This window comes from Phyllostomus discolor, chromosome 5, assembly GCF_004126475.2.
Source record: "Phyllostomus discolor isolate MPI-MPIP mPhyDis1 chromosome 5, mPhyDis1.pri.v3, whole genome shotgun sequence".
Classification (NCBI taxonomy): Eukaryota; Metazoa; Chordata; class Mammalia; order Chiroptera; family Phyllostomidae; genus Phyllostomus; species Phyllostomus discolor.
In genome coordinates this window covers 43,240,455-43,362,860 of record NC_040907.2, presented here as the reverse complement: position 1 = coordinate 43,362,860, position 122,406 = coordinate 43,240,455, and the positions used below count along the sequence as shown (strand labels likewise).

The 122,406-nt window shown below is 38.5% G+C and overlaps 1 protein-coding gene across 1 annotated transcript; it reads left to right on the top strand.

Annotated features, from left to right (window-relative positions):
- Positions 1–39,345: 39,345 nt before the first annotated feature.
- On the top strand, positions 39,346–117,026 carry C5H1orf87 (chromosome 5 C1orf87 homolog). The gene is given in 13 exon segments (XM_036026189.1): positions 39,346–39,511; positions 55,781–56,015; positions 67,747–67,875; positions 68,462–68,725; positions 70,485–70,508; positions 70,510–70,594; positions 72,161–72,164; positions 74,301–74,499; positions 89,582–89,676; positions 101,096–101,160; positions 106,679–106,758; positions 109,988–110,195; positions 116,622–117,026. Coding segments are annotated over 13 exon segments (1,656 nt in total). The 5' UTR covers positions 39,346–39,404; the 3' UTR covers positions 116,783–117,026.
- The last annotated feature ends 5,380 nt before the right edge of the window (positions 117,027–122,406 follow it).

Sequence of the window (122,406 nt, the reverse complement as noted above, 5' to 3'; positions counted from 1 at the left end):
CAGATCATTTTAGGCTTCCCAGAAACCTAACAGTGCACTGGTGTGCCTTCCTAAAATCTGATTAGTGCTTCACATAAAAAGTCTGATATCTTTTCATTATATTCTTCTTCCTCTGGGAATAATTTTCAAAAAAAATAATATGAATAATAAAGCATAACATTAAAGTGGGGTGAGCTATTCAGTGGATATGAAGAGCTAGGGGTCAAGAAAGAACTCTATTGCCTCTAACTGGGAAATTAAACTGCCCTTTCAGATTTTATTATAAAGGGAAGTAAAAGATTTTACTCAACTGTGAAGGCAAAGGGTTTGATTGATAGAGCTGTTATCCTTGGTTACTTTTATAATGACTTACTTTGGATGAGTTGATTTTGAGAAAAATCTATTTCAAAAATATGCCTCTGCCTCCATGTCTATATTTAAGTCTCAGCCACCCTTCCTCCACTCCCACAACACCTTCATCATTGATGGGTAGCACCCAGGTTCCAGAGTGTTTCAGGCCCCAATCACAGATGCACTGGCAGATCCTGGCTGTATGCTTTGAAATGTTCTTATCCATAGATTTCAATGACAACCACGTGTTTCTGCTGCTTGCTCTAATTCCAGTAACTCACAAGGTCTGGTTTACTGAGGCTTTTCAGGAACTCTTGCTAGACCCAAGTTGCCCCAGCTGTATAGATCCATTTGGATACAACTAGAGCTTGAGTCCGAAGGCCCAGGGATATTGTGGACTAAAAGAAAGAGCAGAGAGGGCTATACTATAAACATCACCATCCAAAGAAGGCTACAGGAAAACAGCTCCAATGTAGAAATCAACGTGCTTGAGTTTCAGGATCAACAAATACTAAGCACCCACTGTAAGCTGCAGCTTTTCACATTGTTTCAACATAAAATCTGTATTTTAAGGCAGTCACTGTTAACTTTATTTTATAACGAGGGCACTGAAGCTCAGAAAGGTTATATGACTTTCTTAAGGTCACAACCTTGTTCCAGAGTTGAAATTTGAAGTTATATCTCCTGACTCACGTTTCTATTCTTCTCATCATACTACAGAGATTCCTTAATAACACTGGAATTGTGCTGCTGCTATTTGATAACTGGTCAAACCACTTATTCTCTCTGAGCTTTTCCTTTTCTACAAAATTTTGAGGATGGACTAGAGAGCTATTCTAGTCCCCTGATGCATTAAAGAGGAAGAATTCTCCATCTATCTAGTATGAAAAGAATTACTACTTATTGCCTCCCAGAACCAAAGGAAGAGAACTAAAACCCTTCTCTGACCAAGGTTAAAACCACTAATTATTAAAAGAATCTTGAAATCACTTAAATCTCATTTTCCAATGATTCTGGCTGCCCATAGTTTTCAGAATAAAGCTCAAAGTCCATACCTTAATCCACAAGACCCTCCATCACTTTTCTTACTTTCTCCTTAATCCCTAGAAACATGTCTCACTCTATAGCCTCCCAGCCAGTAATCACAACTTCCCAGTCTGCATGCTACCCCACCACTCCTTTGTTCATCTAGATACTCAAACATATCTTTAAAAATAAACTCCATGCTGTCTTCTTCTGCGAAGTCTACCCAGACTCCAGGTTAATTTGGACACCTTTCCTCTGTGTCCCCACACACACCATAGGTTGCTTACTCCCAGCAAACCTCCACAATAGCCAACTGACTTGCTTTTCTCCTTGACCACATTCAGACTCCCAAAGGACTGGACTGGGTTGAATTTACCTTGTGTTCTCAGCATCTATCATGGCAACTGAGGCATGAAGTGATGAATAAATGATTTTGAATTAGTAAATGATTAAAACAAGAACAATCAGAAAATGACTAAAAAGACAAAAGGAAAATAATCTCCATTAAAGAGAAGCCAAATTCTTTCAGCCAGAGACTTTTACCTACCTGTGCAACTTTACCCATCACTCCTTGTTGCCCCCTTTAACCTTTTCCATCTTATTATAGAATGGTTATTTTCTAAATCCCTTCATGAGATAACATGTTAAACTTTAGCCTATGCTCTCAATTTTTACTGACAATTACCTTAAAAACTCATCCTAAAAACTCATTAATGCTTCTTACAGATTTCTACTTTTTTTATAGAGTTTAGCCCTAGGGAAGCTTAATATTCCCTTAATGAATTGGTATCTTTGCTCCTCTTTGACAATATAAGCTATATAACCAAGTATAATTTCATTTTCACTTCAGCTTCTAGGAACTTCAGAGTCAAATTTCTCATCCAGTCATAGCAACTATGTAAACTCTCTAGTTTGAGTATTTATATTTTTATTGTATTTTCTAGTCTCTGCTTTAACAACATTTATGGTGGGCTCACTGTATGTAGAAACTGTTCTGGAAGCTTGGTGTATATCAGTTAACAACATAGAATTAAAATTCTACCCTCATGAAACTTACCCCCTTGTATGTTGGGAACCACCCTGACTGGCATCAGAAGCTGAAACCCCCGCCTAGGCTAAGGCTAAGGGAACCCCCTTGGAACCGTAAGCCAGCAAGGAGACAAGGGCTTGTCTCCCTGGCAGGAATGCTGCTTCTGCTGCTTTATTCATAACTGAACCCCCAAAAGCTTGGTTGGTTAGCCAAAGATGGGTAAGATTCCCCACGGGGGGGGACAACCTAAGCCAGGCACGATCACTTTGGGAGACCCCCCAAAAGAAGGATTTGGGGGGCTGCAGCAAAAGAGGGTGACGGACCCTTGCCCCTCGGCTTTGACATAGCCTGAGTTCTCATCGTCTGGGAGAAAATCTCCTTATTGCCTTAGTCCCCAGCTAAGCCTGAAACAATGACAGGGTGGTGCAGCTCTGTGCTGAAAAGGGGCGGATTCCCTGGGTGATCAGGCCTAAGAAAGAACATGTAAATTACTGTGAAACCTTCTTTGTTTAGAATGCTCTCAGTTGAATGAGAGGGGTCCAAAAAGGAAGTTGGTTCCTCAAAGTCTTACAGCTCTTTGACCCCCACTCAATAGACTAGCAGAGTTCCTTGTTTTCTATGGTTCCTTACTTCCCCCTGATAAGTACTGTACTTTACCTGAATTATTATGCAAAATGAGCCCAATAAAAGCATGTATGGACGGTAAATCGAGGCCCTCCCCACTAGGGGGGGTGGCCATTCTGTCCCTACTTCCCCACAGAAACTAGTCTTGTCTCTGTGCATGTTTGTTTCTCGCGTGTTTTTCGTCGAGCCATCCACAGCGTTCCGTGGTCACTGCTGGCCGGTGACCTACGCGCAACACATGTAGATGTATATAATTTTATGTACATTATACAAATCAATTTCAAAATTAATGCTGTACATATGATCTAAAGTTGATGCTTATATTCATTAAATACCTGGCTGCTTCTTTATAATGCATTTATTTAAATATACTTCTCATCTAAATTCTGTAAATGCTGACATTCACAGATTTGAAACCTATAAGAAAAACATAAAATGCTGATGGAATTAGCATCAACTCATTTCAGACATTCTTAAATAATGGTAATAGCAAGTTTATAGGCAGCCTCAGTAATCCCTAATCAGCATTTTCTAACACATTAGCAGTTGGTGTCTGGAGTCTGACATTTGCTGTGAATGAGTGCCTGACAGCTTTTGTTGTAAGTTTGGGCTTCTTTTGCCTAGTAATTTGCTCCCTGCTGTCTAGGGGGAGGAAACTTTACTTTCCAAGATGCCCTACAAGGTGTCAATGTCAATCTCCCCACCCACCCCAAGAGCTTACCACCCCCTACCAACACCAACCACCCTGACCTGAAGGTTTCCTAGCCAGGGCTCAGGTATGATTTGTGCAGCATTGTGAGGCCTTCTGGGATGTGCTGGCCTGTTTTCAGAGGGGGTTTTTTTTGCTTTATTTTGTTTTGTTTGTTTGTTTGTTTTACTCAGGACCTTGTAAAGAGAGCTGAAGAATCAGTTTGAGAGCTGAACCTACTTCACGGACTAAGTATATACAGTTTGTAATACAGTTAACAAAAGCATAATTTACATTCCTTTGCACATACAATACAATGGGAACCTGATATTTAAGTCCTATTCAACTTCCCTAAAGGGTTGGAGAAATCTTTAGAGTGAAATGGCTAAACCTATGGGATCTACTATATCTTTCCTTTCTCCCTGTCATTGTTTAAACTTTTCTTCTGGGACTCACACTGCTGCTCCTGTCCCAAACTACCTGCTCTATCACAGCATCTGACTAGTGCAGTCCTGAGCTGAAAATGTATCTCAGAGGGGAGAGAAACAGAAATCCATTCTCTAAGTCTGACCACACCTACCACATCTCTATTTAACGACTTCACTCTCAATGCCATACAGATTACACATGGAGCAAAACTATCTAATCTGGCTTAGTTCACCAAGCAATAATTTAATAATTTACTATTGGGCATGCAAAATGCACAGAGAGTGACTAGAGAATAGGGATAGCAACAAGGACAAGGACCTGCACCTGGTACAAGGTTGCTCCTGATTCTGGGATGGAAGGATACCATCACCTGTTGACCCAAAGAGTTTCACAGTTTTTGTTTTCTACATGTTGAAATAATGTGACTTTTGTACTACAGCAAAGCAAATAGTAGCTTCTCCTCTTGATCACCTATGTATTTGGTTGCATTTTCTTTTGATAAATATACCACATTCTCAACAGTTTTTTTTTTCTTTCCTTTTAAGAAGTTTGTAGGAAACTGTGCTCTCAAGCTATTGATATATGACACAGCAACAAATCTTAAATTCATTTTATTAGAAGAAGCTCCTCCCAAAAGACTGGGTGAATCTGTGCATACAATACTGAGAAAAAGGCAAAACTAGAGGGGTGGAGATCAAATCAGTGGTTGCCAAGGTTGGCCGGGGGTGGTGCTGGGCTTGCCTAGAAAGAAATTACGTGAAGGAATTTTGGCAGAAAGCAAGACATTGTATCTGTATGATGATTTTAGGACTATTTACATGCTCTATGTGTTTATCAAAATCCACAGATTTGTACAGTCAGGAATTAATTTTATTTTATGTAAAACAAAAAAAATTATGTTAAAGTCTATATAATTTGTTTGCATGATGTAATGAGAACTCAGCTACATATTTAATAATTACAGATTTGCTATACTACTGAAGATACTAGTTTATATCACAATTAGTTACTAGCTTTTAGATTTATGATGTCCAAAGCAATAGTAGAATTTCAATAACCTATAATCAAAGAAACAGAGACTCTAAAGGTTGTAAAGGATCTTAAGTATAATTCATCATTAGATTAACAGGTTAACAAGAAAAAACATATAATCATTTCAAGAGATTCAGAAAAATCATTGACAATATCTGACATCCAATCCTACTAAGAAAATAAAACCTTTCAGCACGCAAGACATAGAAAGGAACCTCCTCAATCTGATAAACCACATCTATAACCAAAACAAAACAAAAAAAACAAACAAAAAAACCTAAAGCTAAAATCATACTTAATAGTAACAGATTGAATGTTTTCCCTTATGATGAAGAACAGTCAAGGCATGAACCACTTTGGACCACTTTTCTCCAACTTTTTACTAGATGTTCTACCCAGGGGCATAAGGAAACTTAGGGGAGTTATGGAGTGACAGATATTTTATTATCTTGATTATGGTAATCCTTTTATGGATATTTACCAAATTATACACTTCAAGTATGTGTGGATTTTTGTATATCATTCTACCTCAATAAAGCTTTTAAAAATCATGCAATTTAAACACAGTGACTTCACCCACTGGTAATCAAAGTCTAATCAAGATCATGGACTCTCCACAATCACTTTGAGAATATTTCATCTTAGAAGTAAACAGGAAGCCAGAAAGTCATTGGAGAGAGACAGGCCTGACATTTGAGAAGTAGCTAAATATTTCCTTCTGGAAAAAAAAAAAAAGAGTTTAGAAAACCAGACATCAGAAAGCCTGGTCACTGGGAGCACAGAGAAACTGAATTCCTGTCTCACTGAGAGGCAGGGAAGAATAGGAAACATGACTATGGTTTTAGAATCCTACAGATTTTGCATCAAATTTGGAATTCACCAATTCTTTGTTGTGTGATTTTGATAACTTATTACACTTCCTGAGCTTCAGTTCCTGTTCTGTCAAGCAAGCACAATCATCCTTTTTTTGCCTAAAGGGTCCTGCAAGGGGCACTTAAGGTATTCTGTTAGGTGATGGATATATTAGACATTCAATGAACATTGGTTAATTTCCCCTTCTGTTCTCCAAAGTCTTTTAAGTCTTTTTTGCTTTAATTTTTTCCTGAATATTTATAAATCATTGTTTATTCAGCCATTTATTAAATATTTCCTCTAAATTATAGATAAATTGAGCATGACATTTATCCAGAAAGAGCTCACAGTGTGATAGGGAAGACCAATGTATAGACAAATGCTATATGGCCATTGGAGAGCCAAAGAGTGGAACCACAACAAGTAGACTGGCTAATTTCACTTGGATGGCTCAGGCAAGATTTTTCAGAAAGGGAGTTAATAATAGGCCTTAAAAGATGGGTGGGTTAACAAAGTTTGTGTGGTTTTAAATGTGAAGGGAACACATTTCAAACTAAAATAACAAAAAGCTGAACATTACATTCACAGGCATCACTAACAAAGAGTTTTCTGTAGCTCATGCTTCATAATGTAGTTCCTCATCCACACACACTGAGAACTGCAGAGACTCCTACAGCAAGAGTTGTTATTGCATAGCAAGCTGCCTGGAAACTCCATGACCCACTCAGTAGGGCCTGACCATTCTGCATGGTCTTCATGTCCTGGATCTTGTTCAGGCTCTGGGAAAGTAAGTACAAGAGGACCAGATCCTCAGTAATTTAATCTTGGAGAAAGAGGTTCTTCCTTCTACCAGAGGTGTCCTACCCACAACCTGTGGGATGCATCTGAGAATGGTTATGAATATGGCCCAACACAAAATCGTAAATTTATTGAAAACTTTTTTTTGCCTCATCAGTTTTCATTAGTGTATTTAATGTGTGGCTCAAGACAACATTTCTTCTTCTAGTGTTGCCCAGAGATGCCAAAAAGTTGGACACTCCTGTGAGAAATTCCATAACCAAGTTTGTGTTTATCACAACATTGACATCATTTAAAGGCCTCTCCCTTCTTTGGCTATAGGAAACAGAAATTGCAAGTCCCTTGCACATGTCAGACATGGAAATGAATTTTAAACGTTATTTTTTCTGACTATTTTCAGTGGAAGTAAAACTAGTTATTTGCCTCTAATGAAACTGCTGAACACCTTAGAGAAAAGTACCAAATATGCATAATCATACTACAACCAGCAAATCCGAAACATCTAGAATCAGATATTTTGCAATACGCATCAGGAGCTATGCATTGAATAGATCAATGGAGTATCCTTCTCCTAAGCTAGACAGGTTAATTTGATGTACAGTCACAGACAGCAAACTGTTCCATTTCCTTTGCCATCCCATTACATCTCCTTTCCCAAAGAGTGAGTATTCTAATATGCTGACTTGATTTGAAGTCGGCTGGATGTGAGAGGCGTTCACGAATATCTGCAAGTACCAAATTCTTTACTTCAAGACTCCTGCTCATTTTACTGCAATATACTGCAGTATCCTTTTGAAAGGATGAGCATGCCTTTCAGAAGGAACTTGAGTAAACAAAATCCAGGATTGTTAAATTTTGGTGGGAAAAAAAAGGTGGGATTGGGAAAGATCATGAGTCCAAGGTTATCCAAGAATGGAAGGCCCTACAAAGAAGAAACTATGACTAGAAAGAGCTAAACAGAGGCAAAGGAAAACAAACTATGTGCTTGGTACTGTGCTTAATCAGAGCCAATGACAGCCAGTGATATCTTTATTACAAAGATAAATAAACTGAGACTTCAGGTAGTGAAGTGTCCAGTCAAAGAATACTATTAATATAGGACAGACAGGGACTGGAATGAAAATAAATCTGATTCTAAAGCAAATGCTCTTGACCACCCTTCTATACTAAAGAAAAATGCAGGTAACCAAGTTATTTATATAGTGTACTCCACAGAACATACAGTGAATACCACACAATATAAAGGGACTAGTCAAGACTGAGCAAGTTACTCTAACACGCTCCTCTAACCACTTGGACATCACCTTGAATGAGGAATAGAAAAGGGATTTAGAACAATGAACAGAGCATTTAAACTAGGAGTCGCTGCGTGAAGCCAGATACTCCACAATTGATGCATTTGATCAACTGTACACAATTGATACATTGTGATTAGTCAATTAAAGGTGATTATTCCTGCTAAGCCCCCAGGGTTGTCATTTCTTGGAAGAATCAGATCCATTGTAGAAAATGAAGGAACTACATTCTCTTCTATATGAACTTACTATGAAGATACTTTTCCACTTGTTAACCACAAATGTAAGTAAACACATATGGAGCCATATAATCCATGACAGAGAAACCTCAACTAACCATGAAAGTGATGTGTGAGCTGAAATCAGAAGACGTAAGAGTTAACTAGGCAGCAGGGTTAAAAGAAATATTCTAAACAAAATGATAACCTATAGAAAAGCCACCAGTGGTAGAATGAAGCAAAGGGAAATGCCTGAACAACACCTTGACACTATATTACAGCCACCTGTCACAGCCAAAAGTACCCTACAAATTTGTTGCATAAAAATAAAAATAAAACAGAACTCTCAACCTTCAGTCAGCCAATTGGTTGAAAGCATTCTGCCTAGTGTTCTCTGCACAGTCTTACAAAGTGACCTGATTTCTCTTCCCAACACTAGCTCATTGTCCAGCAAAATCTGTTTTCCATATTTTGGCTGACTTTCCATAAGACCCTCATTCTGGCTATTTTAATGTCTCAACAGAGTTGGAAGTTACAAAGTTTCATTCGAGTCCTGTCACTATGTCCTCCATTACTGCCAACATAAAAAGGCCATTTGGTGGGGATACTGCATACTGAAAAGGCCATGGCACTATAGGAGCATATTACTAAGACATGTGACTAATTAAAATCCTACACAAGCATTTATAAAGAATTAAACCTGTTCACACTCTCCCTTTGTGGGCTGCAGTCTTTGCATCTCCCTGGAAAGAAGGTTTAAAGATTTTCATAAAGCCATCAGCCTTTTATAATCATCATAAAAAATCTTATTTAAATAGCACTTGGTAGTTTACAATATATTGTTAAATCTATTATTTTAATTGTTCCTCCCACTTTTATCTGTATAAAGAGGACAAGAAAACTACTCTGAATTTTATTTTATACACGATCAAACTGGGGCACAGAGTTATAAGTACTCTAATTTATTGCCAAAAAACTCCCACTACCAAAGCTTAAAACACAAATGATTTTATTATAGCAGTTAACTATGTGAGCAGGGCTCAGTTGTGTATATTTTCTCTTCCCACAGAGCAGCACTGGGGCCGCTCAGTGGAACGCACCTGGAACACGGCTGGCGTGGAAAGGCAAAATGGCCTCCCTCATGTGTGCGGTGCCTTGGCAGAGAGAGCTGAGAGGCTGAACTCGGGTGGGAATACCTTTTAATTTTACTAAGAGTAATTTACAAATGAAATGATACATATTTAAAGTGTACAATGTGATGATTTGAGATACATATGCACTGTGGAATGATTACCAAGATCAAGAAGACTTTTGACCCCAGTGCCTTACACATGGCCCCTCTAACAGGATGGCCTTGGGCTAGTTCCCAAAGGGAGTGATCCAGTGAACAAGACAGAAACCACACACCATTTATAACCTTACTTTGAAAGTCACATAGTCACTTCTGCTAGATTCTATTGGCCAAACCAAACAAAAGCTCACACAACTCAAGGGGAGAAAGCACAAACTCCACCTCCAGTTGGGAGGAAATATCAAAGGACTTGTGATGATGTTTCAAGACTGACATAGGCTCACAGAGAGAACTGAAGCTGCAATTTAAATCTGCAACTTTGACTCCAAATCCCACTCCCTTGATTCACTAAGAAGCCACCAACACGTCATAAGCCTGCAACGCTGAGCAAATACATGGAGAAAGAGGCTGGCAGGAGTCTGTGGCAAACCAGAAAGCATTGACCCAGGGCTAGACCAAGAATTCATTGCCAACTTTGTCAAACTAGCATGAAAAACTAGACTTTTATGTGAAATATCCCAATTTGTAATTATTAGTAAATCATTCAAAATTTAATACACAGTCTTCAACCTCTCCCCTATATCACACAATTTGAATGTTTCTGTTTTATTTTTGTTTTGGGGTAATTATTTGTTTCCTTCAAAGCAAGAAGCCTAGGTTACGAATTCAGGTTAGGTGTTAGACAGCCTCAAGTTCCAATCCCAGTTTTGCCACTTATTAACTCTGTGCCTGATGTTAACTGAGACACTGAGGCTCCAAGAGCCTATCCTTGTCTGTAATATGGAGATAATAACAGTAGTTACCTCATAGAACTGCTGGGAGAAAAAATATCAAACGATGTAAAAGAAAGCCTAGCGTAGTTTATAACACATGGTAGGTACTCAGTCACTCTTACCATTAGAGAGGAAAAACATCCTCCCACACTTTGATAGGTAACAGTGTAAAGAACTTTCACCAGGGGTCAAAAGACCTGAGTTTCGCTCTGGGGTCCATTTCTGGAATAGTAATATCAGTCCTACCTCCCTCAATGTGCTGGGGGGAATCAATACATCTATGATAAACTGCTCCCAATATTTAAGGCACAATCACAAATACCACATGGGCCATCAAACATTCTGGCCCCCAATCATCAGTCAGAATCAGAAAAGCAAAGGGCACTTTAGTTAGGAGTGAATCCAGGCAGTGGGTCAGCAATCAGGTAAGCCAGGTGGAAGGAGGCCCCTACAAATCTGAGGTCCATTTCAGAATGTGAATCAAAGAATCCATAAAAACAGCCATGGTCTACACAGAAGCTGAAGGAACAAGCAAGTAGCATGGTGAGCACTGGGCTTAGAGTCAGGCCATTACTTAAATGACTGTACAGAAAGAAGTAGGTAAATGGGAACCGGTGACTAGAAAGTCAGGGTGCACTATGGAATGGAGGAGGAGATGGGGGAAAATCGAGGCCACCAGAAAACATACCAAAAATGGATCATTTGTTACGATGTGTGTGGGTTTATGGGTGTCCCAGAACTTGTGAAGCAAAAACCTTGAATGGCACATTTGGCTTTCATGCAGATTGGTGATTGTTTTCTTGTTTATTCGATCCACAGAAAGGTTAATTGTGCTAGTGATGGTGGTTGGGAAACAATTCTTGAAAAATGCTTTGATAACAACAGGTTGGCAGTGTATGGAAACCATCTGCTTCCCACAAATGTTAAGGTAAACTTTCAAACTTGTGGGGTTAGCAACTACAGATTGTATAGTAGTTTAGTGGAGGGAAAATACATGCTGTGTTGATGTAGACTTTCTGGATCTTCTTGACACCCAGCCTAAAAGGAACACCATGTTATAAGGGTGGTCTCTGGGCATATCAAAACTTTGAGTAAGTCATCTTTGTTTGCATGTATTAAGACTAACAGAACAAGAACATCACACAAGGGAATATAGTATTTATACTGAATGTCTCCTAAGTAAATTAAGCCTCTCTGGTTTGCTCTTGCCTTGACCCACTAATGGGAATGGGATCATAGATGGAGGATTTGTTTCTTATAAAAATATTTCGTTTACTCTACAAAGGAACATAAAATGCTGCTCCCCTGACCCCGTGGTGTGAGCTGCTCTCAAGAGCTGCAGTTGTGGTTGTTCCAGCTCCTTTGTCATGAAGTGTTCTGTTCCCCAACTTTTCTGACAGCAGAGCTTCCTGGCTCCCCACCTCCACTCTGGAGGAGAGAAATGGAAATGGCTAATGTGCTCCCAACTTAGCAAACACTGTCAGGGCTGTTAATCCATCACTCTAAGAGTACTTCCCAAAGAGACAGATTCTAGTGAAAATCATTCAGCTGAAGCTGAGAGAGAACATTTTAAGTAGAGTGGAATTCAGAATTATGAATGGCAGCAGGGAGTGGACACAAATCATATTTGCTAATGGAAGTGAAAAATTTAATTGGCCCCTAGTGGTTTCAGCTTGAATAGCAACACCTTATAATACTTAGGCCTTACAAGCCTTATGTCCATTACTTACTGAGGAATAGCCACATATATATATGAATTAAAGTTTTAGGCTATCATAGCTCTATAGGTGATTAACACTTTTCACATAGCATTCTCATCCTGATTGACCATTTGTGATGCTTCTGCTAAGGTCCGGAAAAGCAGGGGGGTGGGGGCAGGGGGGAATAGTGCTATCTACGTCAATTTATATATATGAACATCTTGCACAGATAGTTAAAAAAAAGAAAACATAAACCCAGTCAGAGATTTCAGAGCTTTTAAAATGGCACAGAATTTGGAGTCAACAGATATTTGTTTGAATAGAGACTCTGCCACTAAATACTAAACCTTATGCTAGGGATTGTGCTGGGTATTTAAACTCTGAATCATGGAATGCTCATAACCAAAACTGGATGGATAACAATGATGTGCCTCTCATAGGATTGCTGAATGTGACAGGCTGCTGCCTCTCTATGTCATGGATTATCTGTTATTCCCTTCTTCCTTATTAATCAGTTTCCAATTTTGCTTAAGCACTTGTACACCTGCCAACTGTATGCTCAAAGAAAGGATCCTTCCCCAGGCCTAAGTGGTTTCTCTTTCAAACATGGCCCTTCCATTGCCTTTGACAAAATCTGGCTTAGGCATAGTCATGTGACCAAATTTTAGCCAAAGAGACATGTGAGGGGCACAAGGCCTCTAGAAAGTGACTTACAAATGTTAACACCTTGCATGGAACCCAAACCCATACAGACAAACTTCACTTTCCTATCTTAGGACAGTGTTAGCTACATGTGACACCTGCAACTGCAGCAGCCATATAAGAACCATGAGAACAAAGCCAAGAGAATTTCAGGGAAGATCAATGACAGAATGAGTTCCTGAATTAACAGCCAAAGAGCCATCTTATCTCTGGAGTTCTCATTATGTAAGATGATAAACTTATTGTGTTTCAGCTACCATTTTTTACTTGCAGCAACCAAAAGAACCCTCTCTAATGCAATATAAGAATCAAATAAGTAATGCCTCTGGAGGATTATACTCTAGATAGGGATGAACCAGAACAAAAGGAGCCTTGCCAAAGTCACAACCCAACTTCAAGTTATCTCATTCTCACTCAAATGGTATTCACATGATCTCTGTTTACCATCTTAAGTGTAGACTCACTCTGGAGGAAAATGACATTACTGAGAGCTTCTGTAAGTCCCTACACACAATGCCTGGTGTTCAATTAAATATGCCCACCACACTAAGAAGCAGGACTCAGATAAAAACACGGGCAATAGGAAAAGAACCAGAGGTTACCAGGTGTGGGGAGTCATCAGGAATGAACTTTAAAATAACTGTTATTAACATGTTTAGAAAAATAGATAACAAGATGGAGGATGTAATTAGAGAACAGGAACCTATAAAAATTAGATAAAAAATTCTAGAACTAAGAAATATAACGATACAAATTAAGAACTTAATATGGCTATAACAATGAACCAGGAGTTAGGTCAACAGAAACTACTCAAGCTAACATAAGGAGAGCAAAAGTAGATGAAAATTTTAGAAGATATCATGAGAGACATACGAGAGATGATCAAAAGGTCAAATATATGTATAACTGGAATCACATAAAGGGAAAATACAGAGAAATAATCTAAGACAACACGGGTTTCCCTCACTATCTGAAAGTGAAGCATTCTTATGAAAACTTTTGTAAGCAGAAATGGTATACATTGAAAAGGCAAGTACCATTAAATAATAATGGCAAAAATTTTGAGTATTTCCACACCCAAAAGCAATCTACTACATCATACCAGATAACACATAAAACCTGAAATAACACTAACATAAGGTAAAAGCAGGAATGCATGAAATAAACCCAAATAAAGCATAGATGCCCACAGGCACAGGTCAAAGAAATGACAGCTTGATGCTGAGATGCTTACTGTCATTCCCAGAAGCAGCTTGGTGGGAAGCTTGAGCCATTCTCACCACTCAGCATGTGTGCTGCCTTTATAATAGCTCACTGAAACACAAAACACATGAATGCTATTTTCACTTTTTGCCTTTTTTTAAAAAGAGTGAAAATCTTCAGGTTTCTTTTGGTTAGCGGAAACAGGCACTAATGTAGGTCTTTCATGAAAGTGGAGTGGTGTAACACAAAATTTCAAACATGGGGGGTACTTACATTTGATAGCTAACAGCAGAAAATAAGCATAGGTTGACAAGAGATGCGAAGCCACCGATTAAAGCAGGATATATACCAAGAAAACCATAACACATCATAATAAAACTATGAAAAGCCAAGAACAAAACCATTTTAAAAGCAGCCAGAGGAAACACCTTCAAAGGAGCAATAATAAGATTTAATGGCTGATTTCTCATTAGAAAGTTTAAAAGCTATAAAATGATAAAAACATTATTTAGAGCAGGGGTGTCAAATTCATTTTCACCTGGGGCCACATCAGCCTTGCAGTTGCCTTCAAAGAGCCGAATTTAAGACTGTATAAATGTAACTACTCCTTAAAAGTTAAGCAAGAGCTCGGCACTGCAGCCAAGTAGAAACAAGGTGCCGGGCCAGATAAAACATGATAGAGGGCCAGATTCTGCCTGCGGGCCTTGTGTTTGCCACCTGTGACTTAGAATGCTTAAAGGAAATAACTATCAACCCCCCAAATTAAAAACCTATGAAAAATATACCTAGCAGAAATAAGTGTTCATGTCCTACAAAAGGAAAACATGTATAATGATTCTTATTACAGCTTTGCTATTAATAGCCAAAAACAAAACACAACCCAAATGTTTATCAATAATAGAACAAATAAATAAATTAAGATATATTCATATAATGGGATACTACATGATAATAAAGAAAATGAATTATTGCACATAAAAATGAATGATTTTGCAGACCTAGCATTGACCGAAAGAAGCTGGAAAACAAGCACATATTGTGTGATTCCATTTATATGAATCTCTAAGGCAGACAAGACTAACTCATAGTTAGGGAACACAGAATTGTGGGAAGGAGTAATGCCGAGCTTTTTGGAGTACTTTATATGTTCAAAACCTTGATTTGGATTGGGCACATGGAAAATTTAATCAAGCTGCACAGTCAAGATTTGTGCTTTTGAATGTATGTAAGTTATTCCTCAATAAAAATTTTGTTTTATATAAAGTAAAAAAGCAAAGTTTAAATAAAACTGTTTCCACAGAAGCTAACAAACAAAAAACTCTGCCAATAGAATCATACAGAAAGAAATGTTAAATGTAGTTCTTCAGATACAAGAAAATTATCATAGACAATAAAATCAAAATGCAGAAAGAATTAAGGGCAATTAGTAGAGACACATTAAGTAGAGACACCTAAATGAACATTGCCTGTACAAAACAGTAATAATGTCTTGTGAATATTACCATGCATGTAGCACTTTTATTGACATTAATAACACAAAATCAGGAAGAGAATAAAAGGAACATAAATGTTCTAAGTCCTAGTAATGTCTGGGAAGTGGTAAAAGATTAGAGTAATTTATATTAGGCTGTAATTAGTTAAGATTGCTTGTCATAATTTCTAGGGTACCCATTAAAATTATGGTAAGATAATATGTAACTGACAAGCTAATTGAATGGAAATAATAAAATGATAGACATGGCAGAGAAAATAGAACCCAAAAGTTACCATATATTAAGTGTAAATGGACTAAATATTTCAATTAAAGACAAAAGTTATCAGACTGAAAATAAAAACACAGCAAGATGCTCCTTACAATACACATTCTTTAAATATGAAGACATTGACAAATTGTAAGGAAAAGGATAACATTTTTTTTTAGGCTGGATTTCCACAAATGCAGGCCCTGACACAAGAATTTGAGTGCAAATAGTTTAATATAGGGTAATGCCAGGATTATATATATAGGGGAGTGAAAATAAAAAAGACAGGAAAAAGAAAGAATACTGCATTAATGAGCAGTTTAATTCTTGGGGCACCTGTAACTGAATCCTGCCATGCATTGCTGAGAGATGGCATGGTGTGTATATATAAGAGTCGTATTAAATGAGGGATGAGGAGGCTGAGGGATTTATCCCTAAACTCCCATACTGTGTTGGTGGAAGGCTGAGCCCGGAGGACTACCCATTCTGCCTCCCTTACAAGTAAATTAAAATAAAACTCTCAGGCAGAGAGTTGAAGGTGCCTTTAGAAGGACTCAGCAGGATGCTTGGGCATATCCTAGAAGAGTAAACGCTGAGGAGATGTGAGCAAGAATCAATAGCTTCTGTCACAAATGAAAGAATATACCATGAAATGCCTAATTAAAAAAATAAGTGTAGCCATACAAATATCAGACAACGTAGGCTTTATGGCAAAACACATTAGGAGAAAATTTAAAAAAGAATATTTTATAAGCTAAAAGGAAGATTTAGTACTTAATAATTAATATGAACTCAAGTGCATAGTATCAATATATGAGATATAAATTGACATAAGTAAAAGGCAAAATAAATCTGTATTCATAGCTGGAAATACTAACATGCCTCTTTTAGTACACTAACAAAGATATCAGTGAGAAAAGAGATCTAAAAAACACAATGACACTCTAGAATGAGTTGATGATATAGAACATAAGTGAAAAGAATAGTAACCAAACACACATTATTACAAGTGTACATAGAATGTTCATCAAAATTGAGCATATGCTAGATCATAAAGTAAGTCTCAACAACTTATAAATAACTGAAGTCATATACAATATGCCCTGTGAACACAGCACATTTACAGCTATAAATAAGTAACAAAAAGGTAAATAGAAAATCTCTAAAACTAAAGATTATGCAAATTATCTCTAAATGGCCCTTAAATAAAAGAATAAATCACAATGGAAATGAGAATATATTTTTACTAATTTATAATAAAAATGTAACAGATCAAAACACTCAGAATGCTGCCGACTTAGAAGATAATGTGTAGCCTTAAATGCACATATTAGAAAAGAAATTTTTGAAGGCCGAAGTCCAATGTTTTAAAAAATCTATTCATAAAGCAGAAAGAAGGAAATTAAAGAGTAGAAATGATGAAATTAAGATAATAGAGAACATAAATAAAGAAAAAGCAATTATTTGAATAACAAAATGAATAAATGCCTAGCAAGCCTGAGCAAGGTGAGGGAGGAAGGAAGGAAGGAAGAGGGGGAGGTAAAAAGAGAGAGGGAAAGAGAGAGAGAGAGAAGAGGAGAGGAGCGGAGGGGTGGGAGGAGGAGAGAGAAGAGAGAGAGAGAGAGAATCTGTTATTCTTAAAAAAGCCTATCATAACATATTCTACAGATTTTTTAAACAAAGAATGATGAAATGATAATGTAATAACTTCATGGTCATAAATTTTAAATTTTAAATAAAATTGTCAAACTGGTTTAAAAATAATAAAATTTGGTCAAAATGACACAAGACTAAGTAGAAAACCTGACTGATCTATTGTTATTCAAGAAGCTAAGTCTCCAGTTAAAAAACATTCCACCAGATGTAGAAGTCTCCTCTAAACTCAGACTGTTAATTAAGCCTCACCTGTTAATTTTGCATATATTTAAGAAGGAAACGTCATCAATCTTGCACAAATTTTTCCAGATAATAGAAAAGTAAGGCTATCTTTATGAGACCAGCATAATGTTGATTCAACAACCTGCAAAGGATTTTACAAAACAGGAAAACATCAGAGAAATATTTCTCAAGAAGCTGTAAAAATCCTAAATAAAACATCAATACATCCAATACAGTATTATCAGTATTATGTAAAAATGATAGTACCCAAGGTCAATTAGGGTTTATTTCAAAAATAAAAATTCTTGCTTGATTTAGCTCTCAAAATTCAACCTATGTAATTTAGCACAAAATGGAATAAGAACACAAGTAATTAATATAATAATCTCAATAGATGAAAGCATTTGAAAAAATCCAAACACTTTACTCTAAAATTCCTAATAAACTTGAAATATAGTAAATTTCTTAACTGAATAAACACTATCTTTTAAAAACTTATATCAAGTATTATACTTAAGAAAACATTGAATACTTTCTCCTTGAAATTAGAAATAAGACAATATTGTCTGCTACTTCCATGTCTATTCAACATTGTATTGAATACTTGGCTGGTACAAGAAAGAGAGAACAAAATTAAAAGTATAATAATTGGAATGGAAGAAATTAAAATGTCTTTATTCAATGATGATTGATTGTATGCAATAAACAATCTATGAGAATATACAATTAGAATTAATAAGTGAAATCAGAAAGGTTAATGTAAAAAGTATATTTTTATATAGTAACAATATGGAAAATAATATATTAAAAATTATAACATCACAATAGTAACAAAGACATAAAATACTTAGGAAAAAATTAACAACAGATGTGTAAAACACAAATATGAGACATTATTAAAAAAAAATAAAGAAAACTCAAATAGAGGCTAAAAGGGGGTACGTACCATGCTGATGTACTAGAAAACTCATACTGTAAAAATGTCTATTCCCTTTAAAATGATTCAGTGGAGTAGTATTGATTCAGTAGTACCCCAGTCAACATCTGTAGCAGGATTGGTTAGTATTGTTTTTATGAAAAATGACCAGCTATTTCTAAAATCATGTGGAAATGTAAAAAGCTAAGAATAGTCAAAAAAAAACTTGAACAACACTGAAAAATTTACCTGTGAGATATCAAGACTTGTTCATATGTACATTAATTAAAACATTGTAGTATTGGCACACAGGTAGACAAATATGTCAATAGGAGACAAAAGAGGATTTAAAAATAAACTTATACATATGTGGTCATTTGATTTTTGACAGATGTTCAGCAGTACAGTCAGGAAATAATGGATTTTACAAGACATGGTACTGGGCCAATCGGAAATTATTATGGAAAAAAAGTGAATTTTTACCTCTTCCTAACAACAAACAAAAACTAATCCCCAATGAAATGTCAATGGGAATGTTAAAAGTAGAAGATTACAGCTCCTAGATAAAAACAAAGAAAATATCTTGCCCTGGCCAGTGTGGCTCAGTGGATTGAGTGCTGGACTGCAAACCAAAGGGTCACCGGTTTGATTCCCATTCAGGGCACATGCCTGGGTTGTGGCTAATAAGTGAAATCAGAAAGGTTATGCCCCAGTTGGGGGCATGTGAGAGGCAACCACACTTAGATGTGTGGGAAGAGAAGGAGATAAGAGGGAGAGAAACACCACACACTAAGAACTTTTATATGCCAAAAGACAGCATTTAGAGAGTAAAAACTCAAGCCACAGGATAGGAGAATATATGTATTGCCATATGTACATATAGCAAAGAATTTATATCCAGAATTTTTTAAAGCCTATATATCAAGAAGAAAAAGAAATACTGAACAGACATTTCACATTAGAAGATATCCAAATGGCCAATAAGCATATGAAAAGGTACTCAACTTTATTAGGCATTAGACAAATGCCAATTAAAATAAAAATAATATCACTAAATACCCAACAGGTTGGGTTAATCATCAAAAGTTCAATGACATCAATCCAATGCCAACAGGAGTCCCCAGTGTGGAAGGTGGTAAAAGAAGAAATTATGTTGGTGAGTGGTTTGCAAACTGAGAAAAGCAGCCCAAAGTGCACTCTCCCAAGACAAAGGGGAGGCCTGCTTATACAGAGAAAGTGTTCACGCTTGTCCCTAATTGGTCCATTTCTATGTAAATAAGGAATGCAAATGTTCACAGTTTGGTCCACATCGCACTCCCAGGAACATGGCCAACAGAAATATGATTTTGTTTTACCCGTATACTAAAAGAAAAACACAAGAATTCATAGCACCTCCAAACTGGGAGAAATTCAAATGTTCATTAAAAGTTGGATGAATAAGAACAAATACCATACAGCAACAAGAAAGAACTATTGCTACATTCAATGACATGGGTGAATCTCACACAAATAATTGAGAGAAATAACCCTCACATAAAGGAGAATATAATATATGATTCTATTGAATAAAGTTCAGGAACAGGCAAAACTAATCTAAGATGTTGAAATCAGAGTAGTAATTACCTTTGATTGAGAAGAGGCACTAGGAGATTTTGGAGGTATGGGAAGTGTTCTTTTCCTTGAGCTCAGTGCTGGCTACATAGGAGCATATAGTTAGTAAAACTCAATTGATCATGTGTGATTTGTGCATATTATTAGGTAAATACAGTGATCCCTCACCTAAAGTGGGAGTTATGTTCCAGAGACCCCCGCAATAGGTGAAAACCCACGAAGTAGCAGCATTATATTTATTTTATTATTTATATATATTTTAAGGTTTTATAAACCCTTCCCACACTCTTATAAACACTTCATATGCTCTTAAACACTTTCTACACTCTTAAACCTATGTAATTTTAACAACATATAAAATTCTATGTGGGTACTCACCAGTGAAGTGTACAGTCGTCCAACCCGCGATACAGTGAAGCCGCAATAAGTGAACTGCGACATAGTGAAGGACGACTGTAAAATGTATTGAGCTAAAACACAAGTATATTAATATATTATGTAAAAGGAAAAATATGTAAAAGCAAAATGAATGTACATGAAAAGTACTCTACAAACAAGTTCTGATTACTAAATTGTGGAAGCATGGTAAATCATTAAGAGATGTTTGACAAAGACCAATAGGAAGAAACAAAGAAATGTACAAGTTAGACAAAGCCTGGTGGGGAGGAAAGGAGAGAGGGAGGGAGAGGCTGACACTGCAATATACAGGGATGTTACCCTTGGGTGACCCCTGTCCTGCTGGATATCTGATTCAGTGACCTAACCTGTACTTGTACAAAAACTTTACGACTGCAGTATTCAATTAACTCCTAAGTACCAACCTCTGAGTTTTTCTTCAATTATGCCAACCAGGTATTTTATACCCATAATATACGTAAGTATAATGATACATTAGAGAGGTTAGATAACTGTGCAAAGTCATAAAACTAATAAAGACAGTAGCAAAAATTTGAATCCCTTTGTGACTTCCACACCATATTCATAACTGCCACTGTCTACCACTAACACAATAGTCAGTAGTTACCTATGTAGATATACGTTTAAAAGTCTAACTAAATCACAAGGACTAAGGATCTCCCACTTCCCAAACTGTTTTCTTGATATTTGTCTTCGTTCATCTTTTACAAACAGTGAAGATGTTACTCAAGAGAAGAACGGTGATAAGACACAGCATCAACTAGATCTCCTACAAAGCTGTCTGAAGTTGGGGCACCTGAAGTGTTTGCAGGGTGTGCACATGCAGGTGAAGACATGGGGCTCTACAATAGTACTACCCACATGCACTAACTTCCTGACTCATGAAAGAAAATACTCCTTTGCTCTGGAAGCAAAGTGTATCCCTTACATCATGCAGAATGACCTTTTGTTTCTCAGCCTGGCTTTGGCCTCAGACTGACCTAACACCTATAGCGTCCAGACCATACTGAAAACCCTTCTGTGTAACACCTCCATGCCCTTCCACACCACTTTCATGGATGCACTACTCGAGCTTTCACTGGCCTCATTTAACACTTGGTCACTGCATTTCCTGCTTTTCTGAAAATCTATTTGAAATCACATTTGTTGTTCACCTACTAGGTGATTTTAAGGACTCATCTCAACCCTCATCACACCTCTTTGGGGAAGCTTATTGGATTCCCATTTTTGCAGAGGGGAGAGTGAAGGTCATAGTGGTTAGAGGTATGTGCAAGATCATGCAAATATTAAGGGATAAAGGCAGGATCTATCAGATATGAGAAACCTATCTTTCCTCTCTACACATTGCCTCTACAAGGGGCACAGTTAAAGGCTGGAATGAACAGCAAAAAATCTTGAAAAAGAGGAAGGAATAAGGAAAAACTAAAAAGTAGACAGAAACACAAAATGTTTTGCAATCTGGGACTAAGTGAAGGGCCAGTCCTGTGTATTTCAGTAGCCTTTAAAACATTAGTGATGGAATTGCATTATAATAACTCAGGTTCATTTCACAATTATTCAGCTACACTTATGCATGCATTTGTCAGTCAGACCTTAGATGACATTAGATGCCAGGTACTGGGCTGAGAACTGGAAACTCACATGGGATCATTATTATTATGATAGCATGCTACCTACCCTTATTGACCTTTCCATCTAACTGGAATGATAAACAATTAAATTAGCAACATGATAAACTGTGTTGTCTGTTCTGACAGGGGAAACTATGACCAAGATCATCAAGTAGAAAGCAAAATCATGATTAAAGTTCTGTTGTTAAGAAGGCATTAAAGTATAAAATATAACAATTTTAGATTTAAATCAAGATATTACTGAAGTAAGTTTGGGACTTTCATAGGTATGTGCCTTAATAACAAGAAAAAAAATTAACTTTTTGGATGATACAAAATAAATAAGAGATCATTTTAACATGACTGATTACCATTTTTGTTCTACAGTAAAATCAAAGCTCATTAGCGTGTCTGGTTCCCCCTTCTGTGTCTAGCAGGGTATTGCAGAAAGAGCAAAGTCTTTGGAGGCACGAACACTGAGTATAAATATCAAATGTGCCACTAGTTTTCCTAGCTCTTTATTTTGTTTCCATTAGAAAAAGCCACTCAAGAATAGTGGGCACAAGGTTGTCAGAACCGAGGAAGACTGTGTGTGTGTGTGCTTTGTTATGTGTTCTATTAATCAGAACTTTCTGGTGGCAAGTGCCAAAAAACTAATTTAAATTAGCTTTAAAATTTTTGTATTTATTGAAAACTATGTCCACACAAAACCTGCACACAGGTATTTATAGCAGCTTTATTCATACTTACCAAAACCTCGAAGCAACCAAGGTATCCTTCAGTAGGTGAATGGATTAGTAAACTGTATACAACCAGACAATAAAATATTATTCAGCTCTAAAAAGAAATAAGCTACTAAACCATGAAAAACCTGAGGAAAACTTAAATGCATATTGCTAAATGAAAGAAACAAATCTGAAAAGGCCACATACTGTATGATTCTAACCATATGGCATTGTAGAAAAGCAAAACCATACAGACAGTAAAAGATCAGTGGTTGCTATAGATTGGGGGAGGAGGCGAGTGAATAGGTGGAACACAGAGGACCTTTAGGGCTGTGAATTCTCTGTATGATGCTATAATGGTGGGTGCATGTCATTATAAATTTGTCTAAACCCACAGAATGTACAACGCTGAGAGCAAACTATGGTGTGAACTGTGCACCTTGGCTGATTATGGTATTTCTATGTAGATTTCATCAATTGTAACCAATGTTTCACTCTGGTGGGGGATATTGGGGCACAGGGGCTGTGAATGTGTGAGATTTCTGTACATTCCTCACAAATGTTTGTGAATTTAAAACTTCCCTTTTAAAAAAAAGTCACCCTGGCTGGTGTGGCTCAGTGGATTGAGTGCCAGTCTGCAAACCAAAGGGTCACTGGGGTTTGATTCCTTGTCAGGATACATGCCTGGGTTGTGGGCCAGGTCTTGCAAGAGGCAGCCAATTGATGTTTCTCTCCCTCTCTTTCTCCCTCCCTTCCCCTCTCTCTAAAAATAAATAAAATCTTTTAAAAAATTTAAATGTCTGTTTTATGATATTTACCTACTCCAATGACTAGAAAGGATGGGGTAAATCTCACCTCATGCACTGCTGGACCTTGGGGCTTAAATGACACAATCTGAGTGCTCTGCATCTCTTGCAGTTGGTACTCTGTTGGCTTCTTTATTTTTTACTGTAAAACAGTCTCCTGATATCTTCTTACCTCAGTCTCATTGACAACCCTACAGGAGAAAAAGTCTCTCTGTCTTTTGTATATATAAATTCCAGGGGTTCTGATTCACAAGACCTTCATCCTGCAGCAACTCCTTGGGTCAATTAATGGTCCTAGAGTGAGAGAATTGTTGTGATTGACTAGACCTGGTCAGACTTTTACCCTGTGGTGACATGGAAGGATACGTGGGATTAGCAGTCCTATCAGATTACTGTGGAATATGTTTTGGAGAGGGGCAATTCTCAGAGCAAAGCATGCTGGAGAGTCACTCTACACAATCCACTACACACAATGCACTTACAGCCTGTGGATTTCTACAGACGCCTGTACATCTAAGCCTAGATACTTCACTTTTTAATTTTCTATATTTATAAAATAAGGCACTGATAGGGCTGTTTGTAAGCAGTAAATGAAATAATAAACCCAAGATCCTTTGTACCCTAAACATAGAATTGCTCTGTAGATGGTAGCCATTAGTAATAACATTAATCCCCATCTCAAAGACATGGGAACAAAGGCCCAGAAAGGTTGTGACTCGCCCTTGGCCGCATCCACTGAACACAGAGGAGGAGATCACAAGGACAGGAGCCTGGAGCCCTGCAGACATCCTCTGTGCTCTGGGAATTATACAAATGATTTATCAATGATGACATCTTGTCCCAAGGGATAAAAGGCTCACTTTTAGCTGTGCTTAAGGCCAATCGTATAATAATCATAATGTCTTGTGCTGCATGGTGCTTTTATTTTTCAAAGTGTTTCCCATCAATTACATCATTTTACTTTTAAATATTCCTATGAGTCAGGGAAGACATTATCACCATTAGTTGTTGTTCTTATTATTGATTTTTTTTAATGCTCTGCTTGTTATAGACCAAATACAGCCATTTCCATTTTTAAACTGTTTGTAATATATTTTTTCATGAACCCTGGTGCTTAGCTTTCTCTGACTTAATTGTTGTCTTCAAATTCAAAATGGCAAATTTCCTTGACAAACAGCAAGATGGCTTAAAAAGAGAATGACTAAGGAGGGGGAGAGCTGGAAAAAAGCATTTTTACTACACACAAATGGATTACAAAAATCTGTGTTTCCCAATCCTGAACTTTTGCAGAAGTTCAAGCCAGGAAAACCAAAGAATCTGTGAACTAGCTAACACCACAAGTTAGCAGCTGTTCACATGCATCCCAGCCAGTTGCCAAATGAATGCACTTCTCAATGTAAACAGAACCAATGGAAAGTCTGGGCCTCCTGAAATCTTGAAACCTGCCAAACTACTCCAGCTACATGAAAATGAGTTCTTATCTTCTTTTTTCATTACACAGACAGAAAGTTTAACACAGAAAGGAGAGTTCTTGTCTAGGTAAAGGTCAGGAGTCCCAGATTCTACCATTCAGTTCTGCCACTGACAAGCTGTCTGATGTTAGGAAAGTGACAAAAGGGTTGCTCTGCCTGGGAGAAGACCTGGGGAACGCATCAAAGGGACAACATATTAGACCTCAACAGAATCTAGCCAGGTGAAATCAGAGGCAGAAGATTCTAGATGGAGCCAAGAGCATGCATGCATTAGCTTTGAGGAAGATGCTAAAAGGCATTCCTTAAGGCAGAACCTGTGGGAACTGACTGGCCAGAGATAAGATCCTCATTTAATTATATAAGATAAACAGCTACCATATAATAAAGATCGATCTTTCCAGGGAATTTCACTCTTTTCCTTAAAACCATCAGTGTGTACATCTATAAAAACAAAGCATAGAGAGGCTTAGCTACTCAACTTCCCTTAGTAGCCAAAAATTCTTGAATGGGCCTCTTAAGGATCAGTTTCACAGCTCCTCCAGTGCCTTATGGAAAACCTGATTTCACAGTCTGACTAAATCACTTCTAGTCATATGTCTTTGAGCAAATCACTTAATACTTAGGCCTCAGTTTCCCCACTGTTAAATGTTGATAGTCATAAACCAGTCCAGTCTTTTTTCAACATCCCACATGAGACCAAGACTTCAATGAATGGAGAGTTCTGATGTGTCACCTCTTGCCCTATGGTTTTATGCTTTTATCATAAAGCCTGATTTTATCATCAGCCAGTTACCACTTTTTTAAAAATGGAAACTTCCCTATATAATAAAGCTCTTGTGGGAATGGTAAGGGAATTGGGACCCACTTATAAAAAACAAGCAACAAAATGATTTGGCTGTTCAGTCCAGCCTGGGCTGTGCTTTGTGTGAGAACTAGCTCATCTTTGAATGTAGCAGACTCTGCTTGCTTGGGCAGTGCTTCTAACTGAGGCACATATATTTTCACTCAATCAAAGGAAAACAAATTGTCAATGGCATATTGCTTTGATATTTCAACCATTTGTTGAATTTCTAGCCCTCCAACATGTCTTAAACAGAAGCATGAAACATGAATAGGCCAAACTAGAGAACCGAGTATTTATGAGCTTATTCGAACCTTGTAAAGATTTGATCAGCAAATATGCCAATTGATACATCATAATGTTTTACCACTGCAGTTGTCTTGGTCTATAAAACCTATTATAATTCTGAAGGGATTTCTGCTTTCCTTGCAGACATTTCTGTTTGTACTGCCACCTAGTGGTGTATATTAGAATTGGCAGTTTTGCTGCTGGAGTTCAGGAGGCAGATTTTTTTAAGCGTTAAGACACAAACTAATGATTCTGATAGGCATTTTTCTCCCCCGCCTCACTAATCTCACCATCCCCATCCAAATAACCCCCTCTACACATGCATACACACACACTATTCCAGCCAGAATGTGTAAGGCTCTAGTATGCATAATGCCCTACAAGGTAGAATAGGTCCCAGAGCTTTTTATGCTGAAGAGCCCTGATATCTACCAGAACATTACCAATGTTAGTACTTTTACCCTAAATTTGATACCTCTTTCCAAAATCTCTACCAGCTAGAATGCAATACAGAGAAGTTTCTAGTCTTCTAACAACAGATTAGAAGTTGCTGATGTTGAAATGCCAGGATTGGTTCCTCAGGAGAATACTTGGCTGGGTAGCTCAGTTGGCTGAAGTGCCATCTAACTACATCAAGATTGTGGGTTCAATCCCGGGTAGGGGCACATGCATGATTCAGTGAATGCATGGGTAAGTGAAACAACAAACTGATCTCTCTCTCAAATCATTTTTTTAAGTTTTTAAAAAAGAAAGCAAGGAAAAGTCCCAGTTATAATATATTGAGCATATGAAGAAGAAGATTCCCATCCTACAGAAACTCTATGGGTTCCCATTGAAATATTGATTCTAAGGCTGCACAGTAATTTTGAGTCCTATTAGATCAATGATTTTCAGTCTCAGGATGTAGCATGCCCACAATGAGCATTTGCAGTAGAGGTGGGATGTACAAGGTCTGTTTGGAAAAAGTCCAACTTTTGTTAACATAATAATAGTTTGTGTGGCATCAATGTGATGTGGACTCTGACTCATGGCGTCCGCGACATTGTGAATGGGGGAGAGACATTCACACGGACTACCAAGTCCTGTGGAGGAAAAGGGCGGGTGGCTTTGCTCTCAAGAGGAGTCAAAAGCCTTGGCCTCTGCATGACAGGCCTTTATTTCTTTTTCTGCACATTATATCATGGTCCTCATTTACTCTCACAGGTTGGCTTTAGGTGGTTACCTTTTACAGAAAATGAAGAAGCTAATGCCGCTAATCACATCACAGAAGAGGGATATTTGCAAATGAAAAGGGAAAAGTAGTTGAACCCATTATACTCATCTTTGGAAGGTTTAGCATAGATTTTAGGAAGTTGTTTTGCAGTAAATGTTTGCTCCAAATCAGGGTGAAGGAGTTTTTAGCAAAAGCAAGACTCAAAGTGGCCTAGGCACACTGCAGGCCTGGTTCCCCATAGAACCTATGGGGTGTGGGTCTTGTGCATCTCCAAGTGGGAGCTGGGCCCATGCCATGCAGAATGGTCTCCTACATCAATGTAAATTGGCAGCCAAGGAGAGTGGACTGGAATGCACATGCACGAACAATGACGACTTCACTGTACTATTCAGTGGGGGAGGTAGACACTGTTGAGTGAACATGTGAACTGTATGGCTGTTGCATACAAAATAACTCAGTGAGTAGAGCAATGAATCTGCATTGAATTTTGCATTAAGCTTGAACATTCCTCCATGGAAACTATTCAGATGATTCCAAAGGGTGCAGCTATGGGCAAATGGTGATTGGCAGCTTCATCATGACAATGCACCCACTTATGCATCTCATCTTGTGCAGAGTTTCTTGACAAAACATCAAATCACCCAGGTGACTCAGCCTCCCTACATCCCAGATTTGGAGCCCTATGATCTCTTTTGTCTCAAAACCAAAATCACCTTTGAAAGGGAAGAGATTTCAGATAGTCAATGAGATTCAGGAAAATCTGATGGGCAGCTGATGGCAACTGGGAGAACTGTGTGAGGTCCCAAGGTGCATACTTTGAAGAGGATTGAGGCATCGTTGTTCTATGTATAATGTTTCTTGTATCTTGTATCTTTTTCAATAAATGTCTCTATTTTTCATAGCCTGTGGCTGGATACTTTCTGGAGAGGCCTCATGTATTTCAAGTGCCACAGTAAATGAAGTAGACTCATGGAATCTAGTGTTCAGGGGTTAGGGTTCAATGTCCTTCAATCATCTGGACAACCCTGCATAATGAAGAATGTTCCACCCAGAATACCAATGGTGTTCCCACAGAGAAATGTAGCATTTGCTTAAGGATTGGGATAATTCTTATTCCTTCTTTTATTCTTAATAGAGAATTTTCAAGTCAGACCTTGGATTAGAACTCAGGGATCTGATAATAAAGACACAGCCTCCTATTAATTTCAAGGGATCCCAGTGGGTATTCAGTGCATTCTGACCAACATACCAGCACTGTACTTTTGTTGATTTTCTTTTCTTTTCTCTTGAAGATATGGTAACAGGCCAGGAAGCCACTTTAAGATAACACCGTCTTGCCACAGTTGCAGATGAGGGTACCCTGTAGGAGGTGTCAATTGCCAGTCAAGGATGCTGTGGTCCAGAACACTCAAAGCATCATGTCCTCAAGAGACTCTAGCAGAGCTGCGTTCTGATTCTCATGGTGTTCAGACCAAGTGGAGGGAAATACCCTATCTTTTCTCTTTTGGTTTACACTTTGTCACCTGTTCACTAAACAAAGCTAACACATTAAGATCACATATAGGCAACTGTGTATATACATTATGCATGTGTTCTACACTCTTTAAGTACAGGTTTCTCTGTCATCACATTCTGATAGGAGGTGTCTTCAGGAAGCTGTGGTCTATAATGGTTAGACTGCAGCTTGTAACTGAAGTCAAACTGGATGTCAGCTGTGTGTCAGCAAAGCCTGTGTCACATGTAATGTACACCCACTTAAGCTACTCTGGAGATAACAACAGGCAGATTACAGAAATAAGTGCATACATTTTTTTCATTATGTACTGTGGGTGGATAAACCATAAACAACATTTCTTTCATTTGAAAGTAGTAAATGCAATAGATGGAAAATTTTGTTAATAGTATATTAGAAATCTTACATATCTCTATTTAGTTTGTAAATACAATCTTGTTCTAAATCATAGTGTTTTTTCTGCAAATGTGGGTGGGGTAGCTATTACTATGGCTCATCGATATCCACTCTTCTTCTCTCCCTGGGTTCCCAGCGACCATAATTCTCAGCCCCCTTTTTCATTAGTTAGAGCCATGTTACTCATCTGGCCAGTGGGCTATTCCTTGACCACAACTCACAATTTCTTGCTGCTTTTTTTACTTCCACTTATGTTATTCCCTCTGCATAACATATTGTCTCTTCCCTTCTTACATGTCAAATTACTACCTATTTTTTAAAGGCCAAATGTATGTGCTAACTCTTCCACGAAATCTTCCCTAATACCACTATTCTGAAGTAATTTTTCTTTTCTTCAAATTTTTATGTTTATTTCTTGTTAATCCTTTTTACTTTATGTCTCATATTATGTTTATTGATGAGCACATTTTACCACTCCTATTGGTAATCTTGAGAAGGACATTTAAATCTGACTCATCATTTTATCTTCAGCACCTCAACCCAGGACTTTAAAATTATGCTCAATAAACATTTAATAGATATAGATATGTCAGTGATATTACATAGTAACTTTTAGCATAAAATCTATTTAGACCCTTGGGGATGCCATCAAGAAGCATTCCTTTTCTCAACCACTTTCTTCTGCCCCCTCCCAAAAGAGAGAGCATTATCCTAACCAAGTCGTGTGTAGTAGTGGGTGGGGATATTGGACACTGAAAAGTCCTACATCTACCAAACACGAGGTCCCTCTTCTAGGCCATGAAGCACTATTAATAAGTGGAACAGGCTTCCCTCTTTCCCCAGAAGAACTCAGGAACTAAGGAGGTTATGGCACATGGGCTTAGTAGCTGGTAGTAAGAAGACTGGAACTGGGAGGAGAGTAGCAGCATCACTGATATTTATTGAGAACATAGGGTATACCAGGATCTGTGCTAAGTGCTTTATGTATGTTTTATCATTTTCTCTTCCAAAGAACAATAGAGAGATTGTATATAGCATAGTGGGTAGTGCATAATCTGTAACCACACTGAATGTGTTTAAATTGCAGCCTTACCACTAACTGTGTGAACTAAGACAAGGTACTTAACTTCCCTCTGCCTCAGCTTCCTTAATTGAGAATAATACGCCTTACCTCATAGAATTATGATGATGGTAAATATGTTAACTAAGTATAAAACTCTTAGAGAGGGTCCACATATGATAAGTGCATAATAGATATTGCTTTGAAGAAAAAGGGTGATATAATTATTATTATCCTCCCTGTACAAATTAAATTAGAATATTAAGACCCAAGGACATGCAAATAATAAGTGACACTGTAGATATTTACACCCAAGCCTTCTGGCCTCAGAGTCAATGTTCTTAATTCCACTACCCTACAACCTCTTTGAGGCCCTCAGAGTCACTGAGCAAGAATGTTACAAAGAAATCTATTCTCCATCTGGCTGGGTGGAAGAATGGTTAGACAAGATAACTTGTGAGGTTCCTCTCAACCTTGAGATTTTGTAATTTATAGACATTAAAACTTAAAAGCAAGTAAGGTTCCTAAAAATCCTGGGATCCAGGGCAGAGGGGATTAGAATGGTCTTTCTTTGGTTTAGAACTTTTATTCTGAAGTGACTCTCTAGAACCTTTTATTATAACCACATTTTCTCAGGCTTCTTTTATTATACTATAAAGGTTAAATTCACACACTCCAAGGAGAAAATGCAATGCTTTAGAGTCAGACAAACATGAATTTGAAATATTGCTCCATTTATTTGCTGCAAGACCTTAGACAAGTTGTCCAACCTCCTATCAAATTAACCTCTACCGGGTTCTTGCACCTTATAATTTTCTGGGTTCTGTCCTTCCCCATAGTTTAAGTAGGTTTGTATAAATCAAGTTTGTTCATGATTCTGCTGTTATCTCCCTTTCTCAGTGCAACAACTTATTGTTTCAGATTTTTCCTAGCCCAAACTAAGCCAAATATATTTTTTCCTGGTAAATGAGATGAATAAATTCTGTGTGTAGTAGTCTCTTAGGTGAAATGATATGAAGTCATGAATTGTGGTGGGCAGCTTTCTTTCTCATGGTCCGGGGAATCAGAAAACACAAATATGTAGAAGAGAAAAGAAAAAAAGGAGACTGATTCACAAAGAGCAGCAGAGAAAAGAGTTAGTAAAAGAAAAACCTCTGTATCCTTGGCTGTTCTAGAGGCCTGGGTTCATTCCTACCTTGATGTCCCATGAGAAATGCCCTTTTTGCTCAAGTTGGCTTTAGAAGAGTTTATGCTATTTACCCAAGAGTTTTGTCTAATGCAACACTATGAGGCCAGATTTCTCAACAGTGGAACAAAGAAAATAGTATACTCTTACAGAATCATTATAGAAACTGAATAAAATAGTACATCCAGGAACTGGCACATAGTAGACCTTAAATAAATAGTAGACACTTCCCTATGTTAAACTCTGTTAACTTATCATAATTACTATTATTATACCATTACAAATTATCCAACATACATTCATTTCCTTTCATGTATGTAATATGTATCAATGATCTCATACTATGTGCCAGCACTGTGTTTAGAATTGGCTGTATGATAAATAAGACACTTTCTATTTTCAACAAGAGCAACTGAGCAGGGGAGAAAGATATTAAACAAGTAATTACAATTGAGAGGGGTAGGTGTTAAGACTGCTGGTTGAGGAGAGAAAGCCATCTGCTTAGGCACACTGAAAACATATAGTTTCATGGAGTTTGTAACACTTGGTCTTGAAAGTTAGAAACAGAGCCTTGAAGAAGGCATTTCAAGCAAAAACAGCAATCATTTCAAAGGCATGATGACTAAAACTCCACAGAAGGTTTAAGGAACTACAGGTAACTTGGTGTACTCAGTTAATTAGAGGGGAGAGAGTCGGAGATGAGGTTGCAGAAATGAGCAAGAGACAAACCAAGGAGGCAGAATGAAAAACATGTGTATTCTCCTAAGGAGGTAAGGCTGATGACAATAAACCCTTACCATATATCAAACACTATTCTAAATATTTGTTAAGTCACTTTATCCTTACATGATGGTAGGTATTGGTATTATCCTAAAAGAAATAAAGTTTCAGAACAGCAAAGTAGCTTGCCTGAATAACACCATACCAAATGCAGAGCCAGGTTTTAGACTAAGACATAGCTGATATGTATCTTTGTTTTGCTGCTACAAAAATAATAAAAATTAACAAAAAAAAAAACATAGATTAAGTGCCTTAAACAAAAAAATTTCTCATATTGCTGAAGTTTGGGAAGTCCAAGGTCAAGGTATCAGCCAATCTGGATCCAAGAGAGACCTGTCTTGTTAGTTTCCATAGGTATAACTTCTAGCTGTATATTTACAGGATGGAGAGTGGAAGCTGTGGTCCCTTCACTTCCTTGTAAGGGCACTAATCCAAACAGGAGGGCTCTACCTTTATGACCTCTTCTAACCCTCATCCAATCACTTCCAAAAGGCTCCACATTGGGAGTAGAATAGTGCTTCAACACATGTATGAATGGTGGAGGGGGTGTGCTGGAGAGGGGAGGACACAAACATTCAGTGAATAGCACACAGTGCTCCAAAAAATTCATGTGTTGAAGTCTTAACCCTCTATATTTGAGAACAGGACCTTTTATGGAAATAAGGTGATTACAGATATAATTTGTTAAGATGAGGTCATATTAGAGTGGGGCATACGCCCCTAATTCAATGTGACTTGTATCCTTATAAAAAGGGCAAATTTGGACACAGATCTGCACACAGGCAGAACCCTATATGAGCATGAAGGAAAGTTCTACAAGCCAAGGAGTGCCAAAAATGGTCAGTCAATCACCAGAAGCACAGGCATGAAACTATCTCTACAGGCACCAATTCTAGTGACCCCTTCTTAGATTTCTAGCCTATAAATTGTGAAACAATAAATATCTGTTGTTTAATCCACCTCCTTTACAGTACTTTGTTATGGCAACCCTAGGTAAATTAAACATAGGGCCTCAAATCGGCCTATCTAATCAGTATGCTACACAGTCCTATTTTTCCAGAGACATGATAGCATTTTAAAGAGGAAAGAAACTTGGACATATTTACATTCTATTCTAAAATCAGCCTGCCCTTGCTTATCTTTTTACCTAAGTCCCTCATTAATCATAAAGATCATTGGCTTGTGTCCTGTATGTTTCTTGGGGAGGGGAGAGTGTAATGACCTCTGTTCTCTTCAACACAGCTCAATTTAATGCCAGTATTTGTTCCTTCTCTTTTTGACAGGGACTTCACTGCAAAATGTCTCATTTTTATAGATCTATGTTTAAACTGTTCAAAATCAGTGCTTTATTGCTTCCTGTTTATAAACTCATTCTACTTTGACTTATATGGGCAAAAACAAAACATTGAAGTCATTTTTTTTCTCTTCCTTACTCTGTTTGATGGTAAATGTGAAATCATGAAGTTTTAGGAGAGGGCATTCTTTGGTTCCCTTATTACAGCCATTCATCTTTCTTTGGGGGAAAAAAAAGAGAGAACTTACTCTATTGGATGAAGATGTTTCTCTGGAATCTTCCTCTGGTGACTCATAATCTAAAGCTGTTGAATTCAAGGAGGGCAGTTTTAACCACAGTATTTAATCTTATGGAGACATTTATTGCACAGCTTTTTGTTTTGCCTTGTTTAATACAAACCACTGGAGAGATATTTCCTGGTTATATCATTTCATAAAGCAGACTGCGAAAAAGAAAATCCCAAATAAGAAAAGTCCACTCCTACTTAAGAATCCTGTCATGGAATTTTCATGGCTTTAAAACCTATGGCCTTAAAACAATGTCTTGAGTACATTAATAGTAATAATAATAACAACAGTGGTGGTTAACCAACATCCTCAGAGGAGGTGAGGAGTAGTGATGAAAAAGGCTGCTTCTACAGTCAGACACACTTGGGATTTCATTGCAGCCCTGACTCTTCTAGCTATGTTCCTTTGAGAAAGTGATTTACATTCTCTCAGTCTCAGGTTCCTCATCTCTAAAATGGGGATATTAATTTCCTTATTTCGTAAAATTTTGGGGAAAATTAAATAAGATAGCAAATGAAAAGCTCTTAGCAAAGCATCTGGTATATAATAAATATTGACTAAATTTTAGCTGCTATTTTTATAAACAAGAACACAATATATTGAATGCCTATTGTGTGCCAGAGCCTCAGTGAATGTTATCTCTAACCCCGATAGCAATCTTCAGGATAATTACTGTTTAGTTCTACCTTAAAGATAGAAGAGTTAAATTGCTTTTTCAAAGTCTCTTGGCTAGGAAATGGCAAAGCAAATTTCCTTGGATCTGAAAAAATATATCAAATTTCTTCTGAACACCTCCAAAGTAAAGGAGGTACTGAACAATGAAAGGCTCCCTCCAATGTCATTATGTCACAAGTTAGCAGCTATAAAATTTTAAGTCAAGGTAAAATCAAAGGATAGTCTTTAGCAGTAGAATATCTGATTTGATCAAAATCAACTTACCCCTTTAAGCTTTATCACAGAATCTGTAGTAAAACTTGGCCATTTAATTAACTGCATCCCATATATAAATCTTAGCATCAAAAAACTATGGTATGCTGGCTGCTGTGGCTCAAGGGTTGAGCGCTTGTCTGTGAACCAAAAAACTATGGTACATTTGCACAATGGAATACTATGCTGCAGAAAGAAAGAAAGAAGGAGCTCCTACCCTTTATGACAGCATGGATGGAACTGGAGAGCATTATGCTAAGGGAAATAAGCCAGATGGTAAAAGATGAATACGGTGCGATCTCACCTATCAGAGGTACCCAATCAATAAAACAAACAAGCAAGTAAAATATAACCAGAGACAAACTGAGCAAACTGACAGTAACCAGAGGGGAGAGGGATAATAGGAGAAAAAAAGGAAAGGGTCATCAAGGAACTTGTATAAAGGACCCATGGCCAAAGCCAAAGGGGAGAAGGATTGAGGGTAGGGGGTGAGAAGTGGGGGTGCATGGGGTGGGGGAAGTGGTGGCAGGAAAATAGAGACAACTGTACTTGAACAACAATTTTAAAAAATCTTAGCAACATGAAATTTAAGAGACTGTGCATTAGTCAAGATTATTTGGGTAAATATTAATGAAGTCCATCTCAAAGTAACTTAGGTGACAGAAAAATTCATCCTTCCTCTGTATGGGAATTCTAGAACCTACCTTCAAGCATAGTTGGATCCAGGCTCTTTGCTTTCCTCCCCTTCACCACAGAGGCTCCCTTTTCAGCTCTGACCTGGCTTCCTCTTCTCCTACTGAAAGAAAGTCAGTAAGTGTTGATATAGATATCTTCCAATAGCCCCAGCACCTCACAGTTTAGTAACCCCAATAGATAGAATACATTTTTTCTTTCAATATCTGTACACCAGTCATTGATAAGAACTTTGACTTATTTAAGGCATAAGTGTGATCAGTCCTATGATGAAGTAGATCCTTCAATAGGATTGAATTAATTCCCTATGGTTGCCATGATAAATTGTCACAAGGTTGGTGGTTTATAACAAAATAAATTTATTCTCTTACAGTTTTGGAGGCCAGACATGCCAAATCAGCCTCAATGGGCTAAAGTCCAGGGGTGAGCAGGGCTCCTTCTGGAGGCTGTAAAGGAAAATCCATTTCCTTACTTTTTCTAGCTTCTGGAGGTGGCCTGCATTCCTTGGCTCAGGCCCCCTTCTTTAAATCGCTTCTAACCTCTTGCTTCCATGGTCACATCTCCTGCTTCCTCTTCTGTAGTCAAATCTCCCTCTGTCTCCCTCTTTTCTAAAAATATATGTGATTACATTTAGGACCCACTTGGATAATCCAGAATAATCTCCCCATCTCTAGATCATTAATTTAGTCATGTCTACAATCCCTTTTGCCACAGAAGGTAACATTAATAGGGACCAGGGATTAAGAAGTGAACAGCTGGGGAGCCACTATTCAGCCTACCACAAGCATAGTCCAAAAAGATATGAAAACTGATGCAAACCAATAGTCATACTTTCAGGCAAAGAAAGACAGATTTTATAAGAGAGAAATCACAAATTATACAAAGAATGGGGAAACCATTTTCGGCTTCTGAGATCTGGTTTGGCTTCTTGACAGATAATTATAATAATGATGATAGCAAACACTGACATTGCTCACTGTGTGCCAGGCATTGTTTTAAGTGCCTTACTTATATAACTCAATTAATCCTCACCAAAAAAAAAAGCATCCACATTTTATAGAAGAGGAAACTAAGGTACAAAGATGTTAAGTGATTAACATCAAAATCACATTGAACTAGCAGAGCTAGAATTTGAACCCAAGGTGAATATTCTTGACCATTTGATATGGAATTTAACAAATGGATAGCAGTGAGGCAAATGGACAAAAAGGTAAGGGGATTAAGAGGTACAAATTTTCAGTTATGAAATAAACAAGCCAGAGGGATGTATAGCAAGCCTGGGAGAAGCAGTGGAAGATCAAGCTAGAGATCAGGTTGAGGTCAGGACACAGAAGACTTTGAAACCATAGGCAACTTCCATGACTGATGGGAGTTCTTTGAGACATGTTAGAGGAAGAAGTTATCAGAGTTGAGCCTTGTGTAGTCTGGTAACAATGTAAAAAGAGTGGGCCGGAGGAGTGAGAAGGGCGCTGGTACATCTCCTCTAGTGTCTTGCCCACTAGAGAGAGAGCCCTGGAGGGGAGCCAACTGTATCATGCCTCTCAGGCTTCATGCAGTATGTAACACAGCAAACCACAAAACAGTACAACTAGAGGGCAGGAGGCAGTTGGTGTGGATGTTTAGGCCACTGCTGCTGACAGAAAAGAAATAACATCATTTTGGAGTCAATTTAAAGTGCCTTTACCCACATTTGCTGAAGTCTTTAGCATAGTAGAAAGTATCTGGATATTTATAATGTAGGTCTATGTTCAAATCTTGGTTCTGCCATTTGCCTATGTTGTCCTCCGTGGGATCCTGGGAAATTTCTCAACACTCTACGACTTGTTTCCTTTTCTTTTTTTTTTTCTTTTTTTTTTTTTTAGGGAGGGAGGGAGGGAGGGAGAGAGAGAGAGAAACATCAATGTGCGGTTGTTGGGGGTTATGGCCTGCAACCCAGGAATGTACCCTGGCTGGGAATCGAACCTGGGACGACTTGTTTTCTTAACATTTAAAATAGAAATAAAATTATTTTATTAGAAATTGTTAACTTTTTAAAGAAGGGATCTAACATGGTGATACAACTCAAAAAATTTTTTTGCATTCGTAATTTTATCACCAACTTAACTTTAGGTCCTTGTTACTATTTTTCTCTGTTTTAAAGATGAGAAAACTGAATCTCAGAGGAAAACAGGATTTATTCAAAGCCCAACGCAGTAGCCTGGATTTGAACCGACAAGTGTAAGATTTTCAACTATGTGCAAATCCTGTAAAGGGAAACGAAGCTTAAGGGAAAGAGAGGAACAAGCGTGACGACAACAGGTGAGCTACCTCTGCCTCAAAAAAAGGGGCTCACAGATCCTTGAAGAAGCCCCAAAACGAAGATTTGAGAACAACTAATCCTGTTAGCAGCCATGCACCCTGGACACCTGTAGAGGAGGGACTGACTCTGTTTCCCCCAGGTGGATAGAAATTTGGTCTCCGCTCAGCAACAGCCCTCAGCGTCCTTTGCAATCTGAGCAGGAGCAGCCTCCAGCCTGAGCAGGCCTCCATGATTGGCCAGAGTTCTGGGCTTCAATCCCCAGTACCACCTGCCCCACTTCCTGGGCCTTAGTGTGGGACTCCTGGGGACAGTGCCTACCGCACACCCCTGAGCTACCCGGGTCTCTGAGCTGCCTGGGTGGGGAAACGCAGTCTCAACGGTAAGGACTCCCCCCCCCCCCCCCCCCCCCCGCCCCTCTGTTCTCTCCTGGGAAAGGACTGAGCACTGATGTGCAGATGCTGGGAAGAGAGGGAATACTACAATCATAAATTCTGGTCTTTGAAGTTTCCAGACAGTTTCAAAGGTTGCAGGTCCCGCTGGATAGGGCTACCCTTACAGACCGGGTCCTAGTGCTGACCACCCACCAAGTAAAGCTGGAGTCTTGGGAAGAAGGCTGTTTGAGGTGTGAGACCCCAGCACTGGAAACGGATATGCTCTCACTCTCCATGGGGCCTTGGTCAAATAGCATACCCTCTCTGCGCCTCGGTTTTCTAGTCTGTAATGTAAGCATTTGGATTAGAATTATTTCTAAAGGACTTTTCAGTCTCTGAGAGGCTCTGAAAAAGGGAGTAGTCAGCCCAGGACAGGGTTTACAGAGCCTTAAATTCCCCCTGGCATGGACCCAGTTAAATGTCAAGTGCTTATCTAGTACAGGATCTCAATTTCAAATTCATTGGCTTGTTGCAAAAGCAGACCATATAACAAAACAAACAAACAAACAAACAAAAAACCTCTTTCCTATGTATGTTGCTTTTACAGATGCATTATCTCTGGACTCACCCTGAGTCCCCTGGGTTTTATAAAAGCAGAAACTGAACATCAGAGCTGAATATAAGATCTTTGTATGTCTCACTAAAGTCCTGGTTACCACTCTAACCTCACAAAAAAATGCCATTTGATATCAGGAGGGTAGAGTCACAAAGTGGCTCAGTAGGCCAATTGTGCAGACCTCTTAATTGGGAGTCCCAACTCTGCTAATTACTGGTTATGTGATGCTGAGTTATTACATAACTACAGTATGCTTGTTCCCTCAACTGTAAAAAAAGAATGATGATAGCAATCAAGAGTATTTTACTCATGTCTTTATTGGTTTCATTAAGTGAGATAATATAAGTAAAGCACTTGATCCACTATTTATTGTTGTTACTGACAAGCACACTACAGTTGCCTACTAGAAAGTTGATAGGAGAGATTTACTTATTTTTCACCCCCAAGGGTTTGAGGGGTTTTGAAAAGAACCATGCCTTCAATGTGGAAGACTCCCCATGGGTCAGATGCAATGCCTGAGAGGATGGTGAAAATCATCGGAAGTAAACACTTTCAGTACCTCACAGAGAAGCCCAAGATGTAAGTTTACTGTTTGAAAATATGTGTTCTGCCTGGATGATAATGAGGTTTGGGGCTTTTTTTTAATCTAGAAATTTACATTTTAACAATGCCACTCATGGAAAATTAAGTCATTAAGATGTAGGAGTAGAAGTAAAATAATGTTGATAACTTCTATGCGTGCTGTTTTCCTGATATTTTTCATCTTTATAATTCCCCATACTCCTTAATTACTTGGGCTGATTTTCCAAATATATGGGAAATACAAGCATTGAGACATTTATAAATATTAATGGAGTATTGCTGCTTCTCTTCATCAGGTTTATAATCTACCACATGTAGTAATTTTCGGGGGGAGGGGAGAAGTCATTAGTCAATTTGCTATGAGTTAAAGGAGTGGAATTAATAATAAATTATAAATTATAAGATTTTCACTTCTTATTCAATACTCCTCCAAGCAGGGGTTTCTCAGAGCATAACTAAAAGGTCTTCCTTCTCTTCTGAGCTCATCACAGTCACATTTAAGGGAGATCGCTCATATATCTCTAAAATATACTAGATGTTTGGCACAGAACGGCATGACTAGCTTTTCCTTCTAGACTTGCGGTGGCTCACAAGAGAAAAGGAAAGTACCAGTCCCATCTTTCATTTTGTAGTCATTCCAATAAACAGTAGCTAGTTAATAACTGCCTTTCCCTCCTAAGATGATTTCTGTAGTTCTTTCCTCTATTGAAGAATCCCACAGACCAAACAAAGGGACAAACAGAGAAAAAGAGCTGACCTCATTAAACACAGGTGCAGAAAACAATGAACACCAAATCTGGCTATCATTAGAATCACCTGGAGAGTCCTTCCGAACAAAAATTTGGGGTCCAATTCAAGAGCTAATGAATCAGGATCTCTGAAGATAGACCCCTGTTATGAAGTGTAGAATTTAGAAGGGCAAATCCACGTCACCTCCCCATAATCAGTATCATTGGCCCTGCAAGATTCCAAAGTGAGTGCTATTATCAGTTAGTAATGACTGTCGCTGCACAGGAAGTGAACTTTGCAGCACCTGAGAGTGCAGGATCCCTGCAGAGAGCTAAGAGAAGTGGGTGAATTTTGGCTGTGTGCCCTCCTGGCCTTTGACATTGAGAAAGTTAATTAATATGTCTGGCCTCAGAGTCTACAACTATCATGTGGGGATAAAACACATCTACATAAGGGGGTTGTTGTGAGGAGCCAATGAGAAAAATGTGCAAAACACCTTTCCAGTGTCTAATAGTATATTTAACACGCTTAATAAATGGTTCTGCTGTTATTATTGAAGTAAATCTTTCAATGGATACAGACATTTAATGAAAAATCAAATCTCTTTCTATGAAATGTTTCTATCCCTCTTGTATTCTATGCCTAGGAGGAAGATTACTTCTGTTTTGTAGATGCAGAATCTGAGATGCTGTGATTACTGTAAGATTTCCTGTCAAATGCTAGTTATTGTCAAGAAAATAAGTAAGATTAGTTTGCACACCCTGCTGAGTTCTCCTACCCAGAAAGCAACTTTACTACTCTACTAATTCCATTCCTCTCTGAAGTTGCGAAGCTTCTTTCATTCTAACCCCCTTCCTTTTTACAGGAGTCTAATAAGTTCCTACATTAAGTGAGTAGGGAAAGGATACTTGTCCTTTTATATAGGGAAAATTTCCCTTCATCTTATAAGAAGGTGCCTTTTATTTTTCCCATTTATTCTTTAAACTAAGAATCCAGGGAATAAAAGAGTACATTAAATTGGCTACATTAATGGTGAAATAAAAGACATAGTTCTGTTTTTTCTATGACAACTGAAAAAACACAGTTGTTTTTTATATTATCACAGGTATTTTTGTTTGCTTTCTATGGGTTTGATGTTACTGTTGTTGGAATTGCTTAGGGCAATGCTTTGCTAAAATATTCCCATGTGGTTCAAAAATAAATAATTCTCAAAAGGCTTCTTTTTGCTGAGGTAAGGGCAGACCCATCACTGTTGTTCCATGCATGTCCCGAAATCTGTCTTAAAGCATTCCAGTTGTGCTACCTCTCTGCACCTTTCAACAGCAGGCCCAAGAGGGTGTTTTCTTTGGGTTGAACAGTTGAGCCTATTAATAAAAAATCTACATAAGAAACATAAGTAAAGGCCAAAAACAGGAAGAATTCTCTAAAAGGAGAATCTGAATTTAAATGAAAAATCACAAATTTATAATGCATGAAATAAATGGAAATCTTCACTATAATCACATCTAATTCAGATTTCCTATAGGATAGGTACAGAAGATTGCATATTTTTTGACACCTGAAAGTTACCTTAAATATATAAACTAGTATATTAATTTGCTAGGGCTGTTGTATCACAGTACCACAAACTGGTTGGTTTAGACCAACAGAAAGTTATTGTCTCACAGTTCTAGAGGCTACAAGTGCTCCCTCTGAAGGTGTCCAGTAAGGATCTACCTGTCCCAGGTCTCTCTCCTTCCTTCATTTATTTCTTTGGTTTGTGGCAGCATAACTCCAAGCTTCACATGGCATATGTAGTGTATGTATCTGTGTACAAATTCCCTTTTTATAACCAGTCAGCTGGATTAGGGGCCCTGTCTACTCTAGCATGACATCATCTTAACTAATTACATCTGCAATTACCCTATTTCCAAATAAGGTCACATTCTGAGGTATTGAGAATTAGGACTTCAACATATAAATTTTTGGGGGGGGGGGGACACAACTCAACCCATAACAACCAATCCTCTATTTCACAGATGAGATGAGATAACTGAGGCCTTGATGGGCTTAAATTGCGGCCAATTATTAAGAACTAAGACTGGAACTGAGCTCCCTCCTTTCTCCATAATTTAACCAGTACAATTATTGACAGATGAAAAGAAAATACTCAACACCTATTTAAATATTTTTTTACAAAGGAAACCAATCTATAGGCTTCAAAGAGTGAAACAAGTGTCCCTTCACTGGTGGCCTCATCACTTCATCATCTTTCCCCTGGACCACTACACCAGCACTCTAATGCAACCCCTTGCTTCTACTCTTCTCTAATCCACCCACTAAAGCCTTGCTCCTCAAAGTGTAGTCTGTGGACTACCTCCATCAACCCTGCCTGGGACCCAATTAGAAGTGCAGAATCTCAGGCCCCTCTCCAGACATAATGAGTCAGAATCTGCATTTTTTTCAATTCCCAGGTGATTCCTATGCAACCTGAGAGTGAAGCCCAGTTCTCAAGTACCACTAGTATCATCTCCCTAAAATGCAAGTCTAATCAGATGTCACCACCACTAGCCCCAGATTCACCTATTCCCTCCCCCTGTAGACTCCCATAACCCTCTTAAGGATTATGACACTATGATAATTTCCTAGGCATTTCTGTCTCTCCCATTCATCTGTAAACTCCATGTGCACAATTGTACCCTTAGTACTGAGTACAAAGTTGTGTACATATTGAAAGCCTAATAAACAAATTAGAGCACAATGGACATCAAGAAAAGTATCTAGAAAGACAATATTTAGTTGCTTTAAACCCAAGTCCAAAGACCCATATTGCTAAAATAGCATGCACATGTTACTATGGAACCCTGATGTGTTACCTTTGATATCTCATTGAGAAGATATATGCCAGGTGACAGGAGACTACTGTTGTCATTTTCTTAAAGGAAATGAAAGTAGGTGATAAAACCATAGAACTTGAGGCTTGTGGACAATCTCTGGCAAAATTATAGGCCAAAGAATTAAATACACTAGTTGTGAAAACAAAACACAAAGGTGACGGTCACTAGAAGTTAGTACATGTTGACTAAAAACAGACTATGTCAAGCTGGTCCTATCCCCTTTATGATGAGGTTACTGCAGTCCAAATGAAGGGAGTACTGAAGACATGCTATTTAATTTCAGTGAGTCGTTGGGCACCTCTCTCTCACAAAGACTTAGAATAAGTCAGACAATTCTGGACTGGATAGTATTAAGAATGGTGACATACCAGCATAGTGGTGATTGAACGATTGATGTAAACATTATCTGTTGGAGTTAAGGAAATGAAAAGGATTTCTGTGTTAGTCAACATTCTTTAATCCACAATTGAAGGGAGACAGACAAATCACTTCAGCAAACATGTAGGTAGTAGACTGCTGGGAATGTTGATTTCATCATTGCAAAGATATATGCAAAATCTGACTTTAGATAAGACTACATGTGAATGATTAAATGGAACAAAAATGATTATATGGAACTGCTTCCAGTTCCTGGCATAAAGCTCCTAAAAACCCTTGCAGTTTCCTAAGAGATAGAGTACTGGGATCATTTTTGTTGTTGTTCTACTACCTGGTCATTGACCCTGGTTCCTGATACAGAGCTCCTAAGTGTGTTGGAATTTCCTAGGTGATCGGGTGTCTTTTGTTTTAATGGGGATACACTCAGTGGGTTCCTATATAGCTCCTATATAGCTCCTATATTTCAGGATGGAGGCTGGTCACCTGAAAGACCAGGCCATGATTAAAAGCTTGGAACTTTCAGCTTCACCCCCGCTCCCCAACCCCAGAAGAGAAGGACTGGAGACTAAGTTAATGATTGATCATAACTGTGTAATAAAGCCTCCAAAAAATTCCTGAAAGAATAGGGTTCAGAGAGCTTCTGGTTTGCTAAACACCTCTGTGTGCTGGGAGGGTAGTGTGCCTAGAGAGGCCATGGAAGTTCCATGTCCCTTCCTCACACCTTGCCCTATGCATCTCTTTCATCTGACTGTTCCCAAGTTATAGCCTTCTAAAATAAACCAGTGATCTAGTAAGTACAAGGTTTTCCTGAGTTCTATGAACCATCTAATGAATTAATCAAACTGGAGGACAGAATGAGGGGAACCCTAATTTATAGCCCATCTGTCAGAAACACAGGTACCAACTTGGGACTGACATCTGAAGAAGGCAGCACAGTCTTGCAGGACCCAACCTGTGGGATCTGCAGAACTCCATGTAGATAGTGTCAGAATTGAACTGAATTGTAGGACACTTAGCTGGTATGAGAGAATCACTCAGTGGGGAAAACCCTGCATATCTGGTGAACAGAAATGTGTAGTAGTAATAGAGTATAGAGGATAAAATAGAGTGTTTCCCCTTTACACTTGTGTTTGAGCTCGTCATGAGCTGAATGTATCCAGATAGAGGGGTATGAGAGGCCCACTGTACTCGGAACTGGACATGTCATCTGTGGGGTCATGTACTTCATTCTGGAGGTCATGTTTTAGAAAGAACCCTGGCACACTAAAGGTGTGGCATTATAGAAGATCCAGGGTGTGAAATGTGGCTTAGGGGAACATTTATAGAATCTGAAGATTGAGTTGTTAACTAAAAGAGGAATTGAGTTCATTTCAAGAAACTCCTGTGAGTAGAGATATTTCCAGTGAATAAAGTTGGCCTCTACAGTTCCTTCCAATGCCAAGAATCAATGACATAAAGCATTACATTCCATAGTTACATTGCTGTTGGTGCAGCATTGTTAAGCATAGGGAAAGCTGACTGCAAGATTTTATGGGAAAGAGTAGCAAATATTTGTAATAATGTGCATTAATATTTATAGCCAAGAAATAGTTCTCCTATTTTCCCATGTGTCTCTCCTAGAGCTCATATCTTGTCATTTTAATCCCTCAAAGCCTTCAAATTAATACATTACTTTTTACTTGCTTGAACTTTTTTAAATTAACATTTACAGATATAAAAATCAATGCATATATGAACTTCCATCAACATTCTTTCCACAAACACTGAGCACTCACTGAGTGCCAAGCCTCAGGGATACAGCAGTGTGCCTAAAGTTCTGGTGATGAGAAACACACAACAAACAGAAAAACAATGACCATTCGAGTAAGGACAGTGCAATGAGCAAAAATAAGGAGGATCATAAAAGCATATCAAATCACAGAAGGTATTTCCAGAAGGTCTCTCTTCAATAAGCAACTTTTCAGCTGAGACTGTGTGGAAGTAAGAGGCAGAAGTATCCGATGAGAATCATCCATAGTTAGCTAGTGGTGAGCTGGCTAAGACTGGCCCCACTTTATCCCAGTAGACATGGCTCACTAGATTTCAACTTCCCATAAAACAAGTAGTTTCTTCTCTCTTCTGCCTCAGAAGAGGCTACAACTCTCCATAATTTCTGAGTTCTGCAAGTATTAGACATCTAACTTTCCTAGCAACTGCTACAAATTGCACTTAAGTGGACCACCTAGAACCCAAGCAGATTTTTTTTGCACAAGGCTACCTTATGCTTGCTCTATAAATAATGGGACAGTATTTCTTTCTGAGAGCACAGTGCCCAGAGATCAGGTTACCCATGTAGCTGCTGCTTTCCTGCCCATGAGGCCCAGCCTGTCCCAAATGACACCACAGGTGTTCATCACCATCCTCATGCCTCCATGGATCTACATGGAGAGTAGACCATGCAAATATCTGAGGAAAGAGCATTCTGGGCTAAAGGAAGAGACAAAAAACCTATTTGGCATGTTTAAGGAGGAGCAAGGACACCAATATTGGTGGAGCTGAGTGAACAAGGACATGAAGTTAGGTAGCATGTTGTGTGGGCCAGGGTAGAAACTTTGGATTTTTTCTATGTAGAATGGAATGCTCTTTCAAGAATTGAGAGCACTGGAGGATACGGTGGAATTTATACTGTCCAAAGGATGTTTCATGGTGCTGTGTGGAGGATAAACTGGAAAAGGCATGATAAAAAAGAGAGAAACCATTTAGGGAATCATTATGGTAATCTAGTCAGGAGATGGTAGCAAAGACTAATTATAGTCCCTATAAAAAACTGGGGTAAACTTTGTAATTTAAAAATTCAAGTCTCCTATTTACTCATTTTTTAAAATTTTATTTTAATCATTGTTCAAGTACAGTTTTCTCCCCCCTACCCCCATTCCAGCTCACCCACCCAACCCTCCCCCCTTTCCCCCCATTACCCCCCACCCCTAGTTTTTGTCCATGTGTCCTCCAAATTTGTTCCTGTAAACCCTACCCATTCCCCCCTGAAATTCCCTCTTCTCTCCCCTCTGGTCACTGTCAGACTATCCCCTATTTCAGTGTCTTTGGTTATATTTTGCTAGTTTTTTTTGTTTTGTTGTTTAGATTCCTGTTAAAGGTGATATCATGTGGTATTTGTCTTTCACTGCCTGGCTTGTTTCGCTCAGCATAATGCTTTCCAGCTCCATCCATGCTGTTGCAAAGGGTAGGAGCTCCTTCTTTCTTTCTGCTGCATTTACTCATTTTTTAAAAGAAATAACTGATCATAATGCCTCATTTTTGTTTACTGCTTTTCTTAATATTTAATCTACAGAACCTTAATATCCATGAACTCAATCTCTCCTTACTATAGAATATCAGAGTACGCACTATTATCTCCATTTTCACAAGTTTAAGGTAATTAAGTAGTATGTTAAAATCATACTCTTCTTGCCCTGGCCAGGTAGCTCAGATGTTTAGAGCATTGTCCCAATACACTAACGCTGCAGATTCCATCCCTATGCACACAAATAAGTGCATACTGAATGCATCAATAAGTGAAACCACAAAAATCAATGTTTCTCTCTTCTCTTTCTCTCTCTCTCTAATAAATAGATTTTAAAAATTGAAAATTGTAATTCTCTTATGCCCTTTTCACAGCATTAAACTATTTTTAAGTCTCCTACAAATAACATATGATCTCCCCTATAAGTGGAACCTAATCAACAAAACAAAAAAGCAAGCAAAATATAACTAGAGTCATAGAAATAAAGAAGAAACTGACAGTAACCAGAGGAGAGTTGGGAGGGGAGTAACGGAGGAAAGAAGGGGAAGGGCCATCACCAAGGAACATGTATAAAGGACCCATGGACAAAGCCAAAGTGAAGAAGGATTGAGGGTGGGGGGTGGGGGGTGGGGGTGGGTGGGGCAGGGGAAGTGGTGGCAGGAAAATAGAGACAACTGTGCTTGAACAACAGTAAAAAAATAAAATAAAGGTCTTCTACAATTGTTATTATCATTCTAGGTACTGTGAGGAGTATAAAAGGCATGAGATGCTATTCTGGACATATGCCTCTAGTACAAGACCTGGGCGTAAAATTGTAAGTAAGGGAATATAGCATTATATGAATGAATGACAAATCAATGTTATAAAAAATAGGTGCCCATTAATCCTAAATATTGAGACTGTGAATTAACAGTTGTTTCTTTCTTCCCCACTCCTACTGTCTCTGTCACTTTCTCTTCACCCCCTTGTCTTCTCTCTAAAATCAATAAACATATCCTTGGGTGAGGATTTAAAAAAAAAAAGGGAATGGTGAGTTATAGTGCAGGAATCATGGGCTAGCAGCTAGCTGCAAGGTTGTTACCAACCCTAGGTCTGCAGAATTGAGAAGAGAAATATTACCAAGAAGGGAGTATGCCATAGCTCAGGCCACCTTGAGAAAAGTAGTCATTTTTGGGAAAGAGTCACAAATATCTCAAGGGAATCTTGCAGGGAGAAAACCTTCTCCTGTCCAGGCTACCCATTGGCCCAAACCCGCCAGAATCAGAAGACCTGGGATCTAATTAGCTGACCAGTTACACATGGGTCAGCTTTCTGGGGTCCAAAAGGAGACAAGAAAATAACAGCAAAGGAACAAGTCCAGCAGAGCAAAAATATTTAAATTGGTAAAAACCGGGGAACAGTATATGACTAGTTAAATAAACTTTTGCATAATATATACACAATGAAATACTATTTAGACATTTAAATGTTCTTGAAAAGATGTAAGTATTAATGTATGAAGCAATGTCATTATATTATTAACTGGAATTTTTTTAAATTATTATAAAACTATATAATTCTAGTTTGATTTAAAAGCAAAACAAAAGTTCCTGTGTATATATGTGGATCATTTCTATAAAGGGACAATATACTTTGCCACATTCAGTTTAACAACTTATAATTTTTAGAAAAAAAACAGATTTATATCTGTACAGTATAGTTTTTTAGGGCTATATTTTTTAGAGCAGTTTTACATTTACAGCAAAATTAAGGGTAAGCTACAGATATATCACATACATGCTTCTCCCTACACATGTGTAGCCTCTCCCATTATCAATGTCCCTCACCAGAATGGTACATTTATTAAAATTGATGAACCTACATTGATGCAATATAATCACCCAAAGTCTATCAATTTCCTTAAGCTTTACTCTTGTTGAATACTCTATGGTTTTGGAAAAATGCATAATGACATATATTCATCATTATGATATCGTACAGAAGAGTTTCACTGCCCTAAAAATCCTGTGCTCCATCTATTTATCCCTCTCCTCCTTTCCTATAGTATACTTTTTAAATCCATGATGTCTTTGCATACTCCTGATTTAGTTCAACCTAATTAAAGAAAATAACGTAGCAGTAATTATTGCTCCCCATTCCCATAGATCATGTGTATTCAGAGCGTGGCACGGAGAGAGAACTGTTTGTGCTGCATCCTTTCACAGTATGGAGAGAAGACCTGGCTCAGAAACTGTGCCTTAAAGCACTGAGATAATTGGTGAAGAGGCCAGGCAGTTGCAAAAGTATTTTGCTTAGTCTCGCAAAAGCAAAACGAGTGAATGCAAGTGCAAAGGACATTAAATTTCAAGCTGATAAAGGTTGGCTCAAAGATTTAAAAGCAGCATAGTCTGCAAAGCTCTGGGGTATAATCCACCTGAGGACATTGTGATGATGCTTTTTTTTTCCCCTGTAAAGTTAAGGATTTTGAAGAATTGTGCTTCATTACATCAGATTTTTAATGTTAACTACTCTGCTTTGTTTTCTGAAAGGGAGTAGCTTCTAGAAGTAGTATTAAATATCTTTTTTCCTATTCACTGTTAAATAGATACTCCTCAATTCCTATGTACTATAAAGCTTTGATCTTTTGAACTTTAGTTTTGTCTATCAATGAAGAAAGTTTTGGGGGTCCAAAGGAAAAAGCATTCTTTCTGTGCCTGGGTGATGGGGAGGTTTTCATAAAGGAGCTGCTGGCACCTCAGTTTATGACTAATGTAAAATTACCACTTGTCAAGGGCTGAATGAACATAGGTTTTATTTTTTCAATCTCACAGATAAAAGACTGAAAATCAGAGATGAGAAGGAATTTGCCAAAAGTCACACAAGTTATATTTAAGGCTAGGATTCAAAATCAGTATTATCTGCCTGAAATTATGGGTAAATTTTACACATTATAGGAAAAAAACCTCTTTTCATTCTCTACACTATTATTCCTGAAATTTTAGTGTCTATAGGAATCATTTGAGATGTTTGCTAAGAATACAGATCTTCCTGTCCTGTTTAATTCCAGTTTCATAATTTCAGAATGATCCAAGCATCTGTTTTATTATCCGGCACGCTGCATGATTGTGACCCACCTCAGGTAGTCTGGGGTTCAGTGGTTAAGAATCACTATCATTTTCTCCAAGAACAAGCCATTCACCCCACCTGAAATGTTTCTGCATCTCTTTTCTTTTTCAACTGCAATTTTATATCTTAATTCCTTCATGAAGTCGTTTTCATTCTCCTTAAGCAAGTTTGGTTTGAAACTCCTCTATAGTCCCATATCTCTTTTTACATACTTTATTTTTTCAGTTGTCACCTATTTTTATACATTTTAAGACAATACAGTCTAAAGACAATGAGTGGGTTGGATACCCACTACAACCTTGACTAAGAAGGTAGTAATGCATAGCTCAAAGACAAGTCAGAAAGAAGAAAACAGTCATGGTGGAAACATCTCCAGTGGTACAGAACTGCATGTAAGTGAAAAAAGAAGGTTGCAGAAGAGTGGGGTTGTTCAGTATCATTTTCTGGCAGTTAAAAGTACATGATACTAAAGAATAATTGCTGATTGAATTAGTTGTTAATTTTGCAGCCAAAATGACCTTAATTTGAGAAATAATTTTTATTCTGTGAAATAGTATAGTGCAAATGCCACTTAAAACACTTTTTTTTTTCATTGAGGGCAGAATTTGACTCAGTGTTAGAAAGAAAGACATGGAATATGTTTGAACTAACTGAGAATGTATTGAATTCCTTTCCCTGGGAAAGTTTCAAACCAAAGCTGAATGGCAAGCAGTAGGTGTTCTATAGAGGGACTTTCAGTGTAGGTAGGAAGGTGACCTAAATGCCTTTACATATGTTATTTTTTATTAACATTTTAAAAGAGAAGCAAAATCCTGTTGTTTAAAACAGGGAGTTTGTATATTATGGGTGTAAAATTGAGGACTAATGTAGAGGAAGGAGGATGTGCTTTGGAGACTGGGTGTGAGTCCTAGCTCCTCACTAACCAGCAAGGTGACCTTGGGCAATTAACCTCTCTGATCACCTGTTTTCTCACCTGGGCAATGGTGATGATAATACCTATTTTTCAGGATTATTGAATATAACATGAAAGAATTTATGTGAATTCATAGGTTAGAGTTGACACATAAACATTCAGAAATGTTGGCTTGTGTGATTACAAAGATGAAGAAATAGAGGATTGGAGCATAGGCTTGGGAGCTAAAGTACTTAAAGTTCTGCTTGCAGAATAAATTTCTGTGATAATAATGCATGATGAGGCTTCATGGAATTAAAAAAAGAAGAAAACCCCTCACACTTCATCACAATAACGTTTGCCACATTAGCACAGGCTTCCCGTTAGCGCTTCCCCATGGAGTGTGGAGAGCTCTTCAGTTGCACTCCCTCCCAAGTCCCATTTCATTTTTTATTTTGTTGTTGTCTTTTTTAAAAAATGAAAAGTCAGGTTGTGTTGATTATCTGTTATTACTTTCAGATAAGAACATGCTTTCGTTTACTGAAATTAGATCCCAATTCATGGCCTTGGCACACTCTGGGCTGTCTACTCTAGAGGGTTTGGGGCTTGTTAGATAGCGCACAGTTGGAAATCGGTAGCATTGAGTGGCTGCCAAGACTGACAAGCCTTTAAGATGGCATCTGGTGACCTTTTTGCTGAGCCCCTTGGGTCCTCCGTTTGAGATATGATGTTCTCAGCAGGGGTAAAATCCAAATCAAACATGAGATCTAGTGAGCTGGAGCTACATGGGAAGTGGGCCCAATGGGGGAATCTCTGCACTGCTTTGGGAAGGGGATGCCTCTAGATGCCCTTGCAATGTTTCTTTCCAATCCTGAGACTCTAAGCTGTAGCAGAGAGTGGCACTAAAGGGCTGGTTTTCAGAATGAGAGAAGGAACAATTGAGTAGTTTTCTCTACATTTACTTATCATGCAGCAATACAATAATCCTCCATAATGGCTCTAGTTCCCAGGTGACCCTAAACTCCTCAGCATGTCCCTGAGAGCAGCAGCTGAGGATAGAAGTATATAGGAGGAAGCCAGTTCTGTCTTGCTTCCAAGAGAGTATTGATGGCATGTTTTTAGTGTATTGAAATTGCAGATTTCTATTTTCAGTATTGCAGGTAGAGAGCACACAAGCACAGGAGAGCTGTGAGTTTGTGAGCAGCAGAACGACCAGCATGTGTTGACAAAACGTTTGTGCTAATGTCAGATACATGCTGTTTCTTAGCTGTGGAGTCATTTTCATGATAATTTTAAATTGCTATGTATGTTTTTTTAAAAAAATACAGGCTTTATTCTTAACAGATTTAACAGGTTATTTTTTGTTTTATATCTACTATGGTTGTTTTAACAGACAAGCAGATACATTTCACATTTCTCAGGCAATTCTGTCCTGACACTGCCCACAGAAAGATTTTCCAGGTGATAGAGTGAAGATGATTTATTTCCCTTGGCCTCCCTTGGGAAGGGCTAACTCTCTGCCCTTCTGCCCAGTTTTGTCTATAAATCCTGCATTACCTGCCCTGGTTGCCTCCTCCTCTACTTTCTGCTCCTCACATAATCCCAAACCTCCATGGATCTTCTCCCAACTCTTCTTCAGGCAGTAGGAGCTCAGGTGCAACCAGGTAGACAGGTTTAAATTCTGGCTCCACTACTGAAAAGCCAGACAAATCAAACAAACTCTCTGACCCTTAATTCCTTCATGCTAAAATGAGAATAATATGAACACCTAGCTATAGGGTTGATCTGAAGGTTAAATAAACTAGTGTATGTAGCTGACTATAGTTTGACTATCATGTGGTTAAATGCTCAGTAGCGCCATTATTTTTGCTACAACTGCAAACCATAGCTATTTCCCATTAAGTTTTTTTGTGGCAAAATTGGTGTATAAGACTATGTATATTTCCATTATACAACATTATAATTCAACATCTGTGTGCACTACATAGTCTTCACCATGGTAAGTCTAGTTACCATCCATCACCATATAGTCAGTCCCCTGTGCCCCTTCCCCTCTCATAACGACCAGTCCATTCTTTGTATCTATGAGTTTGTTGTTGTTTTGTTTTATCTATTTGTTTAGTTTTTTTAGACTCACATACAAGTGAAATTTCATGGTATTTGTCTTTCTCCACCTGACTTATTTCAGTAATTTCTCTTATGAATTTCAAATAGCACTAATTCTTTGTAACAGTCACTTGATATTTATCTCTGTGCTAATTAGGTATGTTTCATATCATTTATAGAAATTATATATCAATTTCTTTAAATATTTTATAGAAATATATTTATATGCACATATATATAAGCATGCCATAAGTGTACTCTCACTGAATTTTCACAAACATGTTACTGCCATGCAAAAATCATCCAGATCAAAAAGCCAATATCCCAGAAGCCCTCCTGGTATTGTCTCCTGGGTTCTGCAACTCTCCAAAAGATAACCACTATCTAGAAGCTATCTAACTCCTGGAAGCAAGTTATACCAGTTGTTAACTTTGTTATTTGTGTTATTTGGGATAACCATACGAAATTTTTTCTTGATGTCAGGGACCATATGTCATACACCTCCTGTTACTGCAAGAACTATTTGCTAAATATGCATGTTTTTATTCTCTATTCCCATCTTGCTCTGTTGTTATTCAACTGCACCTGCCTGGCAAAGCCCCAGGCCTGAACGCACCCCACTGCCTGTCTTCTTCGCATCCCCACAAGGACTACTAGGCAATACTAGAGGGGCACATTCACCCTCTCAGACTGACTCCACAACATCGCCATCTCCCGCCTTCACTGACACTTCCACACAGCCAACTTTTCTGCTTTTTATGATCAGCTGTCTTTGACCTTTCATAGCAGCTATTTCAAGCCATCTACCCTTAATCAGACTTCCTACCCCAGTATTTCCCTCTTGAGAGACAACAGGTAACCATATAGGATATGACAAAAAGAAAATTCAAGCTGTCTGAATTTAATCAATGTCCTGTCATCAAATGTACGAATAAATTTGCCTACATTCTCACCTAACTCACTACCTGAGGTTTCATTTCTACCTCTGTTCCCTCAGTGACTGCCCATTTCACTTTGTCAGGGTTCATCTTATTTTATCAATAAAGTTCTCTCCTTTTCTCTGGTTCTGGTGGCTCTTCACCATTGGGACTTAAATGTATTAAAGTCCCTACTATCTTTCAACAAGATACTAACAAAGCCCCATCTGAAACCCACATTGCTCCTCAGTTACCACCCCATTTCTCTCCCCTCTCGCAACCAAACTTCTTTGTAGAGGTCTTTACACTTCTTGTCTTCAGTTTCTTGTCCCTGCTCTTTTCCAACCCACTTCAGTCTAGCATCACCTCCATTATCTCACTGAAGCTCCTTTATCAAGATTCCTGATGATGTCCTTGTGGCTTGATTCAATGGGCACTTTTCAGATCTTACCTTTCTCTGGAGTACTGGACACTGTTGAGTATGCCTTCTGCTAGAACCCATACTCCTGGCTCCCCACTACCTTACTGAGAATTTCTTCTAAATCCCCTTTTAGGGCTCCTCTTCCCTCTGTAAATGTAGATGTTCCTCAGAGTTCTTGCTTAGGCCTTCTTTCCTTCTCATGCTGCCACAACCAATAGGATTACTGTAAAAAGTATACATATGTTTAAATCATTGCTTATGATTTGTTTTTAATCAAATCAACAAATATTGGGGCAATTGTTTTATGCTCACAAAGAATGACATGCTTTAAAATAGATCCTTTCTACTATACCAATAATAACATCTAGAATTTATAGAATCCCATTAAGATGTAAGCTATAACTATTTTGAAATTTATTTTTCCTGATTATAAAATATTTTCTCATTAGAAAAGTTAGAATAGTTTTATAAAGTATAATGTGATAGAATAGAATAGAATAGAATAGAATAGAATGGGATACACTAAGTTTTACAACCCAGAGATAATTACTATTTACTTCTAGTCCCTGCTCTTTTCCAACCCCCACATATACTATATACTCTTACATATAAACACCTATACTCACATACATGCTTCGTACATAGTTAAGATAATTGTATTTTTCACTTATTTATATAATTGGACATTTTTGTATCATTAAAATTATTACTATTTTAATGGATCTATATAGCCCATTATATGAATACATAATAAAATATTCAACATATATACATATTACTAAGTATTAAGTTTTGTTTTTTTTATACCTTCCACCCATCATAATTGCCACACTGTTGTCCATGTCCACGAGGACATGGTTAAAAAATGTCAACTTTCTGACTACTAATACATTCTGGTGGGTCACCCACTGTATTAATTATATTTATTTATGATTCCACTAGCATTTTTATTTTCATAGCAGGTTTTCTATATTTAAAATTGTGCCTTGTAATTGTTTTAACTTGTAATTCTTTAGTAATTAAACAAGTTTGGGTGATTTTTAAATTTTGTTTATTATTTGCATTTCTTTGAATCTATAGGCTTTTTTCTTTTCTTTATGTAGCATTACACTTAAATGGAGGACTAATTAGAGGAAACGAAGCCTCAAGGTAAGGAGTTGAGAAGAGATAGAGAGCAGAACTGGAGCTGGCAAACTGCCCTGAGTTCCTTCCTTTTCTAGTTACAAACACTAAAAATGCCTTTGAGACTTGTAAGCAAGATACGTGATAATCTATAGGGTTCACTTTTGACACTGCCATTACTTACAGTAGGAGTTTGGGAGCAGATGGATAGATTATCTTTATGAGTATGAGGAAGAGGATAGGGGAAAATAAAGCCTAAGGAAATAACATGGCCTCTCCCTGGTAAATGATCCACAAACAAATAACCAACATTTACTTCTTCATTCCACTATGCTTGATTTCCACTGTTCACACCAAAAAACACCTTCCATTTCTTATGCCAGCCTACTGCATGCAAATCTGCCCTGTAAGTAACAGAGTGAAAAATCATTTCTTCACAGCAAGGAGAATGAGAACTTGAAGCCAGAAACTCGAAGAGTGCTCCAGAAATCTGTGACTGGTAATACAAAGCAGATGAGCAGAGACCCCCCAGGTCCCAGTAGGCTCACTGATCATCAAATCAATCATGACCCAGATGATGGGGAAGAGAGCAAGCACCCAGAAAAGTACCAGAAACCAGAGAACAACCAGAAACTCCTAATGGGAGCACTCAGTAGCAGATTTCTGGATGGCAGAGTGAGTGACAAATACCCCAACTTTTCTTGGTAATTGGCTAGTCAGGAAATTCAGAGTTAAGACAGAAGCATAGAACCACACTAACATACATGTGTACTAATGGTAATTAATGTACTTTGCATAAAATACAATTAGAATGAAATTTTTCATTCTGAAGTAAATTTTGAGGTTGTGAGTATATTGCACCTTTGTTGGTCACCAGTTGAGTTGATCTGTGGCTCACTCAATGACGGTCACACACGAGTAATTATCACTGTACATACAAATTTGGAGTAGGTTGGTGGGGAGAGTGTCTGTCTTCTTTAACACTACAGGGAGATATCGTTTGCTTTCAAACCATATGTAGATATCAAAAAATTATCAGCCCAGAACTATCTGGATAGAAATCTGTATCACTGCACTCTGTTAAGAATCAACTAAATAATCATCCACAACAAACTAACTTAATAATGATGAATCTACATGATTAGTGATTTGTAATTAAAAAACAAGAATAGCAGCAATTGAAAACTGGATCCAAATCAAGACAAAACTAGCAATTCATTGATAACAAAGTACCATTTCCAAAAATTGCTGAAATGGCAATCAAATGGGTAAGCAGCGTAGGAGTTTTGCAGCACTGCCAAGCATTACGTGACAGCCAGATATTTTAATAGAATACTGAATTAGAATCTCAGTGTACTCTAACATAACTATTTTTAGTTTATAATTTTAATAGCCCCCTACTAAATCACTCAGATACAAGCTACTTTTAGTTACATGAGAAAATAAGAGCCTATGATTTATGACATTTGTTCATAAGAATTCTGAAAAAAAATTGCAACTTGGAGTGGTTAACAAGCCACCAGTGGCCCTCAGACCATACTCTGAAAGGCCTACTTGAACACTGGGGCCCAGAAATAAAAGGGACTTGCCCAAAATGTCAGTGGCACAGCCTATGCCAGAACTCAGGCTTCCTAATCCCCAGTTAATGTGTTAACTGTTTGGTTTTCTCATTATGAGTCTTTGAATTTAGAACTTGGTTGGAGTGGAACAATGCATCTGCAGACGCATAAAAATCTCCTATGAACTTCTAAAGACCTCTGAGTTTCTATCTGACTCTGGCATTAATATATTTGTTGTTGTTGCTCCCCAAGGATGACCTTGGTAAGAATATTATAGTTATAAAATACTTCACTGTTGCCTGATCGCTGTCAGGTAAATTGTATCATTTGCTCCTTGGACTTAACCTGCAAGGTTATTTCTATTGCTATGATATAGATAATAAAACTGAGTCTGGAAAAAGTTAAAGTGTAAATAAGATGTTTACCCAGATTTTCTCCTTTTCTCTTCTTTAAACTTTTATTGATCTTTCTAATTACAAAATATTACATGCTCATGTAGAAATTTTGGAAAGTGGAAGGAAAATATAATTAAGTAGAAAATAAAATTCAACTAAAGAAAAACAGCAATATATTTCTCTTCATTCCCCCGTATATAGGTATAGAATGAGGATCATGATATACATACTCTTGTTATCCTATTTAATTCACTCCACAGCAAAAATTGTGCCCCAGCTTCAAGCAATTCATCCTAAGCATTCTCTTTAATGGCTCTATCAGAGTCATACTCAGAAATAACACTTAGATAGCATTTACTATGTGTCAGGAGACACTCTAAGCTCTTTACTTATATTAACTAACTTACTACTCTCAAGCACCCAGTGAGGTAGGAACACTTATTATCTTCAGTTCATGGATGACAAAATGAAGAAACAGAGAGTTCAAGTGCCTCGACCATATCATAAGACTGAGAAGTGGCAGAGCCATAGGTGAAGCTCAGGTTCTAGGGGCAAAGCGTAGTCATCCCTTTACAGGAGTATAACTTGGCTCAGTTAATCGGCCCCTTATTACTGGGAATTTAAGACACTCCTAGTTTTTCTCTTATAAATAGAAGTTTGTTTCTTGATATGCCCCCTCCACAATGGGCTGCCCATTCCTGCTATAGATTCTGCATCAGCCATTATAACAGACAGCATGTTCATTGGATAAGCTATTCATGGACCTTCATAATCTGTACTCTTTGCTAGCTCTATAGTGACAGAGGGAAAGGAAGTGCCCCCCGCCCCCTCCCCCACAAAAAAAAAAAAACTCCACAAGGTTTCTTACGAGAGGCTCAGCAAGGCTAACACTCAACCACCAAACACAGCAAGGCCTCGTGGGAGGTGTGGGTCTAATTGGTTCTGTCTGCCGACTGTGTGGTACTGGCCTGCCAGATGGCTGCCACAGTTGCCTGGTACAGAGACCCTCATTACCACCTTGACAAGTGGTAAATGAAATCAGGCCTCGGTGGGAAAAAAAAAACAATCAGAACTCCTTCCAGATCCTCATCCCTCACACACAGATGAAAATAAGCTTTCCTGCATGGTATGTAACAGACAGTCTAGACTGGCTGAATTTGCTCCAAAAGAGAAGTTGCTGATAAAGATAGAGAGCTAACTAACATGGGTGAAGATGGGCAAGTGTGAAACTCTTTTCTAAATTACAGATCCAGTTCGAAGGGTATCATTAATAGGCGCTAAGTACAACAGAAAATGTTAAGCGAATCCATCATTTTATGAATGTGAGAACAGTAAGCTATCTTAGAAATGAACAAGTATAGAACTTCATTTCACAAATGAAGAGTGAAAGGCCCAGAGAGCTTGGTGATTTGTTCAAGGTCTCACAAATGGGGAGCTTGGCTCTTCTAACTACCAGCCCTAGGATCTTTTTGTCTACAAATTCTGCTTCATATGTGTCTTTGAAAAACATATATATGTTGTATACATTGTTCCTCAGAATCATCAGCTCTGCCTTCTCTCAGAAAATAAAAAAGAACACGTGACTAGCAACAAACTCAGTAGCATAGTTTCAAAAATAAAATTAGAGTGTGCTTTTTGTATCTGGCAGCATGAAAATTAAAGTGCTAGTGCTTTAATTTTAATACTTATCACAGTTGATTGGTGGTGGGTTTTTTTTCAAACTCCTTTTGTGTGTTTTATCTTGCTTGTTCTACACAATAGCCCTGTGAGGTAGGTTGAGGCACAGGATGTTATTCTCATTTAACAGATGAATAAACAGATGTCAAGGACATTTCCAGTTGGCTGTGCATTGGCAGCTCAGATTCAACATGATCAAAGCAAACCTTTGAGCCCGCTCTTCATCTTGTGATCTGAGTCTCACAGCTCTCACAAGTTGCACCAGTAAGAAACCTGGGCATGCTTTCCTCCTGTCTCTCCCTAACTCTGATACCCAACCAATGTCTGAGGCCTTCGATTTCTACCTCCTTTATGCCCTCTTATTTAAGTTTCCTCTGCATCATCCTAGTCAGACCACTATTATACCTGAGCAGAAAGATTTTAATTATCCCCACATTGGCTTTCCTTTTCTATGTTTCTTTCTCTGTATGGGTCAGCTATTATAATACATCTCTGTAACAAATTACCCAAATACTCAGTGGTTTATAATAACATTATAAGTTATACTCACATCTGCAGATGTAAGTTAACACAACATTTACTTATTTCAGTTGCACTTTCCTAAGCTCGGCTGCAAACTGCAAATTTGATTCAGGTCTGCTCTGTGTTTTCTTTATTGGTGTGAATCAGTAGGCTCTTTAAGGCAAGGTCTTCTCAGGGTAATGGAAACATTTCAAGATGACAAACTCAACCACAAGTTCATTTTAAGTCTTTGCTTGCATCATGTTCATTAAACTCCCATTGACCAAAGCAACCTACATGGCAAAGCACAACACTAATGGGTCAGACACATATAGGCTACCTCTTTTAGGAGAAACTTTAAAACCACAGATCAAGTGTAACCCCTACTTTAAAACATTTAAAACCACCATTTAATTCTCATTGCTGTAGTATAAATTCAAATTCTTTGACTTACCATTTTAATGCAACCTTGTCTACTCTCTACTTCCTTGTCATCCCTACCTTTCACTAAACTGAACTTGTTTCCCAAACAGAGTTCTGTTCTCTATTACCTCCTATCTTTTCCCCTGTGCTATTCTTTTTATTTGAAATTCTCTTCCCTCCATGTTTACTTAACCCTAATTACCCTGGGGTCTCAACTTAGATATAGGCTCTAACAAGAAGCATCAGCATCTGATCACCAAGACTGGGTGGGGTAAGTGCCTTTCCTAATGCACTTCTGAATCAACCTATGCATAATCATAGAGTAGACGTCATCATACTATTTGACTAGGTTGTTTCTTTGTCTATCTCCTTCAATGAGTCTGTAAATCCCCAAGAATAAGATATTGTCTTGTTCATTTTTGTTTCCAAAATTCTCTCTCTATGTAGTAACCCAACACCAAACCTTATTTAGTGGAGAAATGCTAGAGGCTTTCACATTAGGGTTTGGAAGAAGTCAATGTATATTTTATTTCCATTGATTCTTAATATCATGTTGGAGCTATTAGACAATGTAATTAAACAATAGAAAGCAATTACAAGCGTAATTAGAAAAGAGGAAAAACTGTTTTCAAATGATAAGACTATACACATAAAATCTCAATGTAGCTAATAAACTACTAAAACAGTAAGATAATTTGACAAAACAGAGTTATAACATTAATACACACAAATCAAGGACTTCATATATATAAACAAAAACTAGTTAGAAGATAAAATATAAGATACCATTTATAATAGCAAGTACTGTATTTTGCTGTGCATAATGCCCAACCTTGCTTTTGTGCACATTGTAGATGGGATTATTATACCTATGATACATAATCATTATACCCATGTATAATGTGCATTCTTATTTTTCCTTCAGAAATTTGAGCAAAAAAATGCACATTATACACAGCAAAATATATCACTTCTCAGAGGTTTGGCTAAGATCAAGTGTAGTATACACAGCAAAATATGGTAAATGAATAACTAAATAAATCAAATGCTTAGACATAAACTTAACAGGAAATGTCTAAACCTTTATGACAGTAAAATATAAAACACTCTTAAAGGACACAAGAGTAAATTTGAACAATGGAAAGACGTGCTTGTTCTTGTGCAGAAAAAGTTAACATCATCAATCTCTATCAAAACCCCAATGATTTTTTTTTGCAGAAATATAAAAATCTATCCTAAAATTCATATGGACTTTCAACAACAAAGCTGGAGAACTTACACTTTTTGATTTCAAAACTAACTAGAAAGGTACAATAATCAAAACAGCATGATACTGGCATAAAGATAGACATACAGACCAATACAACAGAATGGAAAAAAATTAAACCCTCACATAAATGGCCAAATTATTTTTACAAGGGTACCAGTAAGATTCAAATAGGAGAAGATGGTCTTTTCAGCAAATGGTACTGGGAAATTTGAATGTCCATGTGCAAAAGTATATAGTTACATCCTTACCTAACACCATATACAAAAATTAACTCAAAATGGATCTATGACTTAAATGTAAGATTTTAAACTATAAAACTCTCTGAAGAAAAAAATAGGGCGAAATATTTATATTGGGTCTGGCAATGATTTCTGAGACATGACTCCAAAGGCACAGGAACCAAAATAGAAAATTGATAAACTGAATTTCATAAAAATTTTTAAATGTTATTTATCAAAGGACACTACCAACAGAGTAAAACTAAAGAGCCCAGAGTGGAAGGAAATCACATATTTGACAAGAGAATAATATCCAGAATATATGGAGAACTCCTAAAGCTCAACAAGAAAACAAACAACCAGATTTAAAAATGAGTAAAGGACTTAAATAGACACTTCCCCAAAGAAGGTAAAGAAATGGCCAAAAAGCACATGAAAAGATAGTCAACATAACTAACCATCAGGAAAATATAAATTAAAACAATAATGAGATACCACCTCATGCACATTAAAATAGAGTTACTATCAAAAAAGAAAACAAGAAAAATAGAAAATAACAAATGTTAGTGAGGATGTGAAGAAAATCTCGTTAGGAATGCAAAATGGTTACAACCATTGTGGAAAACAGCATGGTGGTTTCTCAAAAATTAAAAATAGATACCACTATTCCACTTCTTGATATACAAACAAAAGAACTGAAAGAAGGGTTTCAAGGAGATATTTTTCTACACCCATGTTCACAGCAGCATTAGACAGTAACTAAAATAGGGAAGCAACCCAAATGTCCATCAACAGTTGAATGGATAAAAAAAATGTGTATGCATACAATGGAATAATATTCACTGTAGAAGGAACAGGACTTTTGTCAAATGTCCATTTGATGCTGTCTGCAAATTTTCATAACTTCTGTTGGGTTGGCCAAAAAGTTCATTTAGTTTTTTTCATACGCTGGCTCTAGTAGCACTTAGCTGTCTTTAACTTCATTCAAAACAATTTCATTAGATTGTATTGTAACAGCTGTCATATCAGTGTGCATTCAAAAAATGAAAATTGGTGTATTTTGTGCAGCCATTTTAATGTTTAAGATGTAAGAAAACATCTTAAAACACATTTTTGGCATATTATGCTTTATTGTTTCAAGAAAGGTAAAAACACAACTGAAACACAAAAAAGATTTGTTCAGTATATGGAGAAGGTGCTGTGACTAATCAAATATGTGAAGAATGGTTTGCAAACTTTCTTGTACTATTGACATTTTGGCCAAATAATTCTTTGCTGTGGGGCTGTCTTATGCTTTGGAAGATGTTTAGCAGCATCCTTGACCTCTACCCACTAGACACCAATAGTGGGAGATATCTGACATACTCAAAATATCCAAATCAATAAAGTTATTGGTGAAAATGAAAAATGTGTATTTTATTTTTTGGAAAAAACTAAATGAGCTTTTTGGTCAACCCACTACAATATTAACTATTTTGAAATGGTTTTATTTAAAAGCAATCTTAAAAATAAAAAACTTGTTTACATTTCCAACACTTGCAAATTCCAATACCCCAAGAAGAGTTACTAAATCTGTGTTAAATTTCTGTGCTCCATTTGTCCCAATTCTTTTAGGCCAATAACATAAGACCAGCATTCCTCAGGAGTCATTTCAGGCTATGTATTATCCCCAAGTAGTATTTTGTGATTCAAAGTAAAGCAAATAAGAGAAACCTATAGCATCAAAGATTTTACAGATACTCTGGCAGCATGAAATATGGTGATTCTTGATGAGAATTGCCCATTTTATTTTCATTGACACTTTGGGGACACTCTTTTCTTTTGAAAAATGAGAGCCAAGATGATTCATATCAGTGAAGGGACAAATATGAAATCCCACATGCACTTAGCCTGAACAAGAAAAACATCATCAACATTCTGACAGTTTCTCCATTTGTTCAAATTTGGTGCTGTTCTTCAGTCTGGGAATCAGTGAGACACAGACAGTCCTGGCCCACACAGAGTATACAACCTATTGGAGGGAGATACACAAAATAACAAATGAATATACAGTATAGTTTTAGAATTTACAAAATATTTAAAATACATTGTAACACATTCTTCATACCAGTCCAGGGATAAATATTCTCCCCTTTCATGGAGGAGACCATAAAATTTAGTCAGTGATGTCTAGGCCAAAAGATTTTGGGGGCAGAATTATACCTGCTGTGTTCACTCGAACCTATAGTGATGAAAATAAAAATACTCAATACATTTTGGTGTTTAAAAGAGAGGGGCTATACCTTGATCCCATTGGAATGATGAAGTACTGATAAACACTTCTTTAGAATATTATAAAAGCGTATCAAAGTCTCAAAGGCAAAAAAAATATACATGGCAAAAATGGAAATATTTTATGTTACAAGTACTTTTCAAAAAAAAAAAAACGCATTGTTCTGAACAAGGTGTCTGAAATACCTAACCAAATATTTTACAGAATGAAAGTGCTCTGTGGACTGAATGTGGAATCTCTCTCACCCTAGGGTAGTGGTGAAATGCAGGGTTCCAAACTCATATGCACAATTTACAAGGAAGCAAACTCTGGACAACTTTGACTTAAGCTAGGCTCTGAAAGCATCCATCTCTCTCTGTTATGCGCCTCTGTACACCTATGAGATTTTCAATATTTAGTGTCCTTCTCCTGTACTCTTCTTTCTTCTGCCCTCCTCCTCCTCCCTCACCACTCAGCCTATTCAAATCCATACATAACTCACCTTTCAAGCCTAGACTTAAATGTCATTGCTTCCAGACCTGGACCACCACATCCAGGCGAAGTGACTCCCTGGACTGATCTACCTGTAACTTTCGCTGCAGGTTGTGGCATCACATTTGCTTGCTGTGCCTCTCACTATCTGCAGGCTCTTTGAGAGTGGGGGCCAGGTCTGTTTCATTCACTGTACGTCTGTGACCTACACTGTGACCTTCACTGTGACCTTCTCTGTGTGACAGTGCCTGGGCCAGACTAGGCAAACTATAATTATTTCTTAAATAAAGAAAGTGACCTAATTTCTGCAACTCTCAGCTTTCAAAATATAAAAGGGTGCTATAGTATCTATTTTATAGGATACTATAAATTGAATGACATAAACAAAGCACCTATATGGTGTCTATACAGACTATGTGCCCCGTAAATGTTTTGTTACTTTTATGCCTATTCTAGAACTCTCTGCCACTCCTGCTCACTCTGCCCATTCTAAAGAGATCTTGATTTTTCTTTGAAATGCTTCATGACTATAAAGCATCTGTAAGTAGCTATCCATAATGATAGGTTATTCAACAGGACTTTCGATTGTGTATAGACACTCAATTTTCAGTGAATCCTTCTGATAATGGTTCCTTTCAATGACCTGGTATTAAAAATTACCATGTACCTTGATTTGTACCTGGGATTTTATTTTAATCAGGTATGGCAAGGTGACAGATATAGAGACAACTACCTTTGACAGAAGAGTTTATTATTTACGTTTTCCAGGAAAGGGGGTCATACCACACCATGTAGGGCCACCTAGGGAAGCAACAAGGTCAGTCAGGAGGGTGGAGAAGATAAGGGGAAAATACAGGCCACAGTCTTTATTGGGGTTTCCATGAGAAAGGCAAGGGAGGGTAAACAGATTAGGACTGGCTAATTTAAGTGAGCCCAGTAGACTTTGGGTATAGGTCCCTAGTTGTCTGGTGTCTGGACTTGGGTTGATTTCAGGCAGGGGAAATATTGGTTTTGTGTGTGAGGGTTAGTTAGCTAAAGGAAGTGGTTAGGGATATGGACTCAGGCCTGGCTGGTTTGCATATGAAGGGTGTGTTAGCAGGCAGCTGTTCACTATCTCTAGAAATTAGTTAGGCCTGGGAGGGACAGTCTCTCCAGCCAGCCAGGCCCTCTAGGATGTCAAACCGTCATAAAATACAGAAAATAAAAACATGGTTAATACACCATATTCCAGGGCAGGAGGGAAGGGGATTTTTATCACTGACCCCTGTTCCATTATTTGTTCTATTGTAACCTTCAAAAACATCACTCTTGGGATGTAATTATCTGGGCTGTTTAATCCCTGCTAGTCCATTCTTAACAAGGCTCTCAATTGCCTTTGCTGCTCTTCCTAAATTTGCTAATTAAAAGAACCTGAGGATACCCTTCTTTCTAACAAGAACCCTACTTTGCTGATAAACACTTTACATTTGACCTAATTTTTCTCTCTGTACAGATACCTTCTTTCTTATACAAATGAAACATATCTTATTGTTAATATATTTATCAAATATTTGTTTTTTTAATATATTTTATTGATTATGCTATTACAGTTGTCCCATTTCCCCCCTTCTCTCCCCTCCACCCTGTACCCCCCTCCCACCCACATTTCCCCCTTTAGTACATGTCCATGTGTCATACTTATGAGTTCTTTAGTTTCTACATTTCCCGTACTATTCTTGCCCTCCCCCTATCTATTTTCAACCTACATTCTATGCTACTTATTCTCTATACCTTTTCCCTCTCTCTCCTCCTCCCACCCCCCTGCTGCTAACCCTCCATGTGCCCTCCATTTCTGTGGTTCTGTTCCTGTTCTAATTGTTTACTTCGTTTCTTTTGGTTTTGCTTTAGGTGTGGTTGTTGATATTTGTGAGTTTGCTGTCCTTTTACTATACGTGTCTTTTCTTTATCTTCTTTTCTTAGATAAGTCCCTTTAGCATTTCATAAAATAAGGGCTTGGTGACGATGAACTCCTTTAACTTGACCTTATCTGAGAAGCACTTTATCTGCCCTTCCATTCTAAATGAGAGCTTTGCTGGATAGAGCAATCTGGGATGTAGGTCCTTGTCTTTCATGACTTGGAATATTTCTTTCCAGCCCCTTCTTGCCTGTAAGGTCTCTTTGGAGAAATCAGCTGACAGTCTGATGGGAACTCCTTTGTAGGTGACTGTCCCCTTACCTCTTGCTGCTTCTAGGATTCTCTCCTTCATTTTTACCTTGGCTAATGTAATTATGATGTGCCTTGGTGTGTTTCTTCTTGGGTCCAACTTCTTTGGGGCTCTCTGAGCTTCTTGGATTTCTTGGAAGACTATTCCCTTTGCCAGATTGGGGAAGTTCTCCTTTATTATTTGTTCAAATACATGCTCAATCTGTTGCTTTTCCCCTTCCAATTCTGGTACCCCTATAATTCGGATATTGGAACGTTTAAAGGTGTCTTGGATGCTCTTAATCTTTTCCTCAATTTTTTGAATTCTTATTTCATCATGCTTTCCTGCTTGGTTGATTCTATCTTCCTTCTGGTCCACTGTATTGTTTTGAGACTCATATTCCTTCCTTTCACTATTGGCTCTCCTCCACGTGTCTTCCTGCATCTGTTTTATGGTAATCTGCATTCTTTCATCTAAATTTCGTCCAAAATCCACCAGTTCCGTGAGCTTTCTGATCACCAGTGTTTTGAACTGTGCATCTGATAGATTGGCTAATTCTTGGTCACTCAAAAGGATGAGTCCTGGGGGACTGATCTGCTCTGTTGAAAACATGTTTTTTTTTTTCCCCTGTCTCTCCTTTTGTTGTTGTTTTTTTTTTCCGGTCTGGTTGCTATGGTTACGGTGGGGGGCGGAGCCTTAGGTGCTCACCGAGGCTGGGCACCCCGGTCGCTAGATTGTGACGTTTATGTGGGGGCGGGGCGGGAGCAGGAGCGGGGCAGGAGAAAACAATGGCGGTAGTTCGGTTCCCCTGGACTCAGACCCTTGTCTGGGCTTCCAGGCTGCAAGTTCTGCCCTGGTCCACAATCGCTGCCCCTCTGGGTCTGCCAGCCGCAGCTTGCGTACTCAGGGATCACCGCTGCCTTCTTACGCGCCCGATGGCTTTTGCGCCGATTTCGCGCCAAACCTTCCCCCAACCTCCGCACGCTGCCGACCGAGCCAGCCCCGAGCCCGCCGGCTTGTCTTCTCCTACCAGTACGGATGAACGCGTCTACTTCAACTTCTTGGCTGCCCGACTTCCATTCAGATAAATCCTCTGCTGGATCTGGGTGTTATTCTGATAGTAAATTATTGTTGTAAATTATTGGTTTTCTAATCTTAGTTGTACGAGGAGATACGGTGCGTCTACCTATTCCTCCATCTTGCCAGAAGTCAAATATTTGTTAATTACATAATGCTGAAGATGACATTGAAGCAAACTTTCTTCTTTGGGACTCAATGGCCCAACGACTACATGGGATAAAGTCATCTGGAACTGGGAATATATTTTAAGGAATTGGTTGGCTCACTCATACTGTCTCTTCTTTTCTCTTTCTCTTCCCCTCTTCCCTTCTGAGACTTATTACCATTTGTCTTTGTTTCTTTAAAACTCCCAATCAGGCAAATGTCCATTGCAGCTCTGTACCAACTGGAGACTAGTCTCTGTCCTATATCCATGGCCTCCCCAGGAGGAAACTTAGAGACTGGTCCTTGGAACAGATGGCAAAGGGAGGCTCTGACTAACCTGAGGTGTGTATACTGAGAGCATGAGTTGTTTTCTATTGTGGATGAAGGGGTATTATTTGTTGACGATATATTTTGAGGTGGAGCAGATAATAAGACAATCTGAGGATAGACTGGTGGACACCACACTCCATATGTCTAATTGGCTTTCCAGGAAGCTTTCCTGGGTCATTCACAGGAAAACCTCAAATGTCTCAATTGAACTTCTCATCTTCCTCCCACTTCTCCTCCCAAATCTAATAGGTCTCTAAAATATGTTATTCTGAATTCTCATATAATCAAAAGTTATTTTGTAAAAGACAGATATATACCATGAGGAGCCTTCTAACAGAGTGTGTACTGAAATGATTTGCTTCTTCTCTTCTGAAGGAGAAGGTCCTGAGGCATTATGAGCTAACAAGTACACCTAGACTGAACACTTACCCTCAGGTATTGCTAACGCATCCCATTCCAGGCTAGACCTGAGAGTGGATGCTCTGATACCAATCCTGCTAGGCTTCTGCTTCCTTACATTGGCCTTCAGCTATCTTATTTCAGAGCTGTGTTAATTTTGTTGTTGTTGTTGTTGTTGTTGTTGTTGTTGTTGTGTTACGATATTGGCCACAGGCAAAGTGGAACAACAAACGAAGACACTTTTCTTCTCTCCCTGACCAGACTAGAACTCGAGCGGTACTCTTTGAGTGTGTACTTACTAGACAAGCTTCAAAAAGAGCTGAAAGTCCTGGATCCTATCTCCTCAGGATTGCTCCTTCAATCTCAGCTGAGTCGCCTCTTCTTGAGGCATGAAGCCCCTCTACAGTTACCAACAGTCAGGATTGTCTGCCAGAGGTTTTCTAGGGGGGACTCCCCTGAAATGGTATAGCCATCTCACGATTTTATTTTACTTATATGTACCAGAGTAACAGAATTAAAAGGCTAGTTTCTTTCTTGAAAAATAACCTTTATTATTGTTCCCTAAGATACAAAGCTTATTTATATTTATATGTGGAAATCTCTAGTTAATATAGACTAGAATAGAAAATAGATTTAGGTCTTTTAGTCCTATTTAATTTCTCTTTAAAAGGGCTCTCCTGCCCCAACTTTCATTGTCTACTCCTAAAACTACTAGGATAGCTACAGATTCAAGATAATTGGTGCACTTAAGTCCATTTACAAGCTGAGAAGTCTGTAATCTCCAAGGTAAGAATGGAGAACTTAACTAAAATGTATGACACTTCCTGGAGAGTTCGAGTGTAAGGTATCTTTGAAATATAACTCCCCACTATCAATTTACTGGTGAGGGCACTGAGACCCAGAGGAATGAAGGGACCTGCTCAGGCCACCCAGAGAATTAGTGGTAGGCCCAGGGCTGAGATAAAGCTTCCCCAGTACAAAGGCAGGGTTTTTTCTCTGCTTGTACTTCCCAAGCTCACACTTGTGAGTGAATACAAAATATGGTCCAAGTATAACCAACTTCAGGAAGCTAGAGGAAAATGCCCTAAAACAGGAAGAAGTAATAGCAATAGAAAATCATTAGTGAGCCTGTGTTGATAGAAAACCAGGCCAAAACCAACCTCGTGAGGATAGTCTGAGGATTTAGTAATACAATATATGCAAATTACCTGGTTTCATTCTTAGCAGTTAGTAGGTACACAAATAAATGTAAGTTCTCTCCCCTGCCCATCTTTAACCTGTAAAAATAAAATTAGTTGTATATTTATGAGAAGTCCTTAGCAATACAGTGACAACTTACTAGTACAACCTCTATGACTCTTTAGTTCAATCAAATTTTCTGGTCTGAAACATAGTTTATATCAGGGACTCTATCTAGCTTCTTTCCCCCACTGCTACCCACTCCACTGCCCTGAAGCTGACTACCCACCACAGTCCCTAGGATGTCATCCAGCTCAGCAATGAAAATGGACATTTCTTCAGTACTGTCCTATGTAAAAAAAAGAATTAAAAAGCTTTGAGATTTTTTTACTCAGCTTAGTAACTAAGGCCTTGTCCTCAATAATCTGAATATATCTGTTGACTATGTCTAAATATAAGCATATATTAGATATAATAAATACATAAAAAATGTGAGAGATAAAAAGAGAGGCTAGAGACTAGGTTATGATGTAGTAACAAATAGCCCCAAAATCTCAGTTGCTTAAACAACAAAGCTTATTTTTCATTGACATTACATTTCCATAATGAGTTAGCCGCAGGCTCTTCTCAGCATTGTCGTCATTTTCACTCCAAAACCCAGGATGCTGAAGCAGACACTCTGGAACATTTTTGGACATAGGGGAGAAGGGAATAAAGAATGCTCTGGAAGGTCTCATGTCAGCAGTTTAATCATCAACCCAGAAGTGGCGCATGTTCCATCTGCTTATATCTCATGTGGCCAGAACTGGGCACGTGGTCCTACCCAAACACAAGACAACCAGGAAGGAAGTACCGTTTTACCATTTGTCCAGCAAGGACAATAGTAGAAATACTTAGTGAAAAATACTAACAATTATTATATTTTTAAAGCTGCTTTAAATACTTTTAATGGTAAAAGATTTCAAACACACTTTATTTCGGCAGGCCTTTTTTCCTTCCATGTAAATTAGATGAGGATGTTCTGTTTTATATTTGATTTTCAGGTGAACTATGAAGAGCTACTCTGTTTTTTTAAAAGTTGCAGCTTCAGATGACTCACCACAAAGCAAGAGAGTTGTGGACAGTACCCTGAGGAAAGCTGAGGGTGAAAACTGTCACAGCAAAAAATACTTCCTCCCCTTTTGTAGGCATATTATTCCTAGGCTTCCAGCACTGGCAGAGCCCTTGAAGGCCATTTGCTCTAAAAGCTGACCTCATGCAGAAACTTACTGTTCATCAATACACTTGGTTTACGCTTATAGTTTTCTCTCTCTGTGTTGTGCATAGGTCAGCATAGCAAATTATTTGCAACAATTGAATGTGCTTATTAACATCAAGCATGTGTCTTTTTTATATGAGGATGCCATGTAAAAATGACAAACCTCATTATGAAATAAGAAATGATTGTATACTAGTGCAGAACTCATCTGGAGTGTGATTCCAGAAATATGTTCAGTCAGTGAATTCCTGGGCTGCTGGTACCAGCACAGAAAAGTTTGAGGTATAGAAATCAATAATCCCTTCACATAAACTCAAGGGAAAGAAATGATTAAAAATAAAAATAGGATGTGAGAAATATCACCACAGATGAGACACAGTGAAGCCCAAAGGCTTCTGCATTGCCCAAGAAAAAAGACAAAATGCAGTGGTTAGGAGCATAACCCCTTTGCCAGAAGCCTGGGCTCAATCCCTGTCTCTGCCACTAAGTGGCTCTGTAACCTTGGGCTAGTCACTTACCCTCTCTGTGCTTCCATCCCCTAACTGTAAAATGGGAATGATAATAGACTTCACCTAACTCCAGAGATTTGCACCAGTGACTGAGTTAATCAATGCAAAGGTCTTAAGAAGTCCCTGGTACATAGTAAGTGCTATGTAAGTGTCTGTTACTATTTTTCAACTGTCCCTCCAGAAGATACTCTTTTTGGTTACAAAGAATATGACATCTTGACTAAGAGCCATGTGACAGGAAGTTACCTCTTTACTTGAAGAAAGAGGTAGGGTGTTCTATACAAATGTCCCTGGGCCAAGTGGCTCCTATAGCATGCCCTTTCTGACTCTGATACTTAATTCAACAGATGCTCACTGAATACCAGTGGCTTGCTAGGCATACTTGCTGGGCATAATGGATTCAGAGGTAGGCAAGTTCCAGTTACTCCTTCAAGGGCTCAAAATCTAAAGAAAGTGATGCTGCCATGCAAGACAAATATCACTCTGGGAGTAACTGTCCTACTGAGAGCCATAAATCCCTGTAAATTTGTAATAATCAGCAACCACACTTCCTATAATACAGATTGTGAAATTTGGACCCTGAGAAGTAAGAGGCTATGTACCAGAAAACACGGCCACTCATTGGCAGATATGGGTCTTCAGAGTCCTGGACAGGAAGCCTCTCCAGAGCCCTAGACTGGGTCACATCTCCTTGTTATATGGTTCCACAGATTTTACCTATCATAACAGACGTTTTACTTGTAATTACTTATTTGACATTTGAGGTTAGGAATTGTGTCTGTCCTGCCCAACTCAGTGTCTAGCACAGTTCTAGCATAGTTCCTGGCACAGGGGACATGCTCAATAAATATTTGTTGAATGTAATTGGCACCTCCAATTATCCAAAGAGCTTGCATCACTTCACGTGCAGGGACATCTGGATATCTACCCTATAAAAAAGGTGCATAAAGAGATCAGTTTGAACTCATCAGAGAAGGTGCTGCTTTACAGAAACCAGACAATGTGTATGTAGAAGTGCAGGACTAATGGCCTGTAATGAATCCAGGCTCTTTGTTAATTAATGTGCTGCTCAGGAAAATGTCCTCTCTCATGTCCTGTCAGGTAGAGCTTTTAATGAGGCAGCTCTGTGATGTTTAAAAAGCCTCTAGCATCACTAGTGGAGCAGGAGTGGCACCAACCCTCATCACTTAAGTTAGACGAGATGAAATCAACTCCTCCAGCAGGTTTTCTAAGAACCCCCACCAGCTGCGGCAAATGGGTTCCATACGACACCTGCCCATTCAGTAATTGGTGTATGGAGATGGGGGTCAGGGCCTCATGAATTCCCACCCCCAGAAATTGGCATTGCAAGGAAAGAAAAGTAGAAAAACTTCTGATTCAAATCTGCGACAGACAGATACGTCTGACTGACAAGGCCTGAGGCACATGTCCCAGGCAGCAAAGAGAGGCTGATAAAGAAAACAGCTGGCACCTTCCTCCGCTAGAGTGAGAGGCAGACTCCTGAGCTGGGGAACTCCCTGAACAAGGAGGGAGAGACGGTACAGAGCTGGGTGACCAAAACAAAGACACACTGTATTTTTCGGACTATAAGACACATGTCCCCCCCCCCCAAATTTGGGAGGAATAATGGCTGTTAATGCTGCTGTTGAGTTCTGTTTGCATTTACATTGGTGAAATATGATGTTATTTATGTTATTAAATATTTTATCACATTTTTTTGCTTCAACATTTTTTTTCCTATTTTCCTCCTCTTAAACCTAAGTGCATCTTATGGTCCACAAAAAAACCACGGTATAACCATTTCTCCTTTCTGGTACCAAACTTTTGGAAAATATTAGCTATTATTAAGTAATTCTGATAGTTTGGTGCCAAAGCTCAAGGAAGAGTTACAGAGCAAAAAGAAAATGCAATATGACCTTTAAGAAAGTTAAATATATCTAAAAATGATCAAATTGCAGGTACTGTATAGCATTTCCCAGAAATAGTAAGGCACAAAACAAACTCAACCCACACCTATGGAACAATCTACTGAGGAAGTCAGGCATGAAACAATGACTAGGAAAATAACAATGATACTGCAACATGAGGGAGACTTCGTAAGGAAAAGAACAAGAAATTATAAAAGTTTATCAAGCAGGAGGTGCTGGAGCATCCTGTGGGCCTACTGTGTGCATCAGGTCCCAACTCCTCATTCAGGTGCAACATATTGGTAGCTTTAAATCAGCCAGGTGGGAGTATTCACACCGTGAAAATCAGTAATGCTCCAAATCAGGTCTTTTGTCTTGAGGAGCTGGTTGGTAAAGATTTACCAGCACACCACTGGAAGGAAACTAACTTGCATGAGTAGGGGTTGGGGGACGTCAGAGAATGTCTCCCTAGGAAAGTGGCACTTAAGCTGAGACTATGGAAATTAGGAAAAGCTTCACTGCAGAGAAAATAGTTTGGCCAGATCTGGAAGGATACAAACCTTTGAGCACTAAATAAGTAAACATCTCAGGCTAGTTTCATAAATGACACTTCATCACTCTGCTACTTTCACCTGTTCTGTAAAATAATAAAAGTCAGTTAGATAAACCATTTGATTAATTACATACATTTGAATGCCACCTGATAAATAAATAATTACTCCCATACTTTTCTGGGTTTTCTAGATACAAATAGCAGAGTCAAGGATAATGCAAAAAGTTCACCTGGTTCTAGATTTCTTCCTATATAGGCTCCCTAGGATCTGCTTTGCTTTGCTTTGCTTGTAACAATGCACAGTTTGGAAATTTGAATATCTGGGCTTGAAAAAAAATAAGATCAAGCAGGTAAAGTAAACTACTGTAAACACTTCTAAATTTTTTTTCTCTCAACCTGGCAAAAAGAGGGAGTAGATTACAAATTTGGGGCTATATTCTAGTCAAATTTGTTGGTTCCTCTAGTGTCGTGCTCATGAGAATGGAAGAGACTTGAGTTAATCTATGAAATCACCACATGCAGTTCCATGACCAGGATGCCAAGATTGAAAAGGCCATACTGGGCGCATCCTCTGGTCCCCAGTGTAAAACAGAGGTGAGGGCTATAATATGAAAACACACAGCAGCTTTGAGTGGATCATCTTTTCACAGACTTTCCCCTGCCCCTCCAAGCAGTACTGCCCCTCAAGACTCCAGCTCACAGTCAGAACTGAGCAGGAGCCTGTTGGAGATCTTAAAGATTGCACTAAGGACAACCAATGGCAACCTCAACCTTAATCTGAGCCTTTGAAAAGAAGATTACTCATTCTCCAGCTACCTGCCCCCACCCAAGGTAACCAAAATTAGATTTCAGATCTGTTCCTCTCTAAAAGTCTACCTCAGAGTATTGGGTCTACAGTAAGAAGCCAGAGTTATGCTCTGGGTTCTTCCTGTAGATTAATTAGACAGTTTTTTTGTTTGTTTTCTGTGCCAGGGAGGAGAAAAACAAACTAAAAACAGAACTGATAAATGTGCAGAATTGCTGCAGGAATTACTTACATGGAGCTATGTTTCATGTTAACAATATAGAATATGAAAATACTCAAATAATATTACAGAGTAAAAAATAAATATTTTTGCTGAGGCCAAATGTTCATTTCTCACATCTTCTCCCAGCTTCCATGAGGTCAGTATGTGGCATTCCATTCCTTAGGTACATCAGACTATAGGGACTGATGTCATATATTGCTGATAGAGAGGAGCATCCTCTTTTTGGAACATTAATTAACAGGGCTGATGTGTTTCATGGAAGGAGATCCGGAACCACAAACCCATCAGGAGGCTACCCAGGATATAGGCAAAATAATAATTACCACTAATACTATAATTCTATTAACAACTCATCACCACCAAGCTTTCCTGAGGTCTCACTAAGTACTGTGCTAAATGCTTTACTTATATCATCTCATCTAACATTTACAAAATAACTACAAAATCTAAGTAGTTGTTATAATACCCACTTAATAAATTTTAAAAACTAAGTCTCAGAGAGGCCAGTTGAGTCACCCCAGGGCCTCAGCTAGCAAATGGCAGAGGCAGGATTCAAAGTGCAGAGACAAACTGGAAATTAAGAGCCAGAAATGGAACACCATTAGGCAGGAAATATCTGGAAGATTCCACTGAGCTCAGGACACAAAAGGTAGAATTCCATAGGAGTAGAAGGAAATAAAAATTACAGGGAAGGAAGAGGAGTAAGTCTCACTGGAAAGATTGAAAAATACTTTTCATCTAGGTAAATAGGGGTTAGAATCAGAATTCAGAATCAGAGAATTTAAAAGAACAAGTGATGACCCCAGCTGGCGTGGCTCAGTGGAATGAGCACTGGCCTGTGAACTAAAGGGTTGCCAGTTCAATTCCCAGTCAGGGCACATGCCTGGGTTGCAGGCCAGGTCCCCAGTAGGGGGCACTTGAGAGGCAACCACACACTGATGTTGCTCTCCCTCTCTTTGTTCCTCCCTTCCCCTCTCTAAAAATAAATAAATTAAATCTTTTTAAAAAAAGAACAAATGATGGTTAGTTACTAAGGAAGCAAGGACACAATATGCTAAAAGTGGGTTCTTATTCTAGCACAGAAGTAACTTTCTCTGTGCTTTCATTTATAGAGTTAGCTAAGCATGCAAAAGCAAAGCTCATGATAGTGTGTGTGTGTGTGTGTGTGTGTGTGTGTGTGTTTATTACACCTGCAGGCATGTTTTACTGGAAAAAGAGACAGAACTCTACAGGAGATTCCACACGTCCTAAATAGGCATTTTTATATTCAGGATGAAATCAGTAGGAATAGATTAAGAAGCATCAATTGTTTGTTATTGGAAACTACATAGCACCATCAGTGAAGCCCGAATGTTTGCAGATAATACTGACAGAATGGAACATAAATGACTTGAAAATCAAAGTCAATTTCCTTAAATCCTTTGAGTCTCAGATTTTTCATCTGGAAAAGCTGGGTTCCAAATATCTGTGTCCTCTGTTGTTAAACAACTTAAGTGTGTGAAAGCACTTAGCACACTGTGTGATATCAGAGCACTGGCTATCAGAGCAGGCCTTGACATTCTCCCCCTACGGCTGGCCCCAAAAGCTTAAATTTGTGGTTCATTTCCAAGGAAATGGGACACATTTTCCTGAAAGCTGGTCTGCCTCTTGTGAGCCATCTGGCATCTCTTAAGACATCTGGAACTCACTCAAAGTATATTACAGTTCTGGGAGGCATGTAAAATACAATTCTGTTCCTCCAGAATGTGAGACAAATTGAGGCCCAAGGGACAGTGGATACAAGCAGCAGCAGTTCCAGCCCAGCATCCTTGCTCTTGGACACAGGACTTCAGAGTAGCCTGAGCAGGGCCATCTGAGTTAGAAGGGGTTTTCTTTTTGACTAGTACCAAATCTCTTTGGGGTGCAGTACAAAGAACCATGGACCTCCTTCAGTTTCTTGTAAAATATCATGCACACTGTGTTGGACAGAAGTCGGGGACTGAGGCACATCTTCAAAGCCAATATTTCAGAGGGTTCACAAATAATCTTTAGCTTCTAAGATAAATAAATGCAGTCTTGAAGGATAATATATCGGCCTTGTCATTCAAATCAGTGGAAAAGAACAGAATGAAAACACATCAATTATCTGTCATCCTCATTCTATGAACTCACTCATCCTGTTCCTCTAGCATGTCTTTGATGCAAAGGTGGCTTCTGGAAGGATTGCTGAGGCACCGTGGATCCCTCAGCACCTGTTTTTTAACATTACCAATCATTACCCAAGTAGATTTAATAGGTCTGTAGAACCTAAGAAGCTTCCAAGCACAAGGCTCACTTTAACCCTTTTTGTACATAATATGTATTCTTCATCTCTTGGACTCATTCTCTTTCCATTCTATATCCCAAACTAGTCCCAGACCTTCCTCCCAGAAGGAGCTAGCTAGAACACAGGCGGCTGAACTTCTATTACTCTGCTTCATTTTCATGCAAATTCCTCCTTATCATCAACAGGGAGTCTCATTACTGAGGAAACCTGGGGTTTGTGAATGTGAGGTTTGTTCCAAGACTCCAGCTATGACACTAGTGTACCTGGTAACCAGGACTGTAAAAGACTTCTAGTTTGTCAGCTCCTCTTTTGTATTTGGTTGTTTCTATATCAGTATACTTTGCCCTAAAACTATAAGATTATTTCTGCTTCCTTTTTTCCAGCTCAACAGTCATCTTTCTGATCAATATGGCATGTTTATCCTATGCCTGCATTCAACATGTTGTTCACTCAGTGTGTTTTGGGAACTGTGATAAGGCTGAGAAAACAGACTATTATAATCTCAGGAGCTCAGGGGAAACACAACCTTTTAACATGTTATCACATTTCTGTATAACAAATGAAGCGATAGCAGTAATTATGAACACAGACAAGAAACACCAACCTAGCCTAGCCCAACAATTTTTCAGAGGAGAAGATGCAAATACTGAATCTTATAGGGTAGGTGAATTTGTCAGAGAACTGGGGGGAAGGAGCAGAGGAAAAAATATCAGAACAGTGTTCTAGGTAAAAGCAGCAATGAGAAATGGCCCTGAAATGAGAGAGAGCATGGTTAAGTCCAGGAACTGGAAGTCATTCATAGGGGCAGAATGCAGTGAGTGTACGGTGGCTGGGGATGGTGGGAGATGCTGCTCAAGCTGATGCTAGAATGGCAAGTAGGAGCTAATTTATGAAGTTCCTATGAAGTGTGAATTTTATCCTGAAGGCACAGAGGAATCATCAAAGGATATTAAACAAGTGAATGATGTGATCAAATTTGGAATTTAAAAAGAGCACTCTAGTAGAATATGGAGAATTAGAGGCCGAGAGACCCTTTAGAAGGCTGGTCCAGTAACTCAAGCAAGAAATTAGGAGGGCTTCAGCCAGGGCAGTGACAGGAGGGAGGGGATATTAAGGAAGTAGAAAAGCAGGTCATGATGACTAATTGGATGTGGGCCCCCAATTAGGAAGAATCAAAAATGATTCCCGAGTTTCTGGCTTTGGCAACTTGGTGGATAGGGGTGCCGTTCTGTGAGATAGGAAACAGAAAAGTTTGAAGGAATATAGAAGGGATGATGAGTTCAGTTTTAAACACGTTGATCTTGGTTGAGAGATTAAAACTACATATAATGATTTAAGAATCTTCAGTACATACAGAGTTGAAGCCATGGGAGTAGTTAGGATTATAAGGGCATAATGAAAAGTGAGAAGGGAAGGCTGAGGAAGGCACTCCTTGTTAAGGAATAAGTAGACAAAAAGAAGCCAACAAAGGAGACTAAAAGCAATCAAAAGAGGCGTGGGAATGATCAAGAAAGCCAAGAAATCAGCCTTGTCTCATGCAGTGAAGAGACCATGTATAATTAGAACTGAAAAGTATCAAGTATCCATTAAATTTAAACCATAGAGGTTACTAGTGACTTGGTAAACACAGTTTAAATACAATGATGGGGTAAAATGCAAAAGAAGCCACAAATGGGAAGAAAGGAAGTTGAGAGAGCATCTGTGCACCACCCTTTCCAGGAGCATTTTGGGGAAAAGAATATGTACTTCATATGCCATTTTCTAAATAAGATAAATAATTTATTTACATTTGATTTTTTTAAATCCCTTGTTAAGCAGAATAAACTTCACACAATCACTTTCTTTTTTTTTCCTTTTTTCTTATTTTAATCATTGTTCAAGTACAGTTTTCTGCCTTTTACTCCCAGTCCAGCCCACTCACCCATCCCCCCCCCACTTCCCTCCCATTACATCTCCCCTAGTTTTTGTCCATGTGTCCTTTAAATTTGTTCCTGTAAATCCTTCCCATTCTCCCCTGAAATTCCCTCTTCTCTCCCCTCTGGTCACTGTCAGCCTGTCCTCTATTTCAGTATCTTTGACTATATTTTGCTTGTTTCTTTGTTTTGTTGTTTAGGTTCCTGTTAAAGATGAGATCATATGGTATTTGTCTTTCACCACCTGGTTTATTTCACTTATCATAATGCTTTCCAGCTCCATCCATGCTGTTGCAAAGGGTAGGAGCTCTTTCTTTCTTTCTGCTGCATAGAATTCCATTGTGTAAATGTACCATAGTTTTTTGATCCACTCATTTACTGATGGACACCTGGGCTGCTTCCAGCATCTAGCTATTGTAAATTGTGCTGCTATGAACATTGGGATGCATAGGTTCTTTTAAATTGGTATTTTAGTATTCTTAGGATATAGTCCCAGCAGTGGGACTGCTGGGTCCACAATCACTTTCTTTTTTTTCTTTTTTTTTTTCTTTTATTTTAATCATTGTTCAAATACAGTTTTCTCCTTTTTACTCCCAATCCAGTCCCCCCTCCCACCCTCCCCATTTCCCTCCCATTACCACCCTCCCCTTAGTTTATGACCATGTGTCCTTTAAGTTTGTTCCTGTGAACCCTTCCCACTGTCCCCTTAAATTCCCTCTTCTCTCCCCTCCGGTCACTGTCGGCCTGTCCTCTATTTCAGTGTCTTTGGTTATATTTTGCTTGTTTCTTTGTTTTGTTATTTAGGTTCCTGTTAAAGGTGATTCATATGGTATTTGTCTTTCACTGCCTGGCTTGTTTCTCTAAGCATAATGTTTTCCGGCTCCATCCACGCTGGTGCAAAGGGTAGGAGCACCTTCTTTCTTTCTGCTGCATAGAATTCCATTGTGTAAATGTACCATGGTTTTTTGATCCATTCATTTACTGATGGGCATCTTGGTTGCTTCCAGCATCTAGCTATTGTAAATTGTGCTGCTATGAACATTGGGATGCATAGGTTCTTTTGAATTGGTGTTTTAGTATTCTTAGGATAGAGTCCCAGCAGTGGAATTGCTGGGCCAAAAGGCAGATCCATTTTTAGTTTTCTGAGGAAGTTCCATACTGCTTTCCATAGTGGTTGTACCAGTCTGCAGTCCCACCAGCAGTGCACTAGGGACCCCTTATCTCCACAACTTCTCCAACACTTGTTGTTTGTTGCTTTGTTTATGATGGCCATTCTGTCTGGTGTGAAGTGGTATCTCATTGTGGTTTTAATTTGTATCTCTCTTATAGCTAGCGATATTGAACATCGTTTCATGTGTCTTTGGATTTTCTGTATGTCCTCCTTGGAGAAGTGTCTGTTCAAGTCCTTTGCCCACTTTTTAATTGGATTCCTTGTCTTCTGAGAGTGCAGTTGTGTAAGTTCTTTATATATTTTGGAGATGAAACCCTTGTCTGAGGTATCATTGGCAAATATGTTTTCCCATACAGTTGGTTCTCTTTTAATTTTGATACTGTTTTCTTTAGCTGTGCAGAAGCTTTTAATTTTGATGAGGTCCCATTTGTTTATTCTTTCCTTTATGTCCCTTGCTCTAGGGGACACGTCAGTAAAAAAGTTTCTGCGTGAAATATCTGAGATTTTCCTACCTACGTTCTCCTCTAGGACTTTAATAGTGTCACATTTTATATTTAAGTCTTTTATCCACCTTGAATTTATTTTTGTATATGGTGTAAGTTGGTGCTCAAGTTTCATTTTTTTGCACGTGGCTGTCCAGTTCTCCCAACACCATTTGTTGAAGAGGCTATTTTTATTCCTTTTTATGTTGCTGCCTCCTTTGTCAAATATTAATTGACCATAGAGACTTGGGCTCATTTCTGGGCTCTCTGTTCTGTTCCATTGGTCTATGTGCCTGTTTTTATGCCAGTACCAGGCTGTTTTGATTACAGTGGCCTTGTAGTATAGTTTAGTTTCAGGTATTGTGATCCCTCCTACTTTACTCTTCTTTCTCAAAATTGCAGCAGCTATTCAGGGTCGTTTATACTTCCATATAAATTTCTGAAGTGTTTGTTCTATGTCTGTGAAATAAGCCATTGGTACTTTAATAGGTATTGCATTGAATGTGTAAATTGCTTTGGGTAGTATGGACATTTTGATAATATTAATTCTTCCAATCCATGAACACGGTATATGTTTCCATTTGTTTGTGTCTTCCTTGATTTCTTTCTTCAGTGTTATGTAGTTTTCTGAATACAGGTCTTTTACCTCTTTGGCTAGGTTTATTCCTAGATATTTTATTTTTCTTTTTGCTATTTCGAATGGGATTTTTTCCTTGATCTCAGTTTCTGCTGTTTCATTGTTGGTGTACAGAAATGCCTTTGATTTCTGGATATTGACTTTGCATCTTGCTGTTTTGCCAAATTCATTTATTAGGTCAAGCAGTTTTTTTGGTAGAGTCTATAGGATTTTCTATGTATACTATCATGTCATCTGCAAACAGTGACAGTTTTGTTTCCTCCTTTCCAATTTGAATGCCTTTTATTTCTTTTTTTTGTCTGATTGCTGTGGCTAAAACTTCCAGTACTATATTGAATAGAAGTGGTGAAAGTGGGCAGCCTTGTCTTGTTCCTGATCTTAGTGGAAAAGATTTTAATTTTTGGCCATTGAGTATGATGTTGGCTGAAGGTCTCTCATATATGTCCTTTATTATGTTGAGGAATGCTCCCTCTATTCCCACTTTGCCGAGTGTTTTTATCATGAATGGGTGCTGTACCTTATCAAATGCTTTTTCTGCATCAATTGATATGATCATGTGGTTTTAGTCTTTGCTTTTGTTTATGTGATGTATTACATTTACTGACTTGCGAATATTGAACCATCCTTGCATCCCTGGAATGAATCCCACTTGGTCATGGTGTATGATCTTTTTAATGTATTGTTGGATGCAGTTTGCCAGTATTTTGTTGAGGATTTTAGTGTCAATGTTCATCAGTGATATTGGCCTGAAGTTTTCTTTCTTTGTTGTGTCTTTATTTGGTTTTGGAATTAGGATGATGTTGGCCTCATAAAAAGAGTTTGGGAGACTCCCATCTTTTTGGATTTTTTGGAATAGTCTGTGAAGGATAGGGGTTAGGTCTTCCTTAAATGCTTTGTAGAATTCTCCTGTGAAACCACCTGGTCCAGGGCTTTTGTGTCTTGGGAGTTTTTTGATTACTGCTTCAATTTCTTTTGTTGTTATTGGTCTATTCAGGCTTTCTGCTTCTTTTTCATTGAGTTTTGGAAGATTATATTTTTCTAGAAAGTTGTCCATTTCACCTAGGTTTTCAAATTTCTTGGCATACAGCTCTTTGTAGTAATTTCTTACAATCCTTTGTATTTCTGTGGTATCTGTTGTAATCTCTCCTCTTTCATTTCTGATTGTGTTTATTTGGGTCTTCTCTCTTTTTTTCTTGATGAGTCTGCTTAAAGGCTTGTCAATTTTGTTTATCTTTTCAAAGAACCAGCTCTTGGATTCATTGATCCTTAGAATTGTGCTTTTGGTCTCTATGTCATTTAATTCTGCTCTGATCTTGGTTATTTCCTTCCTTCTGTTTGCTCTGAGCTGCCTTTGTTGTTGTTCCTCAAGTTCTTGTAGATGTAGGGTTAGGTTGTTTGTTTGGAATGTTTCTAACCTTTTTAGGTGGGTCTGTATTGCTATGAACTTCCCTCTCAGGACTGCCTTGGCTGTGTCCCATAAGTTTTGGGTTGTTGTGAGTTCGTTTTCATTTGTTTCCAGAAACCTTTTGATTTCTTCCCTAATATCATTCTTGACCCATTCATTGTTTAATAGCATGCTATTTAATCTCCATGATTTTGAGTGTTTTTGGTTTTTTTCCTTCGGGTTGGTTTCTAGCTTCAGTCCCTTGTGGTCTGAGAAAATGCTTGGTATGATTTCAATTTTCTTGAAATTCTTGAGGCTTGTTTTGTGTCCTATCATGTGGTCTATCTTTGAGAATGTTCTGTGTACATTTGAAAAGAATGTATATTTAGCTTCTTTTGGGTGGAGGGCTCTGTATATATCAGTAAAGTCCATTTCATCAAGGGTATTGTTCAATGCCACAATATCTTTGTTGATATTTTGTTTAGAAGATCTGTCCATTTTTGATAGTGGGGTGTTAAAATCTCCCACTATAATTGTGTTGCTGTCCATATCTTTCTTGAAGTCCTCTAAGATTTTCTTTATGTATTTCAGTTCTCCTATGTTGGGTGCATATATATTTATAATATTTATGTCTTCTTGATGTATTCTTCCCTTGAGTCTTATGAAGTGACCTTCTGGATCTCTCTTTATGGACCTTTTTTGGAAGTCTATTTTGTCTGATATGAGTATTGCTACCCCAGCTTTTTTTTCTGTCCATTTGCTTGGAAGATGCATGCAAAGACCTTCACTTTCAGCCTGTGTAGGTCTTTTATCCTGAGGTGGGTCTCTTGTAGACAGCAGATATGTGGGTCACTTTTTCTTATCCAATCAGCTATTCTATGTCTTTTGATTGGCGCATTTAATCCATTTACGTTTAAGGTTATTAGTGATAGGTACTTATTCATTGTCTTTTATGTACGTGTGTTCCTCTCTCTCTCTCTCTCTCTTTTCCCTCCCTTCCTTAAAGCAGTCCTTTTAGAATCTCTTGCAGAGCTGGTTTGGTTGAGGTGTATTCTTTTAGACTTCTTTTGTCTGGGAAGCTTCTTATTTGGCCTTCTATCTTGATCTAGAGCCTTGCTGGATATAGTAGCCTTGGTTGCAGCCCTCTGGTTCTCATTGCCTGGAGTATTTCTTGCCATTCTCTTCTGGCTTGAAGTGTTTCCATTGAGAAGTCAGCTGTTAGCCTTATTGGGGCTCCCTTGTATGTTACTTCCTTTTTCTCCCTTGCTGCCTTTAAGATTCTCTCTTTGTCTTGAAATTTTGTCATTTTAATTATGATGTGCCTTGGGGTGGGTCTCTTTGGGTTCCTCTTGATTGGGACTCTCTGTGTTTCCTGGATTTGTGTGACTTTTTCTCTCATCAAATTAGGGAAGTTCTCCTTCATTACTTGTTCAACTAGGTTTTCAATCCCTTGCTTTTCTTCTTCTCCTTCTGGTATCCCTATTATACGGATATTATTACATTTCATATTGTCTTGCATTTCTCTTAATCCCTCTTCATTCTTTCTGAGCCTCTTTTCCTTTTCTTGCTCTTTCTGGATGCTGTTTTCTACTTTGTCCTCCAGCTCACTAATCCGATCTTCTGCTTCATCAATCCTGTTCTTCAGTTCAGAAATTGTATTCTTCATTTCCTCTTGGCCCTTGTTGAGAGTTTCTATTTCCTTTTTCATGTTTATATAGTTTGCAGTGAGATTGATGTAGTTTCCCTCTAATTTCTGAAAGCTCATTGTGAGTTCATTGAACTTCCTGGTAATCATTGTTTTGAACTCACTATCTGATAGTTGAGTTGCCTCTATTTCATTTAGCATTTTTCCTGAGGCTTCCTCGTTTCCCTTCAATTGGGGGCTGTTTCTTTGTTTTCTCATTGTTCGTGGGTTTCTTCTTTTTTCTTCTTGTATGTTAATTTGATCTGTTCTAATTCCCTTTAATTATGGTGTGAACTTCTGTGGTAGAATATTTGTGAGATTCAGTGGTGCAATCTCCTTCATGTATCCTGGTGCTCACAGCTTCCCCCTATTCTTTTTTGTGATCAGTTGGAGGAGTAAGGCAAAATGGTTTAAAACAGCAAGACAGTATACTATGATATTTACTTTAGCAGCCAGTAGAGAAGAGAAGGGTTATCCTTTGGCTCCTTATAGTGTTAACCATGATCCTCCACCCCACTATCCACGTTTTAGAAAGGATGGAAAGAAGGTAAGACTCTTATTGGGGACGAGAGGATTGTTAGTTGGATCTAGAAAGCTGTGAGGCTGTGGGAGGTCAGATTCTAAGGTAGGGTTGGGCTAAAGATTAGTATATAGGAGTAGTGAGTAAAAGAATAGAGACAACCCCCAAATGGTATAGTTCAGAAAATTGCAAAGTGGGCTGAGATCAGGTAGGGGTATTGAGAAGCATTTACAATTGTATAGACCAGGTCTTACTAGCAGTAATAGTAAAGTGACAGTCTTGTGGCAGAATCGATGAGGTCTAGATAACAAGAATAAAGAGTATAGAACCTTGAGAGATGTATTAATGGAACACAGATGAAGGATAGTAACTTATCAACACCTTGTGACTGAGATACCAGGGGGAACCTATCAAATGACAGTATAACCAGCCAAGCAAAGAAGATTATACAGAAAGAAAAAGAATACCAAAATATTATTAAAATAAAAAATGTCGGAAGAGTGAGAAAAAGATAATACAAATTTACAGTAACTTGCAAGATTAAAAAAAAGGAAGAAAAGCTGAAGATGTAGTGCAGGAGAGATAAATTTGGAGTAGAAAGAATAATATTAGGATGAATGGAAGAGAAACATAAGGAATTGCGAGATAAAAATAAGAAGAATTGAAAAATAAAATGTCACGTAAAACACAAGATAAAATCAATCAACCAACAACAGCCAGAGAAACCAAACAAAGCCAAAAAACAAACAAACAAACAAAAACAAAACAAAACAAAACCTCTTGTTGGTTTCTAACTGGCCAGACCAGTTTTTCTGATCTTGCTGGCTTCAGCTGGCTGAGGGACCTTTGAAATGCTTCTCTCTCTCCCAGCCAGACCTCAGCTGGTCTGTCAGGTAGCCTGGGCGCTCCCGCACACACTGGCTCTCTGGATCTCACTTCCACGTTCTTCTGGACTCTGGGGTCCTGCAGGTTTCCAGCTCTATGATCTCAGGAGGCACCCACTACATTTTGGGATTCACTGCACCCTCCCTGGGGATCGTAAAAGGGCACACCCCTCCCCCAAACTTTTGAGATTCGGGGTCTAGAATCGCCCTAAGCACCTCACCGTGACCCTTCCGGGATCAAAGCACGCGACAGTCAGTCATCCTGATGGTGCGCGAGCCAAGCTGTTTCCATCTCCGTGTTCCCCGCCAAATCGCACTCCGACTGGGTGTGGGCGCCTTCCCTTGCTCTCCGCCTCAGGCTGGCTGGAAATCTCTGAGCCACCACCGTAGGAACGCACCAAGTGCCACATCCCTCCTGGGATCGCAGCGTGCGATTCAGGCCTCCCTATGAGGCGCAAGTGGAGTGCGGCCCAGTTCTGTACTCTCCACCAATCTGCACTTCCACCGGGCTAGGGTTGCGGGCACCCTTCCAGGCTGCCCCTGGTCCTGTCGGCTAGTGTCTCTCACTCCTCCCAGGCCTCGGGGTGGGTGTTCATAGTCCCTGGGCGATTTTTTCCCAGTCCAACTGTCCAATCTGTTCCTTTTAGCAACATGTTCTCCCCTGGAGTTGCTCACCCCCAGTATTCTGGGGAGGGAGCAGCGACTTCCCTCTCCCGGGGGCCCTGGGGCAGACCCCGGAGCACCCTGGGCGGGCCTGGGGTCTGCACACCCCTAGACCCCGCATTGATCCCTGGGCCCCTTTTGTCCTGTAGCAGACTCCTTACCATCTGGTTTTCCAGTGAGTGCAATAATTTTTGATGTCCTGCTTTCAAAAGTGATTCGGTAACCTAGCCCACTTGCTCTGTTTCTCCACCGATCCGCGAGTTTCCCTCCTCTTCACAGAAGCTGAGAAAAACACTGCCTAGAGTAAAGCCGCCATCTTCCCTCTCCCACAATCACTTTCTTATTGAACAAGAGTCATCATTATAATATTCATCCTTGAAAGGATTTTAATAACCCAGGATAACACTAAACTGCCAGGATTTTCTGGTAGAGATTTCTATTACTCCTCCACAACTGTCAGCAGTCCTTCCTTAGCAGCTATCAATCAATCTGCTTCTAGGAACCCTGATGTACTATTCTAATCTGCTGCTCGCTTTGGCCTTGAGCAAAACTCAATATTGCCAGAGGTAAATAAACTGTTTTTAGAATAACCTTTTAATATTGATATTTTAAAATGCATTAATGTGCTATAATCATGGTGATAAATCAATTCTTATTTATGGAGTAAATGATATAATGTGACTAATGGAGTAAAATGATATAATGTGACTAATTTCTACCACTTGAAATTTATTTTTTGCTGACCCCTGTCCATACACACTCCACTCTTCAGTGTCTTCAACTCACTCATTCTTTTCCACATTCATCCATGTATTCATTTATTCAATAACTATTGATCTTTTATTTTTTAACAATGTGCTAGGCAGTAATTATAGGAAAACAGAACACCATTCCAGTCCTCAGTAAGCTACTGTCTTGTAGAGATGCTCTAATACACAGATAATTACTGCCCAGTATGGGAAGGGATATAAAACTATAGTAGAGTGAATAATGTCAAAATACATGCAACTTCTACAAAGCATCATGATCTTTCTCACCAGTTATTTACAAGGCTTTTCTTGTGCCTAGAACTCTCCCCAGCCCCTTCATCTTCTGGCAAACTCTTAGCCATTCTGTATGTTTCATGTTGATATTTTTTTTCTCTGTTAAGCTTCCCTGACACAATTCCTCTACACCTAGTAATATTTACAAGTTTCAAACCCAGATTTGTTGTTTGTTCCCTTCCATACAGACAAATGAAAAGTGTCTCTTTGTCACTCTTTTAAAGTCTGGATTTTATTATTATTCATGTGCTGTCTGACCAACAGGTCAGGGATGATTCCCATTGAAAAAATAGTCATTACTCATTGTGCCCAAGAGAAGGGGGCACAGCATACCACATAGGCCATGTGGGGAAGCACCAGGGTCTATTAGGAGGCAGAAAGGATACAGGGGAAATGTGGGCAAGAGCCTTCATCATGAAATGGGCAAGGCATGTAATCAAGTTTAGAACTGACTAGACTGAGTAATTTGGACCCTGGGTCTGTCCTAATTTATCTGGTATTTGGTCCTGGGATGACAAGGGCAGAGAAACAGTGGCAAGTATGAGAGTTCCAGTAAAGGATGTGGTTGGTTTGCATATAAAAGGCACACTTTCTAGCCAATCCTTTACTATATCTAGGAATTGGCTAGCTCTGGGAGGAGCAATCTCTCCAGAGTCAGCAAAGCCCCAGGGTATCAAAGTGTCAGATCAGAATAAAAAGATGTGCTTGATGGAGCTGTTATACTGAAAATGCTCCCAAAATAATAATAGTAGCTACTATTCAGCCCAAACACTAAATTAGACATTTTTCCTTCTTTCCTTCCTTCCTTCCTTCCTTCCTTCCTTCCATTCTGTCTCCCTTCCTCTCTCTCTCTTTCTTGTTTTCTCTTCCTACTTCTTCCTTTCCTCTTCTCTCTTTCTCCTCTCTTTTTCTCCCTTCTTTTCTTCATCCAACAGATATTAACCCAATGTCTACTAAAACCTGGGCACTATTCTAACTGTTTATTTTCTCATGTAATCTCCACAGAATCCTGGGGAAGTAGAAAACACTAGTCATATTTAGTAGATAAAGTAACCAGGCATAGAAAGGTTAAGTAACTTCCTGAGATCACACAGATCACAGGCACCAGCTCTAGTGTTCAGAATAAGTCCTGTTTTTTCCCAAAGTCTACATGCTTAAACATTATGCTAAACATATGGCATATTCTATCACACCCCAAAAGTCTGACATGTTTGAATCTAAGTATCAGGCACACACCAACTTGAGTATCCTTTATACCAGGATTTGTCAGCTAGACTCAGAAAATAGGGACTGCTGGCCTAGTGGTAACCATCAGCCCTCCTGAAGCCTGGAGGTCTGGGTTCAAATCCTGGATATGTCTGATTTTAGGTGAACTATATAACCTCTTGGTGGCTTAGTTTCCTCATCTGTAAAACAGGGTAACTATAAAACTAATCACACACACATAAAGCAAATATTAAGTACCTAGGAAACTGCAGTGACCATTAATTCATCCAACAAATAATTTATTGAGCATCTGGTTTCTAGACTAAGTTCCAAGATTTATTAACTAGGTGACATTGAGGAAGTTAGTTAAATCTCTCTAAATCTTGGTTTCCTCAAATATAAAATGCAGATAGTAATATTAACCATGCTAATACAGCAAGCTTCTTTTATACATCAAAGTAGATGTACAAAAACATTTTGCAATTTACCTATGTAACAAGTGTATGTAATTTCTAGGCCTTTTTTTCTTTTGAATATTTTTTATTTTTATTCAAGTATAGTTGTCTCCATTTTCCCCCACCATTCCCCCCCACCCCAGCCATCCCTACTTCCCACCCTTCATCCTACCCCACTTTGGTTTGTCCATGTATCCTTTATACATGTTCCTGAAAACCCTCCCCATTTTCCCCCCATTATCCCCTCCTTCTAGGCCTTGACTGCCAATTCTGTGGTTGATAAAAATTTAAGATGAGAATCTTAAAGTTCAGTGACTTCAGAGCAATGAACTCTACTTCTATATCAACCATCTAAAAACTTGCTGTTGTTGAGCATTCAGTTGGACATTCTTATCTGGAATGATATTCTAATGGCATTAAATACAATGCACTCTGGGGTATTAATTCCTTGTCAAAATCATGTAGATTCATATTATGGGATGGAAATTCTAATTTTAATTTCATTGCAGTGACACGTCAAAGTCTTTCTCATTTGCAGGTCAGGCTTATATGTGGGAAACATGGATTATATGTGACTTTGAGCCTCCTGAAAACATTGCTTAACCAAGATTTGGCTTACCAAAATGAAATAAAGTAAGTTGATCTTTACTCACTGAGTCCTCTGAAGGGATGCCAAACACAGAGATCTGTCTTTAATCTAGAAGTTTTATGTGTGAAACAATGAATTTCATCACCCAAAGACTGAGTTAAGAAATGTTTGCTTATATTAAAACCAGTCTTCTTAGCCATAGAAAAACCAAAGCAGTGAGCTTCCACTTCCAACCATTATAGACTATCAGTAATCAGATTTACCATTCTACCTTAAACAACTAAGAATTAGGACAAAGTATATGAAACAATGGTTTTCAGATATTGCACAAGAGGCAGCACAGAGCAGTGATTCTTGAGAGGAAAAAAACCCAAATGAGGTAAGTTCAGCTTACTGAGCAAAAAGGGAGGATCCAAACTTAGTGCAGCATTCTCCTTGAGCTACAGAGATAGAGTATGGAGTTCAGGAAGGCCAAGGAGGCTAGAATGAGCAGTACAGACTAGCAGAGAGGAGAGATCCCTAAAGAGTTCTTTCGGAAGTTTACCAAAAAGTTGCCCTAGAGACTTCATGTAAGTACTAGACTAAGTACTTACTTAGTGTGCATTTGAGGAACCTACCCAAGTACAAAGAGAGAAAAATCAAAAGAAAGAAATGGAAAAATGCTTGGATCTCACACAGTGTGAGGAATAGTTCCTATTTTCACAAATCAGGCAGGAATACATGTGGCATTGAACAGAGTCCTCAGAAGGATATTGTGCTGGAATGAGACCAAATCACCCTAGAAATTTAACAAATTTTACAAGCCCTAGTAAAGTTTAAAATGATCAAACTGTTTCCAACTTAACCGCACCCAAGAACAAAGCCCTCAAACTTCCAAAGGATTTAAAAAATATAAAAAAACACAAAATTTAAAATATCTGGAATTCATAAAAAAAATAGCAGGCATGAAAAGATGGAAAGGTATAATCTATTATTAGGAGAAAAACAATTAGTAGAAGCAAATTCATAAACAGCAATGCTAGAAATAGTGTAAAAAGAGCAATTATAAACACACTTTACATGCTCATAAAAGCATGAACACAATAAGAGATATGGAATATATAAAAAGAGAGCCAAAACCAATAACCCCAGTCTAATAATATACTTTTTAGTAACCTATGGTCAAAGAATAAATCACAAGGGAAATTATAACATGTGTTGAGCTGAATTAAAATGAAAACACAACATACCAGTAATCCTTGGCTTTCTTTTTTCCCACATTTCATATCCAATTCATCAGTAATCCATTAGTAAATCAACTCTTTGTTCAGAATATGTCCAGAATCTGGTCACTGCTCACCACTTCTCTTGTTACTTAATTACACCCCATTCAAGCTACTATCACCTTTCTCCTGGATTACTATTAATAGCTTTTAACTGAACACTCTTCTCCCTGTCCCCAGTTTATCCTCAATACAGCAGCTATAGTGACCTATTAAAATCTAAAATAGCTCATGTCATGGTTCTGCTCATAACACTGAAAGAGCATCTTATTTTATGAAGAGGTAAAAAAATCAAAACCCTTATAAATGTGTTCTACAAGCTCTTCTCTGTCATTACTTCTCTGGACCCATCTACAAATTTCTTTGTTCATTATCTTTCAGTCATGCTGTCCTCTCTGTCTTCTTCTAACATACCATGCATGCATCCACCTTAGCACCCATCCTCCAAATATTTCCTCTACCTCAAATGATCTTTCCCCAGATATCTTCATGCTAATTCCTTCACTTTTTAAGTTTTTGCTCAAATGTTATCTTATTGATAAAGCCTAGACTAACCACCCTTTAAAGTTGTAGTTCCCAACCATTCTTACCCTTAACCTGCTTTCCTCTTGTACTCTTCTATATATTTATCAACTTCTAATACATTTGATAATTTCCTGTTATGTGATGTTTATTGTTTTTGTTGTTGTTGTTGATTTCTGATAGACTGTAGACTATAGTGTTATAGGGCTGGCAGGATCTTTGTTTTATTCACTGATGTATCCCAAAGGTCTAGAGCAGTGCAAGGCACATAGTAGGTATTCAATAAATATGGTATTGTACTGAACTAGAAAAGGAATAGTCTCAAAAATATGTTTAAGGATACAGATACATGAATTTTGCCTACTTTCTAGCTCATGGTCAAATTGAAGGCCATCTCTAACCACCTCATCAAATCAGGTCCCTTGTTAATATATTTCCTAGCCCTTATCACTATTTATGATTAGGTATTTATTTGTGTGATTTGTTAGTTTAATGACTAGATAGTGATCTCCATGCTGGCAAAAAATGTGACTGGTTTCCCACACACTTTACTCTCAACATCTTGTAGGCTGGCATCTAGCACATGTAGATGCACAGTAAATATTGATTGATTAATTAATTAAATAATTTATTTAACAAACATTTATTGAGTGCCTGCTGTACACCAATCACTGTTCTAGCCATTGGGAATATAGATAGGAATAAAACAAAGCCCTTTCCCTCTAAGCTTGTATTCTAATGAGGAAGAAGAACAAGCTAGAGTATGTGGCCTATCACATGGTGATAAGAAAACACAGAAAAACAAAGAAGGCTAAAGGTTATGGGAAACATCAAGTGATAAATAAATGATGATAGAACATTGAGTTTAGTCAAAGAACTTCTGCCAGACTAGCTTTAGACTTGGAAGTTTCCCTTCTCTGAAACCTTGTGGTGTGGTTGGGTGAGGATGGATAGATGTGGTTAAACAGCAAAAGCAGAGAAGTGCACTAATGGCCAAGTAATAAACCAGTAAGATAAAATTGGCAGATTCCAAAAGGCAACAATATAAAAGGAGAACATACAAGTATCAAAGGTCACATTATACTAGATATTATAATACAGTTGATTAAAAGTCTGTGTTCAGAACCAAGATTCTAAGAATCAGAGATATTAGAATAAGAGTGAATGGGGAACAAATTAGGTTAGACTACTTATAGGCTACTTATATGCATATCAGAGAACCACACTGACTTCTTTATTCACCTGCCTTTGACCTTTGAATGTTCAAGGACATTAAAACCATGAAACCACTGAAGAATTGCATGTTTAAGTGATAAACCTGTTTCATCCTTAAACAGACATTGGCTAAAGCTTCTTCTGGTGAATGAAATCCATTCCGTTAAGGGCTTTGTATGCAAACCTATATCCTTAAGAGATTAAAGATGTAATTTAGACACACATTTCAGGAGCTGAATGCACGAATCATTATTTTAGTACATATTGTCCATTAATCTGCTGTTCAATTGGGAACCCATTTAGAATGTGGTTGCTTGCTAATTAGCAGGATTCTAGTGCTGAGCTGCTTCCTGATTAAATGTCCTTTGGAATCAATAAAACATCAGGAGGGATTATGGTGATGTTGGATTAGTCCCATCTAACCAAATAAAATGAATTGTGTTCTCTTCTTAAACTGTCACATTGTGAGAGCTGATGAGAGGAGCAATTTCGTGAATGCTGTTGCAAAGTTGTCGTTTTGTGTGTGTGCTTTTTTTGTAACACTGAGATTTTGTTTTTTGCAATTTGCCTACCAATTAGCAGAGACATTACTGAATGACTGCCAGGGTAAGGCGATTTTGAGAAAGACTTGATTACGATTTCAAATCTCTACTCTGAATCACCCTTATGTAAAATGAGTTCAGGTTGTGTTGGATGGAAATTATTATCCCTGTTCTTGGCTAGGAACATGTAAGTCAGAATTAGCATTTAATGTTTCTGTGTGACTTTGCAATAAATGGTAATTAAGGAGGGCAGAGAGAGAACAGGAGGCAAACTAATACTCTAAAACTGTATTGGCAAAATTAAATGCTTCAAGCCCAGTTTAAAACACAAGCACACAAGCCAAATTGTGTTGGGCTAGAAGATAAATAATGAAGCTGCTATGGAAGCTCCGTAAATAGAGTGGAGCAATTGACACAGCCACAAGTAGGACTTACCATACACATCTGGCCCATTATTGAGACTGCAATTAGGTTGAAAAGGACTGGTTTGATAATCCCAGGAACAACCAGAGGATTTTAGGAGATAAAGGAAACATGAGGTGTCTGGTTCAGCAATTACTTTTTAATGAGAATAGGAAAATTGTTAGGCAGCAAGCTATTAGAGATGTGGTTTGGATCTACCCATTGATTCAGTCTTGGAAACTAGGCCTGGCTTTTAAGAGTTCATTAATTCCAGTCTTCTCTTCCAGAAGGCTGTAATTCATATGAGGTGAAGATAACAATAGTAATAATAATAATGATGATGAAATTATTGTTATTATTAATAGCCAACATTTATATAGTGCTTACTATATTCCAGGCAACATTCTAAGTACTTTATAAATATTGACACTTTTAATCTTTGCAAGTGCCCTGTGAGGTAGGTACTCTTGTTTTTCAGATGAGGTACAGAGGGGCTAAAATCTATATGCAACTGATAAATAAATTCATCGATAGGCTAAATCAAATGCAGGTTGTCTAGCTTCAGGGTCTTGGCTCTTAATACACCATCCTGACTCTCCTACAAGTCCTGTTAAATTCATAGTTTATAGCACAGTGGCTAAGGACCGGGGGTGTTAGGCAAACTGCCTGAGGTCCAAGGCCAGCTCCACCTTTGGCCTTGATACTGAACACAGTTCTAGAATGAGGAGCTGAGCATCTCCCGCCCTGCCCTATAGGACCTAGGAGAGGTGTAGGATACAGATAAAACCACAGGGAGGTTTTAAGTTCCAGGAGTGGATAGGATCCAAAGCAGCCCAGGGCTTGCAGGGAACTTCTCACTGGTTTGAAACTACCCCCATGCAAAAAGGCAGCAGGAACTCTAGAATCACATAGGCCAAGATAGAAACCCTGTCCCAGAAATGCACTGGCTTTGGGAATGTGGGCAAGTAAATAATTTCTCTTAACTTTTATCTTTCATCTGTCAAATGGAAAAAGTATCGTTTTGTCTGAATTTGAGTTCATTGCCTGCATATCAGGGAAGGGCTCTGCTTGTCAGAGATAACTGCAAGAAGAGAAGAATGCAACTTAGGCTACATGACTATGAAGGGGAAAGCAAAGGGAGACAGTGAAGTTAAATGAGCACCCCAGCAGGTAAATTAAATAAAACCACCAAATAACCCCTGAGCTGAGGGTGTAAGACATTGATGCAAGGCATCTGATGTGTTCCAGGCATGGGGCTAGATGCTTTACATGGGTTATCTCTTTTCAAACTCCCCACAGTCCCATGAGTTATGTTTTTCATACCCACTTCAGAGAAGAGTAAACTGAAGTTCAGAAATCTTAAATTGTTCCAAAAGTGGGGCATCTTTGAACCTTTGTTCCTTTGTTATGGGATGAAATATATCCCCACCCCTGATTCATATGTCAAAATCATTACCCCAAGGGCTTCAGACTGTGACCACTTTTGTAGATAAGGCCTTTAAACAGGTTATTACATTAAAATGAGTTCATTAGGGTAGGCCCTAATTCAATCTGACTGGTAGACTTATGAGAAGAAATTTGATCCTCTAGAAAAAAGACCATGTGAAGACACAGCAAGATTCCTGCCATCTATAAGCCTTCAGAAGAAGCCAACACCTTTATCTTGACACCAAGGTGCTGACACCTTGATCTTGAACTTTTAGCCTCCAGAACTATGAGAAAATAAATTTCTGTTGTTTCATCTACCCTATCTGTAGTATTTTGTTACGGCAGCCTGAGCAAACTATACACCCTCTAAAGGCTAAGTCTTCTCCACAGGCTCCTACCTTTCTGCTTCCTCCTTCCGGCATACTGCTTACCCTCTCAGCTGGAGTAGATTATAGGTTCCCAAAAGACTGGCTAGAATGATTAAGCTCTTCAAATCATGGGAGTTAACCTTTGAGCAATCTGAACAGCCCTTCTCTTCAGCATTGTTCTATGTGTCTCAGCTGAGCTTGGTGGGACTTGGAGAAACTAGCCAAACAGGTGAGAGATGGAGAACAGTATGTCAAAGAGAAAAGGAGCAGTTTGGCCACGTCAAGAAAGCAAGCAAAAGAATAGCGAGTTTGGAGAACTACACTATTGTTGTGACCGGAGCATACATTTCACGGGGGAAGAAAAGTAAAGGACTCAAAGTAAGCACCAGCACACCTTTTATTTAAGCCTGTATAAGGCTCAGAGCAACATGCCACCTACAATTAATTTCATCGAGATTACAAGGGCATTTCTATGAAATAGCTCACATTTTGTGTTTGGTGTATTTAGGCTTTTGTTTTGTTTCGATACATAAGACATTTTGTATAAAATGTCATCTGCTTCACAATCCCTGATTAAAATTCCAATGAAGAAATAAAGAGAAAAAGACAACAGTAGCAAAAACTAATAGTGCCATAATCTAGAAGGAATCTCTAACACCTAAAAATAAATGGAATCTGGAAAAATCGAGTGAGTTGGTTCCCCAAGCTTCGCCCTGCCTACCTAAAATAAGTGCATTAGAAGATATTTTGATCCTTTACCAGTGCCTTTCCTTTGATTTGGAGGCCCCAAGTCTTAAACAACCAGAAAGCAACAGATGATGCTGTCCATAGCTGCCGGAGTACTGTTCCCACCCGCTGTGTCCCCAGCCCAAGGATATACAAACATACACTTACTTGCTATCAGCAAAAGGTCACTGCCACCAGTTTAAGGCCAATGGGAGTTCCGAATTCGGGGTTCATAACAGGAAAAAATTTATGTAGGTAAACAGTTTACAAACCAGAAAGGCACAGCCTTCCAAGAAAATCGAAAGTGATCCCGAAGAAGGTAGAGGGAAGGCCCGCTTACCTAAAGAAAGTTTCCACCCCTCCTCTCTGATTGGTCGGGATCACACATTCTGATTGGTATTGGGATCAGTGGGAGAAATCCCCGGTAACTGTGTATGCAGTTATACATAATCAACTGCTGAGGAGTATACAGATTACGACATGCTACACCAATTTAGTATCTGATGCTCAGCAGGTGGCGTGAGAAGATCCGGCCTCTGAGGTAGTCCAAATTGAGGGGCCCCAGGCATCCAGGCGCTGGTTGCCGTTGCCACCCACCCTTTAAATGCAGGATTAAATGTGCCATGGATAGGCTGAGGGAAACCTACACAGCTCATCTGTTGTGTTGTGCTGAATGGGAACAGTTCCTCATCTGACCCTGAATAAAGAGAAAACCCAACATGTAAGGTCTCATTTTTAAAAATACTGCAAACAGAGAGAATCATGATCCTGCAAACTCCAAATAACACCACATTTTAAAAAATGGTTTACTCTAGAAACTAGAAAACATTTAGAAAACCAATTTGTATTCTCTATAAGATATAAGCCATGTCCTCTATTAAAATGAATTGGAAAACAATAAGCATAATGAGATTAAAAGTCTGTAAAAATGAAATTTAAAAAGCACAAAAAGTAAATGGAAGAAATTAGGAAAACTTTGGGGAAATCTAAACAGCCTCAAACAAACAAAAACATCTACAGCAGAATTAAGAGGTAACAAGGACTGTAACAATGTGTAGTGGTGGATGTTAACTAGACTTATTTTGTCATTTCACAATATATTCATATATCAAATCATTTTATTGTATACCTGAAACAAATATAATATTATGTAAATTACATCTCAATAAAAAATATGAAACAATCAAGGAAATATGAACACTGCTAGATGTTTGAGGATATGACGGCATTTATGTTAAATGTTTACATCATCAAACCTTGTCTGTAATGGGCCAGATGGTAAATATTTTCGGCTTGGTGGGTCTACAGTCTGTTGCAACCACTCAGTTATGTCACTGTGGCCTGCAAGCAGTCATAAACAGCACAAAAATAATGTCTATGGCTGTGTTCCAATAAACTACCATTTAACAAAAAAAGAGGTGACCAGGATTCAATTTAAAAAAAGGAAAATTTAACACTAAATATATCTAAAACATAGTATCAATTTTGAGAGGTTCACACAAAATCTAAAGAACAAAGAAGAAAATTTTAAAAATAGTAGATATTGAAGGACAAGACTGGAAATTGAATGAATGCCCTTGGTTTGTAGAATAAGAAAATACTGGATTGGCCAGAAAGTCTGTGTGGTTTGTTCTATAAAATAAGACATGTTTTTCATTTTCACTAATTACTTTATTGATTTGGATATTTTGAGTATGTCAGCTATCTCCCGCTGTTGGCTTCTAGTGAGTGGAGCCCAGGGGTGCTGCTAAACATCTTCCAATGCATAAGACATCCCCGTGGTAAAGAATTATTTAGCCAAAATGTCAATAGCACCAAGAAATTTCACAAACCACTTTTGACACATTCAACCAGTCACAGCACCTTCTCCATATACTGCACAAATCTTTTTGTGTTTTGGTTGCACTTCTACCTTTCTTGAAACAATAAAGTGTAATACACCAAAAATGTTGAGTATCTTCTTCTATCTTCAATATTAAAATGACTGCACAAAAATTCATCAATTTTTAAAAGTTCTTTTTTAAATACACACTGATATGACAGCTGTCACAATACAATCTAACAAAATTGTTCCAAATGAAATTAAAGACAACTAAACACTACTAGAGCCTTTGTAGGGAAAAAAACTAAATGAACTTTTTGGCCAACTCAATAGAAAAATTGGACAAGAAGTAAAAACAAAGTTACAAGTGAAGAATATTTGCAAAGATGAAAAAATTCTCTGTGTACACATCAAAAGGATTCACTATTCTCCAAACTACACTAAGAAAAAATGTATCCCTGTCAATCCTGACAAACTTTTGTATTACAAAGACAAAGAAAAGTATTTAAGGCTCTAGACCAAAAACAAAATAAAACTAAACCAAAGCAATAAAAGGCAAAAATTAATGAAAAATGAACAAAAATAAGACTGACTTCGAGCTTCTTCAATAATGAATGTCAGAAGACAGTGGAGCTGTGTTCATGGAATTCCATGGGGAAAGAAATGTAACTGAAGCCAATTTATATTCCGAGCATGTAAGGCCACATAGTACAATGGTCAAGGGCAAAGGATTTGGAGTCAGACATCTGGGGTTTGACTTCTGGCTGCCCCATTGATCCATGCCCTTAGACTAGTTACTTACATGTCTCATAAATTGGTTGTTTAAATTAAATGAGAAATGTACATAAAGTACTCAGAATGCTCACTCAAGGCCATTTTAACTTAATAAAGTAAATTAAAGTTAGAATTTGAACTCAGATCTGTCTGCATCTAGAATCAGGCTCACACATCATGCATGTCCTTCAATCCTGATTTCTTTGACTTGATGTTGGGAGTTTGGCACTTGCTTCTATGATTAGTATTATAGTGTCTGTTATGGCAACCAGAGCCTCTTCTCACACTTAAGTTGTCAATGTTTTTTTGAAGGTCTGAAAGTCGAATAAAGAATATGGAAGGCTTGACTTTGGCTGGTGGGCACACAGTGCAAAATACAGATGATATATCATAAAAGTGTACACTTGAAACCTATATAATTTTATTAACCAATGTCACCCCAATCAATTTAACTTAAAAAGAATATGGAAGAAAGAAAACACTTTATTGGAAGGATCTTAAGAATTGTATTGGCCATATCAGTCCTATGCACCATTTAAATCAGATAACGTCTAAATTCAATACTTAGAAAATTATCTCACAGTTTCCTCCCCTACTAACAACACATAATCAAGAAAGGGCAAGAGAGGTTCTAGTGCTGCTTTGTCCAGAGACCCTATCTCATATTGGATAACTCCTACCCATTCTGAAAAATAAATGTTATGCAAATGTGAGAATATCAATGGATCTGGGTTTTTGTTGTCACACTGTTGTTTTTCAGAAGGTCAGAAGGTGCTCTAGGCATAAGCCTGGTCTCCCTAAGAGGGCCTAGAAATAAACTGCAGCAAGTATAGAAGGCAGGAGCTACTTCTGTTGCAGTTCATGTCCAGATCTGAGCTAGTGTCACATCTTTGAGAGTGCTGTTTCACCTTCTTCCCTGCCTAGACTTCAACAGCTGATACAGTCATCAGCTCATCTGGCTGGCAATTCTACATACCTATGCCTTATCTTTTCATGTGACCAAAAATAAATGAGGCTCTGGGGACCATATTTTGGTACTGACCTAAGAACTTTGCTGATTTGTGATATCATGTACAGGAAAACTTTTATGCAATATAAGCAAAATAAACTAGTTATATATCTAATGAATTATTTGTATTTAAGGAGAATAAAATCACATGCCGCTAGAACTCTTCTAGAAAACCTAAGGCATATACCTCACAACCTGGTCTTTATTTTTCTTAACTTCTTGTAGGCAAGAAGAAGATAAAAATTCTTATCAGTAGCAATTCATTTGTTAGCAACACAAACTGCCTTCTGCTAACATAAGCAAAACAACCATTTTGAAAGGATGTGGAGTAGCATACAAAGTTAGGGAAAAATAAAACTTCAGGATGTACCAAATCAAAAATTATGAGACAGAGGCAGAAACAGAGAGTGGGAGAGAAGGAGGTAAAGAGGTAGGGGAACAGAAAAAGTGATAGGTGTTAATTCAACAAAGTAGATCACAACATCATCTAGGGAAGAGTATGGGGCTTTGACTGTGGTCCATTACCTCAGAGATCATATTTATATATAAATAGAGGAAGTATGAATGCTGGGCAAGAAAATACAAGTGATTTTTTTTACTACTGAAGCATTCCTAAGAAACTTGTAAGCTTTAAATGACTCCCTCATTGTCACGTGCAGATGTGTAGCTCAGTGCAATTTCTGCTTGGGAAACTTCACTAAATATTGTCTATTTGTACTCAGCATTTGTTTCTACTCCCTTCTATGTTCTTTCTTGTGTTGCAATACTTCCCATTCTTGGGAAGGCTAAAAAGGGCATTTCCAAAACTCCCTTGACACCAACGTTCTGGAATTGATTTAAGTTCCATCAGAGAGATGCAATTGCATGAGTTTTGAAAGGTAGAAGGGAGTGGGAAGAGGGACAAAGATATTTTGGGTATTTATTTATTTGTTTGTTTGTTTGTTTACTTATTTATTTATTTATTTATTTTCCTGCAGTAGCAGGAACTCCAGGCCCTGGTGGGCCTCAGTGTTTCCAGTGGCCAAATGCACTTTGAACTTACTGCCTTGTCACCAGATTCACGATCAATGGCAACTGAGACATGAGCCAGAATTTCCTGCAGACCCCTGGTTTCTAGACTGTATCTGCTGAGTTCTGACCCTGAGGCTCACAGCAGACATCAACCTTCACTCTACTGGCCCTTGAAGTCATTTTGTGGGCATCTAATTCCTTATGTTAAAACTCTTTCTCTTAGAAATACTTTAAAAAGCTTCTGTTTCCTGCATTGCACCCTCAATGACACAGGTATCATAAAACTCCTTCAAAACTATCAATATAAACTTTGAGCTTTATTACACATTCTTTCAGAGAAATGATATCGATCACCAATATTTTGTCTCTTTTGCTTGCACAGATGGCAGAATTTTGTTGAGTTGTTGAGCAAAGCTTTCTCAGATTTGTCCTCTGATTTGCCTACAGGTGAGTTCAGTAATCTTCTTCCTTGAGGGACCTCCTATTACCCAGAGCTATTATTGACTGGAATGCTCAGCTTAGCTGGTTGCTTGTTGGGTTTGATCTTATTGCTACCAAAAATATAAATGACTCACCAGTGCAGAAAAAAATAAGTGAGAATTACCTTGATGACTATTTTTTTAAGGTCAGTTGGATTATAAAATGCATAACTCTCCAGTTTTTATTACATCATGAAGCATTCTCTAGTAATAGTGCTTTATGGTGAATGCAGCACACTTACACAAGTTGGTATTATTTATTGGAACTTTAGTCACCCAGTCCCTTAGCTCTAGGAGTCCCACAGTTGTGTACCTATCCAACTGATAGCTCAGAAAAAATCTCTCCAAGAGTTATATATGTATGTTTATTGCAGCATTTCCTAATATTTCAATGAATGGAAGCAATATAAAGATCCTTTAGGGATCATTTACTCAAATTACAGTCTATCCAATTGATAAAACTACGCAGCTATAATAGCATGGCTGGCCTTATACAGGAAGATTTCCAGGACATACTATGAAGTGAAATTATAAGGATGATATGGGCATAATATTTAGCAATTGGCACATTTTAAATATGACAGATGAAATAATATGCATTGATATTAATCTGTTATTACAATTTCTCTATTTACTATATCTATCAACTGTTTACTAATTACCTTTGAATCAAAACACAAGGTATTGAGAGTGTGGGGGCTGGAGAGTACATCAGTTTTTATTCCAGCAGAAAAACAGAAACCTTACTAGGTGTGTCAAACAGAGGGACTTCATAGCAGAGAACTGGGGGATTGGCTATAGGAATATTGGCAGGCTGAGCGAGCAGGAAGAGGGCAGTGAGTATATTCATTTCCTCAGGCCTGCTGAAATAAATTACGACAAGCTGGGTGGCTTAAAATAATAGCAATTTATTCTCTCATAGTTCCAGAAGTCTGAAATCAATCACATCAGCAGTGACATTTTCCCTCTCCGGGTTTGGGTGGCCCCAGGCATTCCTTGTCTTGTGTCTGCAAAACTCCAAACCTTACCTCTGTCTTCACATGGGTTTCCTCCCTCTGTGTCTCTTTTGTGTCTCTGTTTCTAAATTCTCTCTTTTTTCTTACAATGACACCATTCTTCCTTAGATTAAAGACCCACCCTTGTCTTCAACTATTTGAGGCCAAGCATGGATCTGAAACATTCCTATGAGACCACAGCACTGGAGTGGGGAAGGTCTGGTCCACACCAAGCAAAATACAGTTGCAATCACTATAAGAAGGTAATGAAGGGAATAAATACCAGAGAAGGAATGAATACTACGAAGCCAAAAAAATTAAAAACCAACTCCAGACACATGCATGGCCCATGAGTCCCTTTAGTTCTGTGAATACCTAACCCATTTATCTTTCCTTTTCATCCTGGGTCAGCTAGATTCTCTTCTCAGGTATTGCTTAAATGCATTAAATACGTCTTCAAGATCTTTGCCCTGCTATAGCTTTTGTCTGGACTGCTCTTTTCCCAGACATTTTCATGACTTTCTCCCTTCTTTCTTCACTCATGGCTATATTTATATGTCACTTCAGAGAGGACTTTGGCAAGTTCCCTATCCAAAATAGCAACTGCCACTACTTTCTATGCCCATAATTTGTTTTAGTTGTACTTATAATATTATCACTACTTGACATTATTTTATGTATCTGTTTGTTTGCTCCCACCACTGGAATGCACACTCCATGAGAAGATTATGTCTTAGTCATTGTTGTATCAGAGTGCCTAGAACAGTGCCTAGCATATAGTAGGCACCGTTAGAATTCCAGACAGACCCCTACCTCTGTTGTCATAAGCAGGTAACTAAAACTTTCATTGCCTCCATTTCCTCATCTGTCAAATGCAGGTGGTTTCTACCTCACAGGGTTGTTCTTGAGATAAGTAAGAAAATATGAGGAAAGTGTATGGCATATATAGATATTTGACATACGAGTTCTGTCCAGGAAAAGTCCAGCCATTGTTAATTTAATGGGAACATTTTGCACACCATCAGTGTAACCAGGCAGCCAAAGAGAATGGACTGGAATATACATGCATAAACAATGACAGCTTCACTGTACTTAGTCAGTGGGAGCAGTAGACACTGTTGAGTGAGCATATGTACTATGTGGCCATCACATTCAAAGAGACTGAGCAAGTAGAGCAACAAATCTGCATCATATTTTTGCATTAAACTTGAACATTCCTCTGTGGAAACTATTCAGATGATTCAGAAGGCTGAATCATCTATGATTCAGTTTCCCACAGCTATGGGCAACTGGTGACTGGCAGCTTCATCACACAATGAACCCGCTCATGCATCACATCTTGTGCAGAGTTTTTCATGAAACATCAAATCACCCAGGTGACTCAGCCCCTCTACAGACCAGATTTGGTGCCCTGCAACTGCTGGCTTTTCGAAAAACTAAAATCACCTTTGAAAGAGGAGAGATTTCAGACCATTGATGAGATTCAGGAAAATATGACAAAATATGATGGCAACTGGAAGAACTGTGTGAGGTCCCAAGGTACCTACTTTGAAGGGGACTGAAAACATCATTGTCCTATGTACAATGTTTCTTATATCTTGTATCTTCTTCAATAAATTTCTCCATTTTTCATAGTACATGGCTGGATACCTTCTGGACAGACCTGGTATATAAGTTTTTTTCTCACAAAAACTTCACTCAGTAGGTCCAATAAAGCCAGAAGTTGTTATTTAAATCAGTTGTTATCTATCTTGGCTTAACTTTAGACTTACCTAGGGAATTCTTTAGAAGTCCTGAGCAAGGTTCTCACCCTAGAAATTCTGATTTAATGGTTTGGTGTGATGACTAGGCACTGGTAATTTTTAAAGCTCCCAGGTATGAGCATATTAGCAGACAGCACTGAAGACCATTGATTTAAAGCCGTTATTGGAGGACTGGGGGAGGTGGGCAGGAGCACTGGCCTTATTACTATCAGAATCCGCTGGAAGCCCTGTAAAAACTTGGCCCTTCCAACACCTGGAAATCTCTAGGATCCAGCTTGGCTTATTTCCTCCAGTACAAATCTTCAACTGGCAGACTAGACAGATGGTTATTATTTATCCTTCCTGCTGTGTTAGGAAGAAAAAAAATAGCTCTGCCTTGGGGTTTATCAAACAATTTTTACATGTGTAAATCATTACCTTTTTATAGGCGGATAGGTATTAGGAAAGAGACAGGGAACCTGAAAAGAGACCAGGAAGACTAGCCTGCATTTTTTCTTAATAGTACTTCTAAAAGTGCAGACAGTAAAGAGAAATGAGAGTAGTAGGACAAAGTCTAGGTTCTAGATTTTATACTAAAAGGGATAATGCATATGAACAGTGCCCAGAAAAATTCCTGGCTCATCGTAGTTACTGTTAAGTCCTCTTCTCTGGGGAAACTAAATTTGCTTAAGGTCATAAAGTTATAATAACACAACAAATAATAAATCTCACATCAAGCATCTTCCCTGTGTTAATGTAATTTTTTTAAATCCCCACATAACTGTGAATTGCTGGTATCATTTCCTTTTCACAAATGACAAAACTAAAATACGCAAGCTTGTAAAGGAAAGAAACAGGATTAGCATTCATGTCTCACACTTAACTTCATCTTTCTGCCCTTATGCTATACACTGTTTCTAGAATCTCTTTAACTCTTGAACTCTACAATTCAGAGTCATTTGAATGGTTCTTTCCCTTACAGGAAACAGAAAGCTTTCTTTCACATTCTGGGTGAAATAAGCAGGAACCATTGCTACTAGGTGGTGATGGGTCCCCACGACAACTTAAATTTTCTGCAGCTTACATTAGACCCTCCTGGGTGGGACTGCCCTACCTGGCTGTCATCATGATCCTCATTAAGCATCTATTAAGTTCTACTCTGTATAGCATTTGGGTTAGGTGTGTGAGAATAAAGAAATACAGAGAAAAATCCTTCTCTTCTAGGGCCTGCAAAGAAACTGGAGAAACAGTACTACATATTTTATTTTCCAAACTTCAAATGAGGGCACATGGTTATTCCTTTAGTCAACAAGTATGCATTGGGTCCTTATTATCACACTGAGTGCTGGGGCTTCAGAGAAGATTATGAAGTCACATTGTTTTCTCCATCAAGAAACTGAGGGAGAAGATTCATAATGATTCACAGGAGCAATATTAAAAGTCTAACAAAAGGCTTTTTGATCTGATAGGTGAATTTATTTATATATGCATCATTACATAGGTAATGATATTAGTTAACATTCATTGAGCACTTGCTATGTTACAGGTATTTGCTTCATATTCTCTAGTTCATTTAATCCTCGAAATAACCTATAGGTGGCATTTATACCCATTTTACAGAAGAGGAAACTGATACACAAAGAGGACAAGTAACTTGCCTGACGTCATGCAGTCAATAGAGAAAAGAGTTAAGACTCAAACCCAAGGCATCTGCCTTCAGAGGCTCTACTCTCTACCACTATGGTACACTGCTGCCCTCCACATTTTGATTAAAATATATTGACTGAACCATTTTCATTGAAAATAGTGAAACCCAACACATAAACAATATGTATTTCTTAATAGCACATTTGGATCATGTACTAAATATTGAAGTTGAAGTGCCCAGATATCTGTGCCATCACACAGATTTACAAAATCAATGAGTCTTCAGTCTAACGGAAGGTACAGAGTGATGAATGAGTAATATCCACAATACACTTTAGAGAATTTTAGCAGAAGGCCTTCATGTTTTTTCTGCATCCTAAAGAAATTTCTTCTATCCGAGAAGGCAACCAAGTGAGCAAGTTGTACCTGGACAGTAAAATCCCTGGGTTAAGGATGCTCTTCAAACCTCCTCCTACACAGGACCTCTGACCATTGAAAGGAACAAGGAAGGGAGAAGACAAGGGTTTTTTTACCTGAAACTTCAGGCACACACCTACGTGGAGAGAGGGGCAGATGTGCCTGCTTTTCTGTTAAGAGACAGGACCATTGGAAAGGTCCCTTTCCTCTCCCCAGACTGAAAAAGTCCTGCCGATTCAGTGTGGTTCTACAGACTATAGCCTGTGCTTACCTGGAACTCTCTGCTCCGTGTGCACCCCCACTGTCACCTTTACCTAGAAACTCCTACTCATCCTTCAGGTTCCCAATTTAAGTATCACTTCCTCCAAGAAGTCTTCTTTGATCCCTTACCATTCCCACACATACTCTAAAATAAGTTTAAATATTTTCACATTTCCCTTTGCTGTGTTTATGATCCTTTGTAATTAAATTATAATTTTGAGTAATTATTTAGCATCTGCATCCCCTTTGAGAGCTCCATCAAGACAGGAATCAGATCTTTCTCATCCACCAGTGTATCCCCACCACCTAACATAGTGCCAAACATATAGCAGAGCCTAGACACCTTCTTTGCCTGGGGGTTTGTGTATAGGTATTAAAACGAAGAGGCCAAACTAAATTCTTGCACTTTTTCTTTCTTGTCCAGGAAAAAAAGGAAAGGAAACCTCGGCCACTTCAGTGCAGGCTGAAGTTCCAGCTATGTCTCAAGGCAAAACTGAACATATGGTATGCACCTGGGTATGCAGCACTGGGGCAGGACTTTGCCACCCTTCACCTTCTATTCTCTGATGCAGGGTGGGGCCCTGGTGGGGCCCTCCCTTCTGAGCTTTTTTATTTCCACCCAAGGTCCTGATGTCAGATTGTCTGTGACTTTGAGACTTTCCTCCAACAGAGAAGGGAAGAAGAATCAGAGTGTAGACTAGTCCCTGTCCTAGCCAGTATGCATGCAGACCCCCATCACCACTTGGTGACAGGCTTGCCATCTGCCCAAGAAATTGGACTTGTAGCATGTGTATGTGTCCTTCCAAAGCCTGTGACCAATCCACCAACTGCCATCAAAGTAAAGGGTGGTTAGGAGACCTGTTTTAACATTGTCAGTCCAGCTTCCAGACACGGGGGGTGACCTTTTCATCACACATCACATTTTAAAATATAATTTCTTTGCTTAAAAAAAATCTGGCAAGGAGTTAAAATCTGTTTTAATATTCCCAGCACTTAGCCAGGAGAAGATGCAGACAAAATTGAAAACCAGCCTGAGTTTTTCTGTTGTTGTTGTGTTTTAAATGCCCAGATTAGAACATAATTCATCTGAAAATGATGGGAGGGCTCTTCATGCACTTCACACTTTGAAATATTTTAGAAAAATAGTATCCATTTTGGCAAGCCACTTCCCATGCAAAAAACAACAGCAAATGCTTTTCTCCTAGAGTGTTAAATCTGTTGTGATTAAGAATATAAAAAATACACTTTGCTCTTTTATTTCGCCTCTTGTTGGAGGATTTTCCTGCATCTCTGCAATAATTGATTCTTCTCACATTCCTGTATAAACAGCACTCATTGTCTCATTTTCCAGAGAGGGAAATTGAAGCAGAGATTTGGTAAAGCAATTTTCCTATTGTCCCAGAGAAAATCACTCATTCATTCATTCATTCAGTAAACTTATCTTGAGAACCAACTGTGTGTCAGCCACTAACCAGACCTTGAAGACACATAAATGACTATGTTGCAGGCCCAGTCTTCAGATCTCTGGTAGAGGAGAGATGTACTCCAACAAATATTACAATAGCCCATGGTAAGTGCTCTGTTGGAGAAAGGGGCTGCAGAGAATTTCCCCTCACCCAGCCTGGGGCTGTCAGAGAAGGCTTCCCACAGGAAGGGAAAGATGACTTGGCTCTTGAAGGGTGAGTAGGAAGAGCCCAACAATCAATGCACACGTGGCAAGAGGGAACAACACATATACAGCATAAAACAGCCTTATTTTTTTTCTGGTTGTATGTGACTGGAGAAAAGGATGTATAAGTAGGACTGTAAGAAGATAAACAAGAAGAAGAACTTGAATGGACTTATGTGCCAAATGAGAAATTTGGGCTTCATTTGGATACAATGAGACCAAAGCAGTATAAAATGTGTGAGTGAGTGAGTGAGTGAGTGAGTTAAACTTAATCCAGGTCCATACAAATTTCCCTTTTCCCTGTCTCTAGTGGTCAAACAGAATGTTTAACTATCTGAAGAAACATGAAGTTGTTTGAAATTAGTTTCTTGCATCCAAGAATCTCTTTGAATTTTCTAAATATCCACTGAAATGTATGTGAATATGCATTTACCTGGATAGATTATCTAAAGCTTCCTTTGGATTTCTAAAGCAGTCAAAGCTCTAAGACTCATTACTCAATTTCCTTTATGAATGTTCAGCTTTTCTCAAAATTGACTTTATCTAAGTGGAATTTTTATATGTTAATCTCTTAAAATGTACTGGTTACTGGTCATCCATATGGGTACAATTTCATATGACATTCCATTATTTCAAATGAAACAATTCTTCACATCCCCCGCAGCAGCTAAATTCATTTGTTAACAAACTCAAAACTTGGCTTCTTACTGCAATTGCTGTTCTTTTGATCTATGGGATTTCCATACCTTATAGGTGCAAAGTTTGAGACAAAGGTACAAATGTGAAAAAAATCAGGTAACTGAAAGTTGGGGAAGCACAAATGGTATACAAAAGTTAGAGGCATAATTCTATGGTGAACTAGTTAAGATTATTTGGGTTGCAATTAAGAGAACCAACTCTACCAACATAATTTACTGGAAGGGCAGAGAAGCACATTGTGCTACCTAAAGACAGAAATATAACAATGAACTAAACTCAGGTACCCAAACATCATCATAACTTCCTATATCTTTTCTCTCCTCTCCATTGTCAGCTTCAGACTTCTATTTTCGTTCTTTCTTTCTTTCTTTCTTTTTATTTCTCAGCAGACCATCTTTTTCTCATTTCTGGTACATAATGGAAAACCTGCTAGAGTACCTACCTCTCACACAGAATGATCTTTGTCTATCTCTCTGTCTTTACCTCGCACCAATACTTCCAAAATCACTGACCCATCTTGTGTTAGATGTCTAATCTTATACTAAGTATTTAGACACTTGTTGGTCCTCTCTACAACAATGTGGAGAGCAGCAATTCCTAGAAAGGTGGGTTGGGGAGATCAAACCATAGATGTCCTCTGTCTCTACATGGTAGATGACAAAATGTCTTATATGGCACTTGTCCATTTATCCTATTTTTTAAAAATTTCCATTTTGTAGTGAAAATTGGGTTATGATACCAAAATGAGCTAGACATAGCCTCTACACCCCTGTCCTAGTTTTGTGTCTACCATTCACTGTATGACCTTAGTAAGTCTCTAGTGCTCTCTGGGCCTCAGCTTCCTTTGTTAAATGAATAAGACAGATAGAGCTAGAGGTACTTTAAGGTCTGTTATAATGAGCCCAATAGCCTAAGGTAATATCACTATTGTTTCAATCACTCTTTGTCAAAAAACTCACATTTATGATTCGTGATCCAGAAATTTTTTCCACCAAGAAGTTATAAGCATTTCCTGAAGCCCATGCTTTGTTGACGCCACTAATAGGAAACAGAGTAGAACATCATGAAAAGCCTCGGCCAGTTACAAAAACTTTGCTTTGTGTAAATCGGAAATGCAAACAATAAAATCATGATTTCATCTTTTTCCTTAAAAAAATAACACTCAACGTAGTAGTTTATATCCAACAAGACTTGGCAGATACGGTCCTATGGCACTGAGAACTTGAAACTCACACCCCCTAGATTTACAAAGCCAGACCTTGCAATAAATCTTCCTAGTTGTGTGGCCTCATCTTTGGCCAGAAAACTAAAGGACCTCTGGGTGGTGAATGTGTTGCCAGTGAGATGCTTGTGTTGTTTTGGTAGAAATCTCCAGAAGAGGAGTTGCAGCCAGAAAACCTCCCCACTGAGACTTCAGCCCCCAAAGATCCCCTGGGCTCTCTGATGATCAGACCAGTCTTGCAGACTTTTGTGAGTCCAGCAATGAAGAATAAGTCTGCAGAATATGAGATGTGGATCAACAGGTTCAGGAAGCTAGAAAATGTCCTCTACCTGTGTGACCTGAGTAATACAGGTGAAGTGTGTGAAGTTAGAGCTGATATACATTTCTCTTCATGTTCTAGTCTGAAATGGACATGTTTTCTTTCATTTCTTAACAAATACAATTTGCATATAAACCACATGCCTGGCACTGTGCTGAACACAATTAAGAAATACAATGATGAATCAGACACGGGTGAACCCCCCACCAGTTTGTGCTCCCAGTCTCTTTGTGTCTGTGAATCTTCCTCCACTCTACTACCTGAGTCTAACCCACAATTCCATCTCATTCCCCTAACTGAAATACTTCAGCATGCCTGCCAACAGGCTGAACTCCAAACTTCTTAGCAAGGCAAAATCTGGAACCTGTCTACCTGATGTGTCTCATCTCATCAACTGGTCTTTCAGAATATCTTACCCAGTTATAGTGAATAACTTACCTTCCTCAGACTTGACTTGCTTTCTCCTGGGGCTTGCCTTTTCTAACCCTACACCTTCCATCTGAACTGTCTGATTTTCTTTACCTACCCCACTCCTGACAATTCTCCATCTTATCCACCTGGCTAATTAATGCCTAAACATCCTATATATTGGAACTCAGCTCTATTCCTCTGATTGTTGTCTGATTTCCCCAGAAAGATCTAAACAAACCTTTATCTGGCCTCTCAGAGTTCTTTAGCTTCCGCTATCATATTTGATATACTATATTTTTTTTCATCTAAGCACTTAGTCCTACCTCACCAGTAGACTACAGTCCTTTTTTATCCCCAGCACCTCATACAATTCTGTTTAACATATTTTTGAGTCAACAAATAAATGAATGAGTGTATATAAATAACTAAATCCAAGATGGAAGGTGGTAATTGCCATTAGAGTGTGCTATGTGGGCATTCAGAAAAAGGAGAATACCTTCCTATCGAGATGACCAGGGAACAGATCATAACATGAAATGGGTCATTAAAGATAAAATGCAGTTGTATCCAAAGGAATGAAATAGAAGACCCTTCCTGGCAAAGGTGTAGGTTGGCCAAGCAAGGTGTTATATGTACAACTCAATGCAAGAAGTTTGGATTCAGTAGACTATTGGGACTATTAAGAAGAACATTAATTGAATGCCAACTGTAATTTTAAAATAAAAATAAATAATTTAAAAATAAAATAATAGAAAACATTTAAAGAAGAATATTAAATGATAAAGGCAGAGACATGTGATAGGACCAGATCTAGGAAGCTCTTAGATGCTGGGGCAGAGAATTTGGACTTAATTCAAAGACAGTGAATAGCACTAAAAGTTTCTAAGCAGGAGAATATATGATAAATTTGTATTTCAGAAAGCTCCTTGATGGCTCTGAATGAATAAAGGAGAAAATGAAAGCAGGAAAAGAAGAAGGGAAGCCATTGCAATGTCCAAGTGAGAGAGAATGAATTCCAGAACTCAGAGACTTGGGGAATAGAAAGGAGGGTGCATACACAAAAGCACACAGACTAAAACCAATTTAATCACATACTGTGGTTAATGAAGAATTAGTGTATTATATGTAGAATCTAAAAAGGTTGAACTCAAAGAAATGGAGAATAGAATTGTGGTTGCTAAAGGAAATGGGAAGATGTTGGTCACAGGGTATGAACGTTCAGTTGTAAGATGAACAAGTTCCAAAGGGCTAATGTGCAGCATGGTGGCTTGTTAACAATACCGCATCATTTACTTGAAAATTACCTGGCTGGCATAGCTCAGTGGATTGAGCGCAGGCTGCGAACCAAAGTGTCACAGGTTCAATTCCCAGTCAGGTCACATGCCTGGGTTGCAGGCCATGACCCCCAGCAACCGCACATTGATGTTTCTCTCTCTCTCTCTGTCTCCCTCCCTTCCCTCTCTAGAAATAAATAAATAAAATCTTAAAAAAAAAGAAAGAAAAAGAAAAGTAGTATGAGAGTAGAGCTTTAATACTCTCACTGTAACAGGAACAACAAAATGGAAATTATGTGAAATAGAAGATGTGTTAAATAACCTTATTGTGGTAAACAGTTAGCAATATACACACCTATCAAATTGTCACATTGTATACCTTGAACTCATACACTGTTATATTTCAATAAAACTGGAAGTAATTAATTTTTAAGAGAGTTCATATACATGCTAGTACTCTCTAGAAGTAATTATATAATAATAGCAATGCCTACCTTCTTATTTTTTCTGTGCGTTTTCCTTTTTGTTGTGTTTTGTATTTTCAAAACAAATTAACTATAGATCACATGAAATATAACTACCCTACAATACTTGAAGACTTTTAATAATTATACCAAAGAGAGGCAAAATAAAAATTTCAAATATAAGTGTGTTTAGCTGAATTAGAAAATCATGTATTAAACATCTCTTATTAGCCAAGCACTGTGCTGGAGGCTGGACCAAGAGGGGAATGAAAGAGAATGAGGTATGGTTTTTGGCCTCGAAGAGCTTTTAGTTAAGAAGTACAACACTAAAACTAGCGATAGTTCAATACCAGACTTTTTTAAATAAAGACAGCATATAGTAAGGTGTTATAGTTAAAGACACAAATAAGAGTTAAAGAGTCCAAAAGAAAGAGGAGAGATGAAAAGAAGTTCACTGTCTAATGTGAGCTGAGGTACTCAGAGAGGGCTCCATGTAAAGGAGAGCTTGAGATTAGCCTGAGGAAAGGTAGACTTTAGATAGCTGTGTAGGGCATTCCAAGATTGAAACCATCTTCTGCAAAGACTAGAAGGTGGGAATGAGCATGAGGGGGATAAAAGTAAACAGGACAGAGCTGGAAGTTTATGTTGGATTGGATAATGAAGTTGAAGTTGAGACCCTATAATGAACCATGAAGGCCTAAGTAGGATTTCCTTCTGTACCCATCCTTCACCAAAAGGTCAACCACAGGAGAACCAATGAAAGTTGAAATAGATAATTTAGGGACGATACTGGAGAAAAGGAGATAAACAGGTTATTGAAATAATCATGAGTCTAGATATTCCTACCAGGATTAGGAGAGTGGTGATAAGGTTACAGAAAAAAAATGAAACAAAATTTTTTAAAAAACTGAGTAGAAATAAAAGACATTTTATAAAAACAAATGTTGGTTTACGATGATGGATGATGGATTATAAACTTAGTTGCTAAGAGACTCCCCAAAGACCGAGACCTTTCTCATACTTCTGAACTGTTCTGAAGAAAAACGGAGTTTTGTTGACTTTGGAGGCAGATTCCAGCAGATCTGTAATGCCTTTCTCATGGCCTCTTCACTATTTATGCCTGTTTTCTCTGTTTCTATGAAATTCATTAGTTCCTCAACAGCCAAGGAATGTGTCAGCCAGGTCTGGGAACATTTGTAACTATCTTTAATGAGGAAAAAGGATTAACTGAAGTCATTTTGTTGGTTTATTAACCACAGTATTTAGCAGACCACCACAGCCCTATTCTAGACACTGAGCAGGTGATACCTACTTTGCCCACTGATGAATCACTTCTCTTTATTATGTGCAAGGAAATATGTAGGCCAGAGTGTTCTTTATCCAGGATGGAAGCAGACTATCCATCATCAAATTAGTGTTTCTGGAAACCTACTTTGTGCCTATTCTCTAAAGGGGATGCTGAAGAAAATATCCTTGTGGAGAAGGAATAAAGAATGACTGAATAACTGGTCATGTGAGCTAAAGAAAAGGGTAGTTGAGATAAATGTTTCGATACAAGGCAGGTTTGGAATTTTCACAGTGAACTAAAGGCTAGGAAGAAAAGGTATTTTAGAGTTCAAGGTGGCAGAACGCAATTAGAGCCCTCAAGGACATTCTCTCGTGAGTCTGGACTTCACATGTGCTGCATCACTAACTCCTCACATCAGCCACATGCTGAAGGGATTAGTGTCCTTATTTACCAAAGAGAGAGCCAAGTTCAAAGTAGGAGGTTGAGCCCTAATTCAAACTCAGATCTATGAGACTTCCCACTACACCAAACTCCCATGACATACCAGAAAGAGCATGAGGTTTCACTTGTTGCTTTGTTTGTTTTTACCAAAAGACCTAGATTCAAGTCCAGATGTTACCAATTTCTGAGCCCTTGAAAGCCAGTCACTTATATTCTGTGAGCCTGTTTCCTCATCTATAAAAGGGGACCGATTATAGTAAAACATACTTCCCAGATTTTAGAAAGGATCAAATGAGATTTGAAAACTATAAAATGAAGACTATTGTGAGCTATGAAATAAGTGGATGTTAAAGAGCTTCTTCTTATTAGCACTTTCATTTGTGATTCTAGTGGGAGAAGGGTGAGTTTTCCATCACTAAGATGGATCATAGGATCATTTTATGCAGCTACCCTGGGAAACCTTGGATGATAGTAAATTACACAGATACAAATTCCAGTTAATGGACTTTTGTTGACAGTAGAGACCCCCTACCAATGGTAATGCTTAAAAAATAGTAGAAAATCCGCCCCCTACACACACCAGTGGTGATTCTTAAATGTTTTTACATTATTTCTAATTTTTATTTAAAATATTATCAAATAATTATATATTTTAAAATAATTTCTTCTTATTAAAATACATCTTTATATAGTTTAAATAATGTTGATGTTATAATAATTATTCTATAATAATACCTGCATTCACTAGGACTTACTAATCCTGGGTGTTCTGCTAAGCGTTTACTATTTTATTGATTTTTATACAATTTCCTCTCCCAGTTTAAAGTCAAAGAAAACAGAGGCTCAAACAGTTAAAGTAACTTTCCCAGGTAGACACTTGCTGCAAAGGCAGGGTGTGGGAAAGTGTCTGGACAGCAGCCACCCCATCCGGAGATCTGAGAGATACAACTGGCCATCCTCAAAGAGAGATTTCTGCAGAGAAAAGGAGCAACATTCTAATAGAAGAGATAGTATACAAATCTGAATAGAATAGAATAGAATAGAATAGAATAGAATAGAATAGAATAGAATAGAATAGAATAGAATAGAAACAAACTGGGGTAGGATAGGGTGGGAAATAGAATGGGACTGGACAGGACAGAACAGAAGTGAAAGGAACAAAATGCATTAGGACCACCAGTCTGCAGCCCACTTCTGAGAACACCTATTCGAGGAAAGTTCAGGGGGGAACATCTTACTCAACAGTCCTTGCACATTCAAATATGAACAGTACTTGGTAACTGAAATGGAGATGACAGATATTGACTAGACCTAACTCTCATAAGTAAGCAGTGGCTTTCGATAAATGACCAGGGGACTTCCTCTGGATTCTCTGAGAAAGAATTTTACAATCACTATTACAGTCTGCATAAGTACAGGAAAGTAGTAAAGCAACATGCAGGGGGTGTGTCTTTCACCCATATAAAAGATATTTAAAATCTCTTCATTGACACTGGTGGCATAGAGCTTCACCATGAAGAAACATGTCTAGTAAACAATGTGAGCCTGACTAGAAACAATCTCTTCCCCCTAATTCTACATCCAGCAGAGTGATTTAATACAGGACTTGAGCAACCTTGGGCAAGGGACGTACTGTCTCCGTGTCTCAGTTTCTCACTCTGTAAAATGGGTTCTCGGGAGGATTGAGTGAATTATTATTGGTAAAATGCTTGCAGGAGTGCCCAAAACATGAATTTCATATACACATGTAAGTATCAGTCATTATTGTTCTCATTGCACTTTAGTCAATTTTTTGCTTATCTTTTTTTGCTCCAACTGGTTGAGGAGCTTCCTGAGGATTTAGACCATTTTTCTAAATCCTCTATACTCCCAAGCACTACTGTGACATATGCAAGTTCACAGTTAGGGACACATGAATGAGTTGCCAATCTTGGCCGATGCCGTGTTGTACACTTAAATTCTGCAGTTATTGAAATCTACCTAACCTTAACATGGAAAACATATTAGCACCAGTACGTACAAGATGTGGGTACCAGATTAAATCCTGCAATGATAAACATGGCCCTCTCTGCTGGACAGATTCAGACTCTGAGCCACAAGAAGTTTCACGGTTTACCTGTGATTACACAGCAAGCTGGAGGGAGTCATGGTAAATACATTTTCAGAAATGCATTCAAGTGCACTGTTTGAATCCTGCATGTTTAGAAATATGTTTGGATACTTCACAGATAAAAATAAACCAGAACAATTAAAAATTGTTTTTAGTAGGCACCCCATCTGTTTCAAAAATTGGCTTTTAAAGTTTTATGGCCACAAAGAATTGCTTTCAAATCTATCTACAGATTTAATTGGACCCTCATCCTCTCTCCCCAAAGTCACCCTCAAAATCCTCCTGATATCCATGATGCATACCTGGACTGAAAATATCTTTTAGGGTGTCACTTGATTTTCAAGGAGCTTAAAGTTTTAAAATATTAGCATTTCACATTTACACTGGAATCATTCAAGCTAATACATTTTTTTATTCTTTTATTGTTTTCTCCTCTTTTAAAAATTTCCACCAACCCAACCTAATCACAGGAGTCCTGGAGAAGGAACAAGCCCGGTACCTCATTCACAACTACAATCTCATTTACAACCTGTTCCTGAGCCCTCGGAAAATCGACCAGGCCTTGAGGAGGTTTCGTTCGGGAGAAAATATGCCGTTGGAATCAGCACTCTGGTACTTAAAGGAGCTATGATAACAAGCCCATATTGTGAGAACAGATGTTTCCTTTATCTCCCTTTCTGCCCAGACACGTGTTTATCTCCAGCCTGCGTGTAGTGGTGGAAGCAAGCACTGTCAGAGTTGAGGCCGATGCAGCTAATGTAGATGCTTTGGATTTGGACTTGGTTTCTGGCTGTGATGCTCACCCATAAGCAGCTCAGAATGATCTGAGAAAACCAGGTTTTCTCTTCTAAGGTGGCAAGAACCCAATTTCTTAAAATCCCCCTCTATTCAAATAAAACTTATTATGAATATTGTGTGTTTTTCTACATTGCTGATCAAACTGTGTTTTTGCAAACCCTGCAATTCCATAGAATAAAAAACATGCTAGATGCTGTCAACTCCCCAGAATGCCTGTCACATAATAGACCTAGAACATCGTTGTTGGATGAGGAAGTCAGCCCTTTTTCTAGCCACTAGTCTGAGAAGACGTTACATGTTATAGGAAAAAGAAAAGTATTAACAATATATCAACTTAATACTAAGAAATAGAATACCAAATGAGGTTTTCTGAACATACCTGATATTTTCTCTGGTACAACACCACATAATGTTATACTGTCTCCAGGGATGTTTTCCCAGAGTACTGGAGAGAAGTTTTGAGAAGGGTCTCCTGGGGCAAGGGATGCTAGAAACAGGTAGCATCTGCTTTACTTCTTTTGGCATGAAAATCAAGCAAAACTTTCCAGCAGTTTCCATAGTTCTTCTTTCCTTACCATCCCCCCTCAACTTTGAACTTCCCTCACAACACACACTCACACACACATCACACCACGCAGGTAGCATGAGCTCACTGAATCAACACTAGTCCAGGGCTTTGGATACAAATGTGTTCCCAGTACCATCACTAATGCTGAGTGACCTGGATCCTGGTTTTCTCAACTGTATGGGAGACAGCATGGGGGAGTTAGGTTCAATGGAAGAAGCAAACAGAAAGCCCTCTGAGCATCCTCTTTTATCCATTTGATATAGGAGAGTGTCTCATAAAATCTGAACAAAAGCTTAAGAGAAGAACAATTTGGACCGACTAATATGCATGATCTCTAAAGCCTTATGGTCTAACCTGCTTTAGTTTTTCTAGTCCTTGAATTGCCCAGAGAAATGCCTCTTCAGACAGACTCTAACATGATGACCTCTCTAACATTCTAGAACTCTTGGACCCTCTAGCTGCCTTTTAGGTTAGAGAAGTAAGCCAACAGATATGACTTTCTCGTGCTAAAAAAAATACCAAATGAAGAAAATTAGAATGTTACAGCCAATGATTTAATGTGCATGGGGCAACTACTGTGTGCCAGGAACTTGACATACTTTGGTTCATACAACTCTGACAATTCCATAAAGCACTTTATACAGCTCCATTTCACAGATGAGGAAACAGAGGCTCAGGGGAGTGATACCTAAGAAAGCTGCTGGGTTGTGCCTGTTGATAATTGACCAGATGGATAAGACATTTTGGGAAGCACCAGTCACATGATACCTAAGAATGTCCTGGTATACCCTGCATCTCTGTAGGGAAGTGGGTTGGAGAAGGTGAAGGAAGGCCCTGAACATGAAGCTGGGGTTCTCAGACTAAATCATAAGGTCCTGAAGGTCAATGATTTTACCTTGCTCGATTCTTTATGTCTAGCATCTAGTGCAGCTCCTGATAGGTGAGAGGTTGAGCACCTATCGAGTCAAACAACTGGAGGGGGCTCCATTGACATAGCATGAAAGGTGTCCCCAGAGCTATGTGACTACAGGTTGTGCATACCCTGCACTTCTGTAGTGATGACTGAGTGAATACTTCTGTAAGTGGGGCAGCCAGGGCCAGATTGGGATCCACAGTCACTGCTCCCCCTCACCACACACACTTCAATGGAAAATAAATAAGAATCAGCTTTAAAACTAACCCAAACCCAGCTCACAATTAGTAGGTGGTAGCCTTTAGTTGTTTAACCTCCCTGAGCTTCAGTCTTTTCATCTGTAAAACTTTACAGAGGAGAGTTATAAATGCTGAAAGCCATGTAACTTGGACAATTTCTTGCACGTAGTAGAAATGGACCTTCCCTTAGCTGCTAAGCATCAGGAAGTTTGAACAATAGTCTGTGTGTGACTGTATATGGAGGTGAGGTTTCTGCTACAGCAAAAACAAATTTTGAGATATAGCTGCCTTGTAGAGCCAAGTGATCATATTACTCTTGGATCATATCCTGTCTGGGACTCTCCACTACTTTATCCAAGATCTGTGTGTGTGTGTGTGTGTGTGTGTGTGTACACTCACACAAGACTTGCACATTGCAGAAATAAATACTCATTAGCATTAGTTTTTTGCTGAGTGAACATTAAAAGAACCAAAATTCAACTTCACTAATAAAGAAATCTTAGATATCAAGTTGACAGTGTAGTGGTTATATGAGGCCTGGCTGTGAGACAAGCCACCTAACACACACAGAAAAATGCCATTAGGTTATCACAATTCAGAATATTGTGATGACCTCTCTGCTAGGAGTTCTCCATGGCTTGCTGATGAAAAATCTGTTACTTCTCTCTCTCCTTTTCCTCAGATCAGTGGTGTTTGGTATGCTCCCCATGTCTGTGTCATTGTGAATGTCTAATGAACACTTGGTAGAGGGTGTCTGGTGTCTGTGGTCTTGATCAACTCTCTCCAGTCAAGCCTGTCTATCATGTGCAGTAGATAGGTTAACTTCCAGGATGCCCTGCAGAGACATGGTGTCAACCAGGTCTTTTCCAAGTGTTCAAAATCCTCAGCCTCTGAAGACAGAAAGAGCACCGGAGACAGAGGCTGGATCTTGCCAGTTGGGCAGACTTTCCCAGATGTGTGATGCAGAGCTATTCACTGCTTACCCCACAGATTCCTTCATAGTGAAGGAGAGAATGCTTGCAAATTGCCTGGCACTATACCTGGCACAAAGACCTGCTTTATAAGGGAAAACTGACTTATTACTATATTCTTATTTAGGACTTACCTATTCAATGTGCCAAATTGTTAATTGCCTTTTCCAGGTACAGACATCTTCCAAGCCAACAGCTGGCTCACTGATAGTGGGATCCTGGAGGGAAGAAGCCATATGCTCCACATTCCTGCTCTTCATTCTCACCTGCACTTACTCTTCACTGTAACCCAGCTAGGTTGGTATTATTATGTCCATTCTACAGATGAGAAACTGAGGCTCGAGGTGGTAAATGTACTTGCCTAAGAACTTATAGCTCGTGAATGACTAAGCCAGGATTAGAATGCTTTGCACACTTCAAGGTCAACAGAGCTCTCTAGGTAACAGAAAGAGCAAATAACCCACAGAATTCTATTTAGTATGTGTGGTCCGTCTCCCTGGCAAGTCTTGAGGTCCCTCCAAGCCAGGACCAAGGTCTTGCACATCTTTGTCCCAGCACAGAACTCAGATTCACCAGCAAGTGGGCACCTGGAAAATGTCTATTGAATAGAACTCTCACATAAACATTTTGAAAACTCAACAGCTTTTACCCTTTTCTAGTTCTCCCAGACTCATGACAGCCTTCTGGGGAATGGAATAAAGGGTGTTTTCAGGATGCTTGGCGTGGTCTGTTCACACAAGCAGAAGCACAACTGTACAGATCATGCTGTCCAAAAGGTTTGCTAAGTGCTCACTGACTCTTCAAAGGAATTTCCCAAGATCATTAAGAGAAACAATAACGGGGTTTGATATTCTAATTGGGATCAGAAATTGGACAGCTTTGGCGCTGGCCAGAGAACTGTGAAGCTCTGAAAACAAATGCTCCCCTTTCTTCTCTCTCTCTCCTCTCCCCCCTCTTGTCAGGGCCTTTCAGCTACAGTTCCAATGCTCCTTAGCAACAAAGGCGGGGTTCCCAGAGCCAGGGTGCCTCAGGAATGCCAGCCGTTCCCCTCATTAGCATTCAGGGCCCCTCATCTGCCCGCACAGTTGGCCCAGGGACTGTGCAAAAGGCAAAGTGGCTTGGGGGAGGCCCAGCATTTAGCGTGGCTTCTTGGGAAATGGGAAGGCTCCACAAAGAGTTTCCAAACAAAAGGCATCAATATTATTTATGGAGCCATCAGACTGCCTGGGGCACAATATGGCTCTGGCTTGGCCACATGCTCTCTCTCCAAGCTCTGTCTGAAGGCTTCGTTGGGCTTCCCTGAACATGTCTTGGCCCTGAATGCCAATACATTGAAAGTTCTCCCTTCTCCTCCCTTCTCTCCTGCCCAGTCTCTCCTCAGACTCAGTTTACCCAGGTTGGACAATGGGTGGACTGTAACTGGCAGTGGGAGGGTCCAGGGGAGGGAAGTTGACAGAGGGTAAATGGTCAGATGGTAGGACAATTGTGAACAGATGGCTCTGCTGGAAATGGACTCCAGAATAACTCACAAGCAGATTGAGCCCTGACAAAGACTGATCTGATGGAAAGCAATTGGCACCTTGTCCCAAGCCCTTGCTCAAAACACACATCCCATTCTCCCACACAATCTTCAACATTTCCATAACGGGACTACTACCCAGGTTCTGTCTCATAAAAATTACAAAATACTGATCAGTAGGCCAATTCCTGGAAGATTCCAACCAGCAAAGCTATTTCTCAAAATACTCATAGAACCAATATTTAATCTATGAGGGATTAAGCAGAGCATCCCTCAGCCTTTCTACATTTAAATACATTCAGAGATGTGTACCTTACTCCTTGTCATCTTTTCCTCTCCAGATAGCTCCAGCTCCAATTTGTTTTGCAAAAATTTGTCTCTCCTTTAATTCACTTTCTACCATCTCTTGCGGCCAAAGGGAATGTAAAGTTTAATCAATAATTGCAACAATGACTGTACTAACTCTGGACCTTCTAGGCATCAGGGATATAAAAAGGAAAGAGGAAGGAAGGAAGGAAGGAAGGAAGGAAGGAAGGAAGGAAGGAAGGAAGGAAGGAAGGGGAAGGAAAGTCAGAAAGGGGGAAAAGAGAGAGAGGGAGGGAGGGAAGGAAACAGAGAGAGGAAAAGAAAGGAAGGAAGGAAGGAAGGAAGAGGAAAAGAAAGAAAGGAAGGAAGAGAAAAAGAAATGAGGGAGAGAGAGAAAGGAAAAACCTTCCTCTAGAACTGACTGGAGATTGGGAGGAGGCTCAGAAAGGGGGAGCAAACTGGGGGAACAGACATGTAATCAAGTGTACAAGATTGCTAGGACTGCTGTAACCAAGTGCCACAAAGCAAGCAGCTTAGTTCTAGAGGCTAGAAGCCCAAAATCAAGTGTTTCAACGATTGGTTCCTTGGACTGAGGAGAGTCTCTTTCATAGCTTCATGTGGTTTGCTGGCAATTTTTGGTATTCCTTGGCTTGTACATGCATCACCCTGATTTCTGCCTTCATCCTTACATGGCATTCTCTTTGTGTGCATGTCTGTCTCTGTGTCTAAAGGCTCCCTTTTTGTAAGAACACCACAATAATGATATCACTTTAGCTTTAGCTTGATTACTTCTGTAAAGACCGTAGCTGCAGATAAGCCCACATTGTGAGATACTGGGGGCCAGGACTCTAACATATCTTTTATGTGGAGATAAAATTCGGCTCATAAGAACAAGTATTCAGTACATAAATAATTGTCTACATGTGATAAGTATGTGTTTT